The sequence below is a fragment of the Euleptes europaea genome, chromosome 10 (genome assembly GCF_029931775.1).
Source record: "Euleptes europaea isolate rEulEur1 chromosome 10, rEulEur1.hap1, whole genome shotgun sequence".
NCBI classification, from domain to species: domain Eukaryota; kingdom Metazoa; phylum Chordata; class Lepidosauria; order Squamata; family Sphaerodactylidae; genus Euleptes; species Euleptes europaea.
The window spans coordinates 10621291-10749875 of NC_079321.1; the positions used below are offsets into that span (position 1 = coordinate 10621291).

The 128585-nt window shown below is 46.1% G+C and overlaps 1 protein-coding gene across 1 annotated transcript; it reads right to left on the reverse strand.

The window, feature by feature from the left end:
• Positions 1-44832: 44832 nt before the first annotated feature.
• CLIC5 (chloride intracellular channel 5) lies at positions 44833-108384 on the reverse strand. Its single transcript, XM_056856929.1, has 6 exons — positions 108317-108384; positions 81334-81443; positions 79625-79750; positions 75413-75519; positions 50285-50466; positions 44833-45177 (listed from the first exon to the last, which is right to left on the reverse strand). The coding sequence occupies exons 1-6, from the start codon at positions 108377-108379 to the stop codon at positions 45010-45012; spliced, it is 756 nt and encodes a 251-aa protein (XP_056712907.1). The 5' UTR covers positions 108380-108384; the 3' UTR covers positions 44833-45009.
• Between the last annotated feature and the right edge of the window lie 20201 nt (positions 108385-128585).

Sequence of the window (128585 nt, forward strand, 5' to 3'; positions counted from 1 at the left end):
AAATCATATTATCAAGAAAATCACAATTATATTCCAATATCTACAATATAGTAGAAAATACAACCAGCATAGTCACATACAAAATAGTGGTTTCACATCAAAATTCACAACAGTGTAAATACATGTAAGTATATAAATATCCAAATCTAATCTTTAGGTGTCTAGTAATATTTCTTTCTTTCTTTCATAACAGGCTCAAGTTTCATCAGATGTCAAACAGGCGATCAAAAGATCAAAAGCTTGCAAGTGCTTCATGACAAGTTTAAAAACCTGAACTAGTTGACATACGTTCAACTGAGGTCCAGCCTCAAACAGGTTTGTTTAAAATCCGGGACACTGAGAGAGTTAACGGAATTTGAGACAATTGTAACCAAGAGTAATGACTATCTTCTAGGAAAAAATTATAAATTATTACTGAAGTATGACTTGGAAGCGGAACAAGTCAAGATAAATATGATCAAATGGATGCAAAACTTCAGTGAAATGGTCACGATGGAAACTTGGGAAAAATTTTGCACCCTTGAATTGAAGTATACCGCAAGCCAAGGAGTAAAAGAAAACTGGTACAAGATGTTCTACAGATGGTATATGACGCCCAATATGATCTCCCAGATGACTTGCTCTAAGGGGAAAAAAGGGGCGTGCTGGAAATGCCATGAGACAGATGGTTCTTACTTTCATGTTTGGTGGACCTGTCCCAAGCTGAAAGTGTATTGGAAGAAGATTCAAGGTGAAATACAAAACATGCTCAAACAAAAAATAAGTTTAGACCCGAAATATTTCTTGTTAAGCATGTGTGTGTGTGTTAAGTGCCGTCAAGTCGCTTCCGACTCATGGTGACCCTATGAATGAAAGTCCTCCAAAGGTCCTATCTTTGACAGCCTTGCTCAGATCTTGCAAATTGAGGGCTGTGGCTTCCTCTATTGAATCAGTCCATCTCTTGTTGGGTCTTCCTCTTTTCCTGCTGCCCTCAACTTTTCCTAGTATGACTGTCTTTTCCAGTGACTCTTGTCGTCTCATGATGAGACCAAAATACGATAGCCTCAGTTTAGTCATTTTAGCTTCTAGGGTCAGTTCAGGCTTGATTTGATCTATAACCCACTGATTTGTTTTTTTGGCAGTCCGCGGTATCTGTAACGCTCTCCTCCAACACCACATTTCAAAGGAATATATTTTCTTCCTATCAGCTTTCCTCACTGTCCAGCTTTCACACCCATACATAGTAATAGGGAATACGGTGGCATGAATTAATGAATTAATCTAGTCTTGGTGGCCAGTGACATATCCTTACACTTTAAAATATTTTCTAGCTCCTTCATGGCTGCCCTTCCCAGTCTCAATCTCCTTCTGATTTCTTGGCTGCAGTCTCCCTTTTGGTTGATGGTGGAGCCAAGGAATAGAAAGTCTTGAACAATTTCAATTTCCTCATTGTCAACCTTAAAGTTGTGTAATTCTCCTGTAGTCATTACTTTTGTTTTCTTGATGTTCAGCTGTAGTCCTGCTTTGGCACTTTCTCTTTTAACTTTCAGCAGTAGTCGTTCGAAATCTTCACTATTTTCTGTCAATAATTTAGTGTCATTGGCATATCTTGTTAAGCATAACACCACCTAATCTACTCACAAGATCTAAAGACTTGTTCAAATATGCCCCAACGGCAGCGAGAGTTGTTTTGGCAAGGACTTGGAAACAAACAACTATACCTAATGTAGAAGAATGGAAAGATAAGATGTTTGAATACGCAAACTTGGCTAAAATGACTTTTATGATGAATCTAGCAGATAATGAATCTGCGGAACAGTTTAACGAGAAATGGCAGCCATTTTACACTTATATATCAGCTAACACATAGATAGATAGAATGTAAGAAACAATATAGTTAGCTCTAAAATGTTATTGAATATATTATTGACCAATAAGGATACCCGTCTGTTGCAGACGGATTGCTTTTACCCTTCCCTTTTTTCCCTTCCTGTACCCCATATTTAAAATAAAGTCTTTGGGTTGAAAAAGAGTGGTGGTTTGGAGCGGTGGACACTGATCTGGAGAACCGAGTTTGATTCCCCACTTCTCCACGTGAGCGGTGGAGGATAACCTGGTGAACTGGGTTGGTTTCCCCACTCCTACCCATGCCAGCTGGGTGACCGTGGGCTAGTCACACTCTCTCAGCCCCACCTACCTCACAGGGTGTCTGTTGCGAGGAGGGAAAGGGAAGGTGAATGTAAGCCAGTTTGATTCTTCCTTAAGTGGAAGAGAAAGTCGCCATATAAAAACCAAGTCTTCTTCTTCTTCTTCTCTTGTAAGATATCAGAAACTAAACAGGGTCGGCTGCAGTTTATACTTGGATGGGAGGCCACTGAAGAATACCAGGATCACTATACAGAGGAAGGCAATGGCAAACCACCTCTGTTAATCTCTTGCCTTGAAAACCCTACTAGGTTGCCATAAGTCGACTGCAACTTCTTGGCACTTTACACACACATACACAGAATGAAGAGCCCTCTTTCCATCACACACGTCAAAGGCCAGTATAAATATGGGCACATCAAGCGTCACGGGACAGATCTTGACATTTCTTCCAGTAAAAAAGGATTTGTTTGTTAGGTCACTTGTGGTGGAAAACATAACCCCGAACAGTCCAGTGAGTAACTGTGGCAAGGCACAAGGAAGCGGGGTATCCTTATTATTTGCTCGCTGGCATGTCTGCCTTTGAAGTTCTAGGAATCGGTGACGCTCGCCACACCGCCATGGTGAATTTCTCCCCAGCAATGTCTTCCTTCAAGTGTCATCATGGGAACGCGCTATTATAACCTGCCCTCTCTAGAACCACAAAGGGTATATTTTTCCCCTGTTGTCTAAGATGATACTGGAAGGATGACAGGCCTAAAGAAGGAGGGCTGCCAAAATCTGGCTTTGAAATATCTACGAATCAGATTACTGTGGTGTAGTGCTGTTGACAATCGAGAGCAGCGTCACTGTATGAGAGGCAAATCTACTTAATTGAACCCAGGTCTCTTTCTAACAAGGGAGCCTGTAGAGGCCCCCCGTATGTGTTCTAGAGAAGGAACAGGTATGTTTCTACATATGTGAGGTTTCTGTCCAGCCAGCCTGTTCTCGATTGTCCTTTTTTTTTGGTCAGTTGCACGATGTAATCTTTACACTGAAGTATCTCATAGCGCACAGGAGACTTTGGCCATTTATGCATGGCTGTTTCCTCATGGTCACCTCGCTGACCTCTTCATGGCTTTGCTTTGACTATGCTTGCATTTTCCGACCCTCAGAGGTCGCCTCGCTCTCCCCGTGCATTTTCGTGCATTTCCCCCGTGTTTTCTGGATGCTGGCTAAACACAAATCCAGAAAACATGGGCAAAATGCATAAAAACACGCGGGGGGGGGGGGAGTGAGGCAACCTCTGATGGCTGGAAAATGCAAGCATAACCAAAGCAAAGCTTTGACATCTTTGCATTGCGCGGATTGCTTACCCCCTTCAGCGGGCCTGCTTCCACCCACCGACCAGCTGAGGGGCAGTGGGCAGCCTGGCTAATTGTCGGGCCATTATCCTCCATAACTGGCCATTTGGGAACCCCAGCAATAGGACCCTCAGTTCAATAATGCTGAAGGTCGGTAGTGTTAATCAGGCACGTACAAATCACCGGCATCTATTCTTCCTGTTTTATGGGTGTAGGATTTAGACTGTGAAATTATCTGATGGTGGTTGGAGTGAGAGGCTCTGTCACATCCAGAAGCCAAGTCCAAAAACGTCTAAACCATAGCCCAGTAAATCTCACCACAATATTACATTTCCTTCCATTTCTGAGTCATTCATTTTTGGATTTGGCCTTCTGAAAACCGATGTCATCAGGTTTGTAAGATCAAGTCCAGTACTGAGCCAGAATGTCCTATGGACTTACTTGGCTCCGTTACATTCAGCGGGTTTATATCCGTGTTTATTAAGAAATTGTATTCCCTGACCCGCTGTATTTTAATATTTACTCTGTTCTAACAAAACAGGGCCCTGAGCTGGATGGCCCCAGCCTAGCCTGATCTGGTCTGATCGCAGAAGCCGAGCAGGGTCAGTCCTGGTTAGTACTTGGATGGGAGACCACCAACGAAGTCCAGGATGGGCTGAAACTTGACGACGCTTTCCACCACCAAGGAAATAGGGCAATATGTCATTTCCTGCATATTACTAAGAACAGAGAATTGGTACATAGATCCCGATCGCAAGCAGCTATGCAGCTTTATTTTCGTGAAATCTTTCCTTGAAATCTTGGTGTAAACTTTCTTAGCCCCTCAGCATTGTGTCAATTCATCCAAAGGGGCTCAGCTCTCAGTACATCCGCTCAGCAGGTTTTGAGGATTTGGTGGATAATATGTAGGGTTGCCAACCTCCAGGTACTACCTGGAGATCTTCTGCAATTACAACTGATCTTCAGCTGATAGAGATCAGTTCACCTGGAGAAAATGGCCGCTTTGGCAATTGGACTCTATGACATTGAAGTCCCTCCCCTCCCCAAACCCCGTCCTCCTCAGGCTCTATCCAAAAACCTCCCACCGATGGCGAAGAGGGACCTGGCAAACCTGAGAGCCAGCGTGGTGTAGTGGTTAAGAGCGGTGGTTTGGTAGGTGGGGCTGAGAGAGTGTGCCTATCCCAAGATCACCCAGCTGGCTTCGTGTGAAGGAGCGGGGAAATAAATCCAGTTCACCAGATTAACCTCTGCTGCTCATGTGGAGAAGTGGGGTTTCAAATCCAGTTCTCCAGATCAGAGTCCAGCGCTCCAAACCACTGCTATTAACCACTACACCAGTTGTGATTCTGTGAGATCTCTAAGTCCCACCTGGAGCTTGGCAGCTCTACCTCAGCTCCTGAGACTAATCAGGGTGGTCTATCTTACAGTATGATTGGAAGGATTTCTGAAGCTGCAATAACCCTTTTTAGGTGTGGTGACCAGAACTGTACACAGTATTCCAAGTGTGGTCTCACCATAGATTTGTACAAAGGCAGTATGATACCAGCAGCAGTTTTATTCTCTGTTCCTCGTCTACTTATAGCCAGCATGGAATTTGCCTTTTTCACTGCAGCCGCACACTGGGTTGACATCTTCATCGAGCGATCCACTACCACCCCAAGATCCCTTTCTTGGTCTGTCACTGTCAGCACAGATTCCCATCAGTGTATAGGTGATCACTTTACATTTGCTCATACTAACAGCCCATTCCTGACCTCAAAGGACGAAAGTCCTTTGGAGGCCAGAAATGGGCTGCGCCGGCGTGAGTGGCTCGGTCGACAGCGGCAGTGCCACTTACACCATCCAGGTTGGCCCGGCCACTGGTGGTGGGACCCAGATGCAACAGAGCCTCGGCCACGCTGTCTCCGACAGCCAAAGGCTCAGGAATGGGCTGCCCATCTCATTTGCCATTTTAATGCCATTTTTGAGCCCTTCAGGGTGCCTTTTATCATGAAGCTACACAATTTCCAATCCGGTGCTGCCTTCCCCCTCCCCAGGGGCATTTCCATCTCCACCCGTTGGAGAGTGCCAAGTCTATTTATCCCTACAAGTCTAGCCTCCCCCCCATGTGACATCATTGTTCATGCACTAGTGTGACATAATTGAGCAGGTCAGTGGTTATTCCAAGCTTCGCCCGTTCTTAAATTCCATTCGCAGCCCTCCAGAACGAGTCTTTTACAGTTAAAATGATTCACTTATTAGGTAAAATAAACACAAAAATAATGTCAAATTAAAGCAAAACAAAACGGTGTGGATTTAAATTCAGACTGACATTGAGCAAACAGCCCTGGCTGGTATCATTATACCCTCTTTTAGCAAGCACGGATAGCAGAGTATGGCTCCAATTAGTTTCAGATTGGAGAATCTTAACAGTACTGGCTCCCTGAAGACCAAAGCTGAATGCTAAAAAAATAAAAAATATATAAAACAACCCTCTTAGGAATGGCACAATTGGTGCAGTGAGGAAAGAACAGAAGAGGTTCTGAAGCAAAAAAGAATTGGTTTACGAAATAATGTCTGTTATACATTTTTGTTGTTATTGTTGGTGTAGATTAGGGAAAAGTAAGCACTGTTTTAGCTTCCAGATTTTTAAAACTTTGCTTATTTTTCTATTTTTTAAAAAGTCTGAAAACAAAATAGTTTAACACTGTTTTTTAAAAGAAAAAATCATGTCTGAAGAAGAAGGAGTTGGTTTTTATATGCCGACTTTCTCTACCACTTAAGGAAGAATCAAAGCGGCTTAGAATCACCTTCCCTTCCCCTCCCCACAACAGACACCCTGTGAGGTAGGTGGGGCTGAGAGAGCTCTAAGAGAGCTGTGACTGGCCCAAGGTCACCCAGCTGGCTTCATGTGTAGGAGTGGGGAAACCAACCCGGTTCACCAGATTAGCATCCGCCGCTCATGTGGAGGAGTGGGGAATCAAACCCGGTTCTCCAGATATGAGTCTGCCACTCCAAACCACCTCTCTTAACCATTACACTCACCCTGAAAACAGGCAAGAAGAACTTTCAGTTGCAAAAGAATATTAAAAGGGCAAACAGCTCAGTAATACTTCGTCCAGTTTCATCGGCAATTGTCTGTCACACACACAGAGACACACAGGTCATTTATACATGGGTACTTTCATTCATGTTCTCCCCCTATCTGTTTCAGTTGTTCATTGGCGTTATGCATGAGTTTTCCCTCCATTAGAGATGACCTCACTGCCAGCCCTCACGAATCCTGGACCTTCCCTTTCCTCTGTTAACCCGATTCTTCCCTCTTCCCTGAGCTCAGCCTGGGTGACATCTCCATGCATAAGGCAAAGTGTGGGACACACAAGCTAAGTTTCGCTCACAGCCAATTACAAAGCAGCATGTCCAGAGGTGAGATTCAAATACTTCCTGCTTCCTGGGAGCTCTTTCTGAGCAGAAGAAAGGCTTTTGAAAACCGAGGATTGGATTTCTCCCCCCACCCTTTTTTTCAGATTGCTCCGTTTTTTTGTTTTTTGTTCTAAAAATGCTTTTTAATGCAGCAATTGGGCATGGGGTTTGGGAGGGGGAGGCAACTTTTCTCTCACTACATCCAATTACAAAGCAGCATTTCAAGGGGCGGGGATTCAAGTACTTCCTGATTTGAGCTTGGAGACTGCTGGAGACTCCCAACAGGAAAGTGTGGGTCCAGCGAGCAACGAACCTCAAGTAAAAATCCCATGCATAAACAACAGTACTTTGCCTAGACCTGGTTGGCCCAAGCTAGCCCAATCTGGTCAGATTGCAGAAGCTAAGCAGAGTCTTAGTGTTTGTTTAGTGCTTGGATGGGAGACTACCAAGGAAGTCAAGATTGCTACACAGAAGTAGGCAATGCAAAAACCACCTCTGAACAGCTCTTGCCTCGAAAACCCTATGGGGTCACCATAAATCGGCTGCAACTTGATGGCTCTTTCCACCACCGTGTCCTTTCCTGCGCTATTAGATGCCTACCAGTGATAAAATATTTCAGAACAGAAGGATTCTGTCGGCTCCCGCCAAATGATGGGTCATTTATTGCTTTTTAAAAAGTATTCCTTGACCCTTGGATGAAAACATTGCCCATTAACTCTGAATTTAATAGTTTTGGGCTAGTATGAAAGTAAGAAGACGTAGCCAAACCAGGTTTGCAGCTTGCCAAACCCAGGGACTGAGCTGGATACTCAGAGCCAAAAAACAATCTTCATAATTGACGCTGTCTCCATCCAGAATAAAAAGAAAACAGAGCGAGAACGCCCCGTGCAAAATGACTGGAGAGTCAGTCGAAAGAGAAGAGAGAATCTTCGTGGAGGCGAATGTCCTCATTCTGGGGACATAGTTTAGTGATCCGAGTTGGCAAGATGGTCGTCTTCTAGTAGGGTGGTTGTGCCCCACCTCCAGGTGGGGGGCTGGTGATCTCCTGGGATTACAACTAATCCCCAGACTCCAGAGATCAGTTTCCGTGGAGAAAATGGCGACTATGAAGGTGAGACTCTGTAGCAGGAGTCCCCATTGAGGTGGCCCTGGGAGTAGGGTTGCCAGCCTCCAGGTAGTCCCAAAATACAGACACTTCTGTGTAAATGTATGTCAAACCCAGAGGCTGACAGAAAGGCAAACAAATTAATATACTAATATTGGAATATATATTCTGACAACGAAATGAATAAATATGCACGAATTGCCCAATACAATACAACATCAAGAATACAATTGCACGCATGAATGTGCCAGCAATCACTATAAATACAATGTAAATAAACTTTCTTTCTATTGACAGGAATCATAGGTGAGTCTTTTTGTCCTTAAGTAGAAGAGGAAGAAGATGGCCATTTCTGTTAGAATCACAGAATCATAGAGTTGGAAGGGTCCACCAGGGTCATCAAGTCCAACCCCCTGCACAATGCAGGAAATTCACAGCCTCCCTCCAGCCCCTAGTGACCAGAAGATGGCCAAGATGCCCTCCCTCTCATTATCTGCCTAAGCTCACAGAATCAGCATTGCTGACTGATGGCCATCTAGCCTCTGCTTAAAAACCTCCAGGGAAGGAGAGCTCACCACCTCCTGAGGAAGCCTGTTCCACTGAGGAACCGCTCTAACTGTTAGAAAGTTCTTCCTAATGTTTAGACGGAAACTCTTGGATTTAATTTCAACCCGTTGGTTCTGGTCCAACCTTCTGGGGCAATAGAAAACAACTCGGCACCATCCTCTATGTGACAGCCCTTCAAGTACTTGAACATGGCTATCATATCCCCTCTCAGTCTTCTCCTCTTCAGGCTAAACATACCCAGCTCCTTCAACCTTTCCTCATAGGACTTGGTCTCCAGACCCCTCACCATCTTTGCTGCCCTCCTCTGGACATGTTCCAGCTTGTCTACATCTTTCTTAAATTGTGGTGCCCAAAATTGAACACAGTACTCTAGGTGAGGTCTAACCAGAGCAGAGTAAAGCAATACCATCACCTCTTCATCAGTTCTTCCCCATGAACCTGTAAATCCATATGACTTTTTCTCTGACTTCCTTGTCTTACTGCATAATTCTTATTCCTATTGTAGACCTTCCTAATGCCATTCTCAAGGCTTGAATCCGTGTCCCTCTGACTACAGCATGTCAGTTCCCCATAGGGATACTATCACCGTATTCAAACACTGGAACTCAATGCATGTATGATAGACTACAGCTCCAGGAAGTAGCTGGAGATCTCCTGCTGTTACAACTGATCTCCAGCCGATAGAGATCAGTTCCCCTGGAGAAAATGGCTGCTTTGGCAATTGGACTCTATGGCACTGAAGTCCCTCCCCTCCCCAAACCCTGCCCTCCTCAGGCTCCACCCCAAAATCCTCCTGCCAGTAGCAAAGAGGGACCTGGCAACCCTAAAGGTAGGACACTATTTCTCCCATACTGCAGACAGGAAGTTGCGACTGGCCTAGCAAGTCCCTGGCACAGGCAAGATTCGAATCAGGAACTTTCTTATTCTTAGCATTGACACTGTGTACGCCAGTTCTCTGAAATGATATGTTTCTTCCTGTCTTATAGTATACCTAAAAATATAGCTCATTTCAGCTATTCCACTATAGATTTTTGTATTCTCTATATTACAAAACTCATCTTGCTCGCCTCAAAATTTATTTACTTCATTTATACCTCCACCTTTCTCCCCAATGGGGACCCAAAGTGGCTTACATCCTTCTCCTCACCTTCATTTTATCCTAACAACAACCCTGTGATGTAGGCATGTGACTGGCCCAAAGTCACCCGGCAAGCTTCCATGGCATGCGGGGATTCGAACCTGGGTCTCCAAGATCCTAGTCCAACACTCTACACTGGTTCTTTTCCTACTGGTATGGGCTGTCTCTTCTCCCCTTAAGGTTGCCAACCTCCAGGTACTAGCTGGAGCTCTCCTGCTATTGCAACTGATCTCCAGCCGATAGAGATCAGTTCCCCTGGAGAAAATGGCCTCCCGTTGGTGGTGAAGAGGGACCTGGCAACCCTAACTGCCCTCCCCTCATTAGGGATGTCTGAATGCCCTCTGGTTTGGCTTGCATCCTGTTCACCGTTTGCAAACAGAGCTGTGATTTTTTTGACAATCCATTCAATAGTTCATCAGTCTGTTTGTGGGTGTTCAGCAGGTTGTCTCACTGAATTCTTTGCTCACCGTGGCTTCTCATGCATGAACGTTGTCACACGCACACCGCTTAAGTCTACTAAACGCTCCCATACTTGCTGCGTAACTGCTCCGCTCAGCAAGCGATTGTTTAAATAGGCTATTAGATCACTCACAAATCAGATGTCAGTAAATCCTGTGCTTCAATAAAATTGTACCCCTTAGTGTTAGTCTGAGTAGTCCTTAGTAATGCGAATGGCCACCAATCAGTTTGTATCGGCAGCTTCTTTGTACACACGCAGTTTTGGGGAAATCTGATGCAAACAATTCTGGCAGGCTTTCTCGGCTGCTCGGTGCAAACCGAACAGACCGAATAATTGGCTCACATCCGGTCGCCACCTTTGAACACGGTAAGTTCAACAGATGAACGGGTTTGTGGCGAAATTTGCACCATCCCTTGCCCTCGTTCCTCCCAACTGTCTTCCTTCCCAATCCTCTCTCCTTTGGTATCTTGTCCTTTCCCAGGTGGACATATGCCACTCATCCACTGCGAAGCTCACACAAGAATAACTTTAAAAAAACAAGCCAGTTTGACAAATTATAGCCACTGTAATAAAATAAAATCTGTTTTATCGATGAAATGGAAGAGGATGACATCTTTTGAGATCCAGCAGAGCTGAGCAAGAACCAGAACGTTCTTAGGACAGAGTTGGTTTCATTTCGGAGTACAAATTGTCTTCACAAATGTCAAGCATGCACAGTGGGGGGGGGGAATATTCCCAGCATCAGGCCACCGGTTAGCCGTCTCAGCAGCCAATCACAGCACTGCCAGTGTTCTTTCCATAGCAGAACATGGCATTATAATATTTTGACTGGGCAAATGCCTTCCCCGGGCTTCCAAGCAATGCAGGAGAATCAGTAGACCTAAACCAAGGGGCCAGGCTCACTCGGCCCTCGATTCTTCCACTCAGCAGGAAGTCAGCAAGAGACGGGATTTTATTTCAAAGTCTTGGCTCTTCAGGTGGGTTTTTTTTAGGGGGAGGGGAGAACGTGGATGTAAAAACAAAAATTCTCACCAGAAAACACACTAGGTCTCTTCATATCATATTCTGTGTGATTTGAGTCAAAGATTATTTGGTATTATACAAGGCAGTGGAGCATGTTAAGAACATAAGGAAGGCCATGCTGGATCAGACCAAGGTCCATCAAATCCAGCAGTCTGTTCACACAGGGGCCAACCAGGACCGGTGCCTCTAGGAAGTCCACAAACAAGACAACTATAGCAGCATTATCCTGCCTATGTTCCAAAGCACCTAATATAATAGGCATGCTCATCTGATCTTGGGGAAAATAGGTATACATCATGACTAGTATCCATTTTACTAGTAGCCATGGATAACCCTCTCCTCCATGAACATGCCCACTCCCCTCTTAAAGCCTTCCAAGTTGGCAGCCATCACCAAATCCTGGGGCAGGGAGTTCCATAAATTAACTATGCAGAGGACTGAGTCACTATTGAACATATATTCTGGGTATGTTATGACCTTCTGTGTAACCAGGAATAAACCACGTTCTCACTATACAATAACGGTCTCAGCCTTAGGGTTGCCAGGTCCCTGCTGGCCACCAGCAAGCGATGGGTGGGTAGGGTTGACAGATCCAGGTTAGGAAACTCCTGGAGATTTGAGGATGGAGCCTGGGGAGGGCAAGGGACCTCTGTAGAGTACAATGCCATAGAGCACACCCTCTGAAGCAGCCATTTTCTCCAGGGGAACTGATCTCTGAAGTCTGGAGGTCAGCTGTAATTTCAGGGGAACCCCAGGTCCCACCTGTAGGCTGGCATCCCTACTCAGCTTCCAGAGTAGGGTTGCCAACCTCCAGGTACTAGCTGGAGATCTCCTGCTATTACAACTGATCTGCAGCTGGAGGAGTGTCAAACGATGTTGTAACCCTCTTTGAGTCCCAATTGCAGAGAAAGTATCTACATCAATCAACCCCATGTGGACTCCACCTGAAGGCCGCAACACTACACTGGACATGTATATTGAATGTTTTCGCCGCCGAGCCCAAACTGAAATAATCAACAGAAAACACCACTCAAGATCCAATCTCAGCTGTACAGAGAAGAATGCCATAAGCAGCCTGAGAAACAATCCAACTATTATAATGCTACCCACTATGAATTATCAATCAACCCCGCATTCTACATCTTTACTTTCAAAGTGCCAGCCCTTAATTTTTAATTATTGACATGTTGACTAATAGTATTAGGAATGACATGGCTATTCTTTGCAGTTCTTTTTTTTTATTTACAGAATAAAGTAAAATAAAATGCAAAGCCAAAATGTGTTTTTTTTCTGCCAAGCAGAGCATTCCAAACTAAACTTGGCATAATCAAGTGGTACAAATATTTCCAGGCTTTCGTGAAAATATAAAAACAATCCTCAAGGAACCCTTCTTCCAAATGGACAGTGTAACCAGTTCTCCTTTCAAGAAACCCTTAACAAAATTAGTACCAGAAATGATGGGTGCTGAGCTTCACTAGTTGGTCATCTGATTCTCCTCCTCAAATGACTTATCATGTGTTGTCCTTTTTTGTCTGAAAGGTATCAGAGACTTATGTGACCACAGTTCTGGTGTGTTGTTCTGCAGTATGGTACCCACAAATGGGGCCATGACCATTGCCTTCTTCAGAACCATCAAGTAAACAGTTACACAAAACACTCCTTTCTGTCTCTCGGGCTCTTGTTACAATTTTCACATGAGGGAAAACTACAACCAAAGTGAAATATGTCTGGTAACTTCTAAGACCACCTATGTATGCAAGGGAGGAAATGGTCGCATTTTCTTAACCGGCTTTGCCAGAAAGCTGAGGGAGAGGCTCTTCAGATCCCAGAAGATAGAAAATGGCTCTGATCTCCATTATAGGTATAGAAAAATGAGTCTGGAAGAAAGTGATTTGTGTGATATTTGATGAAGAGAATGTGGGCCCAGTAACAGGCCTTTAGGTAGGCCTGTTAATATCTAGTCCAATAAGGTACCCATGGGTACCTAGGGTTGCCAACCTGGAGATCTGCTAATACAACTGATAGAGATCAGTTTACCTGGAGAAAATGGCCACTTTGGCAATTGCAGGGACCAAGAAAGGTGCCTGTGGGAGCCATGGTACCCTTAGGGTTACCAGCTCCGGGTTGGGAAATACCTGGAGATTTGGGGGGCGGAGCCTTTGGAGGGTGGGCTTTGAGGAGGGGAGGGACTTCAATGCCATAGAATCCAATTGCCAAAGCAGTCATTTTCTCCACGTGAACTGATCTCTATTGGCTGGAGATTAGTTGTAATAGGAGGAGATCTCCAGCCACCACTCGGAGGTTGGCAACCCTGCTTGGCATAGCGGAGCACTTTACCTCAGGGCACACAGCAAAGAATCAATGGCACAACCACCTCACAAGCAGAGCACAACCTACACTTCTAAGAGAGGGCAGGCAACAGCGAAAATGCACACTCAGGGTACTCAGCAGGAGCATGGGACAACTACACTGAGCGTGATTAAGGGGCAGATTCTGGCTTCAGTTATAGGCCTCAGAAATTGGATCAAAACAAAATATTCTTTTCCCCCACCCCCCCGGAGTTGGAGAAGGGGAAGGGGAAGTCATGTGAGCTCATCAGTATGTTCCCTGATTGGCGAAAGATGAAAAAGAGGGAGTTCATAGGTCCCGTGTCTCCAATTTTCTCCTCTCTCGCCAGCAGTGTTCAATAACTGAATGTACTTTATGGGGTAAGGCTGAGACAAAGGGCCAGTTGGCCACCCTGCTTTCATCACAAAGCCTCTCTGGGAAAGCAGATATCTAGTCTGTCATCTACACCTTGAAAACAGGCCATTGTTACCTATTGAAAAGAAAACACAATTTAACAATGTTTTACAACTGTGAGCATTTTGCACTCATGCTGCACTCCTGTTCTGGATGGGCCTAAGAGAGGCATCCCTACTGCTCACTCCCAGTTCAAACTACTGTCCCAACTTGAATGCATGAATCTGCCAGTGAATCAGACCCCCGGCCCGTCAAGGTCACTATTGTCTACTCAGAGTGGCAGCAGCTCTCCAGGGTCTCCGGCTGAGGTCTTTCCCATCACTTACGACCTGACCCTTTTAACTGGAGATGCCAAGGATTGAACTTGGAACCTTCTGCATGCCAAACAGATTCTCTGCGACTAATCCATGTCCCCTCATTGTGCAGACTCACTACCCAGAAGTGCTTTTCAATGTCCTCTGAGTTGGGGGTCCTCAAATGATTAAACCTCTGTTAAGATAACTCAACTCGCATTGATTTATGTTGCCACAAAATGGCCCAACGTGGTACCATAGTTAAGGCAGAGTGTGTGGACTTCATGAAGTGAGAACTTTGCCTTGAGGCTATTCCTCCCCTCTCCCCCCAAATTAAGAATGACCTTCAACATTTCAATAGGATATATGCAATATTTCATGCACATATTTGGAATCTATCTGTAGATGGTTAGTTCTGAATATCCCCCCCCCCAAAAAAAGTCATTCTGGAGACAGTGTTGAAAAGCTAGGGCATGTCTTCGGCAGCTTGGTATGCCGCAGACTGATGAGTGTGTGCCGCTCTCCCCCACCCCCACCCCAGATGCACACATACATCTCTGTGCACGCACTCCACCCAGAGCACATTCTCTCTTTCCCTGAATCAGCACTGGAATGGGAACAATGGTCTGCCAGTCGACAGAACGAGACATACAATTAGTTGCAAAATGCAAAACAGCTGGCGAAACATAATCGCTGTTATTCTGAGCACATGAACCTGAAAAGATACTGTTTATTTTATAAGACAAACAGCATTTGCCTGCCGTTGGATCTGCCAGAGCATCCATCGCTGGAAGTTGTCGGTTCCCATTTAGTCCCTTGGTTGCCGGAGCGGGCTGTGCAGAAGCTATAAACACAAGGCAGAGGATATCGCTTTCCATGTTAATTTGACAGTAAACAGTACTAATTCAACTTTGCAGCTGTTTATTGATACCAAAATAATACAATTCATTGCAGAGAACAGTAGCTGGTGGGATTGGGACGGAACAGTTTATAAAACCCAAGGAGCCGGGCTAGCCACAACCTCTCATTCTAAAGAATTCAACATGCGACATCACGGGCTTGCGGCTTTCATTGAACGGTGCTATGCAGGGCGGGGGAACATTGCTTGGAATTTGTAATGAGGGTTTTCCTTCTCGGTCTCTTAAGGGGTTGTTTGGGTTTCAATGTGCCAGCTCAATTCGACTGTCATCCATGACAACCCAATGTCTCCTAAGATGCATACACTTCAAAAAAATGGCTGCCAGCATCTTAGATGCCACCTCAAAACTTAACCCGAAGATTCACTTCTTTGCAGGGTGAAGTGATACCCTCAGTCGATATAAGAAAAGCGAGGGTCATGCATCCCCATCTGAAGGGCTGAGAAGTGGATCGGAAGAAGAAGAAGAAGAAGAAGAAGAAGAAGAAGAAGAAGAAGAAGAAGAAGAAGAAGAAGAAGGAATGGCAGGCTGTTAAACAACAGCATTTATTTATGGCTGATTTCTATCATTGTGTCAGGAGCAGGCCATGAGGATGGTATGTGGTAGTGTTGTTGTGCTGCTTCCAGGTGCTGTTGTGCTATTCTGTCCAAGGCCAGTCTAAGCCCCGTGTTTAGTCTTCATAGATTCCCATACTGTGGGAATCGCCAAGTGCTCCTTCCTGCCTGTTGGAGGGGGGGGGGTTTGCCTGGGTAACAGGTTATCTCCTTTTGCTCTCCCATATATGCGATGTGCCTTGCCTTTGACCCTTAATAGTGTCCTTTTGAATATGGCTTCTGAAACCTGTCGATTCTAACCAATAAAACTGCTTTAGTGGATTTGCCGTCTGCTGAAATCTGTTATGGGTTTGCCGCAGGACTAGAGCTTACACATTTGTGACTGATAATGTCTATTTGAACAATTGCCTGCCGAGACAAGCAGCACAGCACAGCAAGGATGGGGAAAATATAACTCAATTGTGAGAGTACACATGCACAGAAAGCTGATTGCACTGAACTGTACTGTTAGGAAGGAAAACATTGAAGCAACATGCTGAACAGCCATGAATGGGTCAACAAACACACAAACATGCCATTGGAAAACTGGTTGCCGAATTGGGTCTGGGGAACAGGACAGCAACTGAACTGAGGGGTGTTTGAGCATCCCTACACTACAGCAGACAGGAATATCTTTTCACATCTCAACAGAAGATAACAAAAAATAATGTTAGTAAGTGCACTGCCACCACCTTTGGATCTAAGGCACTGCCACCACCTTTGGATCTTGATGGCAGCAGCATGGGCCCAGGAGGTGATAAAAAGCATAAGTGCACAGACCCAAGGCCAAACTACACAATATGTGTTTGGCTTAGGGTTGCCAATTCTGGGTTGAGAAATTCCTGGAGATTTGGGAGGTGGATCATAGGGAGAATGGGGTTTGGGGATGGGAGGGACCTCAGGGGGGTATAATGTCGTAGAGCCCAGCCTCCAAAGCAGCCATTTCCTCCATGGGAACTGATCTCTGTAGTCTGGAGATCAATTGTAATCCTGGGAGATCTCCATCCCCCACCTGGAGGTTGGCAACCTTTGTTTGGGACGGGTTCCGCTGACCCAACTCACAAATACAGCAGCTGCAGGGAACATTACCTTTAAAGCCTGCATGAACCAATTTGACTCCTGATAGTAGTGTAGGGGGAGGAGGCTACTGCCTCCCTCCCTGCCTTTTTCTGAGCCTAAACAGCCTCAGTGGTGAGTTATATGCATAACTTTGCAGCTGCAACATTATGTTCAAGAAGATATACTGGGACACCACAATGACTCTCTAGCAAAGGAATGAGAAAAGTATTGTCGAAGGCTTTCACGGTCAGAGTTCATTGGTTCTCGTAGGTTATCCGGGCTGTGTAACCGTGGTCTTGGTATTTTCTTTCCTGACGTTTCGCCAGCAGCTGTGGCCGTCATCTTCAGAGGAGTAACACTGAAGGACAGTGTCTCTCAGTTAAAAGTGTGTAGGAAGAGTAATATATAGTCAGAAAGGGGTTGGGTTTGAGCTGAATCATTGTCCTGCAAAAAGTAACAAAGGTAATGTGCTAATTATTGTCCTGTAAGTATCAAGATAATGTGCTAATGAGGGTGTGGTATGTTAATATGGAACCATTGTATCCTGAAGTGATCTGTTAACATGTGAAATCCAAAGCTAATCTGCATGGCTATTGTTGGCTGTAGTATTTGTTAGTCTGGAGGTTTTCAAGACAGGAAGCCAAGCCTTATTCATTCTTAAACTCTCTTCTTTTCTGTTAAAGTTGTGCTGATGTTTATGAATTTCAATGGCTTCTCTGTGCAGTCTGACAAAATAGTTGGTAGAATTGTCCAGTCTTTCAGTGTCTTGGAATAAGACCCTGTGTCCTGTTTGTGTCAGTCCATGTTCAGCTATTTTGTCAGATTGCACAGAGAAGCCATTGAAATTCATAAACATCAGCACAACTTTAACAGAAAAGAAGAGAGTTTAAGAATGAATAAGGCTTGGCTTCCTGTCTTGAAAACCTCCAGACTAACAAAGACTACAGTCAACAATAGCCATGCAGATTAGCTTTGGATTTCACAAGTTAACAGAGCACTTCAGGATACAATGTTTCCATAATAACATACCATACCCTCATTAGCACATTATCTTGATACTTACAGGACAATAGTTAGCACATTACCTTTGTTACTTTTTGCAGGACAATGATTCAGCTCAAACCCAATCCCTTTCTGACTATATATTACTCTTCCTACACACTTGACACTGAGAGACACTGTCCTTCAGTGTTACTCCTCTGAAGATGCTGGCCACAGCTGCTGGCGAAACGTCAGGAAAGAAAATACCAAGACCACGGTTACACAGCCCGGATAACCTACGAGAACCAATGAGAAAAGTGTCTAATTGTTGGCATTGTAACTCACCAGACGCGTCCCTTAAACATATGTTGGGTGTGTCCAGTCATTCGGGTATTCTGGGAAGAAATTATTACCCATGTCAATTTTGTATTAGAAAGTTCATTGATTATTGAGGATGTCTATGCACTTTTAAACTATTTGCTTGTCTCTTGGAGGCTAACTGATGGGCAACGAGAATGGACCGTCTGTGCCCTTACTACAGCTGAAAGACTTGTATCACAACACTGGAAAGATAAAAGCCCACCTCTGGTAAATCAATGGATGTTATTTGAACGCATGGATATAGATGGCAAATGCTTGTGGATTTGTTTTTAGATATTTGGAAACCATTTACTGACCCATGGGGTGACATCACATCCCGACGTTTCCAAGGCAGACTTTGTCTTATGGGGTGGTTTGCCAGTGCCTTCCCCAGTTATCTTACCTTTACCCCCAGCAAGCTGGGTACTCATTTTACCGACCTCGGAAGGATGGAAGGCTGAGTCAACCTTGAGCCGGCTACCTGAACCCGACTTCCGTCGGGATTGAACTTAGGTCGTGAGCAGAGCATGGACTGCAGTACTGCAGCTTAACACTGCACCACGGTGCTCCTCTAGCTCCGCTACCACTGTTATATTATATTTTTGTCTTTACCATATGTATATTCCTCTTACATTTTATTTCTGTTCTTTTTTTGTGTGTGTGTGAAGGAAATAAAAAGAGAATTCCAAACTCCTGTCTCTCCAAACTCATGTAAACGGGGCAGGAAGAAAGATCCCTCTACTCTCCTCAGGCTGATTCAAGTCAGCTCCTGCAGTCTTTAAAAGTGGCATTTCCTGCAGCTGCTGTGTAACTGAGGTGAAATTAAGCTCATTAAAAATATATATCATGTGGTTTGGCTCCCAGTGAGGTTGCTGGAAATGGCCAGTGAGCTCCTGGGGAATATTCCCTCATATTTGTTCCTTTCATTCTCCCTAAACGGGACCCTTGACAGCTGGGACAGACAACTTGGAGGTCATTTATGCATGGCTGTTTCCTCGCGGTCACCCCACCGACTACTTTGGGGCTTTGCTTTGATTATGCATGCCCTTTCTGACTGTCAGAGGTTGCCTCGCTCTCTCTGCTCATTTCCGTGCATTTCCCCTGCGTTTTCTGGATGCAGCCATGCATAAATGGCCATAAAGAACGAATGTGTGATTACAACCCTGAATTTGGGTTTTGTGCTTCTCTCGCTTGCGCCCTTCACTGTGGCTTGAGCATCAGTGATTAAAAATGAGCAATTTCATATTTAGCTTCCTGATTAATGTCATCAGCCATACCTCTGTGATGTAAGCTACAAAGCCATATCACATGGTAAAGCAGAGGCAGGGCATTTTTTTCCCCACCATTCTTGTTCAGTGAATTCAGATGCTTTTAAAATTTGGATTTATCCAGAATCAACAATGTTTTATCATTATTATTTTTTCCAGGAGATTATCTCCTTAAGAACAAAGAGGATGAAAGGCATGTGTGGAAGTCTCTTGCTGCAAATCTATGCACCGGCCCTTGTAGAAGACAACTAAGAATGTAGCAAATGTGATCAAAGGCCGAAAAGACAGCCAGACGATGTTTATTCTCTCCTCCCCATATGCTGGTGACTGACATTCTTTATGTTTTTATTACTTTTTAAAAATAGTTTAGACAAATGTGTCTGGGCCTAAGATAGAGAAACGTGACATTAATTAAGGATTGCTTCAGTGTAGATCTCTTCATGAGGGCTGATGCCAAGGCAGGGGGATTAGAGTGATGGCGAACTGCGGCACGATATCCTGTCTGCGACACTAGTCTGCACCAGATGGAAGGGCAAGATGCAGAAAAGGAGCAATTATGGACTGAAAGTGAACACATGAACACATGAAGCTGCCTTATACTGGCTCAGACCCTCGGTCCATCAAAGTCAGTATTATCTACTTAGACCAGCAGCAGCCCTTTGGGGTCTCAGGCAGAGGTCTTTCACATCACCTACTTGTCTAGCCTCTTGAACTGGAGATGCCATGGATTGAACCTGGGACCTTCTGCATGCCACGCAGATGCTCTACCGCTGAGCCACAGTCTCTCCCCTAAAGTGTTTCGGCTTTGTTCTGCCAGTTTTCCAGGAGGAGTGATGCATCATGAGGCTTCAACAGGGAGCTTGCCGATCAGGTACAGAGTTGGTGTCTGGAGGAAGGAAGTGTGGTGTGGTCGCGACACAATTGGAAATCCTTGCAGCCCTGGGACTCGGGGAGCTCCAGATGGCCAGTTCTGTGCCATAGGTCAACATTAGGGTTGCCAGCTTCGGGTTGGGAAATACCTGGAGATTTTGAGGGTGGAGCCTGGGGAGGGTGGGATTTGAGAGGGCAGAGACTTCAATGCCATAGAGTCCAATTGCCAAAGCAGCCATTTTCTCCAGGGGAACTGATCACTATCGGCTGGAGATCAATTGTAACAGCACGAGATCTCCAGCTATTATCTGGAGGTTGAACAGAATAGAAGTACGTGCTCATATGCAAACAAGTTTTTATCAATATATCCAAAAAACAATGGTACATACTATATAAGGTGAAACAATACCCAAGCTAACTTATCTACTGTGTCTTACAAACAACCACATACATAGGGAATAGACAATATATACAATATTTACAGAAGTGAAGGAGCCTCTTATACAGGGAAGACCAAAATTAACTTATGGTGCCATGAACAATGCATGGAAAGTTCATTCAATACCAACAGCGCGTGGAGCGCGAGAGGCGAAAGGTTCTGAGTTGCGCTAAAGGGCAGTTAAGCACAGCAGGGTTAGGATGCAGGTAAGGCGCCGTAGACACGGAACTTGACAGGGCGCTATGAAGCGCTGGCTGCCGGAGACACAGGGGGAAAAAGCTGCAGGTGAGGCGCCAAAGGCACGAAACTTGAAGAGGCATAATGAAGCACTGGGCGCAAAAAGACACAAGGCATGGAAATGTCTTCCGGATTGTGAGCGTTTTCACCAAAACAATTGTGAGCTGTATTTCACCTGTTAAACATTCAATATTTAACTCAATAAACCTTTTATTCTGCTGTGAGTTATCATTATCTACAAGTAAGTGGCAATAAAAACTTAATAATTACCTTTGTGGTGTTTCTCTATTCTTAACAATAAATTCTGAATGGCTTATTTGTAGTCTCACATGTGTCCATCGGGACTGCTTTTGCTTTTGATGAACATCAATGAAGAAGAGCAACATTAGATTTCATTTTAAATTGTCGGGAATCCCAATTTTCATTTGTTTGTTTCTCTTCTCTTCTGGCTTCATTTGGATTTGTTTCCCCACTCCTCCACATGAAGCCAGCTGGGTGACCTTGGGCTAGTCACAGCTCTCTCAGCCAAGCCTACCTCACAGGGTGTCTGTTGTGGGGAGGGGAAGGGAAGGTGATGGTAAGTCGTTTTGATTCTGCCTTAAGTGGTAAAGAAAGTTGGCATATAAAAACCAACTCTTCTCCTCCTCCTCCTCCCTCCCTCCCTCCCTCCCTCCCACCCTCCCTCCCTCCCTTCCTCCCTTTCTTTCTTTCTTTCTTTCTTTCTTTCTTTCTTTCTTTCTTTCTTTCTTTCTTTCTTTCTTTCTTTCTTTCTTTCTTTCTTTCTTTCTTTCCTTCCTTCCTTCCTTCTTTTTGCAGTATTTCTGCAAGGAGAAAATGATAGGTTTTGATGCCAGGGATGTACTCTGTAGTTTTTGTTTATTGCTGTGGTTTTCATGAGATCACTGCGATGAAGCATTTGGACATTCTCGATAGCTGTGGCATGGTTGCCCAAGGACAGTTGTAGACAAGGAGGCCAAAGATGGTCTTCTGATATTGTAACATTCTTCCTTGTTTTTTGCCTTCGTCGGTTTGAGCACACTTTACACAGAAACAGCCTAATAAAAAATAATTTAAGCTGAATGTTATTGCTCATGTTCAACAAGGGATGGGAGATCTCCCTTTCTATATTCTTCCCATCATCCTTGAAGGGGCCAGAACTGTTATGGAACTGGGTGAGTCAGATTTAGGGGTGCGCACCGAGTTTCCCCCCAATATTTTTCAGGTTTGGGATTATTAAACTTGAAAATTTTCAGAAAATCTGGAAAACCCAGATTTTTCAGAAATTTTCGGCTTAAGAAACCTGAACCCAGAAAATGCTGGGAAAATTCAGCTTGGATAGAAAAAGAAGAAGTGTTGTTGTTTATATGCTGAATTTCTCCACCACTGAAGGAAGAATCAAACCAGCTACAATCAACTTCCCTTCCCAGCCCCACAACAAACACCCTGTGAGGCAGGTGGGGCTGAGAGAGCTGTGACTAGCCCAAGGTCACCCAGCTGGCCTTATGTGTAGGAGTGGGGAAACCAACCCGGTTTACTAGATTAACGTCTGCCACTCATGTGGCGGAATGGGGAATCAAACCCAATTCTCCAGATTAGAGTCCACCACTCCAAACCATCGCTATTAACCACTACGCCACGCTGGCTCTCACCACACTGGATATGAAGGCAGGGGTCTTCCTTTTGCTGCTGTCTGCCTGCTCCACTTGGAGTGGGCAGGTGGCGGTGAAAGGAACGAGCCTGCCTTCCTCCTATTGCCGCCCTGGGCCTCCACAGGTAAGTAAGGAGGGAGGGAAGGGATGGAGGGGAGGGAAAGGGATGGAAAATGGCAGTGGGGGCTGATGAGACTTTGGCATTATTTGGGCCTACTTTTTTTGGCCCCCATTTTTTTGCCACCTTTTTAATGCCGGTAAAATAAAAACCACGAAAAATACTGAAAAGGTTTTTTTTTTTTAATTCAGCATATTGGTATGCACACTCCTAGTCAGGTTCATCTTCCTGCCAGGGCCCAAGACCTGCATTTAACAGGCTCTGCTGGACTTGGAACCTCAGTTGTTGGAAGAAGCAAACCTGTCTACCTCTCCCACTTCTACTGAGTACTGTAGATGTGGATAAGCGGCTTCTGAGTGTTAAAAACACCTAAACGTGATGACTGTTACATTAAAGAGTGAGTACTGAGAGTTCTAAGAGAGATGTGACTAGCCCAAGGTCACCCAGCTGGCTTCATGTGGAGGAGTGGGGAAACCAACCCAGTTCACCAGATTAGCGTCCGCCGCTCCAAACCACCACTCTTAACCACTACACCACACTGGCTCTCTTGGAAGCTAAGGAGAGTTAGCCCTAGTCAGTATTTGGATGGGAGACCCCCCAAGGAATTCCAGGGTTGCTATGCAGAGGGAGGCAATGGCTAAACAACCTTTGTTATTCTCTTGCCTTGAAAACTCCATAAGGGGCCACCAATAGTTGGATGCAACTTGACGGCACTTTACACACATACAAGCTATACCATGGGCCTGAAATTGGCTCCTCCTTGGACAAATTTTGTGAATATATTGTTAAGAACATTTTTATCCTCGAGGAGGCTAGCAATGCAACTCCCAGTTGCAAGGGACACAAAACATTACAACCCAGTTAACAACAACCAATAATGTCCAGACGGAAACAGAAACAATTGCAAAGCACAGGTGTTAAAAAGCACACAGGGCTGCAAAATGCACACGGTTAAACCCCTGCAATTAAACACTCCAAATGAAAACATACGTGGAAAGCCTAGCATGGCTGACTATGTTGAAGTCCCTCAATCCCCTCCCCAAGCCCCACCCTCATCAGGCTCCGCCCCCAAAACCTAAGCTTACCAGGTGCCCTGGCTCCATCGGCAGGAGCCTTTCTGTATTGCGCGGTGTGCATGCGTGCCTGGCGCAATGCACCAGTGCACCTGGCGCGATGTGCGTGCGCGTCCGGCATGAAGCGCCTACATCACTTCTGGGTTTACTTGGAAGCGACATGGACGCTCTATCAATCTCTGCTGGATGTTGCTAGAGCATCCACGTCGCTTCCGGGTAAACCCGGAAGGGACATAGGCACGTCGCACGGGCGCATGGGCACGAGTTGCCCACCAGCCCTCAACTGGTTGACCGGCAGCCTGGTGGATTGGCAGGATTTAACCTGCCACCACCAGGCACTTGGCAACCCTACAAAAACCTCCCACCGGTGGCGAAGAGGGACCTGGCAACCCTATCGCTGCCTCAAACTGGCCCAAGAAGGCAAGTTTCCCTCCCAATCTCTTTTCTGAGCACTGCCTTATTTTGCAACGAGCACCCTGGCAGTTCCTGCCCCATCCTTGGTGTTTATCCAGTCTTTCCACGTGCTTTCGTGACGGAGGAGCCCGGTTTTCATACGGTCATTATGACCCAGCTCCTTTTGGTGTGTTTTACAGCACCGCTGCCCTAATTCCACTCGAGTGCCCGGGGCGCGCGCATGGTGTTTCCAAGAGAAATCCAGCGCATGCCCCTCTCCCGCTGACAGCTTAATTAGGTGGTGAAGTTCCGTCTCTTTCTGTGTCGCAGACCAGGAATCCAGCCAGGCCTGCTCTGACCGAGCCCTTTCCGAGCGGCAGGCAGTTTAGACAGACCGCTTGACAAATAAGCTTTTCTTTGCCTGCTCAAATCCATCAGCTCTAACCAGGTGCCATGTAGAGGCCCACATGCCTCTGCTAAAATGTTAAATTGAGTGGCATGGCCATAGAAAGCTCTGAAAAAGGACATTTATCTTTATTATTATTGTTATTAATAACCCAGAGATTGCCTCACGTAGCATTCCTGGGTATTTTTGCAGCACTAAATCACCTGGGCGCATATCAGCAGCCTGGATAAATCACCTAAGAAACTCAAATTTAAGACAGCTGTCAGACCTGACTACACAAATGCACTGCGAAGCTTATGGGGTGGGGGTAGGGCGAAGGGGGGAGGAAAGAGGTCAGCCAAGGACTGAGCTTGCTATAATGACTGGGGGGGGGGGACTACAGTGGAGTAAAAGTGAAATGTCAGGAGATAAACATGGGTTAGTCTGCTCACAATGCAATACTATGCAGAGTTAAACCCTCCTTAGTCAATGGAGGTCAATGGGTTTAGAAGGGGGTAACTCTGCCCCGTGGCGCAGAGTGTTAAGCTGCAGTACTGCAGTCAAAAGCTCTGATCACGACCTGAGTTCGATCCCGACGGAAGTTGGTTTCAGGTAGCTGGCTCAAGGTTGACTCAGCCTTCCATCCTTCCGAGGTCGGTAAAATGAATACCCAGCTTGCTGGGGGGAAAGGGAAGATGACTGGGGAAGGCACTGGCAAACCACCCCGCAAACAAAGTCTGCCTTGGAAACGTCGGGATGTGACGTCACCCCATGGGTCAGGAATGACCTGGTGCTTGCACAGGGGACCTTTACTACTACTTTACTAACTCTGCTTAGCATGGCATGGTCCTCTATACAATCCTTTGCACAAGAAGAAGAAGAAGAAGAAGAAGAAGAAGAAGAAGAAGAAGAAGAAGAAGAAGAAGAAGAGTAGGAGTAGGAGTAGGAGTAGGAGTTGGTTTTTATAGTTTTTTATATGCCAACTTTCTCTACCACTTAAGGAAGAATCAAACCGGCTTACAATCACCTTCCCTTCCCCTACCCATAACAGGCACACTTTGTAGAGTTGCCCACCTCCAGGTAGTAGCTGGAGATCTCTTGCTATTACAATTGATCTCCAGCTGATAGAGATCAGTTCCCCTGGAGAAAATGGCTGCCTTGGCCATTGGACTCTATAACATTGAAGTCCCCTCCCCAAACCCCACTCTCCTCAGACTCCTCCCAAAAAACCTCCCACTGGTGATGAAGAGGGACCTGGAAACCCTAACCCTGTGGGGTAGGTGGGGCTGAGAGAGCTGTGACTAGCCCAAGGTCACCCAGCTGGCTTCACGTGGAGGAGTGGGGAATCCAACCCGGTTCTCCAGATTAGAGTCCACCGCTCCAAACTACCGCTCTTAACCACTATACTACGGTGGAATTCTGGCCTCAGCTATTGAGCAAAAAACAAAAGGGGGAAGGAATGACCCAACCTAAAACCAAAGCTGGGTACCCAAAGTTTGGGTGGGAAAAGACTCAATTATGTATAGAAATATATTTATTTTAAGGCGCTGATACGTATATTAAAAACATTAAAATTATATTAAAAGAAATCACAATGGCAACTAATACAGGTTGATAAACTAAAACCACATTCCAATAGCGTTCGGCCCCCTGACCTTCATCAGTGGTCTAATAACATAATGCATACCAATACATATTACAACATGTATAACAGTAGTATTATAGAAAAATAATAACAACAATCCAGGTATGTATGTAGGGATGTATTCCAATTTGACTTTGTGCCCAATATATTCTGTAAAATTTATAAAATTAAAGAGCCCACAGCTGTGGAATACTTTCTGCTTGTTCTTTTCTGGGCTGTATTAGCCTTCCATACAAAGTGTGCATACCAGTATCAACTAGGGCTGTTGATTCGGTAAAAACCGAACCAGAAAAATACTGAATAAATGCAAATTCGGTAAATTTCTGGTTCGGGTATACCGAATCAGCAAAATCCGGGAGGTTGGCAAAGCCGAATTTGGCATTCCCTAATATCCGGCTTTCCGCGGCTCCTCCGGGGTCATTGTTTTGCAGGTAGAGGTCCCAAATTTTCAGTGTAGCTTGCAGGGACTCTTCTTGCAAGAACCCCCAAGTTTGGTAAAGATTGGGTCAGGGGGTCCAGAGTTATGGGGTCTGGAAGGGGTCGCCCCCATCCTCCTCCATTCAAATGCTTTGGCAGACTCTTTAATGTGATCTTTCCACTATCAACCAGATAAACGGAGCTCAGAAATTGAGCTCCAAGCTATTGTATCAGGAGTTCCAGTTTTGGTTTGTGTGATGGGCAGGATAAGGCTGCCAACTCCGGATTGGGAAATTTCTGGAGATTTGGGAGGTGGAGCCTGGGGAGGGCAAGGTTTGGGGAGGAGACGGACCTCAACAGGGTGTACCGCCATACAGTCCGCCTTCCAATGCAGCCATTTCCACCAGGTGAACTGATCTCTGTTATCTGGAGATCAGTTGTAATGTCGGGACAACGCCAGGCCCCGCCTGGAGGTTGGCAACCCTAGGCATGGGAAATTTCTATGTGTGGGAAGGTTAGGGTTGCCAGGTTCCTCTTCGCCACGGGTGGGAGGTTTTGGGGGCGGAGCCTGAAGAGGGCAGGGTTTGGGGAGGGGAAGGACTTCATTGTCATACAATCCAATTGCCAAAGCAGCCATTTTCTCCAGGTGAACCGATCTCATCAATCCACCCAGCTGCTCTGGAGCAGCAATCGCGTGTGTGTCGCGCATACCATGACGTCTCTTCCAGTTTTACTTCCGGAAGCGCTGCATCGCTGGAGCCGATTTAACACTCAATTCGGGGATTGAGTGTTAAATCGGCTGCAGCAATGTGGCACTTCCGGAAGTAAACCAGGAAGCGATGTCATTGCGTGCATTCTCCCATGCGTGAACACAGCCACCCCAGCCCCACCCCCGAAACATCCCACCAATTAGGAGGGGGGACCTGGCAACCATAGTGAGAGATGAGTGCTCCTGAGGAATGCTTACCCGATATTTGAAATAGGGGTGCGACTGCCCTCGGCTCATCCAAAATAGCATTTCTGCAACAACCCAAAGAGGAAAGGTTCTTGCCAAATTCTTGGTTCTTTTGACTTTTGTCCTTGCCTCTCTCCTTCCCTCCCTCTCTCTCTCTCTCTCTCTCTTTCTCTCTGCCACTTTCTCTTTCTCTTCTCTACCCCCCTTCTCCCATCAAAGAAAAAAAAAAGTCCGAAACCAAAGGCAGAACAAGGTTTGAATGTGAGCCAGCTGAACGGGCCAAGAGGCTACATATGGAACTAGCAAATCATAGAGCCATGAAGGATGTTAGTGATTTAAAGTTATGTATGTTGAAGTCTGCATCTTAAAAGGAATCCATAATGGTAAAGGTAACTAATGGAAAGACTTAGCTGACAGCAAGTGGCGGGGCTTTTTTTTTGTGTAACGTTATGTTCCCACATATTCCCCTCTTCCGGTCCCCACCCGGCCTGCCTCCTCTCCCCTTTCTGATTAGTTCAATGGCTTCTCTGACTCCGAAGGTCCGGAGCTGCCTCTCTGTTTACAAAGATTTAGAACCAAAGGCCATAAATATGAACGCCGTTCCGACTGACAGAACTGTCAGTTTTGCCGGTGAATAGATTTTCCCTGGAGAATCCTGGCCCCGTCTCTCAGCCCCAGTTTTGAATCCCTCTAACAATGTAGGATGACAAGTCTGAACTCTCACCTGTGAATGATAAACAGGGTCTTGCTTCTAATGAGAGCCTCAGAAAAGGATGAAAGACAAGGGGGAAATGAAGGTGTAGGGTTTTCAACCTCCAGGTGGTAGCTGGAGATCTCCCGCTATTACAACTGATCTCCAGATGACAGAGATCAGTTCACCTGGAGAAAATGGCTGCTTGCCAATTGGACTTTATGGCGTTGAAGTCCCTCCCCTCCCCAAACCCTACCCTTCTCAGGCTCCATCCCCAAAATCTCCAGGTGTTTCCCAACCCAGAGCTGGCAATCCTTGTGGGAATCAAGGTGTTCTCGTTAGGGTTGCCAGCTCCCCTGATCTTTATCAGCTGGAGATCAGTTGTAATAGCAGGAGATCTCCAGCTAGTACCTGGAGGTTGGCAACCCTAGTTCTAGGACAGGGTGCACGGAGGGAAGCACTTCTTGGGAACACCAGCAGAAGGCTGAAATGTAGGGCAGCAGTAGAGTTGCCAGCCAACCTCCAGGTTCTAGCTGGAGAGCTCCTGCTATTACAACTGATCTCCAGCTGATAGAGATCAGTTCCCCTGGAGAAAATGGCCGCTTTGGCAATTGGATTCTATGACATTGAAGTCCCTCCCCTCCCCATACCCCGCCCTCCTCAGGCTCCACCCCAAAAAACCTCCCTCCAGTGGCAAAGAGGGACCTGGCAACCCTACGCAGCAGCCATTTTGAGATCTGTTGAAATCAAAGTTGCAGAGTGCTAATGAATACTGGTCATTCAAATAGTCTCCTGCAGAATTTACAGATTTTACATGATCCAGAAGAGAAACCAAAAGTAACCAAAAAAAAAAAAAAAAACAGACCAGCCACAAAAACCAGACCGGCCAAAGCTGCTATGAAAATATTTGGAAGAAAACGGGGGATATATACAGGACAGAAAAAGGGCTGAAAGCAATTGAGAGGACCAGTGGAAGGTGCAGAAAAATAAATGGATTCCTTGGCATGCGCAATAACATTTTCAAAGAAGGACCGCCAGCCTCAGAGCGAATAAAGACAGAAGTCCCAGACAAAAAAGAACAGTTATGTGGATGTGTGGTTATAAGTGCTATGAGTGTTGGATTGGCCCTTGAACTTACAGCGAAATTCCCTGGTGGGGGGTCACTGCCCTGAGGGGCCACTGGCAGCCCCAAGCAAGCGTATCAAAGCCTTAGTGCCCCAGGGGCCGCTTGGCTCAGCTGAAAGGATGACCCATATCAGCCCACCAACAACCTCTTCCTGTACTGGGGTTGCCACATGCCCACTGAGGGCAGGCGATTTCTCAGCCCCAGTCAGTGCGTCTTGCCCGCCAGCCCCCCAGTGAGCAGCAGGAAAAAGAAAAAAGATGTGTAAATTGCTGTTGACAATGGCATGACGTCACTTCCTGGAAAACCCGGACGTGACATCACACGTCTCTGGGAATTGCTGGGAACTGCATGCTTTTAACACAGCAGATCCAGGTTTTACTGGAAGTGACATTGGTCATTTGTGCATGGGGGTTTTGCCTGAGGTTCCTTGCTGGCTGGACCCACACTTTCCTGTTGGGAATCTCTGCACCAGCAATCTCCAAGCTCAGATCAAGCCCCGGCCCTTTAAATGCTGCTTTGTAATTGCAATGCTCACTGTGAAGAGATCCCCCCCCCACAAAAAAAAATCCAATTGCTGCATTAAAAATCATTTTAAGAACAAAAAACAAAGCAAGGGGGTGAGAAATCCAAACTTGCATTTTAAAACACCTTTCTTTTGCTCAGAAAGACCTCTGAGGAAGCTGGAAGTGTTTGAATCACCACCTCTTTCCACGCTGCTTTGTGACTGGCTGTGAGAGAAGCCGATCTTTTTGTGGCTTGGTTTTGCCATCTGCACGGAGATTTCAGCCGGGTTGAGCTCAGGTTAGAGGGGAAAGGCGGATTAATAGAGGAATGGGAAGACCCGGACATTGCGAGGGCTGGCAGTGAAGTCATTTTGAATGGACAGAGGACTCGTGCAGAGCTCTAAGGAACAACTGAGTCAGACCGGGGCCGAACATGAGTCCAAGTGCCCATGCATAAATGACCATTGTCACTGATGGCTGGCCTCCTATGTCCCCAGTGGTCTCTCACTGCTTGCCCATCCTCTACTGCTGCCAATTGGAGCAAATGCCCTTTGTTGGCACCACTGAATTCAATAGCCCTGCTTGTAACACGACAGGGGCCACTCATAGTATTGGCAGGTCCCTCTTCACCACCGGCAGGAGGTTTTTGGGGCGGAGCCTGAGGAGGGCAGGGTTTGGGGAGGGGAGGCACTTCAATGCCATAGAGCCCAATTGCCAAAGCAGCCATTTTCTCCAGGTGAACTGATCTCTATCTGCTGGAGATCAGTTGAAATAGCAGATCTCCAGCTAGTACCTGGAGGTTGGCAACCCTAGCCACTCATCTTGTTGCTCAAGTTCTTCTCATTTCCAAGTCTGCCTAGGGTTGCCAACCTCCAGGTGGTAGCTGGAGATCTCCCACTATTACAACTGATCTCCAGGAGATGGACATTAGTTCACCTGGAGACAATGGCCGCTTTGGGAAGACTCTATGGTATTATGTCCATTGAAGTCCCTCCCCTCTTCAAATCCCACCTACCTCAAGCTCCACCCACCAAATCTCCAGGTATTTCCCAACCTGGAGCTGGCAACCCAAAGTCTGCCCCTGAGTTCTGCATCAGCAGTAGTATAAATTCCTATACAAAAAAAAGAGAGCAAAAAATGTGGCAAATTATTCATTTGCTAAAACATGTCAAACCAGAGTTCAAAAGCATGATGACAATCATTCATTTCTGCTGGCAGAAACATGAAAACCCACCGGATTTCTTCATTGGTATTCTCTGGAAGTTCAGTTGTGCTAACAGAAGAGGACAGTTTCACCCCTTCCCCCTGCTCTGTGTGGAACCACGAAACGTGATTATTAGCCGGCAGGGGGTCCCATCTCTGCAGGAACCAATTTCCCCAGGGTCAGAAAGCATTGCAGGGTGAGGAAGGGGAATAAGGGTAAGGCTGGCAATCCTTGCATTTGTGGATTACTGAATCCAACCTAGGATTGCCAACTTCCAGCAGGGGGCTGAAGTTCTCCTGGAATTGCGACTGATCTGCATGGGTATGTTTAGCCTAGAGAGGAGAAGACTGAGGGGTGACGGGATAACCATCTTCAAGTACTTGAAGGGCTGTCATATAGAGGAGGGTGCCAAGTTGTTTTCTGTTGCCCCAGAAGGTCCGACCAGAACCGATGGGTTGAAATTAAATCAAGTATTTCCGTCTAGACATTAGGAAGAATTTCCTAACAGTTAGAGCGGTTCCTCAGTGGAACAGGCTTCCTTGGGAGGTGGTAAGTGATCCTTCCCTGGAGGTTTTTAAGCAGTGGCTAGATGGCCATCTGTCAGCAATGCTGAATCTATGACCTTAGGCAGATGATGAGAGGGAGGGCATCTTGGCCATCTTCTGGGCATGGGGTCACTGGGTGTGTGTGGGGGAGGCAGTTGTGAATTTCCTGCATTGTGCAGGGGGTTGGATTATATGACCCTGGTGGTCCCTTCCAACTCTATGATTCTATGACTACAAAGATCAGTTTCCCAGGAGGAAACAGCATCTTTGGAGGGTGGACTGTATGGCATCACATCCCTGCTGAGCTTCTTCCCCCAACCCCACCCTTCCCAGGCATAGGTAGCACATACTTTACGCATGCATGCTCTCACATGTGTGTGTGTGTGTATGTAAAGTGCCTTCAAGTTGCAATGGACTTACGGTGACCCCCTTATGGGGTTTTCAAGGCAAGAGCATAACAGAGGTGGTTTGCCAGTGCCTTCCTCTGCATAGCAACCTTGGTATTCCATGGTGGTCTCCCATCCAAATACCAACTAGAGTTGACCCTGGTCTGATTCAGAATAAGGCAGCTTCATGTATGTTCTGGTGCATTCAAGTGAGTTGTTCTTCTCACTTGCAGTGTGGTTCGGTGCTCCTGTGCCCAAAGCATTCTCTCCCCCCATTAGCTTCCATGAATGGATGGGTGGATGTGCCATCAAGTCACAATGGAGTTATGGAAACCCCAGGAAGGGGCTTTCGAGTCAAGTGAGAAACAAAGGTGGTTTGACATTGCCTTCCTCTGCAGAACCATCCTTGGTCCCAATACTGACCCTGCTTAGCTTCTGAGGTCTGGTGAGTTTTCTTATTAGCTTCAACTCTACTATAAAAGACAGACCAATGGAGCAAATGCTGTACCCCAAAAGCCTATGTGTTCGAATCCTCATCCAAGACCTTGCCAGTGTAGTGTAGTGGTTAAAAGCGGTGGTTAGGAGTGGTGGACTCTAATCTGGAGAACCAGGTCTGATTCCCCACTCCTCTAAATCAGTAGCAGAAGCTAATCTGGTGGACCGGGTTGGTTTCCCCGGGTTGGTTTCACTGGAAAAGACCGTCATGATAGGAAACGTTGAGGGCAGCAGGAAAAGAGGAAGACCCAACAAGAGATGGATTGACTCAATAAAGGAAGCCACAGCCTTCAATTTGCAAGATCTGAGCAAGGCTGTCAAAGATAGGACATTTTGGAGGACTTTCATTCATAGGGTCGCCATGAGTCGGAAGCGACTTGATGGCACTTAACACACACACACACATCAAGCCAACATTAGATTTCTCCCATCCAAGTATCACCAAGGGCCGACCCTGCTTAGCTTCCAAGATCTGACGAGATCTAGCCTGGGCCATCCAGGTAAGGGTCCATAAGCCAATACTAATAGTTTAATATTGATACCCAGGCACATGCTGGCTTCTAGAACTTAAAGGCGGCGAAAGGAAGAAGTGGATTTTTCTCAGTCCTTTCATTGGCCCCACGGCATCATGTGCGAAGCAGAACTCTCAGGAATAAACGTAAATGAGCTCCTTGCAACTTCAGGGGGGGGGGACTCTTGCAGTGGCCTCTTTCTCTAGCATCTGCTTAAGATTTCTGTGCTTATCTAAAAGGGGAGGTAGGACTCCGTTCTTCCCAAAGCCAAGCTTGCTGCCAAGACGTGTCATAACAGTGCCGGGCCCCTTTGTTTCATCTGTTGCCAAAGGGACTCTCTGAGTTTTCCCTACGGTTCCTTTTTTTTTTTTTTTTAAAGCCCACAGAATAGTAACTGGCAATTGAAGGCATCTGCTCAGGCTGTGCAAAGATATGACGGATGGGTGATGCTCGAAGCATGGGCGCTAATGTACTTGTGTGAGTGAATGCTTGAATGTTGTCCTTACAGAGGGTTGCCAACCTCCAGGTGATTTTAGGTATCCCTACAGGGAACCTCTGAAGTCTTGTTGACTTGACTAGCCTACTTAGGCAGAAGGAGCAGTTTCTACCCATGGGGAGTTTATATCTATAATTGATAGGCTAAAGGAAATATACAACCACTGAAGAAATTAAGGTAGAGGAACTGATGAAGAACAGAAACAGCCATCTTCCTTGCCTGTCTGACATCTGATGAACCTTTATTCTGCTTTGAAAGAAATATTATTAGACATATATATTAGAAATAGATATTTGTATACTTACCTGTATTCACACTTTTGTGGATTTTGATGTGTAACCATTTTTTTTGTATATTTCTATATGTTACCTGACTGTGTTTGTTATACCTACTACTAGGTTGTAGATTTAATTATTGGAATAATATTGTGATTTATTGGATAATATGGTTTCTGTGTGATTTAGGGTTTAACCTCCAGGTGGTGGCAGGAGATCTCCTGCCATTACAGCCAATAGAGATCAGTTCCCCTGGAGAAAATGGCCACTTTGGCAATTGGACTCAATGGCATTGAAGTCCCTCCCCTCTCCAAACCTCGCCCTCCTCAGGCTCCACTCCAAAAAAACCCCGCTGGTGGCCAAGAGGGACCTGGCAACCCTATCCTTATGTCACTGTGAACCATAAATTGGGTCTTCGCTCCTATCCATTTGATGCAGCACATGTACATTTTCAATGGTGGAATCTAATGACTGGCAGATACATGGTGGCAGTTTGTCATGTTACTTGCGCAGGGGGAGGAGGTCATCCATAGCAGTTGATGCCAGTTAAGCCAAACGGGCAGCCCATTCCTGAGGGGAGGGGCTGCCCTGGTGGTCGGAGGCAGTGCAGCCGCGCTGTCTCCAAATGAGGATTCAGGCCCCCCCCTCCACTGAAGCTGGGAAGCTGCCCTTACTTGCATGCCCCGTGGAACCGCTCCATAGTGTTCCACAGGGCTATGCCACCTGAAAAGGTGGCGTAAATGCAAGCAAGGACAAAGGGGTTGTTCCTGGCCTGAAGGGGGTTAGGAAGCCACCTAAAGGCAAATGCCTCCAGAACACCAGATGACGGCACACAGATGCCGGCAGGAGGCCGCGCCGGTGTCACGGGGCCGCGCTGCCATGGCAGCGCTGGGAGGTCCACATCTGCACCCCAACGCCAGAGTCTGTGCTGGTCACAGCAGCGCAAGTGGCCCGGGCGCCGTCACAAGTGGCATGGATGCCGGCACAGGCTCTTCTGCGCCTCCTAAGACCTTTCACCCTCCCAGATCAGGAATGGGCTGTAAGCCTCAGCTCCCACAAATTTCCAAGCAACCATAGGAAGCAGGGAAAGTAAACATAACTGCAGTTGGGTTGCTAACTTCAGTTTGGGAAATTCCTGGAGATTTGGGGGTGGCACCTGGGGAGGGCTGCGTCTGGGAACAGGAAGGACCTCAGCAAGGTACAATGTCATAGACTCCGCCCTCTAGAGCAGCCATTTTCTCCAGGGGAACTCATTTCTGTGGTCTGGAGATAAGTTGTAATTCCAGGAGATCTCTACTTGGTGGTTGAGAACCTTAACTGCAGTGCGGTAAAAGAAGAGTGGTTGATTTTATAGGCTCAGTAGAGTGTTTTCTTTTTTAAAGGTCTGCAGAGAAGAATCCAAAATAACACCATTTGTGCAACAAACTTAAAAAAAGAAAAGTCAGCAACAGCTTAAAGAAGACAGAAGGCTGTACAGTTAATATGAGAAAATAAATCCTTTTTTTATTTAAATTGTCAGATGCTAATCAAGAATAGGAGAAAGTGATATAAAACAGCTCGGTTTTGGAAAGTTCTGTGGTATCTTTCAACACATACAAATATTAATACTTTAAAAATAATCCCTCTTTTACCCACAGCCCTTCAAAAAGAACAATGCGGCATATTTTATTTTCTGTTTCAAAATCAAATTAACTACCCAGCTGCGTTTCATATTTAAAATAAAAAAAGCACTGTTTTATTATTGGATTATTTGCTGCTTGTTGGGTACACTTTCCAAGTTCACAGTTGACAGATTGCAAAGATGTAGCAGTAATTTTAAAGGGAACGCCAGGGTCCTTAAAAATCTACAATTTCGTTACATCGACGGATCAAACTGTCCAGCCGCAAAATCCCATTCCGTGAAGTCCTTGCCCACGCTGGGGTTCCAAAATAAAGGGAGATTTGTGACTAGCCAGATTCTGCTGTGCCTGTACTACATTAGAGACCTATGACCAAGTTGCAGCGTGCTAATTGCCAGATCCTCGTTTGCAAATAAACACATATAACGTCTCTGCTTGTCAAGCACACAGCATCCTGTTTCGGTTACATGCCGCTCTAAGCTTGCTCCCCTGCTTGCAAGTTCCAAGGCTATGCCATCGTCTTCATGACGACGTACGTTCAGGGTATTTAGAAAGGACCTGCTTATTAGGAACATCCCAAATCATGAATATCGTAGGGCTTTTGTGCTCCTTCGATATAATGCTCTTCCTTCTACGTTTCTCGATGGGATATATAAGTGGCCAATGCATGCACAAAAATGTATATCAGGACGTGTTCTGTAATCATTCCTATTTGCATCTGATGAAGTGAGCTTTGACTCACAAAAATGAGTCAAAAGTGAGCTTTGACTCACAAAAAGCTTATACCCTGGGAAATTTTGTTGGTCTTTAATTTTGTTGGTCTTTAAGGACTCGAAGTTTGTTCTGCTGATGACTGAATCTCAACTGTATTACCCATTCGAGAAAAGAATCCTGTGTTTGATTGAAACTTAAACACAGGGCAAACCGACAAGGGCAAACTGAAATTTCCTCAGTACCATTTTCCCCTGCCTCAAAGGGCACTGCGGTACACACCTTCTTGTCAATATCTGCTTAAATTAATTGCCAATAACAGTAATCCCCTGAAACACAACACTTACATCAATTTGACTGTTTAACTACTCCTATTTTCCCATCAGATTCACTCTTAGACATCGCAAATATTCAAGCTACTAATGGGAGGGACAGCCAACGGAGCTGCGGAAAGTTACCAAGCGTCTTGCCATGCTCAGCCATGGCTGTTTATCCCCTCCCATGATTATTAGGGTTGCCAGCTCCGGGTTGGGAAATACCTGGAGATTTTGGGGGCAGAGCCTGAGGAGGGCGGGGTTTGGGGAGGGGAGGGACTTCAATGCCACAGAGTCCAGTTGCCAAAGTGGCCATTTCCTCCAGGGGAACTCACTCCCGTCGGCTGGAGATCAGTTGTCATAGCGGGAGATCTCCAGCCACCACCTGGAAGTTGGCAGCCCTAATGATTATCCTGTAAAAGTCTTCCCACTTGCCTTACTGTTGAGATCACTAAGCAGCGCTTTTTGTTGGCTACCGACCGGGGAGCCCCTCGGCGGGCTCGGAAACGGTTTCGCGGCCGGTTGTCATTCCGGAGCAGCGGGCCTTTGTGCATTCAGACGCAACAGGGTGTGCATTGTTGTGGCTTAATTGCGAGGCCAAAGGGTAAGCGTTTTACATGCGCTCAAGGTTTCAGCCAACAAAGCTTGCCCCTGTTGCTGCCAATTGTGTTGTTGTAAAACAGGAGGGGGGGTCTGCTGTGGTTATAAATAGAAAATGACTGGGGACAAAACAGAAAAGAAAAGTCACTTCAGAGCCGGTGTTCTCACCCTGTGGTTTCTGATGTCAGGCCAATTTAGAAGGTTGTGCTTTAGGCACATCGGCTCTGACTCACGGAGAGCCAATCAGCAGCCCCACGTTTCTTAATGATATTTTACAGCGTTCAACAGTAGCGCACGTTTCACAGAAGGAGGGCTGGAAATTGACCCCCGGGCAGCCTGCCTGGCACGGTTCAAAAGGCTGCATTAGAGTCGTGCCCACAGGTACCAAATAAGCCAAAAGATTCCAGCGTCTAAGTGCCTGTTAAGAGAGGGAAATTAGGTTTCTAAATGATCCTTTAAAAAAAAAATCCAGACCCTGCTGAAAGCACTGACAGAATTTCCATTGATTCATTGACTTGCATGCTCACAGTTGGAGCTGATCCTTAATGCACGAATCCGTCAGACGCAGATTACGTTTACGATACTTTTTTCCCACCTATGAGTCACGTGCATTAAGCCCCAGAATGCTGGTCCATGCGGATTGGGAACTGTGAAAGGTGCCCTTACCAAATCATGGCTATCAAGAACATCTCAGTATTCAAATTCACAGGATGCCTGTCACCTGGCTCAGTCAGCAATTGCAATCTTATGGATGTAAACATCGGAAGGGGTCTGAAAATGTTGCCACCTGCCCACCCAACTATTTCAACAGAACAGAAAATGGAAGTGTCAGAGGCAACCTCTGACCTCCTTGCTTGAGCCCCATGAGAAGTCAGATCACCAGGTTCCAAACTGATTAAAATGACCATTATCCAGCCCTGTTAGGGAAAGTTGTCACTCGCTCACGGTGAAAACCAGAAGCCAACTGATTAACAAGATAGCACAACTAGGGTTGCCAGGTCCCTCTTCGCCACCACTGGGGATCCCCTAGAATTCAGCTCACCTCCAGACTATAGACATCACTTCCCCAGGAGAAAATGGATGCTCTACGACATTGTACCCCACTGAGGTCCCTGTCCTCCCCAGGCTCCACCCCCAAAACTCCAGGAGTTTCCCAACCTGTCTCTGGTAACCCTACCTCAGCATTGCCAGGTCACTTTCAACCACCAGCAGGAGGTTTTGGGGGCAGAGCCTGGGGAGGGCGGGGCTTGGGGAGGGGAGGGACTTCAATGCCATAGAGTCCAATTGCCAAACCAGCCAATTTCTCCAGGTGAACTGATCTCTGTCGGCTGAAGAGAAGTTGCAATAGCAAGAGATCTCCAGCTAGTACCTGGAGGTTGACAATCCTAGCCCTGCCGGTGGCCAGGGGGGGACCTGGCAACTGTAAGCAGGTTGAGCCCAGATCTTACAAACAGGAAGATTTGACCTCCAACATCTTTGGGCAGCAGAGATCCACAATTCCCTCTCCTCATGTTACAGCAGTAGTGGGAAATTATACTGTCCTGGGTCCCTCCTGCCTTTCCCCCTTGGCTTCTATGCCGTATATCACTCAGCTCTGACAGGTCATTCCTTAGAGTGCCTACCTTTTCCAGGGGACACAATCTAGCCACCATAAGCAAAAGCGCATGTTATCTGGTAGCTATTTAAGCCTCAGGACTGCATGCTTAAGGGAAATCAACATCTTTAAAAGAGAACAGGAGGGTTGCCACAGATCTTGCTTAAATTCTTCTTCGCTGCCGAGGCTTTATAGCCATGCTAGATTGTCAACAGCTCCAGTACCCTATCAGGACGAGTGCCCCTCAGCAGTTTTTAAATTAATACTAAGAGAGAGATCAATGTGTGTCCCAAATAGGAATGAAGTACTGCATGCCGTGAAGTACGGGTGTCTTTGAAACAAATATCTAAGAAATGTTTGGCTGCAACGGACAGCCCTACAGACATTTGGTCTACATTTTCTCAAACATCGATGATTAAACCCACATTGCAGCTACTTTCCCCCCTCTGATCTGAGTCTTTCTTTACATCTTGAGAGAAATTTATGAACAAAGTTATTGTTAATCCGTACTGTCTGTTTTGTCATTTAGATCTCTTGCTTTGCCAACGCAGATAAATAATCTTTGGCATGATTAACACGTATTACTTCACGTTCAAAATGCACAGCAAACCCGCAAGAAGGGAAAATCTGAAACCTGTCTGATGCTGACTGAAAAAGGACAAAACTTTTGAAGTTTGCATGCTTTCCCTAGGATTACCTGAGCCATCTGGGGTCTGCTGAATTAGGCAAAGCGTTTGAAAGGAAGCTACTTCCTCAACAATATCAGTTGTAGATTTCATTTTTAATCCTTCTGTTCCAATCCAGAATCAATAAAATATAGAAATATTAAATGCAGTATTAGTATAGTATCCTAAACACCCTGACCTGGATGGCCCAGGCTAAGCAAACCTCATCAGATCTCGGAAGCTAAGCAGGGTTGGCCCTGGTTAGTACTTGGATGGGAGACCACCCAGGAAGAGTGCAGGGTTGCTACGCAGAGGCAGGCAATGGCAATCCACCTCTGCTCATCTCTCTCTTGAAAAACCCTACAAGGTCGCCATAAATCATCTGTGACTTGACGGCACTTTCCGCTGCCATAGTACACTATGGGATTTCAAAGTGCTAAAATGTAGTCATGGTGCAAAGACCAATTTGGTAAGCAGTGCTGGACTCGGACATGGGAGAACAAAATTTGAGTCCTGCTTCATAGATTGACAAATCACAATCTTGGTTCCTCAGTTTCCCAGTCTATAAAACGCAGGCAGGTGGTGATGGTCATAGCACAAAGACACATTGAACCATATAAGTAGGTTTGCCAGGTCCCTCTTTGCAACCGGCGGGAGGTTTTTGGGGCGGAGCCTGATGAAGGCGGGGTTTGGGGAGGGGAGGGACTTCAATGCCATAGAGTCCAATTGCCAAAGTAGCCATTTTCTCCAGGGGAACTGATCTCTATTGGCTGGAGGTCAGTTGTAATAGCGGGAGATCTCCAGCTAATACCTGAAAGTTGGCAACCCTATGGGACATACTGTCTGTGCTGATTAATCGGCACGGTGCTAATTCACAAATGCGGTTCACCACTTGATGCTACACTTACAGAGCCATCCGAAACAGAGTAACACCCTTCTAAGTCCATTGGTGTCAATAGGGCTCGAAGGGTGTAACTCTGCTTAGGATGGCGCTGTTGGTCGCTGTAGGGTTACCAACCTCCAGGTACTAGCTGGAGATCTCCTGCTATTACAACTGATCTCCAGCTGATAGAGATCAGTTCACCTGGAGAAAATGGCTGCTTTGGTAACTGGACTCTATGGCATTGACGTCCCTCCCCTCGCCAACCACTGCCCTCCTCAGGCTCCATCCAAAAAACCTCCAGCTGGTGGCGAAAAGGGACCTGGCAACCCTAGGTCGCCGGTTAACATGATTGTATGAGCCGGCCCTCCGGCCCTTATAAGTCTAGTTTTACCAAGCCTAGCTGATGAAATGTGAAGAGAAGGAGAATCCAGTTCCCAAGCGCCTACAAGCAAAACCATTCAAAATCATCCATCCTCTTTAGGTAGAGTTGCCAACCCTGGGTTGGGAAATACCTGCAGATTTGGGGGGTGGAGCCTGGGAAGGGAAGGGTTTGGGGAGGGGAGGGACCTCAGCAGGGTTTAATAGCCTAGCGTTCACCCTCCAAAGCAGCCATTTTCCCAGGGGAACTGATCTCTGTGGTCTGGAGATTAGTTGTAATTCCAGGAGACCTTAGGGTTGCCAAGTCCTTCTTCACCACTGGCGGGAGGTTTTTGGGGTGGAGCCTAATGGGGGCGGGGTTTGTGGAGGGGAGGGAGCCTAATGGGGGCGGGGTTTGTGGAGGGGAGGGACTTCAATGTCATAGTCTTCAATTGCCAAAGCAGCCATTTTCTCCAGGTGAACTGATCTCTATCGGCTAGAGATCAGTTGTAATAGCAGGCGATCTCCAGCTACTACCTGGAGGTTGGCAACCCTATCTTTAGGCAATGACACCCAGGCCTCATTCATAACTATTTTAAATAGTTCAGCTGATGCTGCAAGCTGAATGGGGGTCGGGGAGAGGACAGCCCGTATTGAATTAAATAATAAAAAGTGATACTTTAATACATTTGGAAACGCAAAATCATTCCGATCTGGTTATTTCATTTGGAAGCAAAGCTGTCGCTTTCTTTTCCTCCCCTTTTCTACAAGTCCCCCGTGCCCGGACAAACGTTTGTGATCTCATTGGACTTTTTCTGGCTGCGACTTGTGCTGTCTGCGCCAGCTGATTTCTCAGCAGGTTTTTTAAAGTGTGCCGGCCTTTGCCCTCCGGTCTAGCCTGTGCTTAAATCGCTGGTGCAGAGGGGAAGCCGTGGAGTTCATGGACTTTCTCGTGTGGCATCAGAAAGTCAAGCGCAAACTGAATGCCGAGTGGCTTCGCCATCCACAGCCGAGATTCCCCACCACCACCTACCCTCTCTCTGTGAATTACTCCACACCAGTCAATACAAATCTGTCAGCCTTCTAAGAGAAGATTTTGAATGAATTTGTATTTCCTTAGGGTTGCCAGGTCCCTCTTCGCCACTGGCGGGAGGTTTGGGGGTGGAGCCTAAGGGGGAAGGGTTTGGGGAGAGGAGGGACTTCAATGCCATAGAGTCCAATTGCCAAAGTGGCCATTTTCTCCAGCTGAACTGCTCTCTGTCGGCTGGAGATCAGTTGTAATGGCAGGAGATCGCCAGCTATTACTTGGAGGTTGGCAACCCTATATTTCCTCCCCCTGCATTCACAGCCCTAGAGTCCCAAGACTACTTCTGAATTTACTTCTGATTAAATAGGGTTGCCAACCTAGGCTTGCCAACCTTCTGGTACTAGCTGGAGATCTGCTATTACAACTGATCTCCAGCCAATAGAGATCAGTTCACCTGGAGAAAGTGGCCGCTTCGGCAATTGGACTCTATGGCATTGAAGTCCCTCCCCTCCCCAAACCCTGCCCTCCTCAGGCTCTGTCCCAAAAACCTCCTGCTGATGGCAAAGAGGGACCTGGCAACCCTACCCATTCTCTCCTTGCCATTGGCAGGCATTCTGCCTTTAAAAAAATAATTGTCAGTCATTGGGATAGGGCTATAATTTTAAAATACTACAGTAAAGAAGTGAAGAAGAGTTGGTTTTTATTTGCCGACTTTCTCTCCCACTTAAGGAAGAATCAAACCGGCTTACAATCACCTTCCCTTCCCCTCCCCACAACAGACACACTGTGAGGTAGGTGAGGCTGAGAGAGCTCTAAGAGAACTGTAACTAGCCCAAGGTCACCTTGCTGGCTTCATGTGTAGGAGCAGGGAAACATATCCAGTTTACCAGATTAGTGTCCGCCACTCATGTGGAGGAGTGGGGAATCAAACCTGGTCCTCCAAATCAGAGTCCACCGCTCCAAACCACCGCTCTTAACCACTACACCACGCTGTCATATGTATGTATATTAAAGCCTGCTGGTGGGGTGGAAGTTGGGAAGTAGGATAAATCTTGATCAGAAGGGGAAACATGTTGGATGTGGAAGACAAGGCGTGGAAATCCACCTTCCTTTTCACACTTTCCGAAACCTATAGGTATGGCCTTCCAGGAAAATCCAGGAGGCTGGTGAAAGCACAATGTTGTGCAGAAGCCAAATTTAAAACTGCTGCGATTGGAGGGTGAAGGGGAGGGGTGAACACATGAATCTGCCTTATACTGAATCAGACCTTTGGTCCATCAAGGTCAGTCCTGTCTACTCAAACTGGCAGTGGCTCTCTATCTCTGGTTAGTCCAAAGTTATGTAGAAGCTTTATGCATTCAAGATTGAATTGCCCTTTTTCAATGGTTTTGCTGGGCCGTATGTGAAGGATCCCTTTTTCAGACCGGCTGTGTCCCTGCCCTCTTCAGTCAGTGGAGTCCTTGACACATATCCTTTTGCATTGTCCTTATGTGTACCAAATTAGGCCAAAATGGATTATACCACATTTTAACAAACGGTCCGCATCTTCTCGAGCAACTTAGTGGACTCTTGACCCTCAGCGTACTTATTTTGTTGCTCGTTTTTTGGAGGCTGTAGAGAAGAGACGAAGGGAGGAGTTTCTCCAAGGGAACTGATCTCTATCAGCTGTAATAGCAGGATATCTCCAGCTACTACCTGGAGGTTGGCAACCCCGGGAATGGGAAAGAAACAGAGCTGCAACTGCAAATGTCTTCACATTCATGGCGGCAATTAGAGCAGAACGAGGAATCGTCCCCTGGGGCAGAAGCGACTTGAGAGAGTGACTTGCCTTGGGCAACAGGGGTGGGTGGGGGGAGCTTCACAGCTGACTGCGCATTAGAGCTCAGGTCTCTTGTACTAGACCTGGCCCACATGAGATCTTCTGTGAAGTAGGCCGGCTTATAACCCTGGGGTCACAACCGGGACTTTCATCTGCTCTATAAAACACAGGTCTTGCTTTTTTCCTAACGCACTGTTTAAAGAAAATGACAAGAACATGGAGCGCAGGCATGTGCGCGGCTGAATTCTGTGACGCCCGGTTCAGACTGAAAGGGGTGTTTTCAAAGTATGGGGGAAGACGAGAAAATCTCAGTTTGGGGGGGTGGGCAGGGAAGAAATCCAACAGGTTTAAAAGCAATCGTAAGGATGGCTGGATGTAGCAATAAATATTTGTATGTATAATCAATATCAGGAAATCAGCATGTCAGCACAATCAACCCATAAAAGTGCAAAGCAGGAAAGGCTGAGACAAGCCCCCAGCTTAGGGATGGCTCGTACACCTGCCAAGTTTCCAGACAAGAAGTAGAAAACTGGCTATTTTAGGACACCTATACGATCTCCAGGATTGTCAGACCAAACAACAGTACTGAAGGACAGAAAAAAAACTAATATTTTTTTAATCCTGGAATTCATGCACGGCATCAGATTCCTATTTACACCCCTCTCGCTTATCTAGGTGCTTACGTTGGCAAGGATACGGTTCACAATGACTTCTCGGACGAAGAGAGCTTTGACTCTCGAAAGCTCATACCCCCCTTCCCCAATCTTGTTGGTCTCTAAGATGCTACTGAACTTGAAGCTCGCTCGAACGACTTCGCTGCGACTGTTTGTTTCGGGTTCCGCCAAACTCCACCGAGCGTCATGTCTGAGCATCATCTTACCTTTTCAACATGATCTAGCCCTTTTTGTAATAAACACTGCTCCTCTGAACATCCTTGAATCATGAATGTATATAAGTCATTCATCGTTTCCAACCTTGGAGCCTCTCGCACCAAAAAGTGTGCAAATCTACAACCGCCAAAGCTCAGCGTTCAGAGAGGGCTTCCCCACTGACGCAAACCTCTCATTCCGATGTTCTCCAAGCCACCGGAGAACAGTATGCGCTTCCAAAGAGCTTTCTAAATCTATCTCATACAGCTATACTCCTTTATGATAAAGGCCTCTGTCTTAATCCATTTTTTTCCATCCACATTTCCCACTCGAATAAACCATGCCAAGGATCCATGCCAAGGGTACCACAAACCCCAACCCAAATCAGACTTTTACATTTCTGATCCACTTAACATTGAAATTTTCAGCGAAAGAATGTGCTTCTTAGCACATGACTGTTAATCAAAGAAAATCACAGATTTTTGAAAACACTGAAAATAAATTATAGCATTTCCTCCAGCTTGTCGGCACAGATTTCGCAATTGCTTTCTGCCCAAACATCGCGATCGCCTTAACATTTTTTGCTCTAGGAAGAGGCATGTATATTTCTAGCTGTCAAAAGCGAGCAGTAGAAATCATAAGGATGCCACCCAGATAGTGTAATTATATGATATTATGCATTATATTAGATGTATTCGAAGGCCTCACAAAGAAGAATATGAAATGGGAATCCTCTGGAGAAACAGGTCTTCTGGGTTTTGATTAGGATCTGCTGAGCCGTTTGGCTACATCTGCATATGCTATTTCAATTTCTTTGTCAGCGGCACAAGTATTGATAAATTCATCCCGGGCATAGGCATTCTTCAGGTATCGCCAAAGTCCCGTCATCTCTGCTGGGAACTCATAGTTTCGATATTTCTTCGTTACAGTCTAGAATGAAGACCCAAACATCTTTTTCAGTAGTTTGCAACACACATTTGCCATTAATAGGTTTGTTATGCTCAACGCTTTGGGTAATAAAAACACCACAACAAGGTGTATGGCAGGAAGAAGAAGAAGAAGAAGAAGAAGAAGAAGAAGAAGAAGAAGAAGAAGAAGAAGAAGAAGAAGAAGAAGAAGAAGAAGAAGAAGAAGAAGAAGAAGAAGAAGAAGAAGAAGAAGAAGAAGAAGAAGAAGAAGAAGAAGAATTGGCTTTTATATGCTTTTCTCTACCACTTAAGGCAGAATCAAACCGGTTTATAATCCCTTCCCTTCTCCTCCCCACAATAGACACCCTGTGAGGTAGGTGGGGCTGAGAGAGTTCTTAATTGAACTGTGTCTAGCCCAAGGTGACCCAGCAGGCTTTGTGTGTAGGAGTGGGGAAACCAGCCTGGTTCACCAGATTAGCATCCACAGCTTATGTGGAGTGGGGAATCAAACCCGGTTCTCCAGATCAGAGTCCACTGCTCCAAACCACTGCTCCAAACCACAACACCACACTGGCTCTCACAGGAGCCACAGAGAAGGTAGAATGGTTGAATAGGACAGCGTTTACAAAAAGGGATTTAACCCCATACTTAGAAAATTATCAATACCAATACAGAATTATCCCCATTGCATCCTATGAAATTAGGAATGCCAATTCCAGGTTGGCGAATTCCTGAAGATTTTGGGGTGGGGCCTGTAGTAAGCAGGGTTTGGGGAGGAGAGGGACCTCAAGTGGATACAATTCCATAGAGTCCACCCTCCCAAGTTGCCATTTTCTGAAGAGTAACTGATCTTAGCAGTCTAGGTTTGCCTGCTCCGGATTGGGAAATAACTGGAGGTTTTTGGGGTGGAGCCTGAGGAGGGCAGGGTTTGGGGAGGGGAGGGACTTCAATGCCATAAAGTCCAATTGCCAAAGTGGCCATTTTCTCCAGCTGAACTTATCTGTGTCAGGTGGAGATCAGTTGTAATAGTGGGAGATCTCCAGCTAGTACCTTAGGGTTACCAGGTCCCTCTTTGTCACCGGTGGGAGGTTTTTCGGGTGGAGTTTGTGGAGGACGAGGTTTAGGTAGGAGAGGGGTTTCAATGCCATAGAGTCTAACTGTCAAAGCAGCCATTTTCTCCAGGTGAACTGATCTCTATAGGCTGGAGATCAGTTGTAATAGCGGGTGATCTCCAGCTTCTACTTGGAGGTTGGCAACCCTATAGCAGTCTGGGGATTAGCTGTAATTCTGGGAGAACTCCAGCCCAGACCTTTTTCTAAACAGACCTGGAGGTTGGCAACCCTCAACAAGACAACTCAGGAAATAGTCCATTCCTAGTCCCATTAATTGCACTGAGACAGTGAAGCAAGGAAAGGAATAAACACATGCTTAGTTCTCCCATTGAATGAATGGAGCTTCAAGCTGTTCAGCTTTGGTCGGGTTATTCCCCAGGCACCTAACTAAAGATGAATAGTGCTAAGTGTCTTGTATTAGCCTGTGTCTTCAAGCTTCCCATGCCAAAAAATTCCTGAAGTCTATAAAAGCCTTTACAGTCAGAAAGCATTCACACTGATGAGGCTTATATACATTTGTTTACTTTGCATAATTTATTTCCATGCACAATTTTGAGGGTTGACAATCGCTGATATTGGGCAGCAATTCCCTGCAGCATACCCTGGACAGGATCTCTCTATGCAGCCCAGGATCTTAATCGCCGTTCTCACACTGCATGTACAGTCCAGGGCCCCGATCGTAACCATTTCCAATCTGCCGACTGTTTGGGACACGGACATATAGTTCAATGTACGGTTGCTTATTGGCATGCAGCAGCCCAAGCAACAAAACGGCCCAGAAACAATAGTTAAAAGTCGTCGTAAAAAGACACATCGACAGCCTTTATGCAATTTCCTTTCTACAAAAATCATGTGAGCTAAAACAGCCCCTTCAGCCCTCGTCTTCACCACATTGAACTACTCAACTGGTAAGGTTGCCAAGCTCCAGGTAGTAGCCGGATATCTCCTGCTATTACAACTGATCTCCAGCTGACTGAGATAAGTTCACCTTGGGGTTGCCATTTTGCTGGCAATCGCTGAATCAATAAACTGTACGCTGTACCTTAGGGTTGCCAAGTGCCAGGTGGTACGCTGTACCTTAGGGTTGCCAAGTGCCCCGCCAATCCACCTGGCTGCCGGCTGACCAGCTGAGGGGCGGCGGGCAACACATGCACACTCGCCTGCCCACCGCATCACATCACTTCCAGTTAATATCCGGAAGCGCTACATCGCAACAGGCCTTTTACCACTCAAACTCCCAGTATGAGTGGTAAAAGGCCCCTTGCGATGCGGCACTTCTGGGTGTACACCGGAAGTGAGACAATCGCGTCGGCACGGCCACGTGCACTATCTTTTTCTCACCTCAGCCCCAAAAACCTCCCGCCGGAGGAGAGGGGGGACCTGGCAACCCTAGTTCACCTGGAGAAAATGGGAGCTTCGGCAATTGGACTCTATGGCACTGAAGTCCCTCCCCTCCCCAAACCCCGCCCTCCTTGGCCTCCGCCCCAAAAACCTCCCGCCGGTGGTGAAGAGGGACCTGGCGACCCTACTTCCCCTGCTGCTGAGATCCTAATTTTTATTTATTCTGTACCAAGTCCCTCTTTGCCACTGGCGGGAGGTTTTTGGGGCGGATTGGTAAAGCAGCCGTTTTTTCCAGGTGAACTGATCTCTGTCGGTTGGAGATCAGTTGTAATAGCTGGAGATCTCCAGCTAGTAACTGGAGGTTGGCAACCCTAAGAGTACTCCCTCCCCTCCCCAGAACAGCAAAGCTAGTAAAAAAATCATTACATTTGCTTGTGCAGTGTAGCTATCTGCACCACATTCTGGGTTTTGCTTTCTCATATGTACGCCGTCAGTTCCTACGGAGCAGTTCTTAGCTGCCGGAGCCAAGCGAGACGCGTGACTTGGCTCTCTTTCACTACCTTTCAGGCATACCAAGATCTATCAGGTACTTGTTTTATTCCAGAGGAATATGTAATCTGATAAATTGAATAAACAGAGCACTTCAGAAGACAGGTTGATCTACATCCTTTGCGCATTCTAAGTGTGTACTCTGCATCTTAAATGCCGGATCCTGGTGCTTACGTTAATTTCCTAATTTTTCTCTATGTCACATCACAAGAAGGGGGGAAAAAGCCTCCCGTAGTGTTGGAGGGGCCTGGCTTCAGCCGTCACGTAACAGGCTACATCTTTCCTCTGCACTGGAAAAATGCTGTGACTCTCGAAAGCTTATACCCTGAAACTCTTGTTGGTCTCGAAGGTGCTACTGGATTCGAATCCAGCTCTTCTACTGAAGACCGACACGGCTACCTTCTCCAGCTAGGGTTGCCAGGTCCGTCTTTGCCACCGGTGGGAGGTTTTGGGGGCAGAGCCTGAAGAGGGCGTGGTTTGGGGAGGGACTTCAATGCCATAGAGTCCAGTTGCCCAAGCGGCCATTTTCTCCAGGGAAACTGATCTCTATTGGCTGGAGATCAGTTGTAATAGCAGGAGATCTCCAGTTACTACCTGGAAGTTGGCAACCCTATCTCCAGCTGTCTCATGTTAATTAAGGAGAGAATGGTTTCACTAAGATTTTTCTGCTTTCACTGTGTTTGGCTTACGTATTTGTCAGGAGAGAAAAAATAAGGCCAAGGCCGATGGTGGAAAATAGGTAAAAATATATTTTATTAAAAGTAAAATTAGTCCCCTCTGCAAGCACTGGGTCGTTACTGACCCAGGGGGCAATGTCACATCCCAACGTTTACTAGGCAGAGCGTGTTTACATGGTGGTTTGCCATTGCCTTCCCCAGTCACATACACTTTAACCCCAGCAAGCTGGGTACTCCTTTTACCGACCTTGGAAGGATGGAAGGCTGAGTTAACCTTGAACCGCCTACCTGAAACCGACTTCTGCCAGGATCGAACTCAGGTCATGAGCAGAGCTTTTGACGGCAGTACTGGATCACTCAGTTAAAATTCCCTACACGTTTCACCCAAGAGGCTTCTTTGGGGGGATCTCTTAGTTGCAGGGTCTAAGATCAGTACCCATATTTGTAAGCCAAGAATGCAATTGTGTAATTCTGCTCTAGACCTTTCTCGGGGTTTGTACAAGGGGAGAGTGCAAAGGATCTGTGAGAAGACCTGAAGGAGCTGGGTATGCTTAGCCTAGAGAGGAGATGACTGAGAGGTGACATGATAGCCATCTTCAAGTATTTGAAGCACCATCATATAAAGCAAAGCTTCTTAAACTGTGGGTCGCAACCCCTTGGGGGGGGGGGTCACAAAAAATTTGGCAACAGTATGCAAATTAGTATGCAAATTTGCTTTCATCTTTAATAAATGGTAAAATTGTATGTACAGCAAAGAATTGTTTTAAAATAAATTTCTTTATGATTTATTATCAGTAAATGTTTGATTTGTATTCCTATTTTATATACCTATATACCTGGGGTTGAGTAAAAATTTCTCGGGCAAAAAGGGGTCGCAAGTGGAAAAAGTTTAAGAAGCCCTGATATAGAGGATGGTGTGGAGTTGTTTTCTGTTGCCCCAGAAGGTCGGACCAGAACCAATGGGCTGAAATTAAATCCAAAGAGTTTCCGGCTAAACATTAGGAAGAATTTTCTAACAGTTAGAGCGGTTCCTCAGTGGAACAGGCTTCCTCTGGAGGTGGTGAGCTCTCCTTCCCTGGAGGTTTTTAAGCAGAGGCTAGATGGCCATCTGTCAGCAATGCTGATTCTGTGACCTTAAGCAGATGATGAGAGGGAGGGCAGGAAGGGTTGCGTCAGTGCTTGGCCCTCATGGCGCTTTCTTGCATGCCCAGCGTAATGCCGATCACCACTTTGGAGTCAGGAAGCAATTTTCCTCCAGGCCAGATTGACCAGGGATCCTGGAGGTTTTTTTTTAACCATCTTCTGGGCATGGAGTAGGGGTCACTGGGAGTGTGGGGTAGGTGTGAATTCCCTGCATTGTGCAGGGAGGTCCCTTCCAGCTCTATGAGTCTATGATTCTATGAAGACGTCTGAAGTAGCATAGAATTAAACCACGCCAAGTGGGCCTCACCTTGACAACGTGAAGTTTGGGCAGCAGGTTACAGTCCGCGAGGGTCAGCTCATCCCCGTCCAGGAACTTGCGTTTGGACACCTTATCCTCCTCCGTGCTGCCTGCATCTATCTCTTCCGGCAAAGGATTTCTCAGGTAGTCATCCAACTTCTTCAAGGCCTTGGTTAAGCCTCTCTCCAGACCTTTGTTGAACAAGGGGGTAAAGAGAAAATCGATCAAGCTAAATGTTGGAAATGTTGAGGTGTAGAAGGAACCTTTTTTCATCAGTGGTGGACTTGTATAGAAAGCCAAAAATATTGGCAAATGATTCACCAACAATTACAAAAACTGCTTCGGGTGAATTTTGAACTAGAACCCAAATTTATGTTGTCGGGTATGACTCCCCCTCAATTGAATTCTACCTATAAAGAGCTCTACTAGTGCGTGACTTCAGCCCCCAGAATTGTATATACCAGATAATGGAAATCTAATACCATTCCCGACATCAAAGGGTGGGACAACAAACTAGCCAATTTTGCATTGATGGCTAAACTAACGCAACTTGTTAGTATGAAATCAACAGATGAATTTGAGTTGAGACGGCAGCCTTTTAATGATTGCTATTTAGGTGGTAAATAAATTAGTTAACAAGGTTGAACGAAATTTAAAAGAGAATTTCTAGAGGCATATAAGATGTATACACGTTTAAGACACTTAATAGAAGATATGGTCTTAGATTTGTATTAGTTTAGCTGATGCAGAGGCTTAACGGGTGAAATATATTCTTGTTCGCCTTAGAGAATCTTGAGATGAAGTAATGTTTCGAATAATATATTCGGGAACTCTTTTTTTTTTTTTTTTTTTTACTTTTTAAACCTTAACTACCGTATGTAGAAGCTTGGAGCATGGTGTATCTTTTACCTCATTCCCCCCCCCTTCCCTCTTTTTCCTTTCTGTACCCCTTTTTTCTAAAATAAAAATTAATTTAAAAAAAGAGAAAAGAGAAAAATGTCACTCAAACAACTCTGCTGTGGTTGGCGATACCTGCAAGGCTAAACATTCACACGTTTTGTATTAAGGGCATTCAGAGTGTTATAGCAGGGGGGTGCCTGACCTTTTCCAGCCAGCAGGCACCTTTGGACTTGTGACACAGGGTGGGGGGGCGCAACCCCAAAATGGCTGATGCAGGAGGCAGCGCCAGCCACAAAACGTCAGGGAGGGAGTTTCTGCATAACTCTCAGACTAGTAACACACTCAAAGTTGCCTTCTACTGAGTTGGACCCTTGGTCCATCAGCATTGCCCACTCAGACTGGCAGCGGCTCTCCAAGGTCTCAGCTAGAGGTCTTTCACATCACCTTCTACCTGGTCCTTTTAACTGGAGATGCCAGGGATTGAACCGGAGACCTTCTGCATGCAAAATAGATACTCTTCCACTGAGCCATGGCCCCCTTCCCTAGCTCTTCAACATTTCAGGCAGAAGCTCTGTTTAACAGGATGCCTTATATTCTTTCAAAATATGTCGTCGTATGCACATAGCTTACCTTCAGTCACACAGTGAAGATCCTTGTGCTGTGGTGGCAGCTGCTGCCAAGGCAGCATCTTTAAAAATCTGTGTAGCTTGTCAAATTGCCAACGGCCAAAAAGAAGGCCCGCTGGGCAAAGGTTCAACTGGCCCTGCCCACTTTCTAAAAATACTTGGCAAGCACCAGGAAAAGTGTTGGTGGGAGCCATGGCACCCAGGGGCACCATGTTGGGGACCCCTGCATTATGGACATAGAATCATAGAATCATAGCGTTGGAAGGGATCACGAGGGTCATCTAGCCCAACCCCCTGCACAGTGCAGGACATTCTGAACTACCTCCCCCCCCCACACCCCCAGTGACCCATACTTCATGCCCAGAAGATGGCCAAGGTGCCCTCCCTCTCATGATCTGCCTAAGGTCCTAGAATCAGCATTGGTGACAGATGGCCATCTAGCCTCTGCTTAAAAACCTCCAGGGAAGGAGCACTTACCACCTCCCGAGGAAGCCTGTTCCACTGAGGAACTGCTCTGAGGAACATGGTTCTGGTTGCCCCGGTCCCTTTGGTCCTAAGGAGGCATGGGACATTATTGGGGTGGGTCTCACAACATTCCAGCTAATGAGCAGGGGCTGTAGCTACTAGGGTTGCCAGGTCCCTCTTCACCACTGGTGGGAGGTTTTTGGGGTGGAGCCTGAGGAGGGTGGAGTTTGGGGAGGGGAGGGACTTCAATGCTATAGAGTCCAATTGCCTAAGTGGCCATTTTCTCCAGGTGAACTGATCTCCATCGGCTGGAGATCATCGGCTGGAGATCAGTTGTAATACCTGGAGGTTGGCAACCCTAAGCGTGATGTAGTGGTTAAGAACAATGGACTCTAATCCAGAGAACCAAGTTTTATTCCCCACTCCTCCGCATCAGCGATGGACTGTGGTGAACTGGGTCTGATTCCCCACTCCTCCACATGAAGCCTGCTGGGTGACCTTGGGCTAGTCAAAGTTCTTTCTGAACTCTCTCAGCCCCACCTACCTCACAAGGTGTCTGTTGTGGGGAGAGGACGGGAAGGAGATTGTAAGATGGTTTGATTCTCCTTAAAAGGGAGAGAAAGTCTGCATATAAAAACCAACTCTTCTTCTTCTTAAAATATGCTAGCATATTTTAATAAATTAGCCATTTAAACAAAGTAGTTAAACTCTTATCGGTTGTCTCATACCCTTATGTGTGGGGGGGGGGAGTGCTTGGGGCAACCAGAGGTTACTGGGGGAGATGCTGAGCTATTGCTGGACTAATATCTAATTCTTTCCTGAGTAGGAATTTAAACCTCGGTCTTCCTGACACAGAGCCAATATTCTGTCTACCCAACCACCCTGGCCTCCACCCTTAGTACTTTTTAGGACACTTGAGCTCTTTCGTCATGTACCGAGCGATCACAGGGGCGGGATGAGGCCTTTGTTCTCCGTCACGATGTTATTTCTGGACAGCTCTCAAAATGCAGAATACATTTCAGCTCTCCGTTCCAGCGGTTCATTCCCTTCAAAACGTTCCTGCCCCCCAAATCTCCGTATTATCATTTTTAATAATCAGCCTCAAAATGCTGTTCTGGAGCTAGGAGCTTCATTGCATGCAAAACCACTTGAAGAAGGGCGTGTATTCATGCTGGAATGAAAATCATCCCGTTGGACCTCAAAGTTTTTTTACTGGGGGCTTAGAAGACTGATTTCACAACAGTTTTACTACCAAAAAAACCAAAGAAAGAACTGTGATGGCCAGCTATGTGGCTAGGTCCAGGTTGGGAAATACCTGGAGATTTTGGGGGTGGAGCTTGAGGAGGATGGGGTTTTGGGGGGGGACTTCAGTGCCATAGAGTCCAATTGCCAAAGCGGCCATTTTCTCCAGGGGAACTGGTCTCTATCAGCTGGAGATCAGTTGTAATAGCAGGAGATCCCAGCTAGTACCTGAAGGCTGGCAACCCTATATGTAGTGCCCATTTCCACAGCAGAGAAACAATGGTCAAATCCCGTACTCAGTGGATTTTGAACGTGAAGCAATGGGACCCCTGGCCTTGACACTGACTGTCGGCCAAAAGCTACAATCTGACCTACCGCAAACAGAGCCCCTCTGTTGGTTTCGGAGAGGATCTGGGCTTAGAATAACTAAATACAAGATGCTCTTGCGTGCAGTAGGGACTAAAACACTGTCATGCTTATATTTTGAGCCATGCATAAGATTCTGCACGCCCCCGCTTACCTCTCAATTAAAAAACAGGGGGATGATATTTTATCAGCGTATTAAAAAAACACCCGGCTGGCTGTCATGTGTCCTGAAGAACTCCTGTGTCTGTATTAAGTGCCGTCAAGTCGCTTCCGACTCATGGCGACCCTATGGATCAAAGTCCTCCAGAATGTCCTATCTTTGACAGCCTTGCTCAGATCTTGAAAATTGAGGACTGTGGCTTCCTTTATAGAGTCAGTCCATCTCTTGTTGAGTCTTCCTCTTTTCCTGCTGCCCTCAACTTTCCTTAGCATGACTGTCTTTTCCAGTGACTCTTGTCATCTCATGATGTGACCAAAATACGATAGCCTCAGTTTAGTCATTTTAGCTTCTAGGGTCAGTTCAGGCTTGATTTGATCTAGAACCCACTGATTTGTTTTTTCGGCAGTCCACGGTATCCGTAACCCTCTCCTCCAACACCACATTTCAAAGGAATTGACTTTCTTCCTAGCAGCTTTCTTCATTGTCCAGCTTTCACACCCATGCATAGTAATAGGGAATACGATGTCATGAATTAACTTGATCTTGGTGGCCAGTGACACATCCTTACCCTTAAGAATCTTTTCTAGCTCCTTCATGGCTGCCCTTCCCACTCTCAATCTCCTTCTGATTTCTTGGCTGCAGTCTCCCTTTTGGTTGATGATGGAGCCAAGGAATAGAAAGTCTTGAACAATTTCAATTTCCTCATTGTCAACCTTAAAGATGTGTAGTTCTCCTAGAACTCCTAGTAAGGCCTATAGCTCCAGGAGACATCAATCAGATGATTTACACTACAAAATATTTTTGTTTCAACATAGGCTGCTATTATTGGCATGCATCGCTTCTCTTTCACCCGTCTTAACAAAGTTGTAATTAGAAATCTTGTTCCGAAGCTGACTATCACCTTACCTCTCTTCTTTTGTTTCATTTCTCAAATTCATCTTAGCTCATTTTTTTTCCTTTCACCATCTTGGCTCATTGCTTTACTGTAATGGCTATAGTAACCCCAATGCCCAAAGACCTGTTTCTTGCTAAAATTCAATGCTCTCTGTTCTTCCTTGAGACCCTTTTTCAGATTTAAGTAATAAATAAATCTATCTTCTTTTCCTAGCACTGCGGACTACACATTGGCCATTTTTGTATGGTAATTATCAGCATGTTCCAGGCTGAATTGCCCTGCATATTTTTTTGACTTTTCACACTGAACCGTCATTTTGGAAGTGACTGCGAAGCCGGCGCACACCTGCTTCGCATTACTAAAGAGCCCATTAAACGTGACCTTTGGTGTTTGCTGCGAAGAGTCCCCCTCAAGGAACCATGCAAAACAATAGCGTTGTGTTAGCTATGCACATGCTAATGGCTATGCAAACAGGAATGAAGGAGCAGGCAAGTGTGGGGGTGGAATTTCTCCTTTTGCACCAGGACTGTGAACAGGCATTTTAAAGTCATATTTTAAAAAAGAGCTGTGAGTGAGTATCAAAATTGATTATGCAAAAATGGCCATCGACAAGATTTTTAGGGACAGAGGAAGGTATACATGGAAAAAGACATAAATCGCAGCACTCTGGATCCTAATCAGACCAAGAATCCAGCTACATCAACATTTGTAAACAGTGGATCCCCTAGAGGTAGATTACACATCTTTTTCTTGGACTGCCAACTCTGGGTTGGGAATAGGGTTGCCAACCTCCAGGTAGTAGCTAGAGATCTTCCGCTATTACAACTGATCTCCAGCCGATACAGACCAGTTCACCTGGAGAAAATGGCCGCTTTGGCAATTGGATTCTATGGCCTTGAAGTCCCGTCCCTCCCCAAACCCCGCCCTTCTCAGGCTCCGCCCCAAAAATATCCAGGTATTTCCCAACCCAGAACCGGCAACCCTAGTTGGGAAAGAGATTTTCTCCAGGGGAACTGATCTCTATCAACTGGACCTCCAGCCCCACCAGGAAGTTGGCAAATCTAGTCCTTACCATGACCAGTCTGACCAAGTGTAAGGGATAGATACAGATTTTCCCTTCGTCCCATGTTTAATTTCTAGGAGGCAAGGGAATTGCAAGGAAAACATCTTTTTGTGTGTGTTGGGAACTCCCATCAATGTCTTGTCCAGAGAAACTGTAGGACTAATGAATGGGGGGGGGAATCTCCAGAGTTGAAATAAACAAACCTTTCAGGAGCCATTGGTGTGGGCCAAGAAGAAGAAGAAGAAGAAGAAGAAGAAGAAGAAGAAGAAGAAGAAGAAGAAGAAGAAGAAGAAGAAGAAGAAGAAGAAGAAGAAGAGTTGGTTTTTATATGCCGACTTTCTCTACCACTTTAGGAAGAATCAAACCGGCTTACAATCACCTTTCCTTCCCCCTCCCCACAACAGACACCCTGTGAGGTAGGTGGGGCTGAGAGTGTGTGACTAGCCCAAGGTCACCCAGCTGGCTTCATGTGTCTGAGTGGGGAAACCAACCCGGTTCACCAGATTAGCCTCCGCCGCTCATGTGGGGAATCAAACCCAGTTCTCCAGATCAAAGTCCACCACTCCAAGCCACCGCTCTGAACCACTACACCACGCTGTCTCTCTATATAGTGTCAAGTGGCTCAGGTGGAGTGGCGGATCAGGGCCTGGCTGTCAGGCAAACTGTTGCAGCAACGCTCCAATTGGAAAACGCTCCAGAAAACCGGCCAGAAAGTTGTGTAATTTCATTTTTGAAAGCAAGGGACGCAGCGTGTTTGAAGCGCTGCCATTTCTCAAATGAAAGTGTTACCATCCCTTATTTAATCAGCCCCTAAATTTAATTTCGACACTGATATTCGACTGTCAGCTTCCAGCGTTATGGATTCTAATCTCCTTCAGCTGCGTTTTCATATGCAAGCCACATTGAAACAGTAATAATGGCGGGGCGTAGAAAATGCCATTCATCAGGCAAGACTAGAAATATTAAGAAATCGCTATAGTTTTTGACCTATAATACCTCTTTAACGGAACATCTTTTTTCTTCTTCTTCTTCTTCTCGGGGTCAGAAACAAATAATATTCTTTGACTATGAACTCGCTTTCAGAATCAAATTATTTATTTAATCTAATATAACTCAATTGGATTTTTGAAATCTTGGCTTAATGCGCTTCCCCTCACCCACCCCAATGGTGGCCCTCTTCTGATAAGGCTTTTGTCTGTACTCGATCATCTGCTTTCCATTTCTGATGGGTGAAGAAGGCAGAACATTTAGAACAGTGCTTTGTTTTCTATGTCCTAAAGTAAGGATGGTAATAGGGTTGCCAGGTCCCTCTTCGCCACCGGCGGGAGGTTTTGGGGGCGGAGCCTGAGGAAGATGGGATTTGGGGAGGGGCTTCAATGCCATAGAGTCCAATTGTCAAAGCGGCCATTTTCTCCAGGGGAACTGATCTCTATCGGCTGGAGATCAATTGTAATGGCAGGAGATCTCCAGCTAGTACCTGGAGTATGTTGTATATCGAGGCTGGCTAATCTCCTGTTAAGGAAAAATCCCAACAGCTGCGTGTTGGGATATTTTTCCTTAACAGGAGATTAGCCAGTTCCTGGAGTATGGTAACCCTAGATGGTAAACTTCTCTATTCTTGGGAGCATCTCCTTTCTCCTGACAGTAGTCCGGAAGCATAATTTGCAATGCAAACAAATCATTTTACAGTTATTATATCTATATCTATATCTATATCTATATCTATATCTATATCTATCTATCTATCTATCTATCTATCTATATATATATATATTTCCTCATCAAAAGCAAATCTAAATTGGCTTACAACATTGTTCTCTGTTTTATCCTTACAATGACAACCCTGTGAGGCAGTTTAGGCTAAGAGAGAATGCCTCTCTCAGGTCAACCAGACAACTTCCAAGGCAAAGTCGTGATTTGAACGTGGGTCTCCCAAATCCTAGTCCAACACTTTAACCACTACACTACAAGTCATCAGCTCCATGATTAGGGTTGCCAGGTCCCTCTTTGCCACCGGCGGGAGGTTTTTGGGGCAGAGCCTGAGGAGGCGGGGTTTGGGGAGGGGAGGGACTTCAATGCCATAGAGTCCAATTGCTAAAGAGGCCATTTTCTCCAGGGGAACTGACCTCTATCGGCTTGAGATCAGTTGTAATAGCAGGAGATCTCCAGCTACTACCTGGAGGATGCAGCAAAAAAATTAAGGTATTGCAGCAACGCAGACCCCCATATTTTTAGCAACCCCAATCCACAGGAAGCCCTCAAGGCTTGAGATCAAGGCTTGAGATCAAGCTTGTTATGTTCCATACCATAGGCCAGGGACAGTTATGTTCCATACCATAGGCCAGGGACCTGTATTATCTGACACCCCTCTGGTCTGGGGGCCAAAACTATTTTGCCAGAAAACTCAATTGGGGCACAAGCTGATCTAAAATGGAGTTGGCGCCACCTAGTGGCAATGAGCCAAACAGCTATGGGACAATTCCAGAGCGTCCTCTGCATGAGTCTGTCCCAGGCTCACAGCAATAATGGACACAAACCTTGTGGAGTCTTCCAGGCTTTTATTCCAGCAGAAGCGTTTGTGTACCCATTCAAACAGGCTGTCATATAGAGGATGGTGCAGCGTTGTTGCCCCAGAAGGTGGGACCAGAACCAACGGGTTGAAATTAAATCAAAAGAGTTTCCGTCTAGAGTCCAGTGGTTCCCAACGTGGGGCACCCCCCCCACAGAGGGGCTATTTGATTTTTAAGGGGGGCAATTCAAGAATGAGTTATTAACAATGATTTTTTTTGCATTTCTTATGGTTCTAGGGGCCGCATATACAGTATATAAATATATATTGTGACATACATATTTTTAAAATCAAAATCAGAATGTACCCGGTGGTCAGCTGGTGACAATGGAGAGTGGGAAAGCCCGCTAATAGAGAGGAGTGGTGAATAGGAGTTCACTTTTTGAATAATAAGAATTATATGTCAGAGGGGGGCATCAGGATTTTAGAGATGCTTAGGTGGGGCATGGCCAAAAAAAGGTTGGGAACCACTGGTCTAGACATTAGGAAGAATTTTCTAACAGTTAGAGTGGTTCCTCAGTGGAACAGGCTTCCTCGGGAGGTGGTGAGCTCCCCTTCCCTGGAGGTTTTTAAGCAGAGGTTAGATGGCCATCTGTCAGCAATGCTGGTTCTATGACCTTAAGCAGATGATGGGAGGGAGGGCATCTTGGCCATCTTCTGGGCATGGAGTAGGGGGTCACTGGGTGTGTGTGTGGGGGTAGGTAGTTGTGAATTTCCTGCATTGTGCAGAGGGTTGGACTAGATGACCCTGGTGGTCCCTTACAACTTTATGATTCTATGGGCGAAAACGCATGGTCGCTTTAGCCTCCTTTATTCCCTGTTTCAGCCAGGATTCAGCCAGGATCAAACGCATGAATTTCACCAAACGTGTGTTCGATCCTGGCTGAATCCTGGCTGAAACAGGGAATAAAGGAGGCTAAAGCGACCATGCATTTTTGCCCTATAATTCTAGGTCATTACATACAGAAACCGGAAACAACCATAACACACACAATATTTGTTAATTGTAAACTTTCTTTAGAAGAGAAGAAGAAGAGCTGGTTTTCATATGCCAACTTTCTCTACCACTTAAGGCAGAATCAAACCAGCTTACAATCACCTTCCCTTCCCCTCCCCACAACAGACACCCTGTGAGGTAGATGGGGCTGAGAGAACTGTGACTAGCCCAAGGTCACCCAGCTGGCTTAATGTGTAGGAGAGGGGAAACAAATCCAGTTCACCAGATTAGCCTCCGCCACTCATGTGGTTCTCCACATTAGAGTCCACCGCGCCAAACCACCGCTCCTAACCACTACACCACGCTGGCTCTCAAGTGGAACTGTGGGCAAAATGTGCATCACACCTTGATTAGATTTCGACTGAACTCCTGACGTCTTTTATGCACGGCTGTTTCACTTGCCGTCACCCCTCCGACAACTCCAGGTTGTTTGTTTGGATTATGCATGTCGTTTCCGACCGTCAGAGGAGCGGGGAGGGAGGCGACCTCTGACGGTTGGGAATGGCATGCACAACCCAAACAAAAACCCGAAGTCGGCGGAGGGGTGACGGCGAGTGAAACAGCCGTGCATAAAAGACCCGAGAGTTAGATAAAACGGCTTTGCGGGCATGATACAACCCACCGGATATTAGCGGGCTATCTCTGCCGTAGTTCATGTGGATGCCACATTTCATGGCCCTACACTATGCCTACATATATCTTTTCTGTTGTCAAATTATCAGCCTGCAAGTGTTCCCCAAAAAGTATTCGCCTCCGGTCTGTTCCTCCAGTCTCTCTTACGCTGCCATCATAAGTAGAGTTACCTCCTTCTAAGACCACAGAAGTTCACGGAGGTTCATACAAGATACTCTGCTTAGAACTGCACTAAAAAAGGTAAAGGTCCCCTGTGCAAGCACTGGGTCATTCCTGACCCATGGGGTGACGTCACATCCCGACGTTTACTAGGCAGACTTTGCTTTTACGGGGTGGTTTGCCAGTGGCTTCCCCAGTCGTCTTCCCTTTCCCCCCAGCAAGCTGGGTACTCATTTTACCGACCTCGGAAGGATGGAAGGCTGAGTCAACCTTGAGCCGGCTAACTGCGCCTGACTCCCGTCGGGATCGAACTCAGGTCGTGAGCAGAGCTTGGACTGCAGTACTGCAGCTTACCACTCTAAACTGTTGTTAAAAACAGTAGGATGGAGGGAAACAAGGCACACAAAAGCCAGCAAGGAGCCCAGAAGCAGAATGTTCTTCTCTAGTAGCTGCCATTGAGCTCTGGCCAAACGTATTTGTTCTGGAGCAGCTATAACACCATCAGCTCACTCAGTTGCTTCCCCTTAGGGTTGCCAACCTCCAGGTACTAGCTGAGGATCTTCCACTATTACAACTGATCTCCAGCCGATAGAGATCAGTTCCCCTGGAGAAAATGGCCGCTTTGGCAAAATGAATCACATGGATCCAAGCTCAGAGGTAAACAGCAGGGCATATCCTTATATGTCAAAAACTTTGGATGGCTTGGTGCATTACATCATCCCGTCAGCGAGCACCAGCACATAAAACCATGTTGACCCTTGGCACTGGTACGTCATGGGGTTGCTACATATTCTTGTGGTGCCTGCAGTATATCTCACGCTATTCAAAGCGTGGATATACATGGATGGACGTTTCAGGTTGACCACCATGCCAGTGGCGGAGTCCAATTTTTGGCAACGGCAAAAATGAATGCAAATGAAGGCAAGTTGTTTTGGCTGAGCCCTAGGACGAGCAGTTGAGTATTCAGAGTGTGTGTGTGTGGGGGGGGGGGAAGTGGGTCAAACCCACATGAGAGTGATGGAAACCCTAGCGACAAGAACGCTTCGGAGGCATCTCAAAGAGGTAACGGGTCTTCCTTCCAATCCGCCGCACGAAACCACCCCAAAGCAACCCCTGGAAAGAGCCGAGCCGCTGACTGGCCATGCGCGTTTGAACAAACTAGGACTTGTGTACAAAAATGAATTGCGACAGCTGCTACCTTTGCCCACTGATTGATGCTTTTTCTTTTCACTGCTCTTTTCCACCCGCACAAGATTTATCCCATAACACACACAAATGAACTGGATGAAATATGCAATGAGGGAAAAGGGGAAACTGGACATAAATATTCACAGTCTCGCACAAACAACCTGAGATTTATTTTTCCCTTTTAAAAAAAACACAACAAACCACCTTCCTTGATCACTTCCAGATTCATAGCATTTGATATTGCATGAGACCTATTACCGTTTTCTGGTATGCGAGGATTAACGACTTGGAAACTGAAAAGGCAAGTTACAAAAATAAAACAGTTCTGCTAGTTAACGTGTCTTAAAGACTGCTTCTTCATTAGAGCTGAAATAAACCGGCTGCGGCAAGTCTGCCCAGAGTTCTGAGTCCAGAAACACCCAGATTCAAGTTTTCACCCCTTTAATTTCTTAGTAACTTTCAGTCCTGTAGCAAGGATCTCACCACACAGATCGAAAGCCCTGGGCTAAAGCTCCCACCCTCTGACTGCCGTTTAAAATATAGCTTCAGAAAATCAGCTTCATAGTAAAGAACGAGTTATCAGTTCTAGATTCTACATCTAATTATTATACCTATTCTCTCCAGGATCAGAGGGGCATGCCTATGATATTAAGTGCTGTGGAAAACAGGCAGGATAATGCTGCGGCAGTTGTCTTGTTTGTGGGCTTCCTGGAGGCACCTGGTTGGCCACTGTGTGAACAGACTGCTGGACTTGATGGACCTTGGTCTGATCCAGCAGGGCTTTTCTTATGTGCTTACTAGAATGAGACATAGGGTTCAAATGTGGAAATCTTTTGTTTACAATTTCAAATATGTCTAGATAGTAGGGTTACCAACTCCAGCTTGGGGGACAGCGGAGGTACTAGCTGGAGATCTCCCACTATTACAACTGATCTTCAGCTGACAGAGATCAGTTCCCCTGGAGAAAACGTCTGCTTTGGCAATTGAACTCTATGGCATTGAAGTCCCTCCACTCCCCAAACCCTGCCCTCCCCAGGCTTCACCCCAAAAACCTCCCGCTGGTGGCAAAGGGGGACCTGGCAACCCTACGTATATGGGATGTCTGGATAAGGGATAGTCCACCTGTACATCTTTGGAGTTTATTGACTGCTCGCAAATCCACGCTTCTATGACTGTGCAATTTTGCTGCATTAACGAATAAATATCCCCCAATGGAAAGTTTGAACAGACTTCATGGAAAAACACTGCCTTAGATTCAACCTTCCTCGTCTGTGCACTACCAAGGAGCATGCCCCACAATGGACCCACGTTGGTCCCAAAGCACTCGTGCGGGGACTGCTGTTACGGTTAACTCAGGCCAGATGGAGAGGTGCAAGTAGGAGTACCAGGTCCCTCTTTGCCACCGGCGGGAGGTTTTTGGGGCAGAGCCTGAGGAGGGCGGGGTTTGGGGAGGGGAGGGACTTCAATGCCATAGAGTCCAATGGCCAAAGTGGCCATTTTCTCCAGGCGAACTGCTCTCTATTGGCTGGAGATCAGTTGTAATAGCAGGAGATTTCCAGCTACTATCTGGAGGTTAGCAATTCAAAGTAGACACCTCTGTGTACATATTTGGTTATTCAAATTCTGACACAGATAATCTATATACCTAGTATAGCTAAACAAAGACTGTATTGTACAAATTACAAATTGCACTTCACATACACATAGCAAGCAAGCACATACATAACTGTTACATAGAATATAGTTCACTATACAAAAATCTCAGTCCTATATACCAATAATGGTTATATTCCAAAAATTGATCCATTTTTGGAATATAACCATTATTGGTATATAGGACTGAGACTTTTGTATGGTGAACTATATTCTATGTAACAGTTATGTACGTGCTTGCTTGTTATGTGTATGTCAAGTGTAATTTGTACAATACAGTCTTTGTTTAACCACCTGGAGGTTGGCAACCCTAGGCGCAAGGGGAATGCAAACATCTCGGGTGAACCCTGGCACACGCTCAGAAGCTATCCCAAGTGAGTTTTGGAAGGGAAAGAAAGAAAGAAAGAAAGAAAGAAAGAAAGAAAGAAAGAAAGAAAGAAAGAAAGAAAGAAAGAAAGAAAGAAAGAAAGAAAGAAAGAAAGAAAGAAAGAAAGAAAGAAAGAAAGAACGAGTGCTTGGTTTCCTCTCTAGATACATTGTATAGTGAGTAATCCAGCACTGCTAATAGTAACACCAGCCCTGAATGTAAAACCACAGCATTTCATAATTGAAAGATGGTTGTGACAGCGGTCCAAACGAAGCTGCTGTGTGTTTACGCAGGCTGTGCAGTATAATTTATATGATCAAAGAGCAACCAGAGATACCAGGCAACAAACAGTAAGTTCTCATTTTTTACTGGCGGAATTTGACTAGGACGGTTGTGTGCGGGTGGAAACTTTTCCAGCAGAGTTTGGCTTGGACTATGGCTCCGCCTTGTGTTTGAACACGGGAATTACAGCAAAATGCTCTCTGTCAGGTGTGAACACATGAAGCTGCCTTACACTGAATCAGACCCTTGGTCCATCAAAGTCAGTATTATCTACTCAGACTGGCAGCGGCTCTCCGGGGTCTCAGGCAGAGGTCTATTCACATCACCTACTTGCCTAGTCCCTTTAACTGGAGATGTTGGGGACTGAACCTGGGGCCTTCTGCATGCCAAGCAGATACTCTACCGCTGAGCTACAGCCGTCTCTGTATGACATCAGAAAGGATATTGATTCTTGATCATCCTGTGACAATTTCTGTTAAGAGCTTTTCTATATCTTAGAGGTGGGGGTTGCTTTGCTGGGGCATTTCCCATGCTGAAAAATTACTGTATGGGCTACGTCAGATGCTTTCTCCCGCAAGTCATGTATTAACACACATTTGAGAGATTTCGGCTGGGACAATTTCCGAGATACAATTTTATGCATGTCAAACATGGGGGGGGGGTACCCTGCAGTCTTCAGAATGGCAAATGCATATGCAAAGAGAGCCTTAAGACACAAGACAAGACAGAGTCCGATATCTCCTTTCAAACCAATCTGCACTGTTTTAAGTATTGCTGATCTCTTCGTCGAGACATTAGGAAGAATTTTCTAACAGTTAGAGCAGTTCCTCAGTGAAACAGGCTTCCTTGGGAGGTGGTGAGTTCTCCTTCCCTGGAAGTTTTTAAGCAGACGCTAGATGGCCATCTGTCAGCAATGCTGATTCTATGACCTTGGGCAGATGATGAGAGGGAGGGCATCTTGGCCATCTTCTGGGCATGGAGTAGGGGTCACTAGGGGTGTGGGGAGGGGAAGGTAGTTGAGAATTTCCTGCATTGTGCAGGGGGTTGGGCTAGATGACCCCGGTGGTCTCTTCCAACTCTATGATTCTATGAGTCTATGATTCTATGGGCTGCTTCTGATTTGTGCACGAATACAAAGAATCAAAATCTGCAAACAAAGTTCCAGACTAGAGTCCAATGTTGCTGTGTAGACTGCGTGGCTCTTTCCCCTACCTTGTCTTGCTTGGTGAGGAAAGTGCCGTCAAATTACAGCTGGCTCAAGGCAACCCTGTAAGGTTTTCATAAGAACATAAGAAAGTCCATGCTGGATCAGACCAAAGTCCATCAAGTCCTGCAGTCTGTTCACATAGTGGCCAACCAGGTGCCTCTAGGAAGCCCCCGAACAAGACGTCTGCAGCAGCATTGTCCTGCCTGGTTTCCACAGCACCTAATACAATGGGCATGCTCCTCTGGTACTGGAGAGAATAGGTATGCATCATGACTAGTATCCATTTTGACTAGTAGCCATGGATAGCCCTCTCCTACTTTATAGGTACACTGTTGTGATATTGGCCGGGTTTCAAAGACCAACTTCAGGCTGCTTCAGTGCTATAAAAAGAGATGTGTGCAATTTTTTGCTCCTGTTACAAAACATTGTGGAAATTACATTTGAAAGATAGTATGTGCGAACTTTGCTGTGAAGATCAGAGCAAACTTTTTTTTTTGACAGCACATGCTGTGGTGGTATGGCTCTTCACCCAAGCATCTGTGTAAGAATTATCCTGCCTGTGTTCCACTGCACCTAATAAAATAGGCATGTTCCTCTGATCCTGGAGATAATAGGTATGCATCATGACTAGCATCCATTTTTACTAGAAGCCGTGAATAGCCCTCTCCTCCATGAACATGTCCACTCCCCTCTTCAAGCCTTCCAAGCTGGCAGCCTTTTAAATGTTTTAAAGGCTGCTCAGCATGCATAACGTCCCAGGCATAAGCCCCAGCATCTCCAGTTAAAGTTTTTGGCATCAGGTAACATAAGAGACATCTGCTTGAGACCTTGGAGAGCCACTGCCTGTCTGAGTAGACAATACTGACCTAGATAGATCAAGGATCTGATTCATAGGGTTGCCAGGTCCCTCTTTGCCACCGGCGTGAGTCTTTTGGGGTGGAGCCTGAGGAGGGTGGGGTTTGGGGAGGGGAGGGACTTCAATGCCATAGAGTTCAATTGCCAAAGCAGCCATTTTCTCCAGGGGAACTGATCTCTATCGGCTGGAGATCAGTTGTAATAGCAGGAGATCTCCAGCTATTACCTGGAGGCTGGCAACACTACTGATTCAGAATAAGGCAATTTCACTTAAAGTGTACAATATATATGGTTATTGTGAAGTAACAAAGCCAGATAAAACTTAAAAGAAGTTATTGTACATACTGTGAAAGATTTGTGTTGTTGGTTTTTCTACACATACAAAAAATTCTTTAGCCATTGTGACTGCATATGCTTGACTAATTACCTGGAGGCTGGCAACACTACTGATTCAGTATAAGGCAATTTCACTTAGGGAAGATACTTCTTTTGGGGAGGGGCCATGGCTCAGGGGTAGAGCCTCTGCTTGGCATGCAGAAGGTCCGAAGCTCAATCCCTGGCAACTCCAGGTAAACTTAAAGGGACTAGGCAAGTAGGTGATGTGAAAGACCTTCTGCCTGAGACCCTGGAGAGCTGCTGCCAGTCTGAGTAGACAATACTGACTTTGATGGATCAAGGGTGTGAGCCATTATAAGGCAGCTTCATGTGATATCATGAGATATCTTCGGAGGGAGGACTCTATGGCATCACACCCTTGCTGAATTCCCTCCCCTCCCCAAACTCTCCCCAGGCTCCATCTCCAAATCTTCAGGAATTTCCCAGCCTGGAGTTGACAACCCTTTCCCTGCAACATTCTTAGCAAAGAGCTGAGTAAATTTGCTCACAACCTGCCTGTGTAAGGAGACCTATTCATCTTTCTAGAATAAAAGGTTTTTTTTAATAGCCTGCCCTATCGCAGAGATTGCATCCAAGTCCGATCCCCTTCCAAAAAACTCACAATATAAGAAAATGTTTATAGGGAACTAGAGAAAGAAGAAGAAGAAGAGTTGGTTTTTATATGTCGACTTTCTCTACCACTTAAGGGAGACTCAAACCAGCTTACAGTCTCCTTCCCCTCCCCACAACAGACACCATGAGGTAGGTGGGGCTGAGAGAGCTCTAAGAGAGCTGTGACTAGCCCAAGGTCACCCAACAGGCTTCACGTGCTGGAGTGGGGAAACCAACCTGGTTCACCAGATTAGCGTCTGATGCCATGTGGAGGAATGGGGAATGAAAACCGGTTCTACAGATCAGAGTCCCCCACTCCAAACCACCGCTCTTAACCACTACACCACACTGGCCCTTCCCTGGATGGCTCAGGCTAGCCCTGTCTTGTCAGATCTCATGAAGCTAAGCAGAGTCGTTCCTGATTAGTATTTGGATGGGGGACCGCCAAAGAAGCCCAGGATCGCTATGCAGAGGCGGACAATGTCAAACCACCTCTGTTAGTCCCTTGTCCTGAAAACCGTACAGGGTTGCCATAAGTCAGCTGCAACTTGAGGGCACTTTCCAGAGAAAACAAAAGGACAGAGACAAAAAAAACACCCTCTTTTGCCGTGGCTCAGTGGTAGAGCCTCTGCTTGGCATGCAGGTTCAATCCCGGGCATCTCCAGTTAAAGGGACTAGACAAGTAGATGATGGGAAAGACCTCTGCCTGAGACCTTGGAGAACCGCTGCTAGTCTGAGTAGACAATACCAACTTTGATGGACCAAGGGTCTGATTCAGGATAAGGCAGCTTCATGTGTTCACGTGTTCACTTGTGACCACATGGTGTAGTGGTTAAGAGCGGTGGTTTGGACTCTGATCTGGAGAACCGGGTTTGATTCCCCACTCCTCCACATGAGCGGCAGAAGCTAATCTGATGAACTGGATTTGTTTCCCCACTCCTACACATGAAGCCAGCTGGGTGACCTTGGGCTAGTCACAGCTCTCTCAGCTCCACCTACCTCACAGGGTGTCTGTTGTGGGGAGGGGAAGGGACGGTGATTGTAAGCCAGTTTGATTCTTCCTTAAGTGGTACAGAAAGTCGACATACAAAAACCAACTCTTCTTCTTCTTCTTCCCCCATTCTCTGCCTTCTCTTCAATAAAACTCTTTAAAATATATACTCTATTAATCTCTTCCCATATGCACACATTCTCAGACATAAAGACAGATTGAAAAGGCAGGCGGGAAAACACTCAAAGTCTCTCCCTTAAAAAAGAAAGAAAAAAAAAGTGTATTTGCTTGCCAGAATAAGTTTTCACCTGCCATGCGAAGCAGCGCGGTGAATCCTTCCTAACCACCAAATCTCCTTTAAAGTATTTCGCCCCGCTACATGATTCAGCAAGTTGGAAAACCTCCTCCCAGATAACTTCTGCGCTGCTCTTTGTGGTTGTGGCTGTAAACCGACAAGCGGCTCAGGATCTTCTCGGGACAAAAGGAGCCAGAACAGATTTTAAAAGATGCCGGTAGCGTCTCCAAGGCTTCGGTGTGTAAAATTACTTCACAACCAAGAGGCAACAGCCAGCACACTCCGGTTTCAGATGGCACAAATATTATTTCCCTCATACGGCCCATGGGGATGTGCCATGGAAGAAAGAGGGATCCGCCATCTTTGGGATAAGGCAGGAGTTGTCTGAATTCATGCCAAATATTATCCCTGGGCCTCATAACCATTTATGGGGAATCGGGTTGCCAACCTCCAGGTGGTGGCTGGAGATCTCCTGTTATTAAAACTGATCTCCAGGCGACAGAGATCAGTTCCCCTGGAGAAAATGGCCGCTTTGGCCATTGGACTCTGTGGCCGTTTATGCTTGGCTGAAGTGCCCCGCATATTTTTTTTTATTTCTTCACGCTGAACCATCATTCCAGACGTCACTGCGAAGCCGGCGCATACCTGCTTCTCATTTCTTAAGAGCCCCTTTAACGCAACCTTTTGCATTTGCTCCGCATCGAAGCATTCACTGAAAGAAGCATGCAGAATCCCAGCCCCAGCTTAGCTATGCAAATGACTATTGCTAATGGCTATGCAAACGAAGGGACGAAGGGGCAGGCGATTGGGGAGGGAGGGGAAACTTGCTTGACTTTCTCCTCTTTCATGGGGACCATGAAGAGTCATTTTAAAGGTCGGATTTTAAAAAATCAGCATTGAGCGAGGAGCAGAATCGACCCTGCATAAATGGCCATTGGCATTGAAGTCCCTCCCCTCCCCAGACCCCACCCCTCCTCAGGCTCCACCCCCAAAATCTTCACGTATTTTCCAACCTGGCGCTGGCAACCCTAATGGGGAATCCCACAACTAACTCCTTGAACCATGGATGTGGAAACCGCCTAATATTGCTTTTTGGATCATGTTGTGTGCCCACACATTTCTGGAAATAAGGACCGTCCACTTGTTTCCTGGCTTTGTGCCTGTGTCTTTTATCTATTTTATGGATTTTACTTCATTGAGACCCCGCCCCAATGGGAACCCAAAGTGGCTTACATCGTTCTGTTCTCCTCCGTTTTTCCTCACAACAACCCTGTGAGGTAGGTTAGGCTGAGAGTATGAGGCTAGCCCAAGGTCACCCAGCGAGATTCCATGGTAGAGCTGGGAATCGAACCTGGGTCACCCAGATCCATTACCCACTATAGCACACTGGCTCTCAGTTGCCCCAGACACATAAATAAAGAGGTAGCTGTTTTCTGTTCCATAGAGGAGAACAGTGACAGGAAAATTTTCACCTGCTAAACTTCTCTGTGCTGCTCTTAAGGACATAGGAGCATGGCTAACAAAAACATGGCAGTCCTATTAGAACATATAGTTTTCTCAGTGTTATCTCTGTTGTATTCCGTCTCCTTGTTTTCAGCAGCTGACATTTTTTCCCCTCTGAGGCACTATTCCTCCAGGTCTCTACTTTTATTCCAGCCATAGTTTTGGTTCCTATTCCCTCACTCTTACAAATGTCACTGGAGAAGACCGTCATGCTAGGAAAAGTTGAGGGCAGCAGGAAAAGAGGAAGACCCAACAAGAGATGGATCGACTCAATAAAGGAAGCCACAGCCTTCAATTTGCAGGATCTGAGCAAGGCTGTCAAAGATAGGACATTTTGGAGGATTTGGATTCATAGGGTCGCCATGAGTTGGAAGCTTAAATGTGACGGTACTTAACACACACACAAATGTGCTACAGCACAAAGAAAGAAGCAAGATGAAAGATCCCAGCCCATGGGATAGGGTTGCCAGATCTCCCCCAGCTATCAGCTACGGATTGGGTGTGTGTGTGTGGGGGGGGGGGTTGGGTTGTCAGATCCAGGTTGGGAAACTCCTGGAGATTTGGGGATGGAGCCACGGGAGGACAGGGACCTCAGCGGGGTACAATGCCATACTGTTCATCTTCCAAAGCATCCATTTTCTCCAAGGGAACTGATCTCTGTAGTGTGGAGATGGCCTGTAATTCCGGGGGATCCCCAGGTCCCACCTGCAGGCTGGCATCCCTAATTAACCCTTGAAACCCTCTCCATCCACTGAACTCCAAATCATAACAGCATCACAATAGAATACCTGGAAAAAAAATCAGACTACCCATACCCAGCATGGCGTAGTGGTTAAGAGTGGGGGACTCTAATCTGGAGAACCGGGTTCAATTCCCCACTCCTCCACATGAAGCCAGCTGGGTGACCTTAGGCTAGACACAGCTCTCTCTGAAGCCTCTCAGCCCCACCTACCTCACAAGGTGTCTGTTGTGGGAAGGGGAAGGCGATTGTAAGCCGCTTTGAGACACCTTAAAGGTAGAGAAAACCAGGATATAAAAACCAACTCTTCTACTACTACTCTGAAGACCAAATTTTGGAGGGGAAAAATGATTCCCCCCATTACACAATGTGTTTTTTTTTTAATGTTCATTTTCATTTTAAACAAATATTCGATTCTGATCACCTTAACTAATTTAGCAGGAAGTCTTTTTTTTTTCCTAGGGTTGCCAGGGCTAAACAATAGCAGGATTAATGCCATGTACTTTGTGGGGGGGGGGGTTGCAGCTTTTCCCATGGTGAGCTTCTTTGACAGGAGAAACTGTACCAGAAAGAATTCTCCCTCCCTCTCTGGCTCTTTCCTCGGCAATTCTACTTCCCGTTGGCATCGAACTGTTGCCACGCATCCTTTAATTTGGAAAAACGTGCACACACGCACAGTACGTACAGAACATAATATGCCTCTCGCATGCCTGGCTGAAGCCAGCAGAGCTGAATTAAAGTAAAATGCATGTACGCGTGCTAGAAATCATGTCCAGCAGATTCCTTTGCCAGGGTCTAGCATATCCAACAGGCAGACATTTCTCACCTCACTTGTCTAACCGCAAGACATGCTGTGGCAATGGGGAAGGGGGGCAAGGGGAAGGGTTAATCAGATGTAAATTATTGATTTAGTGTTCTTTTATTTGGGGGGGCTCTTAATTTGACTCCAAGTCAGACCGGTGGATTTCTCTGGTCAAGGCGGCTGGAAATGCTGCCGAATGTGAACTGGGCCTCCAGGTGGTCTCCCAAGCTCGGCGACCACTGAAGAGTAACACAGTGAAACACCTTCATGAATGCGGCCACCCACGCGGGGCATTGAGCGCGCTCTTAAATATTCATTTCAATAACACGATTAAAAATTTTAAAAAAAGAACTCAGGAATCAAAGGGCTCATTCTCCGGGCCAAAGTAAGTACAACTTTAGGAAGGATTAGTCGGCTGCAAACAGCTAGCTGTTACGCAGACGCACCATCCCCTCCAGCGGCAAATACGCGGTGATGAATTCAAAGCATTTCAGCCAATCAATCTGGCCATTACTCTTCCAAGAGCAACTAAATAGCTGTTCTGTCTCCATCGGCAATGTGCTTCAACTAAAATCTGTGGAATACTTTCCTTCACACACACACCCCGGATTGTGGATGATAGAATCATAGAGTTGGAAGGGGCCATACAGGTCATCTAGTCCAACCCCCTGCCTAGGGTTGCCAGGTCCCTCTTCACCACCGGTGAGATGTTTTTAGGGTGGAGCCTGAGGAGGGTGGGGTTTGGGAAGAGGAGGGACTTCAATGCCATAGAGTCCAATTGCCAAGGAGTTCTACTGCTATTACAACTGATCTCAAGCCGATAGAGAGCAGTTCACCTGGAGAAAATGGCCGCTTTGGCAATTGGACTCTATGGCATTGAAGACCCTCCCCTCCCCAAACCCCGTCCTCCTTAGGCTCCGCCCCAAAAACCTCCTGCCAGTGGCGAAGAGGGACCAGGCAACCCTAATAATTCTGGAAGAACTGCAGGCCCCACCTGGAGGTTGTCAATTTTTCGTTCTGAAACCAATAAATTGATTTTCTTACTTTATGACTTTGATTCACATGTCACCCTCAGAATATCTCAATTTGCAATTGCGGCCAGGAAGATTAGAGCTCTTGAAGCTATCAAGAAAAACTCTGAATAGGAAATTAAATGTGTGTGACCTTTGTTTTAATAGAGATTGTGTATGAAATAATTTTATCCGGGCAATGTATATTGGTGCAATTTTATCCCTTTTTAGATACCATTTTAGGTTTCTTTTTTGTACACATGTAAGGATATTTTGTAATGGCTAAACAAATAAACAAATTCATTCATTGCCTGTCTCTGTGTAGCAGTCCTGGACTTCTTTGGTGGTCTTCCATCCAAATACTAACCAGGGCCGACTCCTTAGATTCTGATATCTGACAAGACTGGGCAAGACCTGGGCCCTCCAGGTCCAGGCACATTACAAAATTAGACCAATTTTATACCACTTTATAAAATTTATATACCAATTTTATACCACTTTAAGCTCTCCTTAAAAAATCTGCTAAGACCTCTACTTGAGACCCCATCAGGGAATTATGGTTTTTTTATGCAGAGACGTTTCCCTGCAGTCACCCCTGCCAACTGCTTTGGGGCTTCCCTTTGATTCTGTTTGCCTTTTCCGACCATCAGAGGTCGCCTCGCTCTCCCCATGCATTTTGCCCACATTTTCCAGATTCTGGCTAAAACAGCATCCGGAAAACACAGACAAAACGCGCGGGGAGAGCACGGTGACCTCTGACAGTCAGAAAAGGCAAGCAGAATCAAAAGGAAGCCCTAAAGCAGTCAGTGTGAGTGACCGCAGGGAAACGCCCCTGCAAAAACATTACATTAGGAGGAACTTTCTAACAGTTAGAGCAGTTCTTCACTGGAACAGGCTTCCTAGGGAGGTGGTGAGCTCTCCTTCCCTGGAGGAATTTAAGCAGAGGCTAGATGGCCATCTGTCAGCAATGCTGATTCTATGACCTTAAGCAGATCATGAGAGGGAGGGCACCTTGGCCATCTTCTGGGCATAGAGTATGGGTCACTCGGGCGGTGGGGGGAGGTAGTTGTGAATTTCCTGCATTGTGCAGGGGGTTGGACTAGATGACCCTGGTGGTCCCTTACAACTATGCTTCTATGATTCTATGCTTCTATAAAAAGCCTATAATTCATAAGTTCCACAGGGAAAAGGAATGCCTCTTCAGCCAGTTGAAGCCTGTGGTGTAGATCTGCTGAGATTTCCCTTCCAACAGGAAATCCAAGAAGCTAATGTTCGAAGAAGAGATTCTTAAAACACTTCGCTCTCCCATCAGATGCGAGGAGACGAAATTCTAGTTGCATGTCAACCACCGCACTGGAGCCTTGTAGAAAAGGTCAGAGCATAGAAGGACTGAATCACACAAGATGAAGACCACTGCTTTAGGGAAGCCTGTTATTAAATGATGTGGGGTGGCAGTGGAAGCAATCGAGTCGGCTGTAATTGAACTGGCTTGAAATAATAAATATGTGCGCTTTCTTTAAACACAGCTTGCCACATCCTGAGAATCTGGAATCAATTCCTCCTCTTTCAAGATGCTTGAAGTTGTAAGGACTTTGATATGGCACAAAGGCGTTTGCTTCTGGGCTTACTGCCTTAGCCGCCCTGTTCCAGATCTTTCAACTTATATATAAGCAGCCAAGCTAGCTAAACAGAAGAGGTAAAGGGACTGAATCCCAGCGAACTATTACATGAATTACCCTAAATCTCTAGTGACTCTTTGCTGTAGGCTCTTTGCCACTTAGCTACCCCATAAGGTTATCATCACCACCCTGGAACACAGAGGCATGCACACAGAAGGGAGGTGATAGGGGAGGGGCCGCGGTCAGCGGTAGAGCATCTGCTTGGCATGCAGAAGGTCCCAGGTTCAATCCCCGGCATCTCCAGTTAAAGGGACTAGGCAAGTAGGTGATGGGAAAGACCTCAGCCTGAGACCCTGGAGAGCCACTACCGGTCAGAGTAGACAATATTGACTTTGATGGACCAAGAGTCTGAACACTGTAAGGCAGAGGCAGGAGAAATATCTCTTTGGTTAGTTACAAAATGACTGAAATTGAACTCCAGAAGGACTTTCTATATATTTATTTATTTATTATTTCCATTTGTTATTTGAAGTTCTGGCCTTTATAACCCAAAGGATGACTTGCTGATAGGGTTGCCATGCTCCTGGTCATAGCTGTAGATCTCCTGCTGTTACAACTGATCTCCAGCTGATAGAGATCAGTCCCCCTGGAGAAAGTGGCTGCTTTGGCAATTGGACTCTATGGCATTGAAGTCCCTCCCCAAACCCCGCCCTCCTCAGGCTCCGCCCCAAAAGTCTCCAGGTATTTCCCAACCTGGAGCTGGCAACCCTACTTCCCCCTCCCCCCAAAAAATTCCTTAAGTGTCTATTTCAATGTGATACCTGATGAGCAAGAATACAGGTGATCATTGCACACAATCATTTAAATGGGCGCATCTTGCCTACATCTGCAGCATTAACCTGCCAGGGGTCCGTAACCCAAGGCGAGGGGTGGGTGCTGAGCTGTCTTTCTGCTGTTGCATGCATAAACAGTGAGGACATGAAACCTGAAGCGCACACAGCCCTGATCTCATACAGTCACTTCTCTTTTGCCTGCCTGTTTAAGTTGGACCTAAAGCCTGATCTTGTCAGATCTTGTCAGGAGAGCCAGCATGGTGTAGTGGTTATGAGCGGTGGTTTGGAGTGGTGGACTCTGATCTGGAGAACCGGGTTGGATTCCCCACTCCTCCACATGAGCGGCGGACGCTAATCTGGTGAACAGGATTTGTTTCCCCACTCCTACACACAAAGCCAGCTGGGTGACCTTGAGCAAGTCACATTCTCTCTGCCCCACCTACCTCACAGGGTGTCTGTTGTGGGGAGGGGAAGGGAAGGTGATTGTAAGCCGGTTTGAGTCTCCCTTAAGTGGTAGAGAAAGTCGGCATATAAAAACCAACTCTTCTTCTTCATCTCAGAAGCTAAGCAGAGAGACCAGTCCTGAAAATCTTGTTGGTATCTAAGGTGCTTCGCCTTCTGCACTCGAATCTAGATAAAACGCCTGATGGTTACTAGAATTCTGCTCACCAGGGCATGAGGTTGCAATGGAAGTACCCCCCACCCCCAGTACTCCACTCCACAGAACTCACTGGCATTGTCCTGTTGCTTGGTATTTTTGATATATGCTGAGAATTTGGAGAAGATATCGATCCCTGCAGAGTTGGATTCGCGGTGCTTGGCCACCAGTTTCGGATACCTGCAAAAAAGCAAAGAGCGCTCTCAGAAAAATGCCCCGGTGGAAAATTAAACTTAAGGGCGATACATAGAGATCTCTACATACATACACACACATTACTCAAAACACATTTCTCATCATAATATCAGATTGCGGAACGGAGCTGAAGCTGGAAGATGAGAGATTCAAAACAGATAAAAGGAAGTATATCTACACACGATGCATAGTTAAATTGTGGAACTCTCTGCCCCAGGATGTGGTGATGGCTGCCAACCTGGAAGGCTTTAAGAGTGTGGACAATGGAGGAGAGGGCTATCCTTGGCTACTAGTCAAAAAGGATACTAGTCATGATGCACACCTATTCTCCGGGTACCCAAGCTTGGATGGAAAAGATAAAATAATAAAGAAATATATTTTATTGTAAGGCGCTATATAAGGATTAAAAACATTAAAAATGATAAAACATGGCACAGTGGCATCTTATAAGGTTGATAGACCTATACCACACGCCAGATGCATTTTGGCCAGCAGGCCTTCATCAGTGGTCAAATTAAACCCATATAATGCATACCTAGTCTCTCCAGGATCAGAGGAGCATGCCTATTATCTTAGGTGCTGTGGAACACAGGCGGGAGAATGCTGCTGCGGTTGTCTTGCTTGTGGGCTTCCTAGAGGCACCTGGTTGGCCACTGTGTGAACAGACCGCTGGACTTGATGGACCTTGGCCTGATCCAGCAGGGCTTCTCTTATGTCCTTATGTTCTCCCGGGAAGTGCTATTTGTGACGTGAAACACAAGTCTTATCGACCATGTTGCACGTGCGCACACGTGTCTTTTTTAAACTGGTATACTTATCTCAGCGTGTGAGCCCGGCGCGGCCCTGCTGAATCTCATTGCTGCCATGGAAAGCCAAGCCCTTCTGAAGTAACACGCTGATGGTTTTATGACAAGGTTAATTGCACCAGCCCTTAATGCGACGGGAACAGCAGCCTTAAATCAGAACAAGCCATCTATTTTCAAAAGGTGTGGAGGAGTTTGGCAGCAAGCGCCCGCTCTCTCTAATGACTAGTGGCGTGTACCTCATTCTCCCCATGGAAAAGCGATCCAAAATATAATAGCATTTTTTTGTCAGTATAACAATAGGTAGAGCAGGGGTGGGGCTGGAAGCAGGGGCACATTTAAGAAGGCTCATGATGCAAAAGCCTCTCGGAGCGCTGAAATGCAACAAAAGAAGGAGGCCGCCCGCCTGGCAGTGGCTTGTTGAAAGCTTCCTGTGGTTTTCTGTGGGCCGGGCATCACGACCGAAAGGAACAGCCAGATCTCTCCAGCGACAAGCTGTACCTTGCAGATTGCCAGCCGAGGTTTAGGGGCTTGCTAAATCGACTGCTTTTGCTGCTTGAGATTGCCAAACGAGATGTGTGTGTGTGTGCGCGCATGTTCACACAACACACAGGTATCCAACATCTGGCAGGCGGGATGGGCTCAGCTAAGAAGAAGAGGAGGAGGAGGAGGAGAGTTGTCGTTGTTTTTTATACCCCCTTTTCTCTACCTTTAAGGAGTCTCAAAGCAGCATAAAATCACCTTTCCTTCCCCTCCCCACAACAGACAGCTCTCTTCCCTTTCACGCACACCGGCAAGCTATTTACTAGCTAGCAAATTGGGAGAGTATACTGCAACACAGTTGTGTTACCCTATGTGGGAACTGGTCAAAAATTATCCTGCTTGAATTCTTAGCAAAGATGCAATATGTAAGCTGGAGATATTAATTGATGACTGATTTTTGAGGGACTGATGAAGAAAGGTAAAGTCAAAGAATTTGCAACGGCCGTATCCCTTCTTCAATTTTTGGCATCATCTCTTGGCAACGTCAGAAACATCATTCTAACTTGAAGAGGAACCCAGGACTTTCTTGTGAATATAACCTAAGGACTATACTTATACTCTGAATTTTCAAGTCTGGCTGTTCCCACTTGATTGTTGTAATATACATTGTTCACAGTAGGATAGATTATTTAGATTGTTTGTTCTTAGTGTATAGTTGTGACTCTATGTTATATGTTGTAGCAATACAAACATTTGCACTTCGTTATACTTATTTGCTCCTGTACTGATTTCCAAACCTTTACGTACAGGCACAATGGTGCCTTTTTCCTTCCAACCTCCAGGTAGTAGCTGGAGATCTCCTGCTATTACAACTGATCTCCAGCCAATAGAGATCAGTTCACCTGAAGAAAATGGCTGCTTTGGCAATTGGACTCTATGGCATTGAAGTCCTTCCCCTCCCCAAACCCTGCCCTCCTCAGGCTCCACCCAAAAAACCTCCCGCCGGTGGTGAAGATGGACCTGGCAACCCTAGGCTTCATGTAGAGAAGTGGGGAATCAAACCTGGTTCTCCAGATTAGAGTCCACCGCTCTAAACCACTATGCCACACTGGCTGTCCCATATTGGACAGACCTGCTGTAGAAGGCAAAGGAATCACATTGTGTTTTTTTGAATGTTGTGCTATGTGGTGGTGTGGAAAGTGCTGTCAAGTTGCAGCCGACTTTCGGGGACCACGTAGGGTTTTCAAGGCAAGGTGAGTTCAGGGATGGTTTGCATTGACTGTCTTTGAGTAGCGACCCTGGACTTCTGTGGTGGTCTCCCATCCAAGTACTGACCAGGGTGGACCCTGCTTAGCTTCCAAGATCTGATGAGGTCAGGCTAGCCTGGGGCTTTGAGATCAGGGCAGAGGGGGTTTGCCATTGACTTCCTCTGCTTAGCAACCTTGGTCTTCCTTGGTGGTCTCCCATCCAAGTACTAACCAGGGCAGACCCTGCTTAGCTTGTCAGATTATGCCATTGGTGACTATACAGCCAGTACTTGGGGAGGGGGGGGGGAAGATTTCAGGTGGTGTTGAAAGTCTTCAGATCAACCCAAAATGACATTTGAAACCAAAAGGCATGTTTGGAAGGGGGGGGGGAAATAAGAAGTAGGCATTTTTGGGGTGGGAAGGACATGGTGATGGAAGGAGACACTGCAGGTAGGGTTGCCAACCTCCAGGTACTACCTGGAGATCTCCTGCTATTACAACTGATCTCCAGCCAATAGAGATCAGTCCGCCTGGAGAAAATGGCAGCTTTGGCAACTGGACTCCATGGTATTAAAGGCCCTCCCCTCCCCAAACCCCACCCTCCTCAGGCTCTGCCCCCAAAAATCTCCAGCCTGTGGCGACGAGGAACCTGGCAACCCTAACTGCAGAGGCTGCAAGTGAAAGGGAAGGAGGGGTGGCAAGAGGGGGAGGTGAAGAAAATAGTGAGGAGCGAGGCGATTGACCAGGGGCACAAAAGAGCAGGCAGGCAGCTGGGTGAGAAGATGGGAAGAGGGAAATATCAGAAAGATAGATGACCTGCCAGGGGAGGAAGATAAAAGAGTGAGTGTGGGGGGGGGGAGAGAAGTGGAGCCAAAGTGGAGAGAGGGGAAAAGTTGGACAAGCAGGAAAAAGCATGAAGGGAGATGTTGGGGGGGGGGGAAATTCCCCTTCTCCTGTGAGTCCTCGCAGGTCCCCAACGTCTGTTCATATATTCTTAACATAAGCAAGGCTGGTCCTGCTTTCTGCTAGAGTACCTATCATTAAGGAAGCACCTTTGTCACAGGAGGCTGAAGTCACTGAGGCACAACTGTTCCTTGGGACATTATTTATGCCGATTTGCCCCACCTCCCAACCTTGCAACGAGAGCCAGCGTGGTGTAGTGGTTAAGAGCGCTGGTTTGGAGAGGTGGACTCTGATCTGGAGAACCAGGTTTGATTCCCCCACTCCTCCACGTGAGCGGCGGAGGCTAATTTGGTGAACCGGGTTGGTTTCCCCACTCCTCCACAGGAAGCCAGCTGGGTGATCTTGGGCAAGTCACAGTTCTCTAAGAGCTCTCTCAGCTCCACCTACCTCACAGAGGTATCTGTTGTGGGGAGGGGAAGGGGATTGTAAGCCAGTTTGAGTCTCCCTTAAGTGATAGTCAGCATATAAAAACCAACTTTTCTTCTTCTAATACAAAACAGGTAATGGAACTTTGTTTTATCTCTTACTTGTGTACATTTTCATTGTCATCCCATCATAATTCTAAGACAATCTTTCCAAAATCATAATGCTTACTTTGGAGGTGAAAGCGTCTCCTCTAAGAATTCCTCGATTTTGTTGATATCTGTCTTGACTTCTCCATTAAAAGTCAGAAACGGTGGGTGGGTGCCAGGAGCCAAGTTATGTAAATCCGCTGGCTTTCTGCAGAAACAAGGGGGGGAAATCGTGGCTTAAGAAAAATTAAAATTAATCATATATGTGATTAGAGGTCACTTAGCTTCGTTGGTTTTGTAAAGCTTAGGAAATCAGTTATTCGCTTTTTTTTTTACTGCATGGATGACATTTCAAATTAGCCTAGTTTGACAACAAAGTATTTTCTTACAAGTAGTATGAGAAAGGAAGCCACAGCCCTCAATTTGCAAGATCTGAGCAAGGCTGCCAAAGATAGGACATTTTGTAAGGCCATTGATTCATAGGGTCGCCATGAGTCGGAAGCGACTTGACAGCACTTAACACACACAGTATGAGAAAATCAAGATTCTCAAATCACACGTTGTACAACAAAGTGGGTTGGATCCAACTAACTTTTCTGCTGGTGAAAAAAAGGGAGGAAGGGATCCCCTCTGACCACCAAAAGGGCTATGCTGAGGATCATGGGAGCTTCAAAGACAGAAGACGTGTGGGATGAAGACTCCAGTAATGAGGAGAATCAAGTGAGACTGAAGCCCAGATCATAAATTACAGTGAATGGACATACAATCTGTGCAAAGTGTACATTTGATCTTTCTTTACACATGCATTGAACAATTCTACTAGAATCATAGGGCTGAAAGGGTCCATACAGGCCATCTAGTCCAACCCCCTGCTCAATGCAGGATCAGCCTAGAGCATCCCTGACAAGTGCTTGTCCAGCCTCTGCTTAAAGACTGCCAGTGAGGGGGAGCTCACCGCCTCCCTAGGGAGCCCATTCCACTGCCAAACAACTCTTACCGTAAAAAATGTTTTCCTAATATCCAGCCGGTACTTTTCCGCCTGCAATTTAAACCCATTATTGCAAGTCCTATCCTCTGCTGGCAACAGGAACAGCTCCCTGCCCTCCTCTAAGTGACAACCTTTCAAATACTTCAAGGCCCTTTATGCACGGGTTATTTCTGTGGCGATCACCCCCCCCCCCCAAGACTACTTCAGGCTTCGTTTTCATTATGCACATTTTCCTGACCTTTAGAAGTCTCTCCCCACATTTTCCCTGCATTTTCTGGATGCCGCCAGAAACAGCATCCAGAAAACGTGGAGAGAGAGCAAAGTGACTTCTAAAGGTCAGAAAAGATGTGCATAATGAAAACGAAGCCCCAAAGCAGTTGTGGGGTGGGGTGGTGATTGCCACTTGAAACAACCTGTGCATAAAAGGCCAAAGCGAGCGATCATGACCCCCCTCAATCTCCTCTTTTCCAGACTAAACATTCCCAATCCCCTCAGCCTCGGTTCTTTCTTATAGGCTGACGTAGGCCCGACGTGCCTGCTGGATGTACATGCATTTGCTGTTGCATGTGAACAGGGCTTGAATGAAAAGCTGGCTGGATCCAACTCATTATTTAGGAGCATCCCTAAGCAGGTTTGTGCAGAAAGAAGTACTATGTTATTTAGTGAGGCTTGCTCCCTGGAAAGTACCCTTAGGATTGCAGCCTTTTTATTCCTGTTTGCAACAACGCCAGCATCAGCAGAAACCAAAGTTATGACCACTGCTATGTCTGTTAAATTAATTGCATCAAGTATTTTTTTTTTACCTTTTCAGATCAACTGTGGTGACATTGAACACAACCCCTTTAAGCCACAGAATCATGAAGAGACGCTGTGAGAAAGGGCAGTTCCCAAGGCTTTCTCCATCGACGCCAGCCTAGAAAGAAAAAGAAATGGTCACCTTGGCGTCCACTGTCCACTCCAAGTCAGGTCTCCTGAGTGAGAAAATATGCAGTCATCTGTGAGGGATTTCCTGAGGACAAGCCACCACCCCACAGGATTTTCCTGGTCACAGTTTCCTCCCCACCCCACTGCACCAGCGTCCCCAGTGGGATTTTTAAAAAGGTTTGAATTTAGCTCTGCATACAAACCCTCTCAAGCCTGGATCGATAAAAACAGTGTTGCGCTTACCAGTAACTGTTGTCTGTAGAACGGACTTCTGTGCAGGCACACATGGGAATGCGCATGCGCGGAGCCGGCTCTGTGCATGCGCGGTCCCATGTGGGAATGCGCAAAAGCCATGAAAACGAACTGAGGGGTCACAAGGGAAACCACCCAAGGAACAAGATGGTTTCTTTTAAAATGCGCAAGAGCCAAGTTTATTCAGAAGGAAATAGACAACTGAGGTCAATATTAACAATCAAGCAGGTGTTGTGGAAAGTTAGGATTTAAATAGTACATGCCCAACAACAGCATCAACTCAGGGGGGTTCCTAAAATAAAAATACAGCATTATGTGGCAACTAAGGTTCACCCCAGGTCCAGCAAACCCTTCTGGAATACTGTAATACCTCAGGGTAGCTGGCCCTGACCTTCAGGTGGTAGCCGGAGATCTCCCACTATTACAACTGATCTCCAGGCGATAGAAATCGGTTCCCCTGGAGCAAATGGCCGCTTTGGCAATTGGACTCTATGGCATCGAAATCCCTCCCTTCTCCAAACCTCGCCCTCCTCAGAACCCACCCCCAAACTCTCCCCAAACTCAACCCGGGGCTGGCAACGCTACCTATGTGAATTCCCTGGCCACAGCAGGACAAGGGGAGAGTCAAGAGTCAACCTTATCTCAGGGGGAGGAGGCTCTTTGCTAGGATCCAGTCGGTATATGGGGACAGCCATGCTAGCCATGTTAGCCTTTGTCTCAGAAAGCAACTGAATGCTTCTCAGCAGTGCATCTCAAGGCCGAGAAAAAGGATTTCTAGTCTCCATCTAGCTCCATTCTACGCACACATGAAAACCCTTCCTTCCAAACAAAACCCCCATTGTAACAGAGGCATTAATACAATTCATGTCTAGCCACTATGTCACATACTTAATCTTTCTGAGCAACATCTGGCTCTGAGCGCTGCCGGGGCTTGTTGCAAGGTTGGAATTTGAAGCTCTCATTTACAAAGAGCTGCTAAGCACATCCAAAAGGCTTCAAATCCAAAGGACAATTTGAACGTTCCCCAAATTTCAGACACGGGAATAATGGCTGTTATAATGCCAACTTGCTATTGGGAATGATTGGTGTATATAGCAGGTTGTAATTTTAGAGTGCCATTTTTTAAGCTGAGTCAGTAATTTATAATTTTATATTGCATGTTTTAAATTTAGGTATTATATTGTATGGTTTTTGGAAGCTGCCCTGAGCCCAACCTGCTTGGGAAAGGGTGGGATATTAAAGCAGGGTTGCCAGGTCCCACTTCACCACCGGCGGGAAGTTTTTGGGGCAGAGCCTGAGGAGGGTGGGGTTTGGGGAGGGGAGGGGCTTCAATGCCATAGAGTCCAATGGCCAAAGCAGCCATTTTCTCAGATAATCTGATCTCTACCGGCTGCAGATGAGTTGTAATAGCAGGAGATCTCCAGCTACTACCTGAAGGTTGAGCAAACCAAAATCAACACCTCTGCACTAATATCAAGGATAAGGAAAGTAGTGCAGGAATCTTAGGCTATAGTTACTACAACACAAATGAGTGAGACATCAAAGTGTAATCAATGCATACAATAGTGGAAAGGGACAAACATACAACTATATACAATGGTATTTCAATAATCCACAAAGGTATGTATAAATGTGTTTTTTTCAATAGTCCATAAGGGTACATAGATCCAAGAAGATTCCAATAGTTGGTCACAAGACCTCAGCAGATGTGTAAAAGACTATTATGAAAGGAAGACGATCGTTTCATTCTTCATCAGTTCCATTCAATTCATGCAATTCAAAAGGTATACAAGATTCTAAAATTCATTTCTTCCCCTTAGGGATAAATCTTATAACTATATCCATTGGCAAATGTAATAGTCCATATGGCTTAAAATCTATAGAGGATATAGTTGGAATAAACAGAAGTCATTGCAAATGTAACAGTTCCTCACGGGATACACAAGGTAAATGCTCAGCTGCTGGATAACCAGCAGCTGAGCATTTACCTTGTGTATCCCGTGAGGAACTGTTACATTTGCAATGACTTCTGTTTATTCCAACTATATCCTCTATAGATTTTAAGCCATATGGACTATTACATTTGCCAATGGATATAGTTATAAGATTTATCCCTAAGGGGAAGAAATGAATTTTAGAATCTTGTATACCTTTTGAATTGCATGAATTGAATGGAACTGATGAAGAATGAAACGATCGTCTTCCTTTCATAATAGTCTTTTACACATCTGCTGAGGTCTTGTGACCAACTATTGGAATCTTCTTGGATCTATGTACCCTTATGGACTATTGAAAAAAACACATTTATACATACCTTTGTGGATTATTGAAATACCATTGTATATAGTTGTATGTTTGTCCCTTTCCACTATTGTATGCATTGATTACACTTTGATGTCTCACTCATTTGTGTTGTAGTAACTATAGCCTAAGATTCCTGCACTACCTGAAGGTTGGCAACCCTAGTGGTATATTAAACTAGGGTTGCCAGGTCCCACTTCGCCACCGGCAGGAGGTTTTTGGGGAGGAGCCTGAGGAGGAGATCTCCAGCTAATACCTGGAGGTTGGCAACCCTATTTGTTTGTTTAATAGATATTTGTTTAATAGATATCTATTTGTTTGTTTAATAGATAGGCTTCATGATTTTGGGTTTACCTATAATAGATTAGCAAATTCTTCTTAGCTTCGGACCCCATTCCTCCCTACTCCTGCAAAAACTAGAGGTTTTCATCAGCTTATTTCTCTAATGACAGAGCTGATGGCCCTTTTCACATGCAAATTATTCACTTTGAAATATGGAAGGAAACCAGTGTTAAAGCCCTCTTAGAACTGCATCCAAAGGCAGTGACCATTCTTTGCACAATCATGATGAAGGAAGCCAAAGCTTTGAGGACAATTACTGGTTTGATGGATGGCCGTGTTTGGGTGCAGGAAACCACGGTGTGCCTGCAGTATCTGCCAGATCCGGGTGAGTAAGCGAGGCAGGACTGTGGCTAGTACAAACTGATTTATGTACAACAGACGGGGATGTTTAGAATAAAGCTGCTGGAAGAACCTCTGTTTCTCTCCCTCCCTCCACAGTTTGTGTTTCCTCGATTTGAAAGGGATCTCTGGGCTTCCAGGAACAGGGAATCACATCTATTATTAGAATGTGATCCTTAGAGCAAGTGAGCTATCTTTTGCTGAACTCTGAAACATTCAAAGCTGCCTTTTGAACGTCGTATTCCTCATCGAGATTTGGCGTTGAGAGCCCAGCAACACAAAGGTGTTTGTTGCTCAAGCAGTTCTGAACCCACAGAGTCAAGCTGCTGAAACACGTGACCACCAGGCCTGTAGTAGCTACCTGAAATCGCTGGTTGTTATCTCAATACTCAGCACGCATCGCTCCCACAGGCAGTAGGGTTAGTACGGTGTAGTGATAGAGAGTTAGGCTAGGGCTTGAGAGGGCCGGGTTCAAATCTCCATTCAGCCACGAACCTCAATGGGAGATCTTGGATCAGTTTCTCTTTCTCTCTCTCAGCCTAACCAATCTCATAGAGTTGTTGTGAAGATAGAATGGGAAAGAAGAACGGTTCAGTAACAAAAATTGAAGAGGAGGAGGAGGAGGAGAAGAAGAAGAAGAAGAAGAGTTGGTTTTTATATGCCAACTTTCTCTACCTTTTAAGGAGAATCAAACTGGCTTACAATCACCTTCCCTTCCCTTCCCTTCCTCTCTGAATGTTTCAGAGTTCACTCCAGCAAAAGATAGCTCACTTGAGAGCCAGCATGGTGTAGTGGTTAAGAGAGGTGGTTTGGAGTGATTTGATTCCCCACTCCTCCACATGAGCAGCAGAGGCTAATCTGGTGAACCGGGTTGGTTTCCCCTCTCCTACACATGAACCCAGCTGGGTGACCTTGGGCTAGTCACCGCTCTCTCAGCCCCACCTACCTCACAGGGCGTCTGTTGTGGAGAGGGGAAGGAAAGGAGATTGTAAGCCGGTTTGATTCTCCTTAAAAGGTAGAGAACGTCGGCATATAAAAACCAACTCTTCTTCTTCTTCTCCTCCATCTTTTTTTTTGTTACTGAACCCTGCTCTTTCTTTAGAGATGGAGCAATTTACATGGCGTTCCTATTCAGCTCTTATCAAGGCAGTAATGAGATCCCTGCCCACTTACAATAAACAATGCTGCAGCACGGGATGTTCACAGATCATTTGCAAAACTCCATAAAGCTTTGTGGGTAACAAGGTCCTTCTTTGGTCCCCGTTACTAGTCGAGTTTCCTTTCAGCCACTGTATTATTTTTCCTAATAACAAGACTCCACTATGATCAGTTGCTTTGAATTTCTGAACTGAATCAAGAGGATTTTTGCTTTCAAGTTCAAGATGCTGGTTATTACCTCTACAGTTACTCATGGCCTGGGACCCACACATCTGCAGGGCCACCTCTCCTAAATCTGCTTCGCTGGGGCAGCTTCGCTCTTCTTTTGAAAGTGCTGCATTGAGAATGAGTCAGATCAGCAACTGCCTGCTGTCAAACGTTTCTGGTTTGGCCTCTACCAGTGGAATAGCCTGCCCGACAAAGGAAGGAAATCTCACACACAGGTATTGCTTGGTCAAATATGAATAATGGGATTTTCATAGGGTTGCCAGAACTGCAAGTGGTGGCTGGAGATCTCCCACTATTACAACTGATCTCCAGCCGACAGCGATCAGTTCCCCTGGAGAAAATGGCAGCTTTGGACATTGGACTCTACGGCATTGAAGTCCCTCCCCTCGCCAAACCCTGCTCACCTCAGGCTCCACCCCGCAAATCTCCAGGTATTTCCCAACCCAGAGCTGGCAACCCTAGATTTTCAGGAAACCGTTTCTCAGACTATCCCGATCTCATCAGATCTCAGAAGCTAAGCAGGGTCAGCCCTGGTTAGGACTTGGATGGGAGACCACCAAGGAAGTCCAGGGTTGCTATGTAGAGGCAGGCAATGGCAAAACCACCTCTGTTAAACTCTTGCCTTGAAAATCCTGCGGATTCACCATAAGTCAGCTGCAACTAGATGTCACTTTCCACCACCAGTTCTATGAAAGGGGATACTGTTGACCTTTTTAATGCTTTTTAAATGGTTTTTGTTGTATTTATTGCGAACTTTAATTTTAGCAACCCACCTTGAGTGTGCTTTGAGAAAGGTGCACCTTTCTCAAAGCACGCTACACATGAAATAAATAAGGAATGCACATGAAACATAAATGAAGAATAAAGCAGCTGTAAAGCAAAGTTGCCTGTTTTAAAAGAGAATCGCTGGAGTAATTAATAGTGAGAGGATCACTTTATTTCATGGCAGCAGCTAACAAGTTCTGCTTTGGTATTTAGTAATTAAATGTGAAGCAGATATGGCTAGCACCCCCTTGACATCTGAGTGCTTCAAACGTTTTATAATCTGTGTCTCTCCCACTCATTCTTCAAATTGCTGTGGTGTTCACAGAGATAGCTTTATCTTGTTTTTAATTAGTATTACGGGGGGGGGCAAGGGGGATTTGTTTCCTTTCACTCCCAGTCCGTAAATAGTATGTAGCTTCAAAATTAAAAACAATATTGCTTCCCCAAAGTCGCTAAGCATCCCTTCTCAAGCCTTTTAGCACAGTCATGGAAAAAGCTGATCTGTCTTTTAAAAGGGTGATGTTTTGAGACATTTTTTTTGGTCTCGTACTTTTATTCTAGATTCAAGCCCCATAGCACCATAAAGACCACCAACAAGATGTTCAGGGTATGTGTTTTTGAGAGCCAAATCTCTGATGAATAGAGTTGCCAACCTCCAGGTAGTAACTATATAAATAGGTGTACTGATATGAAATTGTGCAACCCTAAGGGAATTATCTCAGTACACTACCACAACTTTTCCTTATAAATATATTTCTTTCTTACAAAGTTTCTTTCTCCAAGTGTATATTATTTTAATTTTAACCTTTTAACTTATCTTGACAACTTGTACAACAACAAAATTATAAGTTCTGAATACAGTTAAACTTCACTATACAAACACTTATCAGAATGGTTCTTGTAGGTTATCCGGGCTGTGTAACCGTGGTCTTGGTATTTTCTTTCCTGACGTTTCGCCAGCAACTGTGGCAGGCATCTTCAGAGTAGTGACACTGAAGGACAGTGTCTCTCAGTGTCAAGGGTGTAGGAAGAGTAATATATAGTCAGAAAGGGGTTGGGTTTGAGCTGAGTATTGTCCTGCAAAAGTATTGTCCTGTAAGTATCAAGATAATGTGCTAATGAGGGTATGGTATGTTAATATGGAACCATTGTATCCTGAAGTGATCTGTTAATGTGTGTAATCCAAAGCTAATCTGTATGGCTATTGTTGAATGTTGTCTTTGTCAGTCTGGAGGTTTTTCAGGGCAGGAAGCCAAGCCTTATTCATTCTTAAACTCTCCTCTTTTCTGTTAAAGTTGTGCTGATGTTTATGAATTTCAATGACTTCTCTGTGCAATCTGACAAAATAGTTGGTAGAATTGTCCAGTCTTTCAGTGTCTTGGAATAAGACCCTGTGTCCTGTTTGTGTCAGTCCATGTTCAGCCACTGCTGATTTCTCAGGTTGGCCAAGTCTGCAGTATCTTTCATGTTCTTTTATCCTTGTTTGTATGCTGCGTTTTGTGGTCCCGATGTAAACTTCTCCACAGCTGCAAGTTTACATCGGGACCACAAAACGCAGCATACAAACAAGGATAAAAGAACATGAAAGATACTGCAGACTTGGCCAACCTGAGAAATCAGCAGTGGCTGAACATGGACTGACACAAACAGGACACAGGGTCTTATTCCAAGACACTGAAAGACTGGACAATTCTACCAACTATTTTGTCAGATTGCACAGAGAAGCCATTGAAATTCATAAACATCAGCACAACTTTAACAGAAAAGAGGAGAGTTTAAGAATGAATAAGGCTTGGCTTCCTGCCCTGAAAAACCTCCAGACTGACAAAGACAACATTCAACAATAGCCATACAGATTAGCTTTGGATTACACACATTAACAGATCACTTCAGGATACAATGGTTCCATATTAACATACCATACCCTCATTAGCACATTATCTTGATACTTACAGGACAATACTTTTGCAGGACAATACTCAGCTCAAACCCAACCCCTTTCTGACTATATATTACTCTTCCTACACCCTTGACACTGAGAGACACTGTCCTTCAGTGTCACTACTCTGAAGATGCCTGCCACAGTTGCTGGCGAAACGTCAGGAAAGAAAATTCCAAGACCACGGTTACACACCCGGATAACCTACAAGAACCAATGAACTCTGACCGTGAAAGCCTTCGACAATACTTATCAGAATCTTTAACACTGATGAGTATCCCTCGGGAAAAACCAAATGCCGGCAGCACTGTTCTTGCTCACGAGTAAGCAGTATTGTGGGGATCGCTGTAACCCGCACTACTTCCGCGGTCAGGTGATGTAGACTGATCCAATCACAACGGTGGAATCCCGTTCCTGCCGATATCTCTCATTTGGCTAAAAGCAGCTATATGTTTGAATGTGGATCCATCCAAAATTCATATAAAGCGCACACAAAGATGTAACAAGATCCCGGTTGCCTCTTGTTTCGCGTTGTGTACAATTAGCTTCTTCAGACCGTGCAACAATATTCTGACTGCACCATTGCAGTTCAAAAGAGTGTTAGTCCAGACTAACAAAGACAACAGTCAACAATAGCCATGCAGATTAGCTTTGGATTTCACACATTAACAGATCACTTCAGGATACAATGGTTCCATATTAACATACCACACCCTCATTAGCACATTATCTTGATACTTACAGGACAATGATTAGCACATTACTTTTGCAGGACAGTACTCAGCTCAAACCCAACCTCTTTCTGACTATATGTTACTCTTCCTACACACTTGACACTGAGAGACACTGTCCTTCAGTGTTACTACTCTGAAGATGCCTGCCACAGCTGCTGGCGAAACATCAGGAAAGAAAAATCCAAGACCACTGTTACACAGCCCGGATAACCTACAAGAACCAATGAACTCTGACCGTGAAAGCCTTCGACAATATGCTGTAGACATAGTTTATCTAGATTTCAGTAAGGCTTTTGATAAGGTTCCACATAGTATTCTTGTTGACAAATTGGGAAAATGTGGGTTAGATCCTATTATTGTTAGATGGATCTGCAACTGGTTGACAGATCGTACCCAAAGAGTGCTAGTTAATGGTTCCTTGTCCACTTGGAGAGAAGTGGCTAGTGGAGTTCCTCAGGGATCTGTGCTGGGCCCTGTGTTGTTCAACATCTTTATAAACGATTTGGATGAAGGAATAGAGGGGATGCTTATTAAATTTGCAGATGATACTAAATTGGGAAGGGTAGCAAATATGGTAGAAGACAGAGCCAAGATGCAGAATGATCTTGACAGGCTGGAGAAATGGGCTAGAACTAAGACAAACGTAAAGTTCTGCATTTAGGTAGGAAAAATCAAATGCATAATTATAGGATAGGGAAGACTGGTCTGAGCAGTAGTGTGTGTGAAAAGGATCTTGGGGTCTTAGTAGACCAAACACTGAACATGAGTCAGCAGTGTGATGCTGTAACTAAAAAGGCAAACGCAGTCTTCGGCTGCATCAACAGAAGTATAGTGTCCAGATCACGCGAAGTGATGGTATCGCTTTAATCTGCTCTGGTTAGACCTCAACTAGAGTACTGTGTTCAGTTTTGGGCACCACAATTTAAGAAAGATGTAGGCAAGCTGGAGCGTGTCCAGAGGAGGGCAACAAAGATGGTGAGGGGTCTGGAGACCAAGTCCTATGAGGAAAGGTTGAAGGAGCTGGGTATGTTTAGCCTGAAGAGGAGAAGACTGAGAGGGGATATGATAACCATCTTCAAGTACTTGAGGGGCTGTCATATTAAGGATGGTGCCGAGTTGTTTTTCTGTTGCTCAAGAAGGTCGGACCAGAACCAATGGGTTGAAATTAAATCAAAAGCGTTTCCATCTAGACATTAGGAAGAATTTTCTAACAGTTAGAGCAGTTCCTCAGTGGAACAGGCTTCCCTGGGAGGTGGTAAGCTCTCCTTCCCTGGAGGTTTTTAAGAAGAGGTTAGATGGCCATCTGTCAGCAATGCTGATTCTGTGACCTTAGGCAGATGATGAGAGGGAGGGCATCTTGGCCATCTTCTGGTCACTAGAGGTGTGGAGGGGGGAGGTAGTTGTGAATTTCCTGCATTATGCAGGGGGTTGGACTTGATGGACCTGGAGGTCCCTTCCAACTCTATGATTCTATGATTCCTGCTATTACAACTGATCTCCAGCTGCTGGAGATCAGTTCACGCCTGCTTTGGCAACTGAACTCTATCGCATTAAGTCTCTCCCCTTCCCAAACCCCGCCCTCCTCAGGCTCCGTCCCTGGAACCATTTTTATTCTGTTTTCCATTGCCCTGGGACCGTTCTGCTGAATGTGGTGAAGTCCGTTCAGATGGTCCGGCAGCAAGGCAGGGGTTTTAGACTATACGAATACCCTTTCCCCTTTTGAGTGCAACGTACTAAATCTTAATTTTAAGTTACTCAAGTTAATGCTTGCCCTATAGAATTGAAAAGAAGCCTGCCTCTGGAAATCCAGAGGGGAAGCAAAATCCAAACTCAACAAGTCAAGGAATATTCAGTTTCTGAAATCACACACACACATACATCTGTTTTAAAACTTATACCACACACAATAACAGACATCCACGTCTCAGGGACAAGCCATTGGCCGAAACCTGAGACCGTTGTTCAGATGGTGAGGCTACTTCAGTGACAATGTTTTCATCCTTGTTTCAAGCCTCTCTTCTTTCATAGTCATTGTCCAAACGTAAAAGCCAGCAAGCTACGTCTGGAGTCCCACCAACAGACAGGAAAGCAGAAAACAGATTTTGAGCATGATTCAAAAACTAAACCAGACTTTTTTTTTTAATGATTATCCATTTGAGCTGTATCGTAGAAGGCTCAGTCATATGAAGGGTACGCATCACCAGCTGCTGCCAGGTAGAATGTGGATACCCAGCTCTTCCCTCCAGGAAGCAAGCAGATACCTAGGGTGCAAATTGTGAGCAGGGATGCTGTGGTGTGAATGGAGAGAATCCACACTTTACCAGGCATGAATCCTATAGGTTCAGAGAAGCTTTCTCTTGTATGCTTTTCTCTCACCCTTCTTCACTGGAGCTTAGGGTGACATAGGTCATTTATGCCTGGGTACTTTAACTCACATTCGCCCCCGGTCTGTCTTGGTTGTTCCTTGGAGTTATGCATGAGTTTTCCATCCATTAAAGATGACCTCATGCCCAGCCCTCACAAATCCTGGACCTTCCCGTTCCTCTGTTAACCCAATTCCTGCATCTTCCCTGAGGAAAGCCCGGGTGAAATCCCCATGCATAAGGCAAAGTGTGGGACATGAAAGCTTGGTTTCTCTCACAGCCAATTACAAAGCAGCGTGTAAAGAGGCGGGGATTCAAATGATTCCTGTTTCCTTGGAGCTGTTTCTGAGCAGAAGAAAAGCTTTTTAAGGCTTGGATTTCTCCCCCCCCCTTTCAGATTGCTCCATTTTTATTTTTATTTTGGTTCTTTAAAAAAAATTAATGTGGCAATTGGGTTTTAAGGGGGGAATTTTCTCTCACAGTAAGCACTACAAGTAAGTCAATTACAAAGCAACAATTAAAGGGGGTGGGACTTGATTTGAGCTTGGAGACTGCTGGTGCAGAGATTCCCCACAGGAAAGTGTGGGTCCAGCCAGCAACGAACCTCAGGTAAAACTCCCATGCATAAACAACACTACCTTGTTTCCCCCTCTCTGTTGTCTATCTAGTACAATTTTTAATCCTTGCCCTACCTCCAAGAAGTTTAGGGTGGGTTCTCCTTTCCTCATGTTATCCTCAAAACAACCCTGTGAAGTAGGTTAGGCTGAGACTGCTGGCCTGAGGTCATTCGAAGCATTTCATGGCTAGGTGGGGATTTGAACTCAGGTCTCCTTAGTCTGAGTTCAACACCCTAACCCGGGGTCCCCCAACTTTTCTGAGCCTGTGACACTTTTGGAATTCTCACACAGGTGGTGGGCGCTGCCACAAAATGGCTGGCGGAAGAGATGAAGCCAACCACAAAATGGCAGGGAGCAAGGTTATGCACAAATCTAATAGGAACTCTTCAACATTTCAGGCAGAAGATTTGTTTAACAGGATGCCTTTTCATCTGCACAGCCAATCCGGTCTCCAGCAGCCAACTGGAAGCCCTGCTGGGCAAAAGCTCCACTTGGTCCCGCCCGCTTTCTAAAAATTCTTGGTGGGCATCAGCAGAAGTATCAGCAGGTGGTGCCATGGCACCCGAAGGCACCACGTTGGGGAGCCCTGTTCTAACCACCACCCCACACTTCTGCCAGTGATACCCAGTGACATGGAGAGCAGACAGAGAAATGCACAGTTTTTAGTGTCACAGTACATGGGATCATGCCCTTTTTAGCAGAGGAGAATATGATGTATGAATGCCTCTTTCAGACAGTCCTGTACCACTTTTCTCTAACATTTTAGAAGCTTATCTGCACTGGGGAAAAGGGAAAGATAAATAGACCTCTTTAGTAATTCATACACCATTCTTAGGTATTGACAACACCAATTAGCATACTTAGGGGAGGGGCCGTGGCTCACGGGTAGAGCCTCTGCTTGGCATGCAGAAGGTCCCAAGCTCAATCCCTGGCATCTCCAGTTAAAGGGATTAGGCAAATAGTTGATGTGAAAGATCTACCTGAGACCCTGGAGAGCCGCTGCCGGTCTGAGTAGACAATACTGACTTGGATGGACCAAGGGTCTGATTCAGTATAAGGCAGCTTCATGTGTTCATGTGTTCAGTTAGATGAAATAATTCTGAGGTCCAGGAAACAGAATAACTTAAAAAAATAATTAGCCATGGTGGGAGACAGAAGAAATAGATATCATTGCCAGATGATAGAAGGAGCAGGGGTAATAAAAATCACAGGGAAATTATTAGGTGTCCCCCCACCCCACCCCGAAAGGTACAAGCACAGATGCAGGAACAATGTCTGGAAAGAGATGTTGCACTGTGACAATGCAAAAAAGCTTCCCTCTTAGCCAGCAGAACCGACAGTTGCCTTGTAAAAAAGCAAACCTGCACACATCTGGAATTCCAATGAATGTTTAAAAATCTCCAGACGTGAGACGCTGACCTGGCAACGTGCGTATCCTTGCACATTTTGACGAATCCGTGCCAAATTTCCGTGCCTCTGAGCACAATATTGGGCTAGCAAAAAATTAATGGCAGCCAGGTGCTGAAAGTGAACACTGAAAATGTAACCGGAGCTGGGGGAGGGGGTTGAATTATTTATTGAAATTCCATGACTTTGCTTGCACTATTAGAAGCCGGGCGAATTTGCAGCAGCGGTACATACTATCAGGACACTTTGTTCAGGATCACACGAGTCCATCGTCTGACACCCCGGCCCGCAACTTTGCCTCTGAAATAAGTCGATGGACTGATTCCAGCCAGTGGGATTTCAATACTACGATGAGAAGAAGAAGAAGAAGAAGAAGAAAAAGAAGAAGAAGAAGAAGAAGAAGAAGAAGAAGAAGAAGAAGAAGAAGAAGCCGACTTTCCCTACCACTTAAGAAAGCACTGCCTTACAATGTCCCGACTTTCTGAAAAAAGTGAGCACCAGGTGAAGTACTGGTGGGTAACACGTTGGGGAACCCTGGTTTATGAAGTAGTAGTAGTAGAAGAAGAGTTGGTTTTTATATGCCAACTTTCCCTACCACTTAAGGGAGAATCAAACCGGCTTACAATCACCTTCCCTTCCCTCCCCACAGCAGACATCCCGTGAGGTAGGTGGGGCTGAGAGCTCTAAGAGAGCAGTGACTAGCCCAAGGTCACCCAGCTGGTTTTGTGTGTAGGAGTGGGGAAACAAATCCAGTTCACCAGATTAGCCTCCACCGCTCATGTGGAGTAGAGAGAAATCAAACCTGGTTCTCCAGATCAGAGTCCACCGCTCCAAACCACTGCTCTTAACCACTACACCACACTGCTTAGAACAGCAGCCCAAAGTTCAGCCAAGCACAAACCTCTGTTGCCTCTGCACAGCATCTCACACAGGAGGGTAGAGGTGCCAACTCCAGGTTAGGAAAGTCCTGGAAATTTGGGGGCACAGCCTGGGGAGGGCAGAGTTTGGGGAGGGGAAGGAGCTCGGCAGGGGTGCGATTGCCCTGGAGGTAGGGTTGCCAGCCACCACCTGGAGATTAATGAAAACCAAAGGAAACCTATGCTGCAACTAAGCAAAGCTAAACCAAAAAAACAGCACGCTGGCTCAAATGAATAAACATGTACTGAAAATATCAACAACCTATACTATAATATACTAAACTACTGCTTCACATCAATAACTATACAGCACATATTTCATTCTCAGCAATGTAAATGCACACAAACTATAATCCACACACTGAGTATAACAATGCATTATGAAGGAGAAAATGTCCATAGCTGAACAAGAGATCTCAAAAGTCCACTGCAGTAAACCAAGGTGGTTATGTACACTACAAAACAAAACGAGAAGATCCAAACAGTAAGAACGACGCAGGGTAAGTCCGACCGGGCTAGAACAGTGAAGAACTCAGCAGAAGGATCAACCTGGAGGTTGGCAACCCTACTGATAGACTTGGGGGGGGGAAACGAGGATAAGGCTGGCACTGTCATTTCGCCTAGGGATGCCAGCCTCCAGGTGGGACTTGGGGGTCGCCCAGAGTTACATCTCATCTCCAGAATACAGAGATTTGTTCCTCTGGAGAAAATGGATGCTTTGGAGGGTGGACTCTATGGCATTGTACCTCACTGAGGTCCCTGTCCTCTCAAGGTTCCATCCCTAAATCTTCAGGAGTTTCCCAACCCAGATCTGGCAGCCCTGCCCCCCATCCCCCACCAATGACCGGGGGGGGGGTATGTAGGGTTTCCAGGTCCCTCTTCGCCACCAGCAGGAGGTTTTTTGGGGCAAAGCCTGAGGAAGGTGGGGTGAGGGGAGGGGAGGGACTTCAATGCCATAGAGTCCAATCGTCACAGCGGCCATTTTCTCCAGGTGAACTGATCTCTATCGGCTGGAGATCAGTTGTAATAGCAGGAGATCTCCAGCTAGTTCCTGGCAGTTGGCAACCCTAGTTGTAAGCTCAGGAGATCTCCAGCTACCACCTGGAGTAGGGTTGCCAGCTCCGTGTTGAGAAATACCTGGAGATTTTGGTGGTGGAGCCACCTATTATTTGGATTGCTTGCCACTTTCATTTGGATTATAATTGGACTTGCCAGAAGGGTGAAGAGACCCACAAGGACGCTAAGGGTGCAGTAACCCACAAGGAAGTGAAGGGTGACTTAACCCGCTGCAAGACGCACTATCCGGACTTGGGTGATGTTATAACCCTAAGGGGCATTTTATGTTTATTTTTCAATAATATGCATATAGCTTACTAATTGTTTTCTATACTGTGAGATTATCTAGTTAAGTAAATTTGTTTCCTCAAGAGCCTCGTGCTGTTGTTTATATAGTACCTGGAGGTTGGCAACCCTAGGGCATGGCAACCCTAATTTCGCCCCCGTTAATTGCTTATCCATGAGATATCGTTGCTTTCTCACTGCTGCGTTGAGTCAAAGCAGAGTCGAAAGAAGAATAGAAGAGTTCAAGGGGTGATGCCCTGAAAAAGAAAGAGAGGGGAATGTCCAAATGCAGGAGCTCCCATTCGGAGGGCTCCTGCAACCTGGGAGAATTTTCTATGGCTCAACCCTTCCCTATTCAGGTGTCAAGTGACCGTCCCCTATCAACCGAAACACCCGACACAGCCTGCTTGCACAATCAATCTGAAACAATGGCTTGTTGCAGCAGGTGCAGAAAATCAGTTTCCTCTCCCCATATCCGTCCACCGCTGTTTCAAGTCATCTGCCCATTCAGCAGCAAAAAAAAAAAAAAAAGGAAAACAGCAGCAGCACCACACGCCTGTTGACGCTCACAAAGAAAACAGACATCTAGAAAAATACCGGCGACAATAGCTGCCCTTTATCAAAGGCTGGCTCCTGCCATGTCGTCAGGGCTGCTTACGGTACCCAGGTCGAGGTAGAAAGGCTTCCCAAAGAGTATCTCTGCTGCGCAAAAAACAATCCAAGGAATTCTTTACAGAGAAGGTAGTTTCAAAGGGTACACACGAACACATGAAGCTGCCTTATACTGAATCAGACCCTGGGTCCATCCAAGTCAGTATTGTCTACTCAGACCGGCAGCGGCTCTCCAGGGTCTCAGGCAGAGATCTTTCATGTCACCTACCTGCCTAGTCCCTTTAAATGGAGATGCCAGGGATTGAACCTGGGACCTTCTGCATGCCAGGCAGAGGCTCTATCACTGAGCTACGGTCCCTCCCTGAGCACAGCCATGCTCTGATCTGAGGACTGATGAAAATACTCCTTCAGAAGCAGGTAGCAAAAAAAAAGGCTATGGGACTCCACTTCTAGCTGTTCCACCACAGATCAAACGGTAGTTTGCCGTTGCCTGCTTCTGCATAGCAACCCTGGACTTCCTTGGTGGTCTCCCATCCAAGTACTAACCAGGGCTTCCAAGATCTGACAAGATCAGGCTAGCCTGGGCTATCCAGGTCACTTGAACATATGAAGCTGCCTTATGCTGAAGTGGACCCTCGGTCCATCAAAGTCAGTATTGTCTACTCAGACCGGCAGCAGCCCTCCAGGGTCTCAGGCAGAGGTCTTTCACATCACCTACTTGCCTGGTCCCTTTAACTGGAGAAGCCGGGGATTGAACCTGGGACCTTCTGCATGCCAAGCCGATGCTCTACCATCGAGCCACAGCCCCTCCCCTAAACACGAGTCATGATGCATAACTATTCTCTCCAGGATCAGAGGAGCATGCCTATTATATTAGGTGCTGTGGGACACAGGCAGGATGGTGCTGCTGCCGTTGTAGCCGTGCTGGTCTGCGGTAGAGCAGTGAGATTCAAGTCCAGTAGCACCTTAGAGACCAGCAAAATTTGGGAGGTATAAGCTTTCAAGGTTCAAATCTCCCTTCATCAGATACAGGGCGAAAACGCATGGTTGCTTTAGCCTCCTTTGTTCCCTGTTTCAGCCAGGATTCAGCCAGGATCGAACGCACGTTTGGCGAAACGCATGCGTTCCATCCTGGCTGGATCCTGGCTGGAACAGGGAAGAAAGGAGGCTCAAGCGACCGTGCGTTTTTGCCCTTAGAGTGGAAGGTGGGCTATAAACGGAGCAAACAAACAAACAAATAATGTTAGAAAAGAGCAAGAGTCCAGTAGCACCTTAAAGGCTAACAAAATTTCTGGCAGGGTCTGAGCTTTCGTGAGCCACAGCTCACTTCTTCAGATACAACTAGAATGTAGTGGCCACGACATTAATCAATCTAGTTAGCTCTACTTCAGGAACTTCTCACTGCTCAGGGACACCGCCCAGGGCATAACATGTCCTCAACTTTATGAGAATTTCAAGCTTTTCTGTCAGGGAAGCCACCAAGTAGGGTTGCCAGGTCCCTCTTTGCAACCGGCGGGAGGTTTTTGGGGCGGAGCCTGAGGAGGGCGGGGCTTGGGGAGGGGAAGGACTCCAATGCCATAGAGTCCCGTTGCCAAAGCGGCCATTTTCTCCAGGGGAACTGATCTCTATCGGCTGGAGATCAGCTGTAATAGCAGGGGATCTCCAGCTAGTACCTGGAGGTTGGCAACCCTATCACTAAGTCATCCTTTGGGTTATGAAGGCCAGAACATCAAATGTATAGAAAGTCCTTCTGGTGTTCAGTTTCAGTCATTTTGTAACTGACCAAAGAGATATTTCTCCTGCCTCTGCATTTTCATCTACCGGTATTTTATTTCAAGACTTGTGCGGCCCTTATGCCAGGATTCATGATCACTTGCCTCTCTATCAATATAATAACTCTATCAATATAATAATTCAAACTTACAGTATATCAAATTAGTTTTGAAAAAAGAAACATTGCAAAATTATAAATTCACCGAATTATACATTATCTTTATAAAAATTATAGCTAAAAAGCCTATATATGGCTTACCCAAGTTTTCCTAGTCTTATAGGCAATCCATCCAAATCTGGCGTCTTTGAAAGTGATCTCTTGATTCTTATCTGCAAGCATAACTGAGAGAAAAGTCCTTCTATTTTTGCTGGGAAGGCGGGAAATTATGGGGGTAATCAGAGTTTCCTTAATATGACTATTGATTGTACAATCAAAAAAGATATGCTTTTTTCAGTAAGAGTCGTTCGACTGTGGGATCAGCTACCTATGGAGATGGTGAGCTCCCCCTCACTGGCAGTCTTTAAGCAGAGGCTGGACAAGCACTTGTCAGGGATACTCTAGGCCAGGGGTGTCTAATCTTTTGCCTTCCCTGGGCCACACTGGAAGAAGAAGAATTGTCTTGGGCCACACATAAAATACACCAACACTCACAATAACTGATTCATGATGTTTTAAGTAAGTTTACGATTTTGTGTTGGGGGACGCGTTCATAGTCGTCCTGGGCGGCATGCGGCTCAGGGGCCACAGTTTGGACAAGCCTGCTCTAGGCTGATCCTGCATTAAGCTGGGGGCTGGACTAGATGGCCTGTATGGCCCCTTCCAACTCTTTGATTCAATGAATCTATGATCCTTCCACACAGTATACAGATACACACGGTCCAACTGAAACATAAGTGACCGCCCAGGGAGAACCTAAGTCACAACACTTTCTATGAGCATTGTCTGAAGAAGCTCAGAAGACTGAGATAAACATCCCCAAACCGATCCAAAATAAGCATTACCGTACGGTTTAGTTCTATTCCACCCGTCAACAGCTGTATAAGAATTTCAAATTCAGACTATGATCTTGCCACAGATGTTTAAGTGAAAGGAAAAGAACAAAAGATGTATTTGTTTTCCAGGAGAACAGCAGAGTATTCAAAGTCAAAGCTTATGCATCAGGCACAAACAGATGGAGCGCATGGGTCGACACTCGAGCAAATGTTGATTATTCAGCACAACTGGGAATCATGTGAACGGTCAGCGTCATTCTCTTGAGGTCAGGGGACCATCCCAGAAGACACCGAAGCGCTTGTTTCTTGTTAGGGTTGCCAACCTCCAGGGAGTGGCTGGAGATCTCCCACGATTACAACTGATCTCCGGACAACAGAGATAGGTTCCCCTGGAGAAAATGGCTGTGTAGGAGGGTGGACCCTATGGTATATAGGAGAAGGGCAGCCGTGGCTGCCAAAAGCACAAACAAATTCAACAAGGTTGGGGACCCTTGTCCTACACGGTTCTTGCAAGACCGTCAATTTTTAGTGATGGTATTCACCCTTTCGGAGTACTGGCACCTTTTGGGAGGGGGCTATCCCAAGCCCTGAAGGGGGAATTGGTTAAGATTGAGTACTGGCATTTATTTTTTTTATTGTTTATTACCCCCAAAAAGCACTGACCATGATGGGCCAACACTAATCAGACTAACAGGAAGTCTGTGTCATTGCGGAATGTATTTCTCTCCTCGGGAAAGGGCCGGTCCACTTTAAATCTGGTCAGCCCCATATAGCATCAAAACATTTGAAAATTGTTAATGCCGCTTAGATTAAGAAGCGATGTTATCCCTTGAGCATGTCAACCGTAATGAAAGTTCTACCCTACCTGGGGTCCACCCCTGCGATTCAAATGTGTTCTCTAGCCAGCAGTGGTCAAGAGCGGTGGTTTGGAGCGGTGGACTCTGATCTGGAGAACCGGGTTTGATTCCCCACTTCTCCACATCAGTGGCGGAGGCTAATCTGGTGAACCGGGTTGGTTTCCCCACTCCTACACACGAAGCCAGCTGGGTGACCTTGGGCTAGTCACAGCTCTCTCCGTCCCATGTACCTCACAGGGTGTCTGTTGTGGGGAGGGGAAAGGAAGGCGATTGTAATCCACTTTGATTTTTCCTTAAGTGGCAGAGAAAGTCGGCATATAAAAACCAACTCTCCCCTCTCTCTCTCTCTAATCCTAGAATCTCCAAGCAAGCAGATAATAACATTTAACATCCTCTCAGGAACTGGCGAGTTTTCAGTCGACTTGGAAAGGCCTTCCAGTATATTTTTGGGATGCAATGTGAAACGATCTCTGTGACCTTTACTGCTTTGGAACAGCTCCTGCAATCTGCTTACTCATGTACAGAGTCCATGACAGTGGCTAGGGCTCTGCAGTCAGGAGGCAAGAACTCCCCCTTAACTTGCAGATTAGAAGCTTGTAGCTGGCCCCTATTCAGTGACAGAAACATCATGGGGATCACATGTCACACCCCACAGTATCCCAGGCTGGGATGAACAGTTGTAGGGTTACCCCCACTAGCACCCCTGCTGCTGCTCTGAGCAGCGTTGGGAGGGGGGATTTTAAATGTCATTTAAAAGTGACATTTATAATGTCACTTCCAGGGAAAACCAAGAAGTGACAACACATCACTCTAGGAATCACTGGAAACTCTATGGATTTACTATAGATTTTTCTGGCAATTACTAGAGCAACATGACATCACTTCTGGTTTCCCCTGGATTTGTCCATAGCAGGGGTGGGGAACCTTTTTTCTGCCAACGGCCATTTGGAGATTTATAACATCATTCGCGGGCCATACAAAATTATCAACTTAAAAATTAGCCAACCAATATGTTTCTACGTGGCCCGGGTGGGAAAGGGTTAACACAGTTTCTTGGGCAGTCCTAGTAGCTCCATCGCTAATGACTCTTCTGCAAGGGTGTGGAAAGGTTCCTTTTCTTGGCAAAACAAACTCACATCTGCCTTGAATAGAGGCTATTCCTGCCTGCGGGAGGGGGCTGATCACCAGTCTTAGATCCTTCTGAGCTAGAGATCTGCCAGGACCCACGAAGGGCCACACCAAATGATTTCGCGGGCCTTAAACGGCCCCCGGGCCTGACGTTCCCCACCCCTGGTCCATAGGAACTGAGACCTACTCAGCAGTCAAGGCTAGGGTTGCCAGCCTCCAGGTGGTGGCTGGAGATCTCCCGCTATTACAACTGATCTCCAGCCGATAGAGATCAGTTCACCTGGAGAAAATGGCCGCTTTGGCAATTGGACTCTATGGCATTGAAATCCCTCCCCTCCCCAAACCCCGCCCTCCTCAGGCTCCGCCCCCAAAATCTCCAGGTTTTTCCCAACCTGGAGTTGGCAACCCTAATCAGGGAGCCAAGGGGCAATTCCTTGCACCGGGTGAGGAATTGGAAATCTTTTCTACCACTGAAGCCCAAAAGAGAAATTGAACTGAAATGACTCTCCCGAAGCACTTAAATATTAAAGAGTGTCCTTCCTTAATGCCCTTATTAGGATTAATGATCTATAAGAATGTGCTTATATTACAGACAGACAAATGTTGTCCGTGGACCTGGATAGAGGCAATCTGATCCCGGTCTTCTGTTTTGACCCCTACAGCACAAAGGTCTGAGTAGGTAACAAGCGCCGTGCGTCTTAGAATATAGTTTGAAAGCAAAATAAGAAATGTGCTGCCTCCACCTTTTGCCTTAAGGTTGCCAGCTCCAGCTTGGGACATTCCTGGAGTTTTGGGGGTGATGCCTGGGCAGGGAAGAGTTTGGGGAGAGGAGGGACCTTAGTGGAGTATATGATGCCACAGACTCCACCCTCCAAAGCAGCCATTTTCTCCAGGGGAACTGAACTCGGTAGTCTGGAGACCGGTTCTAATTCCAAGAGAGCGAGGTAGGGCTGCTAACCTCCAGGTACTAGCTGGAGATCTCCTGCTATTACAACTGATCTCCAGCCAATAGAGATCAGTTCACTTGGAGAAAATGGCCGCTTTGGCCATTGGACTCTACAGCATTGAAGACCCTCCTCTCCCCAAACCCCGCCCTCCTCAGGCTCCACCCCAAAAACCTCCCACCGGTTGCGAAGAGGCACCTGGCAACCCTAGAACGAGGCGACTTGTAGGGTTGCCAGGTCCCTCTTCGCCACTGGCAGGAGATTTTGGGGGTGGAGCCTGAGGAGGGCGGGGTTTGGCGAGGGGAGGGACTTCAATGCCATAGAGTCCCATTGCCAAAGCAGCCATTTTCTCCAGGTGAACTGATCTCTATCGGCTGGAGATCAGTTGTAATAGCAGGAGAACTCCAGCTAGTACCTGGCAGTTGGCAACCCTACTCTGACAGGTGGAAAAGGCATGCATGATCAAAAGGAAGCCCCGAAGCAGTTGGCGGGGGTGACTGCGGGGAAACGTCGCTGCATAAAAGGCCCAAGACTACAGTCAGGCAGCCACAGAAACGACAGTAAATAATTGTACTACCATTGCATGAATCCTTAGTGCACCAGTACAGATCTTGGGTACTCTAGCATCTGCCCTTTATCTCCAGAAGATGTTACAGCCCGAACATATTCTGTTGCTGCCCCGATGAGGTGGAACAGCCTCCTGGAGCAGGTGAGGGTGAGGTCAATTTGTGGTGTGGGGCCTTCAGACGAGGCTGTCAGGTAGATAGGGTTACCAGCTCCGGTTTGGGAGATTTACCTGGAGATTTTGGGGGCGGAGCCTGAGAAGGGCGGGGTTTGAGGAGGGGAGGGACTTCAATGCTATAGAGCCCAATTGCCAAAGCAGCCATTTTCTCCAGGGGAACTGATCTCTATCGGCTGGAGATCAGTTGTAATAGCAGGAGGTCTCCAGCTAATCCCAGGAAGGTTGGGAAAACAAAACCAGCACACAATTTCAATGCAATACAGCTATAATAAAGTGCAAGGTGATAAGTGAATACTTAGCATACAAAGAAGAAACATATATACAATATTTACAAAATGCAAAATCCAAAGTACAAAAGTACCAAATTAATCCAATTGGTTCTTCTGTTCAGGTAAGTATCCTTAATATTATATAGTATTGCAATGCTACAGGTAAGTGATTAAAGTCCACGCTTGACAGCTGAGAAGAGGATATAAGGACGTGTCGTCTAGATCGATATCCACGTTTCGCCAGAGGCTTCATCAGCTGGACAATTTCACTCCAATGAATAATAATTGCACAGGAATAACATCCTCAAATGTACCACGTTCCAATGGCCAAGACGGCTCCAGGTAAGTTCAACAATCACCAAGTATGAAGATTATAGACGTAAGCTCCATTTTACCTGTTTTAATGATGTATTTTAATAGGGTGTTTGTTGTGTACAGTATTTGTTGCTGGTACCCGCTTTGCGGGCTGATTGTGTCCGGAGAAAGGCAGGGCAAATAAACAAAAAGCCCTGTCATTTTGAGAGGATGGCTTGTTTTCCTTGGGAAGGGAATTATCAACAGCAAAAAAAAAAAAAAAAATACCCTCGTCTTATCTCTAAAGCCAGCACAATCTGTGACCCGCCAAGCCAAACACAGCCCAAGTGTTGTGTATTGTAACCTGCCAGCTTCTTGACAGATATATACATTTTCTGAGTTCTTGGTGGGGTTCCATCCATCTCTACTGGGAGGCATTCAAGCTTGTGGGGTCGCCAATTGTGCCCTAGCCCTGTTTCATTAAAAGCACAATATTGGAAGCATTCTTCTTGAGGCTTTTTTTTTCTTTTTTCTTTCTTTCTTTCTTTTTTTTTTTTTGCTTTCAGGCCAGCTACCTGCAGACTTCCATTTCGTACCGTTATGAGAAACAACCAGCGATTTTTGTTTTCAGCCTGTATTAAAATGCCGCTTGTCAAAGCCCACACGAACAGCTAAATGCATCCCCGCATCGGGGGACCATTTATACAAAATGGCTTTGCTTCTCCGACAGAAGGGCCATTATTGCTATACTCAAACACACAAAGTGGAATAAATATCCAATATGTTCTTGACTTTGGCTTTCTTAAAGGCAGCAGCAGGGAACCTTTCTCTTAGGCACGTAGCCCACCCCCATCCCTGATTTCAGCATTTGGAGCAGCCTCTTACGTCATTTCTTTGTAGAGTGCAGCCCCATTCCATAGCTGGACCCCTCTCTCTTTCTGCAACCTCACCTGCCTGTCTTTTTACTGTTTCCAAACATGGAATACGCCTGTGTTTGTGCAGATGTTCTGTTTGAGGTAGTGGATCACTTGTACACTTTTTCTGCTTGATCCTCTTCATTCATTCACATGTCAATGGAACCCTTGTCACGTGAGAACCACCTTTACTGCAAGGCAATGCGAAAAACCTCGGTGTTTCTGTCATACCGACGTGTCATAATCTAATCTGGGGAACCGGGTTTGATTCCCCACTTCTCCACTGGAGTGGCGGAGGCTAATCTGGTGAACCAGGTTGGTTTCCCCGCTCCTACACATGAAGCCAGCTGGGTGACCTTGGGCTAGTCACACTCTCTCAGCCCCACCTACCTCACAGGTAGGGTGTCTGTTGTGGGGAGGTGAAGGGAAGGTGATTGTAAGCTGGTTTGATTCTTCCTTAAGTGGTAGAGAAAGTCGGCATATACAAACCAACTCTTCTTCTACTACTACTACTACTACTACTTCATAAATCAGGGTTCCCCAGCGTGTTACCCACCAGTACTTCACCCGGTGCTCACTTTTTTCAGAAAGAGGGAAGGGAAGTTGTAAGGCAGGGCTTGTTATTGGCTGTCCTCATTCAAATGACAGGGTTTTCTGTGGCTGCAATAGCTGCCACAGCCACTGAAGGATCAGGAGCACTAGTAAGTTCCCAGGCTTGTGGTTCTATTCCCCGTTTAGGTTTTCTTTTCTTTCTTTTTTTTATTCTCCCAGCTCTCATTTGTTTCTTTTTTATTGTAATTATTTTGCAAAGAAAGAAGGGAGGTATTGTGTTTGGCTTTGCCTCCTGTGGCAACCGTTTTGGGGTGGCACTAGGGTTGCCAGGTCCCTCTTTGCCACTGGCGGGAGATTTTTGGGGCGGAGCCTGAGGATGGGGTTTGGGGAGGGAAGGGACTTCAACACCATAGAGTCCAATTGCCAAAGTGGCGATTTTCTCCAGGTGAACTGATCTCTATCGGCTGGAGATCATTTGTAATAGCAGATCTCCAGCTAGAACCTGGAGGTTGTCAACCGTAGGTGGCACACCACCTGTTCTCAAAATTCCAAGCCTGCAGGCTCAAAAAGGGTTGGAGACCCCTATCATAAATCATTGTCTGAAGTAATCAAATGGTGAGAAGGAACACAGAATTAAGGAAACATTAATTCTGGCCCAAGGTCACACAGCAGGCGTCATGTAGAGGAGTGGGGAATCGAACTCAGTTCTCCAGATTAGAGTCTACTGCTCTTAACCACAGCACCACACTGGCTCTCCATATCTTCATTACCCTACTTATATTTCGGGGGTTCCACCTGGATTTTCAGCCTCAGAGACTATATCTTGGACCATCTCACTCCTGGAGAAAGGCATAAGTCGTGTGTTTTGACCCTCCATAGCACTGGTTCCCAACCAGGGGTCCGTGGACCCCCAGGGGTCCACGAGAACTAAATTAAGGTCCGCGAAACAAAGTTATAAACCCATAATAAATTAATATTTTCAATTAAAAGTTCTCTATTATAAAAATATATATTCAAATACTATTCTAAGTTTAATGTTTAACTAACAGTTATGATTAAAGTTTATTTTCAAATTCTCGGAATTTTTATTTTGAACCTTGGGGTCCCTGCACCGAACAAAAAAGTCCTAGTGGTCCCTGGTCAAAAAAAGGTTGGGAACCACTGCTCCATAGTGATGGGAATGCACTTTCCACATGATCAAAGGCACTCTCCTTTATTCGTATGTCTTATGTTCCTAAGCTGAACCTGGGCCCTGAAACAACTTTACAGAGCTGAAGAGATGGAGAAGGAGCATGTGACGAACTGGAAGGAAAAAGGCTTCCTTCCTTCACAGAGCAGAGGAGCTGTTGAAAGTGACAGAGAGATTTCTGTCCCCCTTTTCTGACTGTTCTAAAACACGATGCCGTTTCTCAGAGAGGAAGAGCTGGGGATACAAGCTCTGTTACACAACAAACCCCTTCATATTATAAGTAATCGTGGGGTGCCCCAGAAACACAGAACTCATGTATGGATTTGAATTACATTAGGTAATGTAGAACAGCCAGATTTGAGTCCAATAGCACCTTAGAGACCCACAAAATTTTCGGGGTAGGAGCTTTCGAGAGTCAAAGCTCTATGAATTATCGGATAAAGGAAGGTCTGCTCTCAAAAGCTCAAATCCCCAAAATCTTGTTAGTCTCCAAGGTGCTACTTCACTCGAATCCTGCTCTTGTGGACTACCCAGCTGCCCTCTGAAACTATTAGGTAATGTAATAACACTCAAAATTATCCGGGGGAGGCATCTGAACCGTACAGTGGGCATATCTTGCAAGGGTTCCTGCAGTTATGTCATGGTGAAATGGTCATCGGAACCTATCCTGGGAGAGATCTCGTGTTTCTGTCTGCTGTTTACAAAGCACTGTTCGGGATTAAATCTGGAGGCTGCAGAGCAGCAAAATTTTCTTCTGAATGCAAGAGTGGTGGGCCTTCTAGAAATAAATCTTCTTTGAAACGCGGCCCACCTGGTTTTGAATTCAGAGGGAGCAAATTTCTATTCTCAGCATCGCACAGAGGAAACTTATGCCACCCCGGAGATGCCCCAGGTTGCTCTCTCTGGCTTTACCACCCATCTGTGAGCTGATCGACAGATCGATTGATTTCTTAATTATTTCTTAACACATTTATATCTCACCTTTCCTCGTGGTTCAAGGCAGCTTACAAGAAGAGTGGAAACATCCCTGGCTAAAAGCAAAAAAATAAAATTGCAAACCCCAAAGGAGTGTCCCATCGCTCAGTGCCAGCAACCTGTGTGAACAGCCCATCACGATTATACCACAAAAGCTTCCACTGTGTCTCACAGCACCCCAGTAGGTTGGATCCCATAGACACAATGCAGAGGCACGTTCCCACTCTCTTGCGTCAGGACAAGGTTTGTCATGATGGGGGGATGTACTCTGGGATCCAGCCAGCATGGCGTAGTGGTTCAGAGCAATGGACTCTAATCTGGAGAACTGGGTTTGATTCCCCACTCCTCCACATGAATCCTGCTGGGTGACCTTGGGCCAGTCACAGTTCTCTCTGAACTCTCTCAGCCTCACCTACCTCACAAGGTGCCTATTGTGGGGAGGGGAAGATGATTGTAAACCAGTTGGAGACTCCTTTTGGTAGAGAAAATCAGGGTATAAAACCAACTCTTCTTCTTTTTCTTCTTTCAGGGGAGCCAATTTATCCATGCTGGTGCCAGTCATCAAGTATACAACTAATCCATCAAGTGGCATACACGCTCAGGGGTGTGACCCACCCACCCTTAGACTGCCTTTTTCAACCCTCTTGGAGACTGGCTGTCTCTCCTGGGTTCGGGACCTGGAGAGGAAAGCAGCCCATGACTTTGTACAGCGACACAAATTCAGGGAACACAAGCACAGGGCGGGTGGGGGGAACACCACTTCCCTAATTGGCAACGATCTCACCATAGCGCAGAAGTGGAAAGATTTGGACGAAGGACGCAGAGCTGTTAAATGAAGCCAGGCAGCGGCCAAGTTTGGCGCATTCAACACCAGCCCAGCCGACGAGGGAGTTCAGATGCCCCGGCCTCTCACCTACCTTGACAAAGAGCTCGATGTCGGGGTCCTTTTCTTCTCCGTTAGCAGGAGATGCTTCTGTCATCGTCGACCCCCTGCCCCAAAGCCAGGAGGGGTTCTCCTCGCACCGCAAAGCAACAAGAAAGGCCCCCCCGGTTCGACGGCGGCGATGCCTCCTGTCATAAAGGGTACCCAACCAAGCTTTTCTATCTCCCTCCTTCAAACCATTCCTCTGCTGTCACTGAAATTCCCCACTGCTACGCAAAAAATGAAATAATTTCCTACTTTAAAAAAAAAATCAGCGGAGGGGAAGGGGGACTGAAAAAAGAGAAAAAAGGAATAAAGGAGAAGGCGTTCTAAACAGTTTGCCGGAGCAACAAGTGCAGCCTGCGGTGTGTTGTATTTCAGTGCTCTCGGCTGTCAGAGTTCTGGCTCACGCTGCCAGCCCAAAATAGCCCAGTGGAAGAGGAGAGGGTGGGGTTGACTCACAGGGGAGGAGACAGCTTACTGGTACCCAGGCCAGGGGACCGGCCTCTGCTTTCTTTCCCACCTCGCTGGGCAATCTGCCTTTCCCGCTTTCTCGCCCTTCCTTTCGAGAGCTCTCGCAGCGCGGCACCCGAGCTTTCCCTGGAAGCTTCAACGCGCACTCCGAAGCGCACTGAATTCTGCTCGGTGCATATCAGGTGAACCTGAGAAAGGCTTTAGGTGCGTTCAAACGCTGAGCGTTGTTGCCGACTCTGAAAGATGAAAGGCCTCCATCCTTGCCTGGAAAATGATAGCAATTTAGCAATCGTAATTAGCAATCTAGTAACTGCGGTGAAAAGTTGAAGCATGGAACAGAAGGAAAAATCCCATCAAGGGGCTTAAAAGGGGGCAAGGGGCCTAGCACACCCTTTTGATGGCAGAGCTTAGCTCCGTCCCCCTCCTCAGATTGGCTTCGGGAAGAGCATTCACACTGATTCTTGCTGGCAGCCCCTTCCTTCCCCAGGAGCTGGTATTGCTAGGGTTGCCAGGTCCCTCTTCGCCACCGGTGGGAGGTTTTGGGGGCGGGGCCTGAGGAGGGCGGGGTTTGGGGAGGGGATGGACTTCAATGCCATAGAGTCCAATTGCCAAAGTGGCCATTTTATCTAGGTGACCTGACCTCTATCGGCTGGAGATCAGTTGTAATAGCAGGAGATCTCCAGCTAGTACCTGGAGGTTGGCAACCCTACCCATGAGTCATGCTCAGAATAAGCATGACGCCATGCAGAAGTTTCCCTCCAGAAGTGGGGCATCCAGCTGGCCACACAGGGCAAAAGGCCCGCGTGGAATTGGCGGTGATGATGTGCATTTACCAGCTTGGCCAACCAGTCATTTTGTAGCGTGCTGCCAAGTGGCAAGGAGGATATGACTGCTGGATCAGATATGAAAGTGTGGGAAAGTCCTTTTCCATGTTTTACGGGTTGCTAAAGACAAACCGGCTGCCTTCTGATGCTGCACAGTCTATCATCTGTGGTTTAATGGGACATCCAAATGCAGTCCCAATAACTCTGCTTAGGAGGAGGGCCACAAGCAAAGGTTTCCATCTCTGGGTTGGGAAATTCCTGGGGATGTAGGGGTTTCGAGCCTGGTGAGGGAAGGGTTTATGAACAAGAGGGGCCTCAGCAGAGTATAATGCCATAGAGTCCACCAGCCAGCCATTTTCTCCAGGGGAACTGATCTCTATTGTCTGGAGATCAATTATAATTCAGGGAGATCGCGAGGCTTCACCTGGAGGTTGGCAACCCTAGTTACCTCCCAGGTAGTGAATCCTGGCATGTAGGGACCCAGGTTAGTCATTAGATCTGTCTGTAGAAATCCCCCAAATCTCCAGGAATTTCCCAACCCAGGGTTGGCAAAAACCGCTTTTGTTGCAGTATTTTAAACCTTGCGTTTGATGCTAACTCCCCCTGTTGGATTAGACTTTTTGCAACTTTGCTGGTTATGTACCGAATAAAGACTTGACTGAACTCCCCCTGTTGAATGCAGCTTGCATTTGGTCCCACAATGGGACTTCCTTCTGAGTAAATATGCATAAATTGGGGCCGTACAGATTACATGTAGGTTGCCAACTCTGGGTTAGGAAATTCCTGGAGCTTTGGAGGGTGGATCTCTGTAGTCCGAAGATCAGTTGTAATTCTGGGAGATTTCCTGGTCCCACCTGGAGTTTGGCGACTCTAGTTGTATGCATCCTAAACTCTCATGGGAGGGAAGGCGGCATGGTATAGCCCGATCTTGTCAGATCAGGAAGACTCTGTTGAGGAAGGCCATGGCACACTACCTCTGCTTCTCCAAGGATCCCTCGGAATTACAGCCAATCTCTAGACTACAGAGAGTAGTTCCTCTGGGAGAAAATGGATGCTTTGGAGGGTAGACGGTGGCATCGTACCCCAGTGAGGTTCTTGTCCTCCCCAGGCTCCATCCCCAATTCTCTAGACGTTTCCCCACCTGGATCTGGCAACCCTACCCCCGCATCTTCCGCCAGTGGCCGGAGGGACCTAACAACTAGGGTTGCCAGGTCCCTCTTCGCCACCGGCGGGAGGTTTTTGGGGCGGAGCCTGAGGAGGGCGTGGTTTGGGGAGGGGAGGGACTTCAATGCCATCGAGTTTAATTGCCAAAGGGGCCATTTTCTCCAGGTGAACTGATCTCTATCGGCTGGAGATCAGTTGCAATAACAGGACATCTCCAGCTAGGACCTGGAGGTTGGCAACCCTACTAACACCCCTACTTGTTAGGGTCGCCATGTCAGCCGCAACTTGACGGTACTTTACTCACACAAACTCTTTTACAAAAGGAAGTATTCGTTCGCTAAATATGCTTTCTCAGACAAACCAGCAACAACAGACATTTCCAGAAAGGGAGCAGCAACATTTCTTTACCAAATGGGGAGGGCTTAAAAGAAAGCCTTATTTAAATAGGTGACAAGCGATTATTTGCATTGTAGCATCACCTAGGAAACAAAGGCCCTGGAGTCCATCCTGTATAAACGTATCGGTGTAGTGGAGCCGTGGGAGTTTCCAGTCTATAGATTTGGCAAAAATAGGTAAATGCAAGAAAGTCATCTGTTGTAGATTCGCTTATACCATTAGCTTCTTAAAAGATGTGTTGGCTTTGTCGGAGAGGGTAAGCAATTGTCAGGTGGGGGCTCAAGGTACTTTGTCACCCCAAGCAAGGAACATCTACCACGTTATGGGTCTTGGGGAGGGGCCGTGGCTCAGTGGTAGAGCATCTGCTTGGCATGTAGAAGGTCCCAGGTTCGATCCCAGGCATCTCCAGTTAAAAGAACCAGGTGGTAGGTGATGTGAAAGGCCTCTGCCTGAGACCCTGGAGAGCTGCTGCCGGTATGAGTAGTCAATACAGTGTTGCAAAGCATAAACAGGAAACTGCTTTAGGAGTAAAGCTCGTTGCTTTAAGAAAGAAATGGATGTTTCTTCATTGCTAAAGAAATCCATACTGTGATAGGACTGGCAGAACAGGCATCCTAGCTCACTTTTGAACCTGAGGATGAAAAGTAATGCTGAGAGCATCTCTTGCTCTCCTGGAGGCTGGAGGGAGAGAGAGGAAGGAAGAAAGTCCCTGAGGATAGCATTCTGAGTAAGCAAAGAGACAGCAGCAGAACTAAAGAGAGGAAAAACACAGAGGAAATCTACTCAGCCACCTTACTAGCCCTACTGCACCCTAGAGTTCTGGTGGGATGGGTGCAAAGAGAGATTGCACGGTCTTTCACTTCCAACATGGGACACGGCCACCGGGGGTTGCTTTGGATCCAGAAGGCACACTTACAGGCTTAGGATGTGATACTTGTCACCTCTAAGGTTGCCAGGTCACCGACGGGAGGTTTTTGGGGTGGAGCCTGAGGAGGGAGGGGTTTGGGGAGGGGAGGGACTTCAATGCCATAGAGTCCAATTGCCAAAGCGGCCATTTTCTCCAGGGGAACGGATCTCTATCGGCTGGAGATCAGTTGTAACAGCAGGAGATCTCCAGCTAGTACCTGCCGGTTGGCAACCCTACCTTCAACACAAGAGACCGGGTTCTATTTTCTGTCTCTACACATTACTCAAAAGGTCTAACAAAACAAACACTGTAGTAATATATGTAGAAGAATGCCGTATCTGTCACACTGACTGCATTGCCTTGGAAACATCTGATAGATTCCCAGGGAGTGTGACGCTCTAGACCGGTAGCTGATATAGTAACCGTGTTTACACAGATGTCATGTTTATTGTAGTAAGAAGTGCAACCCCTGAAGCTATTGTCAGCGGCAGTTCTCGTTCATAAGGAGCCACGCTGTGAGGTGTGCCCAGTGAAAAGGAAAACAAAGTATTTATTTAAGAAATCAGAATACTAGAGAGAGAGAAGGTCTAAGCTTCCAGCTATCTGGCTGACAGGAAGAGATGGAGGAAGAAGCTGAAGGCAAGCCCGAAAGCTGCTTTCTGGGACAAGGAAGCAGCTTAGCAGTAGCAAGAGTTACCCCCACCAGTCTTTTTGGTCATTTGCTGTCCCTGTCGGAGCAGACTTCTTTTGTACACTTGACATTGTATAGTTGTTTATTTATTGACCTCATTTGTACCATGCTTTTCTCTCCAATAGAGACACAAAAAGTAGCTTACATCATTCTCCTCTCCTCTATTTTAGCCTCCCAACAACATTGTAAATTAGATAAGGCTGAGAGTGCGTGGGCTTTCCCACATCCTCATTTTTCTCACTTGTAAGTTCCTGTTTCTTCGGGGGGGGGGGCTCAGTTCCACATGTGTTTTGCTCCCTCTAGTGGTCGATTCGATAGGTTTAGGTCCAGCATATCTCCTTGCAGATTTAAACTGCGGGTTTATATGCCAGACATAAACCCATGTGATATTGAATTGACCACTAGAGGGCAAAACACTTGCAGAACAGGAACAAAACTCTGAAGAAACAGAAACTTACAAGTGAGGAAAATGAGAATGTGGGAAAGCCCGGCCTTTTTCAGTGATGCTCTAGCATTTGTTCAGAACTCTGGCGTCTAACCATAAAGGTTTAGGCAAAAGCTGGAATATTACCAGATGTGGTGACATCACTTTCAGGACATTCCTGAAGCAATGTGATAAGATGGGGGCGCTGGTTGTGCCCCTTCCCATTCCGCCTAGCATTTCCTCCTGCTGACCAGCAGAGTGACGGCTAGGAGGGGAGCTGGGTTTTCATGACAGAGCGGGGATTCAAACCCGGGTCTCCCAGATCCTAGTCTGACACTCTTAACTGGTACCAACAGACCTATTCCAACAACTATTCCAACAGAAGCATACTTTGCATGCTTAGATTGCAACCTCCCGGCTATTCTAGACTGCAGCAGAAGGTCCATTATTAGTACCTCTATTTTTCCCCAGTCCCAAACAGCCAAAGGGGCCATGAATTAGACTAAGGAAACAGTAGGAAGGAGAGGTGTATAACCCTTTCCTCCCACAACATTTTCCAAAATAAATGCCTCCTCACACTCCCATTTGTGCAGCACAGAGTGCAGCACAGAGGTACTGGCTCAGTGGGAGAGCATCTGTTTGGCATGCAGAAGGTCCCAGGTTCAATCCCCAGCATCTCCAGTTAAAGGGACCAGGCAAGTAGGTGACATGAAAGACCTCAGCTTAAGACCCAGGAGAGCAGCTGCCGGTCTTAGACAATAGTCACTTTGATGGACCAAGGGCCAGTAGAAGGCAGCTTCATGTGTTGTACTATGTTTCTCCCCTGCATAGGGATTCTAGGTGAAATCCCTCCCCAAATTCCTCCCTCCACAGGCATCCCCAGGAATTTCCCAAGCTGGAGTTGGCAACCCTACCAACAAATTGCCGAAATGCTAAGTGAAACATCTGTCGCACATATAGTGACCAATTCTTCCTTTTGAATAACCGGAATCATCTCGCAGGAAAACAAACCAAGGGTGTTCTCATCTTACTGGGATGAATAAGGCCGCTAAGCTCGGCCGGTTTGTTTTCTTACCAGTCCTGAACAACAAAGGCCTAGAACTATACCATGTCTCAGTTATAGAATATAAATGAATGTGAGGCTCAGCTCGGCGAGGGCTTCGTAATATCAATCTGATAGCGTCAGCCCTTGAATAAAACAGCAAGGCGGCTCCAGAAACGGAGTCAGGACTCTCTGTGCAAGAACTCTCCGTTGAACGGCCTCGAAGGTGCGCTCGGGTTTCATAGGGCAGATCAAAGCCGTATTTCGCGGCAAAGATTCATTCGGGGAAGGTGAGTGTGAGGCCAAGCGGAAAGCACCCCAGTGCACACTGACATCCTTTCTTCTTCACACACAAAGCATTGAGCGATTGGGAGCTCTACGCCAGCCACATCCAAATTTGTGTGAAAGCTTGACTAGATGATTTTTAGATGCTGCGATGAACTAGAGATCATGCAGTCAAGTCCGCCCCCCCACCCCCAATCCTTTTCTTGGTGTCTTTGTAAAACAGAAGGCAAGTTTCGCAAAGTAGGGTTGCCAACCTCCAGGTACTAGCTGGAGATCTCCTGCTAATACGACTGATTTCCAGACAATAGAGATCAGTTCACCTGGAGAAAATGGCCGCTTTGGCCATTGGACACCATGGCACTGAAGTCCCTCCCCAAACCTCGCCCTCCTCAGGCTCCGCCCCCCCCCAAAAAACCCAGTGGCGAGGGACCTGGCAACCCTATCGCAAGGCCATATCATCCAGTGATGTGGTCATTTGGGCAGAGAATCCAACAGGGGGTTAGGGTTTCCCATAGGGGTCCCCGCTAGGTTCCAACCAGCTGCGAGGAGCAGCAGTCGCGCGAGATGCTATTACTTCACTTCTGGGTTTACCCCCCAAAACGCCACATCGCTACAGGATGCTTTAGCACTCAAACCCTCAAAACCTTTGGGGGGTTGAGTGCTAAAGCGTCCCGTCCCAATGCGCACTTCCAGGGTAAACCTGGAAGTGACATGATCGTGTCACGTGCAGCCGCACACAGGATCCCCACCCCAGCCCCGCCCCCAAAACCTCCCACCGGTGGTGAAGGGGGACCTGGCAACCCTATTCCCCGCTTCCAGGTGGGGCCTGCAGTTCTCCCCCACACCCTAGACCAGATAATTGAAAGACAATGAATGATTACTTTCTTGGGAATAAGTTTGATAATGGCCCTCTCCTAGCCTGCAGCTGAGAGATCAGCGTGGGAAATTTCCACAGTGGGAGAATAAGCAGGGAGTAAACTCAGCCATGCCCTGACGTGGATGGCCCAGGCTAGCCCGGTCTCACCAGATCTTGGAAGCTAAGCAGGGTCAGCTCTGGTTAGTACTTGGATGGGAGACAACCGAAGAAGTCCAGGATCAGTACGCAGAGGCAGGCAATGGTAAACCACCTGTGTTGGTCTGCGGCAGAACAGCTACATTCGAGTCCAGTAGCACCATAGACACTAGGGTTGCCAATCTCCAGGTACTAGCTGGAGATATCCCACTATTACAACTGATTTTCCAGCCGATAGAGATCAGTTCCCCTGGAGAAAATGGCCGCTTTGGCAATAGGACTCTACGGCATTGAATTCCCTCCCCTCCCCAAACCCTCTCCTCCTCTGGCCCCGCCCCAAAAAACTCCAGGTATTTTCCATCCTGGAGTTGGCAAACCTAATAGAGACCAACAAGATTTTTCAAGGTATGAGCTTTCAAGAGTCCAAGCTCATCTGATGAAGGGAGTTTTGACCCTCGAAAGCGTTTCCCCTGAAAATCTTGTTGGTCTCTATGGTGCTAGTAGACTTGAATCTAGGCCCAAGTTTTATCAGTGAAATTAGAACCCTACAAGGCATGTAGACCAACTTACTTTATTAAGGAAAATACATTTTTAATGATCCAAGTGAAAGCTTGTGTGTGTTTGTGTGTTTAATGGTTAGAACGAGAAAACACGCTTTTACTTGGCTTGGTACTGTGGAGAACTTTGTTTACCATGCTTTGATTTCTAAAAATGACAAATGCTCGAGTTAAAATCTCAGCTGTCCAACTAAGGGGCTATTCCCTATAATCCTAGACATGTGCTGCTAGATAAGGTGAAAAGAACCCAGCACATGCTCAGAGGTACTATCATGAGTAGTATTTTTCCAGTCTGGTGCCAAGCCCTGATGAGCTTTGCTTCAAATTACCAGTAGATCTCTTTTGCTGCTTTTCACATGTACAGTAAACCCTTGCTGTTTGTGGATTCATGACTCACGATTTCACTTATTCACAGACCCTGATTTGGTCACGTGGCATGGGCCATTTATGCAGGGTCGATTCTGCTCCTCGCTCAATGCTGATTTTTTAAATCCGACCTTTAAAACGACTATTCGTGTTCCCAATGCAAGAGGAGAAAGTCAAACAAATTCCACCACCCCCTCACCTGCTCCTTTATTTGCATAGCCATTAGCAATAATCATTTGCAAAGCTAAGCCGAGGCTGGGATTCTGCATGCTTCCTTCAGTGAATGCTTCGATGCGGGGGCAGAGCAAATACAAAAGGTTGAGTTAAAGGGGCTCTTTAGAAATGTGAAGCAGGTATGCACCGGCTTCGCAGTGACATCTGGAATGACGGTTCAGCGTGAAGAAATGAAAAAAAATATGCAGGGCACTTCAGCCTAGAACACGCTGCTAATTACCAGGCATAAACCGACATGGTCTCCGGTCCCTTTTTATTCCCACCAGGACATACTTGCAATCATTACATTTCATAGGAAATTTGGCTTTGTTGCCACTGGGAGGCAGCAGAACCCTGCCTCTCAGTATTCGCAGATTTCACCATTCATGGAGATCCTGGGAACAGACCCCCCACCACCACCCATGAACGGCGAGGTTTACTGCATGGTAATCACTCTCTCATAACAAATATGTTAGTGAGCAAAATAAAATTCTCCTAAAATATCTCATGTTATATTTTTAAGAGCTCCAAGAATGGACACGTGAAGCTGCCTTGTATTGAATCAGACCACCAGTCCTTCAATCTTAGTCTTGTCCACTCAGACTGGCAGTGGCTCTCCAGGGTCTCAGGTGGAGGTCTTTTGCATCACCTACTAGTACTACCAGAACCTTTTCACTGAAGATGCTGGGGATTGAAGCTGGGACCTTCTGCATGCCAAGCAGGTGCTCTACCACTGAGCTATGGCCACTCCCATGATGTCATTTTAATCACGTTCATCCTTTCTTAAAATCTAGTCTTTGTTCTAGCAATCAGACCAATCCACTGAAGAAGAAGGAGGAGGAGGAGTAGTTGGTTTTTATATGCCGACTTTCTCTACTTCTTAAGGAAGAATCAAACCTGCTTACAATCACTTCCCTTCCCTACAATAGACACCCTGTGAGGTAAGTGGGGTTGAGAGAGTGTGACTAGCCCAAGGTCAGCAATGGCGGAGTGTGGATTTGAACCCCGGGCCACCTAATCCAACACTCTCACCACTACACCACACTGCCTCTCATGAAGTGAATTGTTAGCCCTTGGCCTCCCTCCAAGCTTTGCAGCAGGGGAGCTTTTCTAGAAACCATGGGACATTTCTTCTTCAAATTGCTTTGTGTGTCTGAATACTTTTATGAAACACCGAGATATTGTATTGATCTTTTTTTTTCTTGTCTATTAATGACTTCTAATCTTTTCCTGAGTTGTGGTAGCTGCCACTGTACTGGCAAGGTCACGCGCCTTCTATAAATGAATAATATCCTACCTCCTGACCCTGGACTTTGCCGTGGGTTGTATCACTCTCTTGCTTTCCTTAGAGATCGGCCCTTATTCATTTTTAATGCCACACCTTGATACTTTTGTACTAAAGTTTCCACAAAGTTTGCCAATCTAATTAGCTCATTTTATGTTCCCCTCAGAGCCCTTCAAGGCAATCTAAAACGAAGGATCACCTTTGTTTGATTCAAAGGGCTTTCATTTTTATGCCTGAGCAAGCAGATTTATGCATGGCATGGAGAGAGTGGAAAGGGAGAAGCTTCCCTACCCCCCTCTCGCAATACCAGAACATGGGGTTATCTGCTGAAGCTGGAGAGTGAGAGATTCAAAACAGATAAAAGGAAGTATTTCTTTACACATCACATAGTTCAGTTGTGGAACTCCCTGCCCCAGGATGTGGTGATGGCTGCCAACTTGGAAGGCTTTTAGAGGGGAGTGGACATGTTCATGGAGGAGAGGGCTATCCATGGCTACTAGTCAAAATGGATCCTAGTCATAATGCATACCTATTCTCTCCAGGATCAGAGGAGCATGCCTATTCTATTAGGTGCTGTGGAACACAGGCAGGATGGTGCTGCTGCAGTCGTCTTGTTTGCGGGCTTCCTAAAGGCACCTGGTTGGCCACTATGTGAACAGACTGCTGGACTTGATGGGCCTTGGTCTGATCCAGCATGGCCTTTCTGATGTTTTTATGTTTTACTTTCCTCTCTAGCTCCAGTTTCACACTTCAAAATCAAATCTAGTCTGTCAAACAAACAAACACAAGGGACCACTTTATTCAGTAATGGGGTACTCGTCATGGGTATTCCAGGCGGAGGGCTTCCTTAAGATGTTTCACGGACTCTGATTTGCCGCATAATGAAAAGAGACGAATGATCACCCCATACTGATGGTAGCAAAGACAGAAGTCACGCAACACAGACTAGGGAGGGTGGGTATATTTCAAAGAGCACACTTACCGGTAACCCTAGTATAGGATTTTTATTTTATTTTTAGTTTATGTCTACCCAGGCAAGATTAGCCTGATCTTGACAGATCTCAGAAGCGAAACAGGGTTTCAAGCGCCTTGTGATATTATCTAGCTCAATATTTGTACAGCATGAATTATTAAAAAAAACAAAAAAACAATTAGCTTGAAAAATAGCTCTGGAACAAGTTGCTCTACACATCCCTATTGGGGGATAGGGTTGCCAGGTCCCTCTTTGCCACCAGCGGGAGATTTTTGGTGCGGAGTCTGAGGAGGACGGGGTTTAGGGAGGGACTTCAGTGCCATGGAGTCCAATTGCCAAAGCAGCCATTTTCTCCAGGGGAACTGGTCTCTATCGGCTGGAGATCAGTTGTAATAGCAGGAGATCTCCAGCTAGTACCTGGAGGGTGGCAACCATATTGGGAGAGAATGTGTTGCCTTTGGATTCCCTTGCCTAACAGAAGGTTCTATGTTTTTCCAGAGTGGAAGAATGGTTCTACTGAGGGTTTACTGTTCAAATTATATACAGCTTTACCCTAGCTTACTTGAGGAAAGTACACTATATCCAAGCCTGGTTACTTTTAGAACGTTTCTTGCATGGCTGTGCTTGAAGCTTTTATACCACTGCTATTTTTAGCTATTGTCAGATACGGCATACGGGGCCAATCAGGGCTTGAAGCCCGAAAGAAACTTTGTTCCCTGTCAAAGTGTCCTTCTCTGTGATTGCGGGAGAAAGGAGCCAAGTCTCCAAGGATCTTATCAGTTCAATGTTCAGTAATTAGATTGACCATTAATGCAAGCTGAAATGGCAGGACAATGGGCAAAGGGGGCAATGAGAAAAGCCGCTCATGCTGGAGAGATGAGATTAATCACTCCTGATAAAACCGTCAACCAACCTTCTCAACCACCTACATTAGGTCTGCCCAGTTTGTGATCCACCAAGTCAAACACACAACACTGCCAAGAAATGTGGAAGAAGAAGAAGAAGAAGAAGAAGAAGAAGAAGAAGAAGAAGAAGAAGAGTTGGTTTTTATATGCCGACTTTCTCTACAACTTAAGGAAGAATCAAACCGGCTTACAATTGCCTTCCCTTCCCCTCCCCACAACAGACACCCTGTGAGGTAGGCTCTATCACCCTCTATTGGTTTATGGGAATGGACCAAAAGGCCATAGGGAAGTGGTCTGCACGTTGGCCTGACATAAAAGCTTTTAGAAGAGGAAGAGGAAGATATGGAGGAGGAGGAAGAAGAAGAAGAAGAAGAAGAGTTGGTTTTTATAAGACGACTTTCTCTACCACTTAAGGAAGAATCAAACCGGCTTACAATCACCTTCCCTTCCCCTACCCACAATAGACACCCTGAGAGGTAGGTGGGGCTGAGAGCTCTAAGAGAGCTGTGACTAGCCCAGGGTCACCACTCTTAACCACTACACCAGGCTCATTCTCTTAACACCCTCCTCCCGTTCTTAAAGTCCCAGACAAGCTGCAGAAATGGGTTTATTGAGCTCCTCATGGGCCACCATACATGGCCGTTGGGTTGCACCTGGTTTGATGGACCACAGTTCTGCAAACCTGCTTTCCATAAATGCTCTCACACACAATATTGGCAGACTCTCCTAAACGTTTTAAAATGAGCGGCTCAGCAGAGTTTTGGCTTTGTATAGCTCTTTTGCAAAACCACAATGCTCAGCTGTCCCCAGACAAAATGACTGCTTGGAAAACTGAAAGCCAAACTGAATACAACGTGATGTCCTTAAGAAATGTGAGGCACATCAACTTGATAGTAAAAGATACATTTTATCCATGTGCTCTAAACAGGAAAAACCAACCTTTGGTACGTATGAACATAAGGTAAAGGTAGTCCCCTGTACAAGCACTGGGTCATTCCTGACCCATAGGGTGACGTCACATCCCGACGTTTACTAGGCAGACTTTGTTTACATGGTGGTTTGCCATTGCCTTCCCCAGTTGTCTACACTTTTACCCCCAGCAAGCTGGGTACTCATTTTACCGACCTTGGAAGGATAGAAGGCTGAGTCAACCTTGAGCCGGCTACCTGAGACCGACTTCCGTCGGTATCGAACTCAGATCGTGAGCAGAGCTTTGACAGTAGTACTACTGCAGCTTACCACTCAGTGCCAAGGGGCTCTTACATATTAACATAGTTCTTTAGAAATCTTGGTTTTTCTTCAGAGTGTACAATTAATTAAATTTTGATTCTTAAAAACTCTTGAATAGTGTTATTTACATCATCAAAATTCTGATAAACCACAGGAAGAGTCATTTGTTTACAATCTCCCCCCCCACACACACACACACATGCTTACACATAGGCAGACATGAGTATAAGTTATATCTGCAAAATACAGTATAGTATATTTATGCTCTTTATATGGGAGTTGATCTAGTTCAGCCTTTCTGTATATTCATTAATTCACCCAGACCTCCCGTGCATGAAAACATTGCTGGTGGGGGGTGGGGGTGGAGATAGGTGGCAATGAAAATCTACAGGGGGAATCAGTGGGAGGGGAGGGGAGGGGAGGGGAGGGGAGGATTTAATCAGGACACCTGAGAACTGGATCAGTAATTTAATTTGCATCAGTTACTGTCAAGAACTCAGATGGCTCTGCAGATTTCCTTTGCAGGCATGCCTGGAAAGTTTTTACCAAATGCAGTGCCTTCCATGGAGATAGATCCAGTCAACAGTAGAAGGATGGCACGCAATTGATTTCATAGTGATTGGCCAAACATTCTGGAATCAGAAATGCCCTAGCTGCTGAGGAAAGGATAAAGGAGCTGGGTATGTTTAGCCTGAAGAGGAAAAGACTGAGAGGTTATATGATAACCATCTTCAAGTACTTGAAGGGCTGTCATATAGAGGAGGGTACCGAGTTGTTTTCTGTTGCCCCAGAAGGTCGGATCAGAACCAACGGGTTGAAATTAAATCAAAAGAGTTTCCGTCTAGACATTAGGAAGAATTTTCTGACAGTTACAGTGGTTCCTCAGTAGAGCAGGCTTCCTCGGGAGGTGATAAGCTCTCCTTTCCTGGAGGTTTTGAAGCAGAGGCTAGATGGCCATCTGTCAGCAATGCTTATTCTATGACCTTAGGCAGATCATGAGAGGAAGGGCATCTTGGCCATCTTCTGGGCATGGAGTAGGGGTCACTGGGGGGGAGGTAGTTGTGAATTCCCTGCATTGTGCAAGGGGTTGGACTAAATGACCTTGGTGGTCCCTTCCAACTCTATGATTCTATTAATACAGGAATAGAAAGAACTGGAGAGAGGGAATTCAGCAGAAGTCAAGAGCATGGCTTTTTACCCTTTGTACCCAACAGATTAAGGGAGAGCCTGTGTTTTGCCACACATCCTGCTCACAACAAACAGCCTTGTAATTGCTCATGGGACTTTATCTAAATTAGCAGTTTGCTCACCTTCTCACTAAATGCAAAAGAGTTCCCACAGACCATCAAAGAACAGGGGAGGAGGGAGCCACAGAAATGAGGGATGTGAATGCACCTGATAACTCAAAGCCGCTCACAAATCAGCTTCCTCCATTGAGACAGAGAGCTGGGGTGACATTCAAGATTAACACAGTTCCCCTCTGCGGTGAACAGATAACAAAAGCTTGCTGGAGCTTGAAAATACAGCCCTGCCATTCCCGTGCCAGTCTGAACCCTAGCTGGTCAGCCAAGTGACAAATAGAGTGGTTCCGTTTGAGCTTGCCCAGCCAAGGGATAATCGCTGGTAGTTCACATAAAACAGGAGAGCCATGACAGCTTCAAGACGGGCAAAATTTATTCTAGTGTAAGTTTTTGTGAGTTATTGCTCAGTTCATCAGAGGTATGACATATGCAAAGAACATTTACGTGAAAAGCTGCCAAGACAGAAGAGGAAGGGTGAAAGACGGTAAGTTGCCCTTGTCACAATCCAGGTCTCCCCTGGCACTCAGTTCACGCCCTTCCTCCTGTTACCTTGGTTCAGCGCCTGAGCTACATCATAAGAACATAAGAAAGGCCATGCTCGATCAGACCAAGGTCCATCAAGTCCAGCAGTCTGTTCACACAGTGGCCATCCAGGTGCCTCTAGGAAGCCCACAAACAAGATCACTGCAGTAGTATTCTCCGGCCTGTTTACAAGTTCACAAAGTTAGAAGAGACCACAAGGGTCATCTAGTCCAACCCCCTGCCATGCAGGATCCCACAATCAAAGCACTCCTGACAGATGGCCATCCAGCCTCTGCTTAAAGACCTCCAAAGTACCTAATACAATAGGCATGCTCCTCTGCTACTAGAGAGAACAGGTCACCATGAAGAAGGAATTCATGAGGAAAACCGGTTTGGGCTCCACCAGTCTCTGCCACCATCTGAAAGATTCCAGTTATTGGAATTTTCCCAGTACAGTACTGGAAGAGATGGTCTCTGGTCTACCTCGGCTGGGTGCATGTTTGAGAGAGGAAGTCGGGCTCACCCTTCCTCACTTTCTCCCTCTCCCCCTCAACTGGGGTTACCAACCTCCAGGTGGTAGCTGGAGATCTCCTGGAATTACAACTGGTCTTCAGGTTACAGAGATCAGTTCCCCTGGAGAAAATGGCTTCTTCGGAGGGTGGACTCTATGGCATTCTACCTTCCACAAACCCCACCTTCCCCAGGTTCCACCCCCCAAGTTTCAAGGAATTTCCCAACTCAGAGCTGGCAACTCTACCCTCAACTAGAAATGGAACCAGGACTGTCAGTGTCTTTGTCAGTGCAAGTCAATACAAAGGTACTCCAGTTTAAACTCACTAAAATCAATGGGCTTAGCGGGGAGTAACTTTGCATAGGATTGCACTGTGTGCGCATCAGATACCCTAGTTATATGCGTCTTATGTTGTCTGACTCTTTTTCAAGCAATTAGTCGCGTTTAATTCTGCGGAAAATCAAGTCAATTGGCGTTTCACTTGACTTGCTTTTCATGTTAGAGAAACAAGCTTTTAGACTGCTGCATCAGAAACTGTTGGATACTGACAAACTCTGCATTCATTAGCTAATAGGACATGTTCCCCGATCCTATATGGCATAGTGCCTGATTTGGGGGATCAAGCTGTTTGTTTCTTGTACCTCAAATCTCCACAAATCCACAAGGGTTTTACACTCCCAAGGTTCAACGTTTTGTTTTCAGTAGTCCTTTACATGAGATACTCCAGAACTTCTCATGAGGAAAGGCTCTGCCTGTGTAAGGCTAGTGCTCCTGAATTTTTATCTCATGTTTTGTTTCATTGTAATTGTTATACTGAGTTGGGGAACTCTTTAAGCAGCAATCTTCCAAGCGAGTTTAAGACTATTCTGATAAGTGGTTAGAAAGAAGAAGGAGAAGAGGAGTTGGTTTTTATATGCCGATTTTCTCTACCTTTTTAAGGAGAATAGAACCAGCTTGCAATTGCCTTCCCTTCCTCTCCCCACAGCAGACACTTTATGAGGTAGGTGGGGCTGAGAGAGTGTGACTAGCCCAAAGTCACCCAGCTGGCTTCATGTGTAGGAGTGGAGAAACCAACCCAGTTCACCGGATTAGAGTCCGCCGCTCATGTGGAGGAGTGGGGAATCAAACCCAAATCTCCAGATTAGAGTCTACCATTCTTAACCACTACACCATGCTGGCTCTCTCAGGTTAGTTTTATATCTTCTATCTGATTGGAATCCTCATATCACTAATCAAGTAGTTAGGTATCTCCTAGCTATCATGAGCTTCCGGTAGCTGATTGTCAATTACTCTGGATAATTTCCTTTTTCCTCCCTCCTTAAAGCTTACAATCTTTTATTTGTGTTATTTTTCATATTGTATGATCTGGTTATGTAATTTGTAATAAATGCCTAGTAAAGGTTTTTTTTTATTTGATTTGTGTGACTTAGGGCATAACTATACAATACACCTGACACAGGTGCGTGACCAGACTCTCAGTCAGATGTACATTGGGCAAACTCACCTTATAAAGCGCTTGTTCACTTAGTGCTGCGAGAGAGGAGGTTTCAGGTTGCGGGGGGATCATACAGGGACCATTTTCAAAGTATGTTTTTCCCCCAGCCCTTTACTATTACACAGCCTATAAAATCCACGTACCATAAAATCAAGAAAGCTTGTCCAGGAATATGAAATTTGGCAGGGTGAATCTACTTTGTAAAGGGAGCAATCTGCATTGCTTTCAGAAAAATCTGAATAAAAAGAATGATTTCACTTATTACAGATCCTTTCTTTGGCCTTAAAAAACCCATCTCTCTGATATAGGCTGATTGCTCATTGCATATATTTCCATTTATTCTATACCAACTGCTGGCCCAATACAATCAGGTGCGCTCATTGATTTCAACGGATTTAGATCCTTCTAACTGTGCATTACAATATATTCTGTAAAATGTATTCTGTCAGCTTCTCCACTTTCAGATTCTACAAGCCTGTAAATATTTATCCTGAAATTGGTAAATCTTATACATAAGCAACGTTAAAAATTTATACACTTTATAACTTTATAAAATAAAGCTGCCTGAATGTTCAACTAAAGATGAACGAAGTACCAATATTTTCATTCACAAAAATATCAATGTAGAGTGAAATACAAAGGCAATCCAAACATCGTGTACCTGATGTGGGTCTTACTGTTGGGACTATTTTGTTGAACAAGCTGGACATTTATTGGAATTTATTACATAGCACATCACGGTTGAATTATCCTGCACCCAGTTCAAGGACTAACACGGTCAAATGATCTGTGCCTTAAAAGACTTCAAGGACACAGACAAATGTTCAGTAGTGCTTCAGTGGCTAATATGGAACCATAACAGGAGATGTGGTGGTGGAAAAAGCTGTCATGTTCCAGCTGAGTTATGATGATCCCTTAGGGTTTTCAAGGCAAGAGATGTTCAGAGGTGGTTTAACTGGAGACGCAAGGTACTTAATGAGTCAATTATGTAGGTTTGTAGAAGCTGTCCCGTTGAAACAAAAGCTGAAGGTACGGGCAGCTTGAGTTGCACTGAACTTTTCCTAACATTTACACTTTTGTTTGCTAAGTACAGGCTGTTTGATGAAACCACAAAGCTAATAAGAGGGTTCTGTGCGTTTGTAGCAGGAGCAGACTTGCTGGACAAACAAATGTTTCCATGGGGAATGCTTATACACAAGATTAGGGTTAACAGGCGTTAGTGGCTCTTCATTCACATTTCCTACCTTGCATTGGCTTATATAGAATCATAGAGTTGGAAGGGGCCATACAAGCCATCTAGTCCAACCCTCTGCTCAATGCAGGATCGGCCTACAGCATCCCTGACAAGCGTTCATCCAGCCCAGTGGTTCCCAAAGTGGGCAGTACCACCCCCTGGGGGGCGGGCAGTGGGATTACCTAAAGGGAATTAAGAGGCAAGGGGCAGCGGGTGGGGGGGCTAGAGGTGGGCTCCTTCAACTGTGTTGTTGGATAGGGTAGGGGGCGCTGGGGTTGAGTTTGTGGAACCATGGGGGTGGTGGCCTGAAAAGTTTGGGAACCACTGATCAAGCCACTACTTTAAGACTGCCAGTGAGGGGGGAAGTCACCACTTCCCTAGGAGCCGATTCCACTGCTGAACCGCTTCGTTCAACCACATTGAAGCTGAGTCTTTAGACTTGACTGAGCAAAGTGTTAGGATACAAGCCTTCCATGTGCCGATGACATATTAACCCAAAAGCCACAGCTGATGTAAGGGGTGTGTGTCAGTGCGCATGCATGCACACTTGAAGGAACCTGGTGTGATTTGGGGAAGGCCCCAAACCCATGGCAGACTGCTTGAGTCTCCAGGGCATTCTTTACACACACTTCAAGAAACTGAACCTCGACTGGTGGCCAGAACTGCCCCTCCTAGAGCAGTTCCAGTTTTAAATCTTTTTATCTGTGATGAATGGCATCGATGTGCATAGCCTAAACTACCCCACAGGGTTGTTGTGAGGATAAAACAGAAGAGAGGACAACAATGTAAGCCGCTTTGGGTCCCCACTGGGGAGAAGGGCAGGATATAAATCCAATATATAAATAAGAATAAATAAAAGCAGCTCTCAATATAGGGATGACGTCCTAGTGTCACTGGGCACAATGTAATCTTTGTTTCTGCTCTGTTCCTGAGATAATGCTCTCTTCTTGAAAGGGTACTATGAAGAGAGTTTACTCCCAAAAGATTCCAACTGCCCTCAGCTAAAAGACTGTATGTACTTCAGAGCAGGGCAGTTTTCAAATAAATGAATGATTGGACAAATAGTTTTGCTAGCAGATTTTGTACAGTGGCTTTAATTTCTCATAAGCATCACAGTGCTGGAGAAATTCATGAGACAAACGGGTCTTATTCTTTAAAGGGCCTTTAAAGAACTTTTAAAACAATCGCCTTTTTTATGCAGGATGTTTCCCGTGGTCAACCCTGCCGACTGCTTCGGGGCTTCTTTTTGATTCTGCATGCCTTTTCTGCCCATCAGAGGTCGCTGCGCTCTCCCAGCATATCCCAGCTAAAACAGCATCCGGAAAACACAGGCAAAACGCGTGGGGAGAGCGAGGCGACCTCTGATGGGCGGAAAAGGCATGCAGAATCAAAAGGAAGCCCCAAAGCAGTCAATGAGGGTGACTGTGGGGAAACGTCCCTGCATAAAAGGCCAAAGTTGACAGAACTTAATTATGGTTAAATATTAATTTCTGTTTCATTTTTCATCGTATAATGTCCTTTGCATTCCCCCCCTTCTTTATCCTCACCGCAAAACTGCAAGATAATTTAAGGCTCCCGTTTGCCACCATTTTTACTATCCCCGTTGGCCAATGGTAGTCTGATGTTCCACCGTAGCCAAAGAACTGTCAGAAAATGTAAATGGCTTCAGTTAACAGAACAACGCTTCAATGCTTTGATTTTTACAGCTTATGCTTTTCTCACCCCTGTTGCAAACAATACAGATTCACTTGCTGAAATTCCTTTTTTAACATTGTGTGTGTGTTAAGTGCCGTCAAGTCGCTTCTGACTCATGATGACCCTATGAATCAATGTCCTCCAAAATGTTCTATCCTTAACAGCCTTGCTCAGGTCTTGCAAACTGAGGGTCGTGGCTTCCTTTACAGTGTCAATCCATCTCTTGTTGGGTCATCCTCTTTTCCTGCTGCCTTCAACATTTCCTACCATGATTGTCTTTTCCAGTGACTCATGTCTTCTCATAATGTGACCAAAGTACGACAGCCTCAGTTTAGTCATTTTAGCTTCTAGGGTCAGTTCAGGCTTGATTTGATCTATAACCCACTGATTTCTTTCTTTCTCTTTCTTTCTTTCTTTCTTTCTTTCTTTCTTTCTTTCTTTCTTTCTTTCTTTCTTTCTTTCTTTCTTTCTTTCTTTCTTTCTTTCTTTCTTTCTTTTTTGGCAGTCTACGGTATCCATATCACTCTCCTCCAACACCACATTTCCAAGGAATCTATTTTCTTCCTATCAGCTTTCTTCATTGTCCAGATTTCACATAGTACTAGGAAATATGATGGCATGAATTAACTTGATCTTGATGGCCAGTGACACATCCTTACACCTCAGAATCTTTTCTAGCTCCTTCATGGCTGTCCCTCCCAGTCTCAACCTCCTTCCGATTTCTTGGCTGCAGTCTCCGTTTTGGTTGATGATGGAAC

What these genes read in the sequence shown, in the direction of transcription:
- CLIC5 (XM_056856929.1), bottom strand. Translation starts at nt 108,379, where the DNA reads ATGACAGAAGCATCTCCTGCTAACGGAGAAGAAAAGGACCCCGACATC. An exon ending in CAAGCAACAGGACAATGCCA is followed by an intron (nt 50,467 to 75,412) that starts GTGAGTTCTGTG and finishes TGTTCAACAAAG; the next exon opens with GTCTGGAGAGAGGCTTAACC. An exon ending in CCAAACTTCACGTTGTCAAG is followed by an intron (nt 45,178 to 50,284) that starts GTGAGGCCCACT and finishes TCTTCATTCTAG; the next exon opens with ACTGTAACGAAGAAATATCG.